Source organism: Scyliorhinus canicula, chromosome 4 (assembly GCF_902713615.1).
Source record: "Scyliorhinus canicula chromosome 4, sScyCan1.1, whole genome shotgun sequence".
In the NCBI taxonomy this organism is placed as follows: domain Eukaryota; kingdom Metazoa; phylum Chordata; class Chondrichthyes; order Carcharhiniformes; family Scyliorhinidae; genus Scyliorhinus; species Scyliorhinus canicula.
In genome coordinates this window covers 229683160-229798898 of record NC_052149.1, presented here as the reverse complement: position 1 = coordinate 229798898, position 115739 = coordinate 229683160, and the positions used below count along the sequence as shown (strand labels likewise).

The 115739-nt window shown below is 46.6% G+C and overlaps 1 protein-coding gene and 1 pseudogene across 1 annotated transcript; one reads left to right on the top strand and one right to left on the bottom strand.

The window, feature by feature from the left end:
- Positions 1-27925: 27925 nt before the first annotated feature.
- Positions 27926-108708, bottom strand: maml1 (mastermind-like transcriptional coactivator 1). The gene is made up of 5 exons (XM_038796217.1): positions 108083-108708; positions 54839-56215; positions 51352-51597; positions 48952-49069; positions 27926-32471 (listed from the first exon to the last, which is right to left on the bottom strand). The coding sequence occupies exons 1-5, from the start codon at positions 108455-108457 to the stop codon at positions 31501-31503; spliced, it is 3087 nt and encodes a 1028-aa protein (XP_038652145.1). The 5' UTR covers positions 108458-108708; the 3' UTR covers positions 27926-31500.
- Positions 100851-100977, top strand: LOC119965511 (annotated as a pseudogene).
- Positions 108709-115739: the final 7031 nt, after the last annotated feature.

Here is a 115739-nt window from a genome sequence, read left to right as displayed (position 1 = left end):
AAATACTGACACACTCCCCCAGAACACCCCCTGTAAATACTGACACACACCCCAGGACCCCCCCCCCTGTAAATACTGACACATTCCCCAGGACCCCCCCCCCTGTAAATACTGACACACTCCCCCAGAACACCCCCTGTAAATACTAACACACTCCCCCAGGACCCCCCCCCACCCTCTGTAAATACTGACACACTCCCCCAGAACACCCCCTGTAAATACTGACCCACTCCCCCAGAACACCCCCTGTAAATACTGACCCACTCCCCCAGAACACCCCCTGTAAATACTGACACACTCCCCCAGAACATCCCCTGTAAATACTGACACACTCCCCAGGGACACCCCTGTAAATACTGACAGATTCCTCCACGACCCGTCCTATAAATACTGACCCACTTGACCGGGACACCCCCTGTAAAAACTTACACACTCCCCGGGGACCTCCCCTGTAAATACTGACACACTCCCTGGGGACCCCCCCCCCAGTAAATACTGACACACACCCCGGGGACCCCCCTGTAAATACTGACACACTCCCCAGGGACCCCCATGTAAATACTGGCACACTCTCTATGGACCCCCTGTAAATACTGGCACACTCCCCAGGAACTCCCCTGTACATACTAACACACTCCCCGGGACCCCTGTAAATACTGACACACTCCCCGGGGATCCCCTGTAAATACTGACACACTCCCCGGGGATCCCCTGTAAATACTGACACTCTCCCCCAGGACCCTCCCTGCAAATACTGACACTCTCCCCTCGGACGTCCCTGTAAATACTGACACACTCCCCCAGGACCCCCCTGTAAATACTGACACACTCCCCCAGGACCCCCCTGTAAATACTGACACTCTCCCCTCGGACGTCCCTGTAAATACTGACACACTCCCCAGGACCCCCCTGTAAATACTGACACACTCCCCCAGGACCCCCCTGTAAATACTGACACACTCCCCCAGAGATTCCGCTGTAAATACTGACACACTCCCCTCGGACGTCCCTGTAAATACTGACACACTCCCCCAGGACCCCCCTGTAAATACTGACACACTCCCCCAGAGATTCCGCTGTAAATACTGACACACTCCCCTCGGACGTCCCTGTAAATACTGACACACTCCCCCAGGGACCCGCTGTAAATACTGACACACTCCCCGGGGACCCTCTGTAAATACTGACACTCTCCACGGGGAACCCCTGTAAATACTGACACACTCCCCCAGGACCCCCCTGTAAATACTGACACACTCCCCCAGGACCCCCCTGTAAATACTGACACACTCCCCCAGAGATACCGCTGTAAATACTGACACACTCCCCCAGAGATTCCGCTGTAAATACTGACACACTCCCCGGGACACCCCTGTAAATACTCGGTACTGTGCAATCTAATTGACCATATGAGATATGCGTGGGAGGGGATACGCGTCGAGCTGCGTGTACCGATTGATGGCCTGGCTGTAATCCACGACCATTCTGTGTTTCTCCCCCGTTTTCACCACCACCACCTGGGCTCTCCAAGGGCTGTTGCTGGCCTCGATGATACCTTCCCGAAGCAGCCACTGGACCTCGGACCTGATGAAGGTCCTGTCCTGGGTGCTGTACCGTCTGCTCCTGATGGCGACGGGTTTGCAATCTGGGGTTAGGTTTGCGAATAGGGAAGGTGGGTCGACCTTTAGGGTCGTGAGGTCGCACACAGTAAGGGGTAGTAGGGGCCCGCCGAATTTCAATGTTAGGCTCTGGAGGTTACACTGGAAGTCCAGGCCGAGTAGCAGGGCAGCGCAGAGACTGGGGAGGACGTAGAGGCGGAAGCCGCTGAACTCTACGCCCTGGGCAGTGAGAGTGGCGATGTAGTACCCCCGGATCGCCACGGAGTTGGACCCGGAGGCTGGGGAGATTCTCTGATTGGCGGGGTGTACCGCGAGGGAGCAGCGCCTTACCCTATCTGGATGTATGAAGCTCTGGGTGCTCCCGGAGTCCAGCAGACAGGAGATCTCGTGCCCATCGATCTTCACGCTTGTGGAGGCGGTTGCTAGATTGTGCGGGCAAGGCTGGTCGATCGTGACCGAGGTGCGCCGCAGCTGGTCGTCGCTGGTGTCAGACAATGGGGTGCCCGGGGGGCACGGGTCCCAGAACGATGGTGGCGCCAACGTGCTGTGGGGGAAGCAAGATGGCGGTGCCTGACGATCCTGAGGCGGACAAGACGGCGGCGCCCATGGGCCGCACGTGGCGGGGGTTGAACAAGATGGCGGGAGTTGAACAAGATGGCGGCGCCTATGGGCCATGCGTGGTCCACGGGGGGGGGGGGGGGGGGGGGGATGTGGGGGAGATGCCGGCACCCTCTGTCCATACGCGGGGGGGTGGGGGGAGCGATAGCGGCAAATGAGCGAGCCTGGCACACCACAGCGAAGTGCCCCTTTTTGCCGCAGGCCTTGCAAAGGGCGCTCCGGGCCGGGCAGCGTTGGTGGGGGTGTTTTAGCTGCCCAAAGAAGTAACATCTGGGGCCCCCGGGGTTGGCTGGTTGGTGCGTTGCACAGGCGTAGGGTTGGCTGAGTGGGGACGACGATGGGGCGGCTGTCTGCGGGGCCCACGATGTGTAGGAGGGGTGGGCCGTGCGGCCGGGGGTGTGGGCCTGGATATTGCGCGAGGCAACCGAAATCTATAGCGCCAGCTTTTTGGTTGCCGCGAGGTCGAGCTTGGCCCCCCCGAAAAGTCGCTGACGGATGTGATCTGACGCAATCCCCGTAACGAAAGCGTCTGCCTGAGTAAATTCGAGTGTTCCGTGGCCGTGACGGCCGGACAGTCACAGTCTCTGACCAGCGTGACGGCCGGACAGTCACAGTCTCTGACCAGCGTGACGGCCGGACAGTCACAGTCTCTGACCAGCGTGACGGCCGGACAGTCACAGTCTCTGACCAGCGTGACGGCCGGACAGTCACAGTCTCTGACCAGCGTGACGGCCGGACAGTCACAGTCTCTGACCAGCGTGATGGCCTGACAGTCACAGTCTCTGACCAGGGGGAATTAGGGCACGCCAGAAATCTTCTATTGACTCACCAGGGAGTTGACTATGAGTTGAGAGGACGTGCTGGCATAAAGTGTTAGTCCGCTGAGGGTAATTCTCTTTCAGTAGCGCCATGGCTTCATCGTAGGTCGGCGCATCCTGGATAAGCAGAAAAGCGTTGGAGCTCAGCCGCGTGTAGAGGATCTGGATCTTCCCAGCTTCCGGAATTGGGTCTGGTGCAGACCTGATGTGAGCTTCGAAACAAGCTAGCCAGTGTTCAAAGTCCTTTTTGGCATTGCTTGATTGCGGATTCAGCTGCAGGTGATCCGGCTTGATGCGGTGGTCCATCTTCTGAAAACTTTAGTGTAGTAAATTGATGCACGATCAATTTCACAAAGACGAGAGTTGAATACAACTGAGGCTTTATTACACTAAGATGTGTGGTCTCCTACGGCAGCTGGTGAAATGGCTGCTATACAGGGAGCACACATTGTGGTGAATGTATAATGCATAATTCACACTGTGTATCACTGTGTCCCTGTGGGCTCCGTCTGCCCACAGGGGGAGATGAGGAGCTTGAACAGGGCTCCACCCTTGGCTCCGCCCATGGCCCCTCCCACTACCGGAAGTATAAAGTGCTGCGGTCTTGTGAGTATGCCCTCAGTTCTTCTGGTCGCAGGCAGGCTCAGTTGTAAGTCGATTAAAGCCACAGTTTACTTCCTCTCGTGTCTTGAGTGAATTGATGGTCGCATCACGCATATTTATACTCCACCTACGGGCGGAGCCAACAGGCAGGGACTACCCCCGTCCCTGTAGTGCAGGGCCTTACCATACATACCCTAATATATACAGCAGTGGTTACTACCACACCCTGTAAATACTGACACACTTCCTGGGGACCCCCTGTAAATACTGACATGCTCCATGGGGACCCCCTGTAAATACTGACATACTCCCCGGGGACCCCCTGTAAATACTGACATACTCTATGGTGACCCCCTGTAAATACTGACACTGCCCGTGGACCCCCGTAAATACTGACACACTTCCTGATTACCCGCATTTTTTCAATTAATTATTTAATTGATCAGGGCATCACTCACCAGGCGAACATTTATTGGCCAACCCTAAGTGGCCCAGGGAACGTGGTTGTGAGTTGCCTTATTAAACTGCTACAGTTCCTGAGGTGTGGCTACACCCACAGTTCCATTAGGGATGGTGTTTCAGGATTGTGACATAGTGACAGTGAATATATTTCCAAGTCAAGGTGGTGACTGACTTGGGAGGGGAACTTCCAGGTAGTGGTGTTCCCATGTGTTTGCTGCCCTGTTTTTCTAGATGTTAATAGTAGTGAATTTGGAAGGTGCTGCCTGAGGAACCTTCCTGCAATGCATCTTGTAGATGGTACACACGGCTGCTACTGTGCGACGGTGGTGGAGGGTTTGAATGTTTGTTGATGGGGGAGCAATCGAGCTTCTTTGTCCCTAATGGTGTTGAGCTTCTTTAGTGTTGTTGGGGCTGCACTCACCCAGGCAAGTGGAGAGTATTCCATCGCATTCTTATGCCATGTAAATGGTGGACAGGCTTTGTGGGGTCAGAAGTGGTTAGTCACCACAGGATTCCGAGCCTTTGACCTGTTCTTGTAGCCCCAGTAGCTGGTCCAGTTCTGTTTCTTTTCTTTATTCATTTATTACTGGATGTGGGCACTGCTGGTTAGGCCGGCATTTATTGCCCATCCCTAGTTGCCCTTGAGAAGTTGGGGGTGAGCTGCCTTCTTGAACCACTGCAGTCCCTGAGGTGTAGGTACACCCGCAGTGCTGTTAGGGAGGGAGTTCCAGCATTTTGCCCCAGCGACAGTGAAGGAACGGCGATATATTTCCAAGTCTGGGTGGTGAGTGACGTGGAGGGGAACCTCCAGGTGGTGGGGTTCCCAGGTATCTGCTGCTCTTGTCCTTCTAGATGGTAATGGTGGTGGGTTTGGAAGGTGCTGCCTGAGGAACCTCGGTGAGTTACTGCAGTGCATCTTGTAGATGGTACACACAGCTGCCACTGTTCATCAGTGGTGGAGGGTTTGAATGTTTGTGGAAGGGGTGCCAATCAAGCGGCTGCTCTGTCCTGGATAGTGTTGAGCTTCTTGAGTGTTGTTGAAGCTGCACTCATCCAGGCAAGTGGAAAGTGGAGATGGGCTGCTCGTCACAGAGTCTGAGCTGCTCTGGTAGCCACAGTATTTTCAAAAAATATTTTTATTCTCCTCCTTTTTCACATTTTCTCCCAAATTTACACCCGCCAACAATAAACAATAATCATTAACAAATATGTCGTCAGGGGTGGGAGCTGCCAAGAGGCGGACAAGGGGAGGCGCAGCACATGGGCAGGGTGTGGGCCCAAGAAGGGGGATGGCTGATCGGCGTGATCGGCGTGAAGGGGGGGGGGGGGGGGTGCCCTCCAACCAGGCTGATCAGCTGGAATGTTAGAGGATTAAACGGGCCAGTCAAGGGGGCACGTGTGTTCGCGCACTGACGGGCTCTGAAAGCGGATGTAATGTTGCTGCAGGAGACACATTTGAAAGGGACGGACCAGATTAGATTACGGAAGAGCTGGGTTAGCCAGGTCTTCCATTCGGGGCTTGACGCTAATACCAAAGGGGTCGCGATCATGATTAACAAACGGGTTAAATTTGAGGCGGACAGCACAGTTGCGGATCGGGGGGGGGGGGGGGGGGGGGGGGGGGGGGGGTAGATTTCTCATGGTCCTGGCCAAGCTTGAGGGGGTGAAGGTGGTCCTAGTGAATGTTTACGCCCCAAACTGGGATGATGTAGATTTCATCAAAAGGCTGCTGGGGAAAATCCCCGACTTGGATTCGCACAAGTTGATTATGGGTGAGGACTTTAATACAGTCCTCGATCCCGACCTGGACCGGTCGTGCTCCAGAATGGGCAGGGTCCCGTTAATGGCAAGAGAACTGAGAGGGTTCATGGAACAAATGGGAGGGGTAGACCCCTGGAGAGTCAGCCAGCCGACAGGGAAGGAGTTCTCGTTCTATTCACATGTTCACAAGGTTTATTCTCGTATTGGCTTCTTTATTATGAGTAGGGACTTTTTGGAGGGGGTGAGGGATACAGAATACTCGGCGATCACTATTTCGGACCATGCTCCACATTGGGTCGACCTGCTGGTCTGCAAAGAAAGTTACCAGCGCCCACAATGGAGGTTAGAGGTGGGATTGTTGGCAGAGGAGAGGGTGTGTGAGAGAGTGGGGAAATGCATGCAGGATTACCTGCAGGTCAACGATACAGGGGAAGTCTCAGCAGCGGTGCTCTGGGAGGCGCTGAAGGTGGTGGTGAGAGGGGAACTGATCTCAATCCGAGCCCATAGGGACAGAACGGATAGGGCAGAGATGGACAGACTGGTGCAGGAGATGACACGGACAGATAGGGAATATGCGGACTCCCCGAGGGCAGAGCTACTTGGGGAACGACGGAGACTGCAGGCGGAGCTGGGAGCGCTATCCACTGGGAAGGCCGTAGAGCAACTCAGAAAGGCCAGGGGCGCGGTGTATGAGTATGGGGAGAAAGCCAGCAGAATGCTTGCACAGCAACTTAGGAAGAGGGAGGCGGCCAGGGAGATAGGGACGGTAGTGGACGGGGCAGGGAACCGGGTGGGAGACCCGGCAGGACTGAACAGGGTATTCAGGGACTTTTACAGTAAGCTGTATACCTCGGAACCCCCCACGGGGCCGGAGGGGATGAGGCGCTTCTTAGATGGACTGACCTTCCCAAAGGTGGGCAGGGGGATGGTAGAGAGGCTGGGGGCCCCGATTAGAGCTGAAGAAGTAATGGGGGGCCTGAAGGCCATGCAGTCGGGTAAAGCCCTGGGGTCGGATGGGTATCCAGTGGAGTTCTACAAAAAGTTTGTGGGTATACTGGGGCACCCGGTGCTGGTTAGGGTGTTTAACGAGGCGAGGGACAATGGGGTATTACCCCCGACAATGTTGCAAGCCACCATCTCGCTGATATTAAAACCGGATAAGGATCCGGAGGTCTGTGGGTCCTATAGGCCAATCTCCCTGATTAGTGTAGACGCTAAACTGCTGGCCAAGATCCTGGCGTCCAGAATCGAAGACTGCGTACCGGACGTGATTGTGGAGGATCAAACGGGGTTTGTTAAGGGCAGGCAGCTAGTAGCCAATCTAAGAAGGCTACTCAATGTGATTATGATGCCCCCGGAGGGCAGAGAGGTGGAGTTTGTGGTGGCAATGGATGCCGAAAAGGCTTTTGACCAGGTGGAGTGGGACTATTTATGGGAGGTGCTGGGACGGTTTGGGTTTGGAGAGGGCTTTGTGGACTGGGTTAAACTGCTATATCAGGCCCCGGAGGCTAGTGTAAGGACGAACAGGACCACATCTGAGTATTTTAGACTACACTGCCGGACAAGACAGGGATGCCCCCTCTCTCCACTGCTGTTTGCGTTGGCCTTAGAACCGCTGGCAATTGCTCTGAGAGCGGCAAGGGGATGGAAGGGAATGGTCAGGGGGGGGATAGAACACAAGGTCTCGCTCTACGCGGATGACCTGCTTTTGTATGTGTCAGATCCAGCGGCAGGGATGGACGGGATTATGGAAATCCTAGGGGAGTTTTGCCGGTTTTCGGGCTACAAGTTGAACATGGCAAAAAAGCGAGATGTTTGTGGGACTGGCGAGGGGTCAGGAGAATAGGCGGAGGGAGCTACCATTTAGGCTGGTTGGGGAAAGTTTTAGGTATCTAGGGATACAAGTGGCGTGTGACTGGGGTAAGATGCATAGGTTGAACTTGTCCAGGCTGGTGGAGCAAATGAGGAGCGAGTTTCGGAGGTGGGATGCACTCCCGCTGTCACTAGCGGGGAGAATACAGACGGTGAAGAGGACGATCCTCATGAGATTCTTGTTTATTTTTCAGTGTCTCCTTGTTTTCATTCCGCGATCCTTCTTTAAAAGAATCAATAAAATCATCCTGGGTGGGGAAGTCCCCGCGGGTCAGGAGGGGGATGCTGGAACGGAACCGTAGCGAGGGGGGGCTGGCGTTGCCGAACCTCAGCAACTACTACTGGGCGGCTAACATAGCCATGATAAGGAAATGGATGGTGGGTACGGGGTCGGTTTGGGAGCGGGAGAAGCTGCTTCGTGCAGGGGCACCAGCTTGGCAGCCCTGGTCACGGCTCCGCTGCCACTCCCGCCGGCCAGGTACTCCACCAGCCCTGTAGTGGTGGCGGCTTTGCGGATTTCGGGTCAATGGAGGAAGCATGTGGGGGACGTGGGAGCGTCGGTCTGGTCCCCAATATGTGACAACCACCGATTTGTCCCGGGGAAGATGGATGGCGGGTTTTGAGCGTGGCGGAGGTGGGAAGGATGGGCGACTTGTTCCTGGAAGGGAGCTTTGCGAACATGAGGGCGCTGGAGGAGACGTTCGGGCCGGCGAGGGGGAATGACTTTCGGTAATTGCAGGTGCGGGATTTCGTATGTAGAGAGGTCCCTTCCTTTCCACGCCTTCCACCAAGGGGGATCCAGGACAGGGTAGTTTCCAGGGGTGGGGTAGGTGAGGGCAGAGTCTCGGATATTTATAAGGAGCTTATGGGAGTGGAGGACACAGGGACCGAGGAACTGAAACTTAAGTGGGAGGAGAAGCTTGGTGGGGAGTTGGAGGGCGGCGTATGGGCAGACGCTCCGAGGAGGGTAAATGCAACTGCAACATATGCCAGGCTCGGCCTGATTCAGTTCAAGGTGGTTCACCGGGCCCACACGACGGTGGCCCGGATGAGCAAATTCTTTAGGCTGGAGGACAAGTGTGCTAGATGTGAGGGAGGACCAGCGAACCATGTCCACATGTTCTGGGCGTGTCCAAAACTCAGGGGATACTGGCAGGGATTTGCGGACGTCATATCCCGGGTACTGAAAACAAGGGTGACGATGAGTCCAGAGGTGGTGATTTTTGGGGTGTCGGAAGACCTGGGAGTACAGGAGGGGATAGAGGCCGACGTTGTGACCTTTGCTTCCCTGGTAGCCCGGCGACGGATACTGTTGGCCTGGAGGGACTCAAAGCCCCCAAGGATCGAAGTATGGCTGTCGGACATGGCAAGCTTTCTCGGCTTGGAAAAAAAAATCAAGTTCGCCTTACAAGGATCACTATCAGGGTTCACCCGGAGGTGGCAACCATTCATCGACTTCTTCGCAGGGAACTAATCGCCAGCGGGAGGTAAAATAGTGTAGAGTAGAGGGGAAGAATAGGCGGGTCTATCTGCAAGAGTGGTACTGTTATTTGCACTATGTTTTTTGTAATTGGTATCTGCACTCTAATGTATATTGTTACTGTTTACAATGCCAAAAATACCTCAATAAAATTGTCTGTTAAAAAAAACCAAATATGTCAATCCTTGTATCAATAACAACAATCCCATCCTCCCACCAAACCCCAAACATTCGCCCGCATGTTAACATAAAATGACAAAAAGGAATCAGGAATCACCCATAGTCACCATTAACACACGCAGCCCCCCTCCCCACCCAACCAATGTTTAATGTTATCCAGTTCTTGAAAGTGCATAATGAATAATGCCGATGACTTGTTGAACCCCTCCATGCTTCCCTTCAGTTCAAACTTAACGTTCTCAAGAGTCAAGAATTCCAACAAGTCCCCCCCACCATGCCAGGGTGGAGAGGTTGATCTCCACCCAAACAGGATCCGCCTTTGGACGATCAACGTGGCAAAGGCTACAACATCTGCCTCCGCGCCCGTTTCCAACCCCGGCTGGTCCGACACCCTGAATATGGCCTCCTGAGGGCCCGGGTCCAATTTCACGTGCACCACTTCAGAGATTACCCTAAACACCTCCTTCCAGTAATCCTCCAGCTTTGGACAGGACCAAAACATATGAACGTGATTAGCGCCCCCCCCCCCCCCCCCCCCCCCCCCCCCCACAACGTTCACACACATCTTCTACTCCTTCAAAGAATTGGCTCATCCTTGCCTTCGTGAGGTGTGCTCTGTCTCCCACCTTCAGCTGTATCAGCCTCAACCTCGCGCACGAGGTGGAGGTGTTCATGGGAACCACAGTATTAATATGGCTAGTCCAGTTCAGTTTCTGATCAATGGTAACCCCCAGGATGTTGATCGTGAGGGATTCAGCGATGGTAATGCCATTGAATGTCGAGGAGTGATGGTTAGATCCTCTCTTACCTGGCACTTGTGTGGCACAAATATAACTTGCCACTTGTCAATCCAAGCCTGGATATTGTCCAGGTCTTCTTGCATTTGGACAAAGACTGCTCGAGTATCTGACAAGTTGTTTAGACATAGATAAGCTGCAGAGCTGGGCTGAGAGGTGGCAAATGGAGTTTAATGTGGAGAAGTGTGAGGTGATTCACTTTGGAAAGAATAACAGGAATGCGGAATATTTGGCTAATGGTAAAATTCTTGGTAGTGTGGATGAGCAGAGGGATCTCGGTGTCCATGTACATAGATCCCTGAAAGTTGCCACCCAGGTTGATAGGGTTGTGAAGAAGGCCTATGGTGTGTTGGCCTTTATTGGTAGAGGGATTGAGTTCCGGAGCCATGAGGTCATGATGCAGCTGTACCAAACTCTGGTACGGCCGCATTTGGAGTATTGCGTACAGTTCTGGTCGCCTCATTATAGGAAGGACGTGGAAGCTTTGGAACGGGTGCAGAGGAGATTTACCAGGATGTTGCCTGGTATGGAGGGAAAATCTTATGAGGAAAGGCTGATGGACTTGAGGTTGTTTTCGTTAGAGAGAAGAAGGTTAAGAGGTGACTTAATAGAGGCATACAAAATGATCAGAGGGTTAGATAGGGTGGACAGCGAGAGCCTTCTCCCGCGGATGGAGGTGGCTAGCACGAGGGGACATAGCCTTAAATTGAGGGGTAATAGATATAGGACAGAGGTCAGAGGTGGGTTTTTTACGCAAAGAGTGGTGAGGCCGTGGAATGCCCTACCTGCAACAGTAGTGAACTCGCCAACATTGAGGGCATTTAAAAATTTATTGGATAAGCATATGGATGATAAGGGCATAGTGTAGGTTAGATGGCCTTTAGTTTTTTTTTTCCATGTCGGTGCAACATCGAGGGCCGAAGGGCCTGTACTGCGCTGTATCGTTCTATGTTCTATTGTGAATGGTGCTGAACCTTTGTGCAATCATCAGCGAACATCCCCACTTCTGACCTTATGGTGTAAGGAAAGTCATTGATGAAGCAGCTGAAGATATTCGGGCCTAGGACACTACCCTGAGGAACTCCTGCAGTGATGTCCTGGAGCTGAGACGATTGACCTCCAACCACCATAACCATCTTCCTTTGTGCCAGGTATGACCCCAACCAGTAGAGAGTTTTCCGCTGATTCTTATTGATCACAATTTTGCCAGGGCTCCTTGATCTCATACTCATTAAAATACTGGCGTCCTGCCCAGTGACCCCCCCCCCCCCCCCCCCTCCCGGAACATGCCTGCGCGATGCCTGGCAATCCCCTTGGAAATAGCGCTGTACCCCCCCCCCCCCCGACATAAGCCGAAGCCTTCCCCAGTGACCCCCCCTCCCCCCACACTGTACATGCTGGCGTGCTGCCCGGGAGCCCCCCCCCCCGGAAATAACACCCCGCTGCCCAGCAAACCCCCCCCCCCCCCCCGGCCCCCAGCAACCTCACTCCTCTCTAACCCCTTCTTTCTGTCTATCTTTCTTACTCACTCCTTCCTACCCCCTCTCTCTCTCCGTCTATATTTCTCTCTGCCTATCTTTCTCCCTCACTCCTCTCCTACCCTCGCTCTCTCTGTCTGTCTTTCTCCCCAACTCCTTTCCAACCCCTGCGTGCCTCTCTCCTCGACTCTAGCTGTCTTTCCGAGCTCTCTCTATTTCTCCCTATGTCTCCTTCACTTCGGTGTGTGGGGAGAGGGGCTGCAGTGTGGGTGCCCTGTCAGTAACGCACTAACATCCCCCTCAGTGCTGTAGCCAAATACAAACCACTGCACAGGTCAATTGTGCCAGTATCAGTCCTTGTAACAAAAGGAATCTAGTTTGTTAAAACAGAAACACATCTCCTCCTGAGAACAATGATTGTCTACTGTGAAAAGTAAATGTCTTTTCTGATGCCTCAAGTACAATAATACCCCTATAATTTGATGAGAATGTTAATTAAAACTACTAATAATAATAATCGCTTATTGTCACAAGTAGGCTTCAATTAAGTTACTGTGAAAAGCCCCTAGTCGCCACATTCCGGCGCCTGTTCGGGGAGGCCGGTACAGGAATTGAACCAACGCTGCTGGCCTTGTTCTGCATTACAAGTCAGCTGTTTAGCCCACTGTGCTAAACCAACCCCATATCAACAATGTTAAAGTTTCTTTTCTTTTCTTTTAATAAACTTTGTTCATAAACTTTTTAAAAAAACAATGTTACCCGGAAGCAAGATGGCATCTTTATGGTTTCAGAGGTTGTGATTGTGTATGGGATGATGAACTGCAGTCCAATCTGATGAATCATTGGCTTTAACATCCTGAGTGAGGTTTATGTAAAGCAGCAATATTTGCAATACTAAATGTACCCTGTGTGTTTGGGACGAGCACAACGGTTCATTCTTGAACCTTTACAGAAGTAGAAAATAAAATTTGCATTCAGAGTGAGAATATGGCGGTACATCTGAAATCACAAAGTGTTTGGTTGAACTCAATGACGTCAGGGAACCAACACCTTGATTTTTTTATGAATCTAAAGTGCCCAATTCTTTTTTTTTCCAATTAAAGGGCAAATTTAGCGTGGCCAATCCACCTACCTGCACATGGGTTGTGGGGCGAGACTCATGCAGACACGGGGAGAATGTACAAACTCCACAGAGACAGTGACCCGGGGCCAAGATCGAACCCAGGTCCTCGGCGCCATGAGGCAGCAGTGCTAACCATTGTGCCACCGTGCCGTCCTCAATACCTTGTTTAGTGGTATCACTTCCAATTGCCACCCCTCTACCTTCACATGGTCTATCTCTAACGCTTCCCTTCCCTGACTTCTCTATCTCCATTTCTGGGGATAGGCTGTCCATGAAAAATCCACCGACTCCCACAGCTCCCTCGACTACAGCTCTTCACACCCCACATCCTGTAAGGACTCCATCCCATTCTCCCAGTCACTTTGCCTCCGTCGCTCCGGTTCCAATGATGCCACTTTCCAAAACGATGCTGTTGACATGTTTTCATGCTTCCTTAATCGTGGCTTCCCACCCACTGTGGTGGACAGGGCTCTCAACCGTGTGCGACCCATCTCCCGAGCCTCTACTCTCACCCCCTCCAGTACTAGGATAGGGTCCACCTTGTACTCACTGTACAGTCCATCAGCCACTGCATTCAAAGGATCATCTTCCACCAGTTCCCCCAACCCCAGCATGATGCCACCACCAAACACATCTTCCCCTCACTCCCCCTGTCAGCATTTCGCAGGGACTGTTCCCTCCGGGATACCCTGGTCCACTCCTCCATCACCCCCAACACCTCACCCTCTTCCCATGGCACCTTCCCTATGCAAGCGCAGAAGGTGTAACACCTGCCCCTTTACCTTCTCCATGTTCAACATCCAAAGGCCTTAAAACTCTCTTCAAGTGAGGCAGTGCTTCATGTGCACCTCCCTCAATCAGCTCTATTACATTTGCTGCTTCCAATGCGGTCTATACTATATTGGAAACTAAACGCAGACTGGGTGACCGCTTTGCAGAACACCTTCGGTCTGTCTGCAAGCAGAGCCCAGACCTTCCTGTCGCTGCCATTTCAACTCCCCGTCCTGCTCTCACGTCCACATGTCCCTCCTTGGCTTGCTGCAAAGTTCCAGTGAAGCCCAACGCAAACTGGAGGAACAGCACCTCATCTTCCAATTAGGCACGTTACAGCCTTCCGGTCTTAACACTGAGCTCAACAACTTCAGTCCTCTTATGGACTGACCTGATTAACACTACACTCCTGTATGCTTCACCTGATGCCGGTGTCTATGTATTTACATTGCGTACCTTGTGTTGCCCTATTATGTGTTTTCATTTTGTTTTCTTTTCATGGACTAAATTGGATTGGTTTTGGATTTTGTTTATTGTCCCGTGTACTGAGGTACAGTGAAAAGTATTTTTCTGCAAGCAGCTCAACAGATCATTGAGTGCAGGTGGTGCGGGACTGGGTGTGGCTTTGTAAGGTTAATTTCACAAGCCAGGCGGGGAGGGTGAAGGAGTACCTGGGGCGGTGGGATGGTCTCCCCTTATTACTGGCAGGCCGGGTGCAAGCAGTAGAAATTAACATTCTGCCAAAGTTCTGGTTTCTGTTCCAGTGTCTGCCAGGCCTTTTTCCAAAGTCGTTCTTTTGAGGGGTGGTCAGGCTGGCCCCATCATTTGTGTGGGCACGGAAGGTAGTGAGGATAAGGAAAAGGAGGCAGGGGGGGGGGGGATTTGACCCTTCCGAACTTGTTATACTATGACTGGGTGGCGGAGAAAGTGCGGGGCTGGAATAGAGAGATGGAGGCTTTGTGGGTTCGGATGGAGGCAGGTTCTTGTAAAGGGTGGGGTTGCGGGCGCTGGCAACGGCACCGTTACCCTTCGCCCTGGGGAAGTACTCGGGTAGCCCTGTGGTGGTAGCCACGGTGAAGATTTGGGGGCAATTCCGACAGCACTTAAAGTTGAGGGTAAGCTCGAAGGTGATGCCAATAAGAGGGAAACAGGAAAGATGGATGCGAGGTTCCAGGGATGGGAGGAGAGGGGGTGAAAGCGATGAAGGATCTGTTTTTGGAGTGCGGTTCTTGGAGGAGTTGGGGGTGAAGTATGGACTGCAGCGTGTGGCGAGCTTCAGGTATATGGAGGTGCAAAATTTCACAAGAAAGGTCTGCCCAAACTTTCCAGTGGCACCGTCCTTCTCTTTGTTGGAGGAGGTGCTGTGGGGGGGGGGGGGGGGGGGCATTTCGGCAGATAGCTGCAAGTGGAATGGGAGGGGCCCAGCCAATCATGTGCATATATTCTGGTCCTGCCCGAAGTTGGAGACATTTTGGGGGTCACTTTTCAGCACCATGTTGGCGATCCTGCCTGTGGATTTGGAGCCTGAAGGCCACATTCGGGGTGTCGGACATGCCGGAGTTGCAGACGGGAGCGTGGGCAGATGTTTTAGCCTTCGCCTGGTTGATCGCTCGCAGGCGGGTCCTGTTGGGGTGGAGGCCAGCTTCTCCATCCTGTGTGTCGAGGTGGCTGGGGGATCTAATGGAGTTCCTGTACTTGGAGAAGGGGAAATTTGTTCTGAGAGTGGAAGATGAAGGGTTCCACAAGAGATGGGGTTTGTTTATCTTACACTTTTGGATCTGGTTGGCGTGAAGGGGTGGGGGGTGGGGTGGTGTTGGGGTTGGGTTTATTTGTTGTAAAAATGTTGAAAATCTAAATAAAAATGTTTTTTTTTTAAAAAGGCAGTACAAGGGTGATTATGGATGGGCAACAAAAATACCAGCCTAGCCAATGTCCCATGAAAGGATAAAAATAAATCTTGGCTTACAACAGTATCGGCATTAAAGAGATCACCATCACCCCATGGACTACAGTCGTTCAAGGAGAAAAGTCACAAACATCATCTTTGAGAAGCATTTAGAGATGGATGATAAACACAAACCTTGATAGCAATGTTCATATCCTCAAAGCAAAATCTATAACTATTTATCAGATCAATGCAAAGAGGCCTTGCCTGTTTGCAGGTTTTATCAACATAGATTTGTATCTGGTACAGAGGGTGTGGATGAGTAAGAGTCTAAAATGATACTTTTATCTTTAATCATGAATTGCATATTGCAACTTCTGATATTTGATACAAAGTTTAGGCATGGCATTTGATACCTCGGGTTATGACCTAGGCAACATTGCTTTTAAATTTTTTAAATGATGACAAAAGCACCTTGGGATTCCAAAATGCCATTTGAACATTTTAAAACACTATCAAGTGCTTTAAATTTGTCATTTAGGTACATTCACAAGACTTCTTTGGCACTTTGCTGTGGTGCAGCAAATTATTGCCCAGGACCTGCCTTTGGGCAGAGAAGGAGAATGATCAGACAATGTGATTCAGGGATTTTGGTTAAGGGATAAATATTGGCCCAGGACGAGACAGAACTCCCCAGCTCTTGTACAGAATAGAAGGTGGAGGGATCTTTTACATCCACCTGGGAGGGTTGATAAAAGACACCATTCCGCAATCAAGATATAGAATAGACTACCAGACAGCCCAATCCCCAGCTTCATAAAACTGTCTGGGAATGCTTGATAATTTAATGAACTCAAACTGACAACACATGACAGACTGGAAACGTTCTCTCTCCACAGAGGCCGTCAGACTTGCTCCGATTGTCCAGTATTTTGTGTTTTTGTTTCAAATTCCAGCATCCGCAGTAATTTGCTTTTAACATGACCTGTGGACTTTAACATAAAAATGCAGAGTACAGTAAATCATTCATTTCTATTCAGTAAATAAATTAAATGCATTTTGCAACATTTTGTCATTATTTGTATACTAAAATGGTAATTGTGCAACCCTTTTATTATTTTGTACTTTATTTTTATTTTAATGGTCGTCTATAACGGATCCGAAATCTGATGATTTGTTTTATTTCGATCATCGCAATTCAGCACTTGGCACCGTGATGTTTTTTTTTTACAAAAGGAAATCGTGTGACTTCATCCCGAACAACACCATTTTTTAAACAAGGAAATATTGAACTGCGTTTTTTTGTTTTGCAAACATTGAGCTGAAATGTGCAGATAATCTAGAAAGATTGGTGTGGCATTGTGCACCAAAGGTGAATCTCAAAATGGATCCAAAGCAGACAAATCAGTATATTTTCTTAATTTTAAGAAGAACGAAGCAGCAGAGCAATTTGGGAAAATGTCGACAGGTACAATAAGTAACCAAAAAGATTAATGGCATGTTGAGATCAAGGCAACTGGAATAGAAAGGGAAGTTAGGGTTAAGTAGAGGAGGACAGGCTACATTGTGTCTAGAAGGTTGACACATCACGTGCCACAAACTGATCCAAGAGTATGAACAGACACTGAGAAGCGATTACCTCTGATAGAGGGAGTGTGACCTTTAAATTAGGTTGTTCATGAGTGTAATTGGGAAGCACCTCTTCATACAAATGGTGGTGAAGATTTGAAACATTAATACCATTAAGATATATACCAGCCACTGTCCAGTTGAACAGCAGTAGGATTGAGGGGCTGAATGGTTTACTGGTGTTTGTATTTCTTTTAAAAAAATTGTTTTAAAAAAAAAAGGCCAGCAGCAGCAGCAGCCCGGGAGGGGGGGTCGTTTCTGTGGGTTGGGTTGAAGGGACGTATCTATGTGTTCTTTGTTTATGACGGGCGTTAATCTATTTCTTCTTCTTGTATTTACTGGGGGGGGGTTACTCTTTTTTGTCTTCTCAGTTGTTAATATTTTCTGTTATTGATATTTTGCAAAAATCTGAATAAAATTTTTTTTTTTTAAATCCCATTCTTAAAGCCACAAAGCCAATGTGCAGAGTGGATGGGACAAACCCTTAATCCATCTCATCGCTTGCTCCAAAAACCAACTCAAATTCAAATTGAACCCAATTCATGGTCTCCACAAGACACAAGCTGACAAGAAAAGGCATCACACATCATCTTGGGCTCGATCTGACGCTTGATATTAGCCAGAAGGCAGAGAAGCAATGTTTCTGTATTTCGATATCCTCCATGGGTCACAACTACAAAATCGGAGGTAAAGAAACTACAGTATTCACCTCAATTACTCCGTGCTAACAAGTTCCACATTCATACCATTCTCTGGGTAAGTTTCACCCAAATGTTTTATTGGGTTTATTAGTGACCATCTTATATTTGTAGTCCCCAGTTTTGTACTGTCCCCAACCACCACCACACCCTCCAAGTAGAAAAAATGTAATTAAAATATTTAATAATTATAAAGCCCTCTATCAGGTCATCAACCCCACCCCAACAATCCCCTCCCTTTTCAATATTTTCTTACAGATCTACCCCTTCAGATCCAGTATCATCATTGTAAATCTTTTGCACTATCTTCATCTATTATCCTTTTTGATAATGGAGCCCAGAACCCTGGACAGTAGCGATGGGGTGGACGAGATAAATATTAAGTTGAACCAGAGGACCATTCTGATGAACAGTCACAGACCTGAAACATTAACTGTTTCTCTCTCCACAGATGCTGCCAGACTTATAGGTATATGGGTGGCACGGTAGCACAGCGGTTAGCACTGTTGCTCAACAACTCCAGGATCCCAGGTTCGATTCCCGGCTTGGGTCATTTTCTGTGTGGAGTCTGCACGTTCTCCCCGTGTCTGCGTGGGTTTCCTCCCGGTGCTCCCGTTTCCTTCCACAAGTCCCGAAAGACGTGCTGTTAGTTAATTTGGACATTCTGAATTCTCCCTCAGTGTACCCGAACAGGCGCCGGAATGTGGCAATAACTTCATTGCAGTGTTAATGTAAACCTACTTGTGACAATAAAGAATATTTCCACCTTTTGCAATCTTCATTATTAAAAATATAAAGGATTGGATATATAACTTGCTGGAAATGGAATGTACGGCGATACATATACAGAACACTCTTTGGGATGAGGTGGCAGTGATATGGAGAGCAGTTAGTCAAATTTGAATAGCGGAGATGCTATGGGAAGTGTGCTTGATAACCCCTGGCAAAGGTGGTAGACCCACTGAGAGCGGGTTTAACCGTGTGGAGCAGAGGCTGGAGACCCAGGTGATCCAGAAAGTGGAGGAGGCGGTGGGGGAGCAGTTTACCTCTTTGGTGGCCGCGATCGGAATGAGAGAGATTCAGAAACGGCTCAAGGCGGAGGTGGAGGATTTGGAGAACCGTTCCAGAGGGCAAAATTTTTTAAATTGTGGGGATGCCAGAGGGCATTGAGGGAGCAGACGCTGGCTCTTGTGTAGCCAAAATGCTGGAGAGGATGATAGGGAGGGGGCCTTTGACCGGCCCCTGGAGGTTGATCGGGCGCACAGGGCGCTGATGAGGAAGCAGCAGTTGAACGAGCCGCCGAGGGTGATAGTGGTGAGGTCACATCAGTTCATGGATGAGGAGAAAATCTTGAGCTGGACCAGGCAGACAAGGAGATGTATCTGGGACGGAAATGAGCTCCAGGTAAACGAGGACCCGGGTACAGAACTGGCCAAGAGAGCGGGATTCAATTGAGTCAAGGTTGCCTTCCAGAAGAAGGGGGTGAAGTTCAGGACACCTCTGGGTGACCCACAATGGTCGTGAGTAATATTTTGGAGTACCGGAGGAGGCGATGGGGTTTGTGAGAGACAATGGCCTGGCAGGAGGAGGACATTGAACTTTGGAGGAGGTGCGAGAGATGCTGGTTCTCTCTTTCCTGTTTTGTTTGCTGTTTTTTATTGTATTGTTTCATTTGGGGTGACGGTCAGGGGAGAACCTCATTTCTTGCAGGGTTCTTTGGGGGGAATATGGAGGATCATGTTGTGTGAATGCACCTTTTTTTCCTCTTATTGTTGTTTGCACCATGAAAGTGTGTGAGCGCGGGTTTGGGGAATCAGTGGGGGTTAGGCTTTTTTATGCCATGGGCGGGGGCTACCAGGTTAGCTGGGCGAGCTAGTTCACAGGAGTGCAGTGGGGGGTGAGCAGACGGTGAGTGTATTAGAGGGGGTTGGGTGTGTTGTGGGGGGGGGGGGGACTGCTGAAGTGCGATCAGGAGGGATAGGTAACGGTGGACATCAGAGGGCGAGCCTGGAGCGGGCCGTGGGCTGGCCCAAGAGGGGCTATGGTTGATTGGCAGGCACCCCCCTCCCCCTCCCCACTGATCACATGGAGTGTGAGTGGGCTGAATGAGCCAGTCAAACAGTCGCGGGTGTTCACGCATTTTAGGAGCTTTAAGGCGGATGTGGCATTTTTACAGGAAACGCACTTGAAGATCGGGGGATCAGACCAGGTTAAGGAAAGGGTGGGTAGGCCAGGTCTTCTACTCAGGATTAGATATGAAAATGCATGGGATGGCGATGCCAATAAATAAGCGGGTAACCTTTGAGGTGGGGAATATAGTAGCAGATTCAGGTGGGAAGGCTCGTGATGGTGAGTGGGAAATTGGAAGGGATGCCCGTGGTCCTGGTGAACGTCTATTCCCCAAATTGGGATGATGTAGAGTTCATGAGGCAGGTGGTGGTGAAGATCCCAGATCTGGACTGGCACCGGTTGTTTATAGGGGATCATAATACGGTTATTGAGCAGATTGGACTGATTGAGTCGCGGTCAGGGAGGGTGTCAGCTATGACGAACGAACTGAAGGGATTCATGGTGGGGGGTGGGGGGGAACCCTGGAGGTTTGGCAGGCTGAGAGCGAAGGGATTTTCGTACTTCGGCTCAGACTATTCGGCGATTGTGTTTCAGACCACGCGCCTCATTTGGTGGACTTGCAAGTGAACTGGCAGAGAGGGTGGGGCAGTGCCCGCAGCAGAGGTTAGATGTGGGCTTATCAGATGAGGTGGTATGTGAGCGGGTGAAGCCACCATTCGGGGGTAAATGGAGCTGAATGATGCGGGGTGAGGTTCCGGCCGCCACGCTATGCGAGGCGCTCAAGGCAGTGATTTTGAAGAAGGCCAAGGACCAGGGACAGTGCAGGTCCTATCGTCCGATATCACTGTTGAACATAGATTCCAAATTGGTGGTGAAGATCTTAGCCTCACGGACTGAGGACTGTGTGCTGTGCGTAAATAGGGGAAGACCAGACAGGATTTGTAAAGGGGAGGCTTGGGTGCTTGCTGAATGTTATAATGATGCCCTCGGAAGAACGGAAGGTGGAGTGGTGGTCACTATGGATGCAGAGAAGGCCTTTGACCGGCTAGAATGGGAATATCTGTGGGAGATACTGGGGTGGTTTGGGTAGGGATTTGTGGATTGGGCCTGATTGTTGTAATCGGGCACAAGGATGAATTGGCGAATTTGGGGTACTTCAGGCTGCATTGTGGGACAACATAGAACAGTACAGCATAGTACAGGCCCTTCGGCCCATGATGTTGTGCTGACCAATTATCCTAATCTAAGATCAACCTAACCTCCACCCCATCAATTTACTGCTGTGCATGTACCTGTCCAAGAGCCGTTTAATTGTCCATAATGACTCAGACTCCACCACCTCTGCTGGCAGTGCATTCCACACACCCACCACTCTCTGTGTGTAAAGAACCTACCTCTGACATCTCCCCGATAGTGCTCCAATCACCATAAAATTATGTCCCCTCGTGACAGCCATTTCCGACCTGGGGAAAAGTTTCTAGCTGTCCACTCTGTCCATGCCTCTCATCACCTTGTACACCTCCATCAAGTCACCTCTCTGCCTTCTTTGCTCCAGTGAGAAAAGCCCTAGCTCCTTCAATCTTTCTTTATAAGACATGCCCTCCATTCCAGGCAGAATCCTGGTAAAACTCCTCTATACCCCCTCTAAAGCATCCACATTCTTCCTATAATGAGGCGACCGGAACTGGACACAATATTCCAAGTGTGGTCTAACTAGGGTTTTATAAAGCTGCAGCAAAACCTCACGGCTCTTAAACTTAATCCCCTGTTAAAGAAAGCCAACACAACATACGCCTTCTTAACAACCCCATCAACCTGGATGGCAACTTTGAGGGGTCTTTGTACGTGGACCCCAAGATCCCTCTGTTCCTCCACACTTCCAAGAATCCTGCCTTTAACCGTGTATTCAGCATTCAAATTCAACCTTCCAAAATGAATCACTTCACATTTATCTAGGTTGAACTCCATCTGCCACTTCTCAGCCCAGCTCTGCATCCTGTCAATGTCCTGTTATAACCTGCAACAGCCTTCAACACTATCTACAACTCCCCCAAACCTTCGTATCATCAGCAAACTTACTAACCCACCCTTCCACTTCCTCATCCAAGTCATTTATAAAAACTGCAAAGGGCAGAGGTCCAAGAACAGATCCTTGCGGGACACCACTGGTCACCGATCTCCGGGCAAAATACTTTCCATCCACTACCACTCACTGTCTTCTTTCGTCCAGACAGCCAAAATGTCCCTGTATCCCTTGCCCTCTAACTTTCTGAATGAGCCTACCATGGGGAACCTTATCAAATGCCTTACTGAAATCCATATGCACATCCACTGCCCGACCTTCATCAATATGTCTCGTCATATCCTCAAATAATTCAATGAGGCTTGTGAGGCATGACCTGCCCCTCACAAAGCTATGCTGACTATCTTTAATCAAACTATGTTTTTCTAAATAATCATAAATGCTATTTCTCAGAATCTTTTCCAATATTTTGCTCACCACAGACACAAGGCTGATGGGTCTGTAATTCCCAGGGATTTCCCTATTCCCTTTCTTGAACAGGGGAACAACATTCGTCCCCCTCCAATCCGGTACTACTCCAGTGGAGTGAGGACGCAAAGATCATCACCAATGGCGCAGCAATCTCCTCCCTCGCTACCCGTAGTAACCTTGCGTATATCCTGTCAGGCCCAGGGAACTTATCAATCCTGATGCTTTTCTAAATTTCCAGCACATCCTCCTTCTAAATATCAACCTGTTCAAGTCTATTAACCTGGTTCACACTTCTCATGAGCAACAAGGTCCCTCTCTCTAGTGAATAGTGAAACAAAATATTCATTTAGGGCAGGGGTGGGCAAACTACGGCCCGCGGGCCGCATGCGGCCCGCCAAAGGTATTTCTGCGGCCCACCAAGTCATTAAAAAAAAAAAAAAAAATTTTTTTTTTTTTTTTAAATTTTTTTTTTAAAAGGTTAATGGGTGGGGGGGGCTGTTGGATTACTTTCTGGCATAGGGTGGATACGTTGACTTGAGTAGGGTGATCATTGCTTGGCACAACGTCGAGGGCCGAAGGGCCTGTTCTGTGCTGTACTGTTCTATGTTCTATATGAGGCGCCCAGAATCATAACCGGGTGAAGTAATTATTTTACTTAATATACTATGCGGCCCTTTGTGAATTGTGAATTTCTGAATGCGGCCCTTGCACGGAAAAGTTTGCCCACCCCTGATTTAGGGCCTCCCCCATCTCCTCAGACTCTAGGCACAAGTTCCCTCATGGCCTCTTTCTGCACTGACGGGATTCAATGTCGAAATCTAAAACGTCAAAATGATAGGCTCTTCAAAAGAGAAAAATATTACCTTTACATTAAATACAGCTCAAGTGATTAACCAAAAACATGGGGGGACGTGCCTTAAAACTAAGTGGACTGGTTTGTGGTATGTTGCTACCCTCATAACACTTTGACCTGAGACAATGAAAGGTCAAGATGTATCAATTTGACACTATTGATCAGCAGGAAGTTAGTTCGAACAATGCACACACAAGGAAGGATCAGGGTGCAAGTGGCAGTAGCCAGTTTAATTAATTCTGTCAACCACTGTAGTCCTATCCTGGAGGAAAGGAGGTGACAAAGGGGAATGGCAAACACCATCAAAAAATGAGTCAAAAATCTTAACAGCCTCCAACAGATTAACTTTTAGACAAATCTTCTGTTGTATAATGATGTATATTTGGTTGGTCCCAACCACACACTCCTCGGAGTTGTTTGGCCATGGGCTCAATCCCCACCCGAGATATCTGCACAAAATTCTGGCCGACACTCTCCTAATGCCAGTACTGTGGGTGTGCTGCCCTACAAGAGGTGCTATTTGGGGAAGGCGCTCCTAGCGCGACATTTAGTTGGGGTTTTCAGAATTTGATTCAGCACCAATAAAGGAATGGCGACATATTTCAGAGACAGTATGTGACTCAGAAGGGAAGTTGGAAGCACTGCTTCGGAAAGCACCTGCTCTTTCCAGTAATGTGGTAATGACTAGATATCTATTTTAATGATGTTATAAGAACATAAGAACTAGGAGCAGGAGTAGGCCATCTGGCCCCTCGAGCCTGCTCCGCCATTCAATTAGATCATGGCTGATCTTTTGTGGCCTCAGCTCCACTTTCCGACACCATAACCCTTAATCCCTTTATTCTTCAAAAAACTATCTATCTTTGCCTTAAAAACATGTAAAGGAGCCTCAACTGCTTCACTGGGCAAGGAATTCCATAGATTCACAACCCTTTGGGTGAAGAAGTTCCTCCTAAACTCAGTCCTAAATCTACTTCCCCTTATTTTGAGGCTATGTCCCCTAGTTCTGCTGTCACCCGCCAGTGGAAACAACCTGCCCGCATCTATCCTATCTATTCCCTTCATAATTTTAAATGTTTCTATAAGATCCCCCCTCATCCTTCTAAATTCCAACGAGTACAGTCCCAGTCTACTCAACCTCTCATAATCCAACCCCTTCAGCTCTGGGATTAACCTAGTGAATCTCCTCTGCACACCCTCCAGCACCAGTACGTCCTTTCTCAAGTAAGGAGACCAAAACTGAACACAATACTCCAGGTGTGGCCGCACTAACACCGTATACAATTGCAACATAACCTCCCTAGTCTTAAACTCCATCCCTCTAGCAATGAAGGACAAAATTCTATTTGCCTTCTTAATCACGTTGCACTTGTAAACCAACCTTCTGTGACTCATGCACTAGCACACCCAAGTCTCTCTGAACAGCGGCATGCTTTAATATTTTATCGTTTAAATAATAATCCCGTTTGCTGTTATTCCTACCAAAATGGATAACCTCACATTTGTCAACATTGTATTCCATCTGCCAGACCCTAGCCCATTCACTTAACCTATCCAAATCCCTCTGCAGACTTCCAGTATCCTCTGCACTTTTCGCTTTACCACTCATCTTAGTGTCATCTGCAAACTTGGACACATTGCCCTTGGTCCCCAACTCCAAATCATCTATGTTGATCCTGTAAGGTTGATTGCTTTCAATGTATTTGTTGGCAATCCTATGGTAGTTCAGAGTAACATTCTGCCAACCAGTGTCTGACCCCCTGATGTGACTTGAAACCAGATAGAGGGACAAAGCACCTTCAGCTCCAAGATGTGAATTTAAATTCTCGGAGGAGAGGGTCTGGGAGACAGACAAGTGTCTGTTGCAAGGTTGTGAGATTAAAAACGACTTGTGGAGGGAGAAGAAAATGTCTCAAACTGCCTGCCTGATACCAACGCCCAAGAGTGCCTCAAATGTTGGGCGCCATTCAGAGAGGTTACAGGGTAGCTGGCAAGTTAAACATCACTCTGCAGCGGGATAATGAGCTGTTGAGAAACTGGGAATAAAGCACGCTGGTAGTTAGCTTTCCCACCCTGCACATCATGATATTTTTAACAACATTTAATTAAGATTGGTCTCTAGTGTCTAGCTGCTGTTGACAAAGCACACTGTTTCAACAGAAACCGAAGAGGGTTAAAGTGATTGATCTGTGCTTTATTGGGCATCCTGAGGCAAGCAACCAATGAGAAAACACACAGCACAAATACAAATAGATCATGAAGTCTTTATTTGCACATGATTCCCAATATTTGGAGTTATATTTACAATTAAATAGTTCATGATAGAAAAAAATCCCACATGGCCAAATCTAGCTTGGGTTAAACATAATGGGAGTGGCAAGTGAATCAGATAGTAGAAACGAATATGAAGTCCAGCAGTATCCTGTAATGTTCCAACTCCGTTCCATCTCACAGCCTGCCCCACCTGCACAGTGCAGTTAAAACTACCGAAATAAGACACAATGGCAAACACCAATGCTTATAATCATCCACACACCAATGTCAGCCAGATTGCAGTGGAAAGGTCAGAGAGTCATCCTCCTCCACCTCTGTCCACCTCCAGAGATCATAATAAGAGCTTAGCTGCAGACATCTGTACACTTGGCCACATCTTGTATGGTCTGAAAGACCAGAAGTGGTTTGAACACTCATGAAACAATATAAAATATCCAATAGTACTGATGATCCATTGAACTTGTGATGACCAACTTAAATGGTTAGCTCTCTGAAGCTAACAATAATGTAGACAACGGACTAAAGCAGATGAGGAGAAAAAAAATTGCAGGCAGTATAGTGGTTGGCACTGTTGCATCACAGCGCCAGGGATCTGGGTTCAATTCCAGTCTCAGGTGACTGTGTGGAGTTTGCACTTTCTCCGCGTTTGAGTGGGTTTCTTCCGGATGTTCCAATTTCCCCTCAGTTCAAAGATGTGCAGGTTAGGGGCAGCACGATGGAAAGTGGTTAGCACTGCTGCCTTTGGCACTGAGGACCCGGGTTCGATTCCTGGCCCTGGGTCACTGTCTGTGTGGAATTTGCACATTCTCCCCATGTATGCGTGGGTTTCACCTCCACAACCCAAAGATGTGCAGGTTAATTGGATTGGCCATGGTAAATTGCCCCTTAATTGGAAAAATGTGCAGGTTAGGTCATACTAAAATTTCCCATTAGTGTCCAAAGATGTGCAGGTTGGGTAGGGTTCTCTTTCAGATGGTTGGTGCGGACGCGATGGGCCAAAAAGCCTACCTTCTATATTGTAGGGATTCTATGATTAGAGACTGAACACGCGTGTTTCAATAGGTCCTTTTATACTGTGTGGAAGTTTGGCTAACTCTTTCAAAAATCATCCCCTTGTTACAGCACCACGAGAACCCCACAGTAAGGCAGAAGTTTAGGAGGTGGTAATATAATTCAAACAAAATTCTCTGAGGGCTTGACAGGGTAGTTTCTGAAAGGTTGTTTAACCTGGTTCGATAGCCTAGAAAATATGGATCTTCATCTCAGGGCTAGGTGCCAACCATTTAGGACTGATATCATCTGCAATTATTTCTTACTCCCCCTGGGGAAGTGGAACCACAATCTTATTGAATGGTAGAGCAGGTTCAAAGGCTCAAATAGTCTACTCCAGCTCCTATTTCTTATGCTGCACTTGGGAGGTTCACCATTGGTCTTCTGAGAACCCCAAATGAAGGGGAGATGGGCTGTCAATTGAGCCCAGGTTGCACTATAGGCAGTATAGTGGGAGAGTGAAGCTTTGTGCATAAACTCTATTCTTCAATATAACAAAATTACGAGGTTTTTCTTTGCACAAGGCTGCCCAAGGCCCCTTCCCACATTCAAAGAGTCAGTCAGTTAAAATTAACATTACAGAAGTTAAGCTGACTCTCTTGTCCAAAAGACGTGAATTCAGAACTTATTTGTTGTGAATTACTGAGGGCATCTAAATACCAATGAAAATTTATAACTGGTTAAAAGCCTCTTTACGCACCAACATCACATTTGACATTAGCCTCTATTTGGTCTTGACTCTCCAATTTAGTGCCTTAAGTATCAGCATCAACTCATTTTCACTAATAGTTAAATTTTCAGTTTACACAATTATTTTGTTGAAAAATCAAGTTTGAGGGCAGCACAGTGGCACAGTGGTTAGCACTGGGACTACAGCACTGAGGACCTGGGTTTGAATCCCACCCCTGGTTCACTGTCCGTGTGGAGTTTGTACATTCTCACCGTGTCTGCATGGTTTCACTCCCACAACCCAAGGATGTGCAAAGTAGGTGGATTGGCCACGCTAAATTGCCCCTTAATTGGAAAAAAAAAATTAGGTACTCTAAATTTATATTAAAAAAAAAGAAAAATCATGCTTGGCTAGGAACCAGAGTGGAAGAATCAGACAGCAAATGCCATTTGCAAAAGGTTAACCTGCAAAGTTGGTGACAAATGAACGTGAAATCAAGGCAACTACTGTGTGACAGATTCTTTAGTGCCTTTTTGAATTTCAATTGCAGTGCTAAAATGTTGCAGTTAGCTGCAACTTCATATTCTCAATGACAGCGTTAAGCTTAAAAAAGTAACATTTGTGCCACCCCGTTGCCACAATTTTGAATAATTTAACATTAAAAACACTTTAAAAAAGATATACACAAGGGAACACAAGGAATCAGCACCATATAGCCTGCTTGGTACATATAAAATTTATATACCTGTATTTAATCTATGCATACAGATTTTACCCGAATTACATTTACAAAAGGAGAAAGATTGCTTAAAAAAGTGTGATACTTGTAACATAAACCTTTTAGCAGGTTGGAGCAGAAATTGTCAAAACTTTTTAACCACTGGCTTGTGTTACCTGGCCAAAGGGGAACTGTCAAATCAATTACACAGATAGAGGTCTCTAAACCGGATGACATAAATGGGTTGAAGAGGTCATGTATTAATTTCTGGAGAGGGGTGTGGATGGTTAGAATGAGGGTGCAGGTGGGATCAATTAAAACAAAAATGCATATGGGGGTTAGCATTGGCCAAGCTGGAATAGCCATATAAATACTGTGGCTACAAAAGCAGATCAGAGACTGGGGTATTCTGCAGCAAACAACTCAGCACGTGGCTCCTCAAAGCTTGTCCAAGGCACAAGTCAGGAGTATGATGGATTACTCTCCACCTGCCTGGATGAATGCACCTCCAAAATCACTCAAAGAAGCCTGCCACCATCCTGGACAAAGCAGCCCGCTTGAATGGAATCCCACCCACTACCTTAAACATTCACTTCCTCCATCATTGATGCAGTGGCAGCAGTGTGTACAATCAACAAGACGCACTCCAGCATTCCCCAAGGTTCCTTAGACAGTACCCCCTCAAGTCACACTTCATCCTGGCTTTGAAAAACATCACCATTCCTTTACTGTCACTGGGTCAAAATCCTGGAGCTCCCTCCCTAACAGCACTCTGGGTGTACTTGCACCCCGATCAAGAAGGTGATGCACCACCATCATCTTCTCAAAAGGCAATTAGGAAGGGGCAGTAAATGCTGGCCTGTGAAATAATATATATATTTAAAATCAGGAAGACAAGTGTCATTTGAACTAACCAATCTGATTTTCTTAACTGTACAAACACATTCTGGATACAAGAAATTTAAAAAACACAAAAGACTTAAAATTCTAAGGGGAGAGTAACTTTAAAAACCAGGTTTGGCCATAGGTTATGTTCCACCATAACTGCACTTCAATAGCTCTAATGATGTAGGTTTAAAGTCTGATATTACAGCTGAATACAAAACGAAGGTTAGGGTGAATAAAGTCAATACAATCAAGTGCAGAGTTAAGACTTACAGAAATCATACCAAGAAATGCAGTTTAAAACTATAAAATGCAAAAATATATTACAGACAAGGAACTAAATACTTTTATCAATTTTTCTTTTATAAAAATGTAAACATTTATATACACAGACACAATCTGACTGACTTAAACGTTAAGATACTGAAAGCACCATGATTGGAAGGCAGTGAATTTGCCATAGAGCACATCAACCATGGACTGGAGGAAATGGATGGTTGGGACAGTGAAGGTTTGATTTTCATTCCTTATCTGGCCGTTTTTATTCTGATAATCTGTTTCTGCACCAGACAAGTGAAAAGGACACATTCTATTCCCCTGAATGCACCAGGGATATAAACCTCCGCAAGTTAGGAGGCAGATGTGTCATGAACCTCCAAAGTGACAGACAGCACGTTGAAAAAGGCAGCAAGTGTGGGGCACTGGGAGGTGGCGGATCTCAATGCTGCGCTCTGTGCTCGAGACAACAAAGTGAGCGTGAAACAGGTGCTGGATGCATAGTGCAATTAACTTTTTCCGGCTCTCAAACTACTAGCAAAAGCTTGAACCCAGTCTAGTCAGGATTCGGAAATATTTCAATGGAGTTTATTTAACTGATTGACTATAGGCCCAAATAAGACCCACATGCACAAGTGCCTTTACATACGACAACTTGCCATGTTGTCTGTCCCCTCCTGCTCAGAGTCTATGGGGGTGGAGGTGGAAAAAGAGGTGAAACAAGACAAAAAAAGTAAAGTGCAAAATATTGTTCAATACAGCAATGAAGATCTGTTGCATTTGTAATTTTAAGAACAGTAACAGTAGCATCTCTTGCCTTAAACAATGAGCAAGAGAACAGTGATTATTTCTGTGGGGTAGTCATGTAGTAAATTATGTTACTAGACTAAAATCCTGAAAATCTGGTAAATTACTGTGAAACCGTCAGATTGTCTGAAACACTGGTTCAATAATGCATTTTAGACAAGGAAACCTGCCATTCCTCTTCATCTCCAGTCACACAGCAGCAGGTTTGACTCTTCACTGCTGTGACGTGGCCTAGAATACTATTAACGAGAGACAATAAAAGGCAAAATAAGCCAAGTGATAATTATGTGGGGGGGGAAAAAAAACAAAATACTGCGGATGTTGGAAATCTGAAATTAAAACAGTAAATACTGGAACTGCATAAAACAGTAATAGGCTGGAGTAGTGAGGTGCAGTTCTGATCACAGCAGTATAGAAAAGATATGATTGAAAGAAAGAGGGTGGAAAGAGTTAAGAGTATGTTGCCTGGACTGGAGAATTTTATTTATGAGTAAAGGCTGGAACTGAGGTGGTTGAAGGGAGACCCAACGCAAGTCTATAAACTTCTGACAGGTCTAGCTAGAGTGGATGGAAGGCCCTTATTCCCTTTTGTTGAGGAGTCCATAACCAGAGATATGGCTTTCAAATAAGAGGTTTGGAAGGGATTTTTGCCGGGGGGGGGGGGGAAGAGAGAGAGAGAGAGAGATCTGGATCCCACTGCCCAAAAGGGTAGTCAGAGGCAGAAACTCTCATAACACTTAGAAAGAACTTGGACTTGCACCTGAAGTGCTGTAACCTACAAAGCTCGGGATCAAAGTCAGGAAGTATAATTAGGATGGATGATTCCTCGTCAGCTGGTACAGACACGATGGGTCAAATTGCTTCCTTGTGTTGCAACTTTCGATGATTCAAAGAGTATCATAGAAACGAGACAAAACAAAAACTCAGCAAAACCAGAGTAGCCCTTCAATGCTTCAAAATGCGGTAACATCAGCAATTACTTGACAAATCACTTCTCTTTTGTGAGAAGTAACTGGATGGCAAGAACAGGACACCTCCAAAGCCAAGAAAAGTAAAGAAAATGACAGACAAATGATAAAGTGCTGACTGAGTCATAACAAACAGGGTGAAGGAGGAAATTCTGAAATAAAATGGAAAACTCTTGAAATGGACAAGAGGCCAACTAGAGATGAAGATCTTTCAGATACAAACTCCTCATTGTATTCACAAGTCTTCACTTTCTATAAACACCGACCACCCTGCAATCTCCACCTTCATTTTTTAATTATGATGTTGCAAGCTTGGGTTTAAAAGCTTACAGGGTACAGAGAAGAATGCTCAAAGTGATCGGATATGGATTTCCCGACAGGTAAGAAGCAACCAGTGTATAATAAAGGAACTTTTAAAAAAAACTTCTTGTTTTTAAATATAAAAGTTTTGTAATCTGATTTGACAGTAAAATAGTATTTTTTACTTGTTCATAAAAATGTTCCCAACCATACATTTTTACCTGTCATGTCCCACAGAGGTTTTGTTACAGTTTTATTTTTGGTCCCATTTTGTTTATATAAAAAAATTCAAAAATTACACTTATTCCCACTGATTCCACACAAGGTTCGCAATCTGTCCTTCAGTGGTGAGATCCCAGAAGCTCGTCCAAATCGATTATCCATTCCTCTGTAGTCCTGTTTTTCAATAGGGAGTCCATCAGGTCTGTGTCTCCAGGTAACCCCTGAATCATGCCACCACCAGACTGGTTACTGTAGCTAAAAGGTAGTTCCTGGCTGGTGTTTCTTACCTGGTAAACCTGGTTGCATTGGAGGTTGTTCCTCGTGGCCATTTGCTGGCCAGAGGTAAAGCTCGTCATGTCCGGGTTTAAACTTGGGACAGTCTGCTGCGAGGGCTGGTTTGTCCGTGTCAGAGGTCCACCTAATGTAGGCATCACTTGGCCACCAACAGTGGAGTTGACGGATCCCACTGGTCTGACTGCAGCGAGACCCGCTCGAGGCAGTCCCTGCACAAACTGCTGGCTGGGAAATTTGGGACGAGGTGGCCGTACATGGAAAGTTGAGGTACTGCTGAATGCTACTAGATTGCTGTTTGTTTGGTTTTGGTTATTCATGCTTTGTAAGGATTGATGTTGCCATGTTGGATTTTGGTTTGCCACAGCACCTGGTAACCTCTGCAAGTGGGTCTTTGAAACAGCCTGGCTCACGGTTCCTTTGTTGTGTTGCTGTTGTGCAAGGGTCGAGCTGCTGAGGTGATTCTGACTGTATCCCGTTACCATGGAAGCACCTTGAGTCATACTAGGCTGTCTCTGCAACGGATTTGAATGCTGCCCATTTCCAATTGTGCCCTGGGCAGAATGCGGAAGCATTTGGTTCATGTTTGTCCCCACGTTGTACATTCCCTGTTGGACATTGTGCATATTACCATACTGAGACACTCCTAGCTCTGACTGACCAGCAGCAGAGCTACTGGAGGAGGCAGAACTCTGGCTTTGCCCAATCTGGATCATGTTTTGATTCTGAGAAAACAACCGCGAACTACCTGCATTTGCGGCAGCCAGACCTCCAACCGTTGGAAGAACTGGAGTCGAACCTGTGAAACAGAGCACAAGGAGAAAATCAGTTACAGAACAGCCAAACTCTATTAATAGAGAGCTCCCATTAAAACCCTGCCTGTCTGCTTAAGAACAGAAGAACTAGGAGCAGGTGTCGGCCACCTGCCCCTCTAGCCTGCTCTGCCATTCAATAAGATTGTGGCTGATCTTTTTATGGACTCATCTGCCCCATAGCTTGAGTTTCACCCGACAGTGGAAACAACCTCCCCTGCTTCTATCTTAACTATTCACTTCATAATTTTATATGTTTTCACAAATTCCCCCCCATATTCTTCAAAATTCCAGTGAGTATAATCCCAGTCTACTCAGCCTCTCCTCATAAACTAATCCTCTGAACTCTGCAATCAATTTAGTGAATCTCCTCTGCACACCATCCAGTGCCAGTACATCCGTTCTCAAGTAAGCAGATCAAAAGTTTGCACAGTACTCCAGGTGTGGCCTCACCAGCATCCTATACAGCTGCAATATAACCTCGCTGCTTTTAAACTCCATCCCTCTAGCAATGAAGGACAAAGTTCCATTTGCCTTCTTAATTACTTGCTGCACTTGCAAACCAACTGTTTGCGATTGATGCACAAGGACACCCAGGTCCCTCTGCACAGCCATTTTGTTATTCCGACCAAATTGGATGACCTCACATTTACCAACATTATACTCTATCTGCCAGATCCTTGCCTACTCACAAACTATCTGTATTCCTCTGCAGACCTTCAGTGTCCTCTGCACACTTTAGTACTCGTCTTAGTGTCATCTGTGAAATGTGACACATTACACTTGGTCCCCAACTCCAGATCATCTATGTAAATTGTAAACAATCCTTCTGAGAGGATCCCTAACTATGTGATAATTGATTATTCATGTCTCATTACACAGGACCAAATGTAGGATAGCTTGCTCCCTTGTAGGTTCCATTACATACTGTTCGAGGAAACTATCGCGGATACATTCTATGAATTTCTCCTCAAGGTGGTGTAAAATATCACATTGCACGTTTTTGAAGTACTGCAGGAGTGTTCTTCATTAATAGCCTGGGAATATTTATCCCTGGGGATGCTAAACCCTCAACCAACAAAGCTGATTATTTTAACACATTACTGTCTGTGGAACTTTGTGGGTTGTTGCACTTCCTACATTACAAGAGAGCAATTATTCTGCAAAACATTGGTTGTAATATGCTTTGGGATGTCCTGAGGTTGAACAAGGTGCTATAGAAATGAAAGTCTGTTTTTTTTAAAAAAAAATTAAGGGCGAAAGTGGCAGTTAGTTAAGAGCAGACTCAAACTCACAAACTGTTCACTTAAAAAATTATCCGGTGTGGGTAATGCTGGAGGGCCACACATTCAGTGCCAATCCCTTAACTACATTGCCAAGTAGTGAAGGCTCTCTCTCAATGATATATGTCCACATCAGGGTGATGTGATCCTTGGAGGTGGCCACAAATCCACACACTGCTGCCCTTTTACATAATTAAATCACAATACTTGATTTAATTCTATTTATTATTGTCACATGTATTAGTATACAGTGAAAAGTATTGTTTCTTGCATGCTGTACAAACAATGCATACCGTGCATAGGGAAGGAAGGAGAGACTGCAGAATATAATGTTACAGTCATAGCTAGGATGTAGAGAAAAGATCAACTTAATACGAGGTAGGTCCATTCAAATGTCTGATGGCAGCAGGGAAGAAGCTGTTCTTGAGTCTGTTGGTACGTGACCTCAAACTTTGGTATCTTTTTTCTGACGGAAGAAGGTGGAAGAGAGTATGCCCGGGGTCCTTAATTATGCTGGCTGCCTTTCTGAGGCAGCGGGAATTATAGACAGAGTCAATGGATGGGAGGCTTGTTTGCGTGATGGATTGGGCTACATTCACAACCTTTTTATACATGGGAGAAAGCAATATTCTTCATACCATGATCAGGATGCAAAAGAAATGATTTGCTTGTAACTGTTCACGATTTGTTTGCAATTTGATAAACAAAGTATTTTGCATAAAAAGCTTATCTCCTATCACTTTCTGTTCTACTTCCCCATGTCCTAGCCCCGAACCCACATTGTTTCTTATTTTCTCTCTCGCTCTGTCCTTACACCCCTATTCAAGTTAATTTTGGCCATGAGCTCCACCCATGCTCTCTATTTTATACCATTAAACTGCTGACCACTCTGTTTCCCTTGCTAATGAGAGCAGTAACTGGCTCCTTTCTCAGTTATATATTCTTCTTTCATAACCATATCATCTCTCAAACCACCCATACCCCAGGATCATTACTGACAATTTAACAGTAGAATGGTACGTGTTATAAAATACGACAGCTAATGGTACACTAATCACAATTTTAACAACTCGAGGAGCGCGAGCACAGAATTCATTGCTCTGAAAAAAAAAATTAAATTGCCAATATAGCAGCAGGGTTTGTCTCCCTCTTTTAGAGGAAGGTCATCATCACAATGACAGATTTTAAAGTAGTCTATTTCTCAAAATTCAAATTATATTCACACAAGAATGTTCAACGAGAGTATTGCTGAAAAAAAGACATATTGCTGAAGATTTTCATTTTTGACTCATTCAGAAAGCTCACAAGAAAACGAAATGTAAAGGGAAAAAACAATTTACATTTCATAAAAGAGTGCTGATTGGTAGGCACAGTGGTTAGTGATGTTGCTTCACAGCGCCAGGTTCCAGGTTCGATTCCTGCTTGGGTCACAGTCTGTGCGGAGTCTGCACGTTCTCCCTGTGTCTGCCTGGGTTTCCTCTGGATGCTGCGGTTCCTCCCACAAGTCCCGAAAGACGTGCTGTTAGGTAAATTGGACATTGAATTCTCCCTCTGTGCCCGAACAGGCGCTGGAATGTGGCGACTATGGGATTTTCAAAGTAACTTCATTGCAGTGTTAATGTAAGCCTACTTGCGACAATAATAAAGATTAGACATGTGGACTCTGGAGAAGAGTTGCCATGGAGAATGCACCAGAACCCACTTGCCAACCAATCAACACTCTTCTCATGAAGTACAAATTGTTGTTCCTTTTTACATTGGCGTTCCTACAAGATGTCCTAATGAGTGCAAGGTTAAAAGCTTAGGCATGTCATTAAAAAAAAAAAAATTTTAAGTGCCCACTTTTTTTATTCAATTAAGGGGCAATTTAGAGGGGGTTGTGGGGGTGAGACCCACACAGACAAGGGGAGAATATGAAAACTCCACATGGACAGTGACCCAGGATTGAACCCGGTTCCTCGGCGCCTTGAGGCAGACATGTTATTCTTAACAACATTCAACCTGCTGAAAATTTTGCTGCCTGACTGGTTAATTTTAATTACTTTCCCAAAGAAATGCTGGCTATTTCATCTGGAGTTGAACTCAACCTGGTTTCTGAGCTATTCAACTGCATCTTGCTGGGAAATGTAAAACAATTCACCAAATGGAACCAATCATATTTCTGCTCCATGCATAAGGTACGTGATTCAGTCCACCGTCTAAGCAGCTCAGCCTCAGAAATAATGCGGAAATTCCCTCTGGTCATAAACCAGGAGATTTTGTTTATTACTCACTCTCGCCTCTTCTATAATCTGTAGAATGTAAACCTTGCGATTAAGAAATGCTCAAGGTGACAAAAAAATATATATTTTGATAACTGGTCATTTGAAAACTCTGATAACTGTAAGAATACTTACCATCCTGTAACTGATAGAAGCAGCAAAGGGAGGTGGTGAATGGGTTTGAGAGACAGCAGGTGCTGTTTGCAACACAGGCTGCAGCACTTTGCCTGAAGCAATGCCTTATAGGGAAAAGTCATCTTGCCAAATTAAATTTGAGAACTTGGAGCTGGATGTAAAATCAGAGTCAACTGCCAGCTGCTTGCAACACTGGAAATGCATCCTACCAGCACCAGGCAGATATATCAGACAGTCAAGGAATTCAAACAGGCACCGAGAACTGCCTCTGAATCACACAGAATATAGGGCACAAACAGATCATTCGACCCAAACAGTCCCAGCCAGTGCTCCTGTTCTAATCCCTGACTCCTCCCATATTTTCTTATATAAAATGGCTAACAATCATCTTTCCTCTTCTCTTTTGTATGTTTGTACATCAATTTACTTCAATCATTCTCTGTGACAGCAAGTCCCACATTCTCACCACTGGCTAGCTGAAGAAGTTTCTTTCTCCCAAATTCCGATTGGATTTCCTGGTAACTGTATTGATGGCCTCTCGTTATGCTCTTGCTCACAAGACGAAACATCCTTTCATTATCTACTCCAACAAAACCTCTCAGTTTTAAAGACCCCTCAGTTGCCCTTTTCCAAGAGAAAAGAGCCGGCCAGTTAATACTTTCCTGATCTTTGTACCCACACATTTCTGGCAATATTCTTGTAAATTTTGCACCCTCTCCAGTGCCTCGACTAGAGACTTTATAATAAGTCAACCAGAATCGCACATAGTACATAAAGTATGGTATGGTGTGACCAAGATTTGAAGCTGCGAAAGTTTAAGAATGCAGCTTCTCTGAATGCAACCTACAGCAAGCAAGGGGTGTGAAATCTTTCTCGGTGAAGACGCAAAGTCAGTACTTCTGCAGTTGTAGGAACATAGGACTTGCTCCACCATTCGATAAAATCATGGCCGATTTCAGTGCGGTCTCAACTCCACTTTCCAATCTGTCCCCCATAATCTTTGATTGCCTCGTCTATGAAAAGCAATCAGTGGGATGCGGATTGAGGATGCTCCAAGTGATGGATCCAGTGAACGGGAGGAGTAAAGGAGCGAGCTTGTACTATGGCCTTGCCGTTCTATTCTGCCATGTCTGAAAAATAAGTTAGAATGGAACTTCCATCTGCACTAACTGCTTTGGGGACAGACATGTGATTGGTAAGAATAGAGTTAAGAGATAATGTTACTGAAGTAATATACTATACATCACTGGACCTCCGGTGGGGACATGTAGATGGAGGTCGCACGTTGGGTGGCTCCTGCTAAGCTTTTGGGGTTTTTTTTTGCCCTTCACACAGTGTTTGGGGAGAATTTTGTATGATTAATCATTGGAAAGTCTACGGCAATCAAAGGATGTTGAAAACCTAGAAAAAGAATCCGGGGATAGTGGGTTGGAGGACAGAAGCCAATGGAGTACTTTGCGGAGATGTTCATCAAGTTGACGGGGGAGGAGGAGGACCCCTCCCTCTATGGGTTGGACAGGCTCACCGGTCACTCTGGCTGAAACTAAAGGCAAATGAGCCACCAAGAGTTGTGGTAATATGCTTCCACAGGTATCAAGTGAAGGAAAAGATGCTGAGATGGGCGAAGCTGAATCGCGAGGCGAGGTGGGGGAGGCTTTGATATTCGTATATACCAAGATCTCACTGTGGAACTGGCGAGAAGGCTTTGCACAAAATCAACGTGAGGTTTGGGGTGGCCTACCCGGCGAAGCAGAGGTCAGACACGGAGAGGGTTCGGGGCTGGAGCAGGGAGACGGGGGTATTGTGGGCAGGCTCTTGCAATGGGTCGGGTTTCCAGGCACTGGCAATGGCGCCGTTCCCGTTGGCCCCAGGGAAGTACTCGGGGAGTCCTGTGGTGGTGGCCACACTGAAAATACGGAGGCAGTTCCGGCAGCACTTTAGGTTGGGGACGAAGTTGATGCCGATCCGAGGGAATCATTGGTTTGGCTGGGAGGATGGATGCGATGTTTTGGGGATGGGGGGGGGGGGGCACACTCAGTGATTTATGGGAGGATTGGGAAGAAGGACAAGGGTCTATGGAGAGAGTGAAGACTAAGTGGAAGGAGGAGCTGGGAATGGCACTGGAGGACGGGTTGTGGTGTGAGGTGCTGCGGAAGGTGAATGAGTCATCCTCATGCGCGAAGCTGGGATTGATTTAGCTAAAGATAGTACACAGTGCAAACCTGACGAGGTCAAGGATGAATTGGTTGTTTGAGGGGTTGGAGGATATTTGGGAGCAGTTTGGGAGGTGCCCAGTCAATTATATTCACATGTTCTGATCCCGCCTGAAGTTGGGAAAATTTTGGAGGTCATTCTTCAGCACCACGTCGGAGATCTTGCCTGTGGTCTTTGAGCCCAGTCCCCTGGTCTGGTCTGTTTCTTCACCATGGAGTTCTTTGACTGAGAAAAAGTGAAATTTGCTCCAAGAGTGGCAAGTGAGGGGTTCCATAAGAGATGGATTTGTTTATATTATATTTCAAGGAGCTGGTTACCGTCAACTGCTAGGGGAAGGGGAGGGAGGAAGGTGGGGAGGTTTTATTAGTTAGACTTTGTAATGTGTGTTGTAAATGTTAAAATCTGAATAAAAATACTTTTTTTAAAAAATCCATAAGTTTGAGAATGCAATTTTAAAATCAAGAATAAAAAGTCTAGCCACCTGGGTGGCACGGTGGTTAGCATTGCTGCATCACGGTGCCAAGGTCCTGGGATTGATCCCAACCCCGGTCACTGTTCCTGTGGAGTTTGCACATTCTCCCCGTGTCTGCGTTGGTCTCACCCCCACAATTCAATGTGCAGGATTGGCCACGCTAAATTGCCCCATAATTGGAATTTTTTCTAAAAAGCTAGCCATCAATAAAAGTGACTATGTTATGTTAATTATGTTGAACTGTCTATAAAGCAACGGCCGCTATTGTTCCTTAGGGAAGGAAATCTCCTGTCCTATATGCGTCTCGAGGCCCACGTTGATGTGACTGGTGCTTAACTGTCTTCTGAAGTGACCTAGCAAGATACTTAGTTGCCAGGGCAACTATTGGCTTTGCATGCAATACCACAAAGTGCAAGTGAACTTTTAAAACGGAAGCAATAAAATGATTGGACACTGCGTCAAGTTTCAACAACTTGCACTTAAATTGCTATTTTAGGTTTGAATGTTTCTGTAGCATTTTATTATTCCTTAAATATACTTAATTTAAATCACTGGGAAACACAAAAGTAACTGATAACTGGGGTGAATTGTGCAGTTGATTTATCAATCAATTTGGTTTCCAGAATCACCTTGGCACTTGAAGAGAACAATGTTATAAGAATAAATCTCATAAATAAGGAATTTAATTAGGAGCCTTGTATGATAATAAAGCAGCTGCCAGACACAGAGAGACGAACATGGAAATCAACAAGGGGCAGAAAGTGTTGCAAACATATTTTTAAAAAGATAGGTTACTGCTTTGAGCAGAGCTGAACACAATTCTGATGCTGGCAGAGATAACAGAGTTTCTGTCTTTATCCCACACCAAGGTTTTCAATTAGGTAATGTTAACACAGAAGTGGTCCTCGAGCCATAGAGTTTCAGTGACTTGGACCCTTCTAACTCTCTGCCAAAATCCAAAAATAAATCTGCTGCTCTGCTCTTTTCCCACAGCCTTGTACATTCCTCTGCTTCAAATATTAGGCTAAATGTGGTCTGTTTATAGAAACTATGAATAAGACAGAACTTTGTGGAGGAAACTTGAACCACAATAGATCTGCTGACAGATGCAGAAAAGCTGTGAGTCAACACAGAGGTTCGAGATTAAAAGTTATTGACACTAGATCTGGAAAGTGGATAAGAAGGAAACACCAAGTCCAGTGTTGGAATCATAAACACTTACCCCGAAAAGGTGGCAGAAACTGATTCCATAAATTATTTTGAAAAGGGAGTGAGACAAATGATTGAGGAAGAACTTTAAACTAGACAAAAAGGGACGTGGGATTAAGCACAACTGTTCTTTAAAAAAAACCCCGAAATGCCACGATAGCCAAATGGTTTTCTACTGTGCTGTAAATTTTAATGAGTCTATGAAAGAGGAACAGGTGGGGCAGCAGGTGGTTAGCACTGCTGCCTACAGCGTTCAGGACCCGGGTTCGATTCCGGCCCCGGGTCACTGCCAGTGTGGAGTTTGCACATTCTCCCCATTTCTGCATGGGTTTCACCCCCACAACCCAAAGATGTGCATGGTAGGTGGATTGACCATGTTAAATTGTCCCTCAATTGGAAAAAAATAATTGGGGTACACTAAATTTTAAAAAACGAAAGAGAAACAGGTGTAACAGAACCTCGGGAATGTGTTCAATGCAAAATCTGGCTGAGGACAGAATTATTTTCATTTTTTAAAAAATGTTTTCATGTGAGACCAGCATTTGTTGCTCATCCCCTATTGTCTAAGACATCCCTAATGTATATATAGAGTGGAAAAGCCATTGGGCAAAGAATGTTTTTGGGATAGTTTCTCAGGATAGCACATTCTGGAGTCAACCCAAGGGCAAATTATACTAGACCTGGCATTGTGCATCAAGATAATATGATAGAATTTTACATTCAGTTTATGGGAGAGAAGAGTGGATCCAAGACTAGTATTTTAAACTTAAGGAAGGGCAATTATGAGGGTATGAAAGTAGAGCTAGTTAAGGGATAGTCAATATAGGTTCAGTACAGACATTGAAAGAGATATTTCAGAATAGATATGCCAATGAGAAAGAAAAATTCCCCAAGGGGAGAGACCACCATCCGTGGTTAACTAAAAAAGCTGAAGGCAGTTTCAAACTGAAAGAAAAGGCCAGACCAGGTAAATTCAGCAGATTTCCTTGCCGAAAAGGACATTAGTGAACCTGCAACAGTAGTACACTCGCCAACTTTAAGGGCATTTAAGTGGTCACTGGATAGACATATGGATGAAAATGGAATAGTGTAGGTCAGATAGGCTTCAGATGGTTTCACAGGTCGGCACAACATCGAGGGCCGAAGGACCCGTGCTGCGCTGTAGTGTTCTATGTTCTATGGGTTATCACAATAGAGAATGGTTTCATGGTCAAGAGACTTTCAATAATATTGCCTAAACATGGTTTCCTCTTACATGCCGTCTCAAATGGCCTAGCAAGCCACACAGTTGTACTCAATCGCTACAAAAGAAATGAAACCGGTTGATCGCCCAACATTGGAAACTGCAAACCCAGCTATGTTGGCCTTGCAAAGCCCTCCTGACTTAATATCTGGGGCTTATGCCAAAATTAGGTGTCTCACATAGATACACAGTCATACTCATGGAATCATATCTTGCAGATAATGACCCAGACACCCCATCACCTTGTCTAGTTCCACCGGCAGAGGTGGCAGCACAGTAGTATACAGTCAGGAGGGAATTGACCCTGGAGTCCTCAACATCAACTCTGGACCCCAAGTTTCCATGTCAAACATGGGGAAGGAAATCTGATTACCATACAACCTCGCCCCTCAGCTGATGAATCAGTATTCCTCGATGTTGAACACCACTTGGAGAAAGCACCAAGGGTGGCAAAGGCACAGAATATATTCTGGGTGGAGAACTTCAATGTCCATCACCAAGATAGCTCGGTAACAGCACCACAGGCCCAGCCGTCTGGGTCCTAAAAGGACATAACTGCTAGATAGGGTCTGCGGTAGGTGGTGAGAGAACCAAGAGAGAAAAGCATACTTGACCTCATCCTCACCAACCTGCCTGCTGCAAATACATCTTTTCAAAAACATTTAGACAAACCAATTATTTCTCTCCAATTAAAGGGCAATTTACCATGGCTAATCCACCTACCGTGCAAATCTTTTTGGGTTGTGGGGATGTGACCCACGCAGACACGGGGAGAATGTGCAAACTCCACTTGGACAGTGACCCGGGGCCAGAATCGAACCTGGGTCCTCGGCGCTGGAAGGCAGCAGTGCTAAACACTGTCACAAATGCATCTGTTTATGACAGTGTCAGTAGGGGTGACCTTATGGAGTCCTCCTGACTTAAGGTCTGGGGGCTTGTGACAAAATTAATGTCTCACACAGACACACAGTCATACTCATGGAATCATATCTTGCAGATAATGACCCAGACACCCCATCACCATGTCCTTATGGAGACAAAGTCCCAACTTCACATTGAGGTTACCCTCCATCATGTTGTGTGGCACTGCCACCATACTAAATGGGATAGACTTCAAACAGATCTAGTAACTCAAGACTGAGCATCCAGGAGGTGCTGTGGGCCATCAACAGGTGAAGAATTGTACTTTTTGTACAATTTGTAGCCTCATGGCCTGGCATATCTCCCACTCTACCATTACCACCAAGCCAGGGGATCAACCCTGGTTCAATGAGGAGTGCAAGACGGCATGCCAGAAGCAATATCAGGCAAATCTAAAAATGAAGCTACAATACAGGACGACTTGCATGCCAAACATCATAAACAGCTAATAAGGCAGAGCTATTCCACAACCAACGGATCAGATCAAAGCTCTGCAGTCCTGTCACATGCACCTGGAACGGTGATGGACAATTAAACAACTCACTGGAGGAGGTTCCACAAATATGCCCACCGTCATTAATGGGGAAGCCAGCACATCAATGCAAAAGATAAGGGTAAAATATTCACAACAATCTTCGGCCAGAAGTGCCAAATAATGTAGGTCTCCTCCGGAGGCCCCCAGTATTCAGTCTTCAGCCAATTTGATTCACTCCATGTGGTGTCAAGAAACGGCTGAAGGCACTGGATACGGAAAAGGCTATGGGCCTCAACAATATTCCAGCAATAGTATTGAAGACTTAGGCTCCAGAGGTTGCAGCTAGCCAAGCTGATTCAGTACAGCCACAACACTTGCATCTACCTGGCCCAGGACAAATTCAACCTATCTTTAGCATCACGTTAGCACTTGGTTAGCACTGTTGCTCACAGTGCCAGGTTCAATTCCTGGCTTGGTCCACCGTCTGTGCGGAGTCTGCACGTTCTCCCCACGTCCGCGTGGGTTTCCACCGGGTGCTCCAGTTTCCTCCCATAAGTCCCGAAAGAACGTGCTTGTTAGGTGAATTGGACATTCTGAATTCTCCCTCAGTGTACCCGAACAAGCGCTGGAGTGTGGCGACTAGGGGATTTTCACAGAAACTTCATTGCAATGTTAATGTAAGCCTACTTGTGACACTAACAAAGATTATTAAGGTCAATGGGAATCAGGGGAGAATCTCTCAGTTGATTTAAGTCATACGTGACAAAAGGAGATTGCTGTGGTGGTTGGAAGTCAATCATCTCAGTTCCAGCACATCACTGCATGAGTTCTTCAGGTTACTGCCCGAGGCCCAACCATCTTCAGTTGCTTTATCAATGATCTAACTTCCATCATAAGGTTAGAAGTGGGGATGTTTGCCGATGGCTGCCCAACATTCTATACCACTCAGATACTGAAGCAGTCCATGTCCATTCACAAAAGAGGACACAAATCAGATACCAGAAATGTTGCAGAATGAATAGTTTAATGAGAGGAAAGAATTGAGGGAGATCAATATTAGTAGAGAAATGGTGCTGGAAAAATTGATGGGATGGAAAGCAGATAAATCCCCAGGGCCTGAGAATCTGCATCCCAGAGTGCTTAAGGAGGTGGCTCTGGAAATAGTGGATGCATTGGTGATCATCTTCCGGGACTCTATAGACTCTGGAACAGTCCCTTGGAGGGTAGCTCACATCATTCTGATATTCAAAAAGGGAGGTAGACAGAAAGCAGGGAATTATAGAACAAGAAGCCTAAAATTCTTGAATCCATTATCAAGGACTATATAGCTAAACATTTAGAAAGCAGTGGCAGGATCAGTCAGAGTCACCATGGATTTATGAAGAGGAAATCATGCTCGATAAATCTGTTGGAATTGGCCATGATAAATTGCCCTTAGTGACAAAAAGGTTAGATGGGGTTATTGGGATAGGGTGGAAGTGAGGGCTTAAGTGGGTCGGTGTAGACTCGATGGGCCGAATGGCCTCCTTCTGCACTGTATGTTCTATGTCTATGTCTAATTCTTTGAAGATGTAACTAGTACAGTTGACAAGGGGAGCCAGTCGATGTGGTATATTTCGACTTTCAGAACACATCTGACAAAGTCCTGCATAAGAGATTATTGGGCAAGATTAAAGCGCATGGGATTGGGGGAAGTGCACTGAGCTGGATAGAAAACTGGTTGGCAGAGAGGAAACAAAGAGTAAGAATGAATGAGTCATTTTCAAATTGTCAGGCAGTAACTAGTGAGGTGCCACAGGAATCGGTGCTGGGACCCCAGCTAGTCATAATATATATTAATAATTTAGATGGGGGAAACAAAATGTAGCATCTCAAAGTTTGCAAATGATACCAAGTTGGGTGGGAGGGTGGACTGTGACGAGGATGCAGGGATCCTACAGCATGATGTGGACAGGTTGGGCGAGTGGGCAAATCAATAGCAGATGCAGTATAATTTGGGCAAGTGTGAGGTTATTTACTTTGGAAGCAAAAACAGGAAGGCAGATTACTATTGGAATGGTTATAAATTTGGAGAGGGGAGTATGCAGCTGGACCCGAGTGTCCTTGTGCACCAGTCGCTGAAGGTAAGCATGCAGGTGCACCAGGTGGTAAAGGCAGCTAATGGTATGTTGGCCTTCATTGCGAGGTTTTGAGTAAAGGAGCAGGGATGTGTTGTTGCAATTATACAGGGCCTTGGGTGCCACACCTAGAATATTGTGTGCAGTTTTGGTCTCCTTTTCCGAGGAAGGATCTTCTTGCTCTCGAGGGAGTGCAGCAAAGGTTTTTCAGACTGAATCCACAGATGGCGGGACTGTTATACGAGGAGAGATTGGCTGGAGTTCAGAGGAGGGGGTGGAATCTCATCAAGATTCATAAAATTCTAACAGGGCTAGACAGGGTAGATGCAGGGAAGATGTTCCCGATGGTGGGTGTGTCCAGAACCAGGGGCCACAGTCTGAGAAGTCAAGTTAAACCATTTCAGACAGAGATGAGGAGACATTTCTTCACTCAAAGAGTGGTGAGCCTGTGGAATTCATTACCACAGGAAGTAGTTAATGCTAAAACATTGAATATATTCAAGAGGTGCTTAGATATAACACTTGGGGCGAATGGGATTAAGGGCTATGGGGAGAAAGGAGGATCAGAATATTGAGTTGAAATATCAGCCATGATCGTGATACATGGCAGAGCAGGCTCGAAGGGCCAAAAGGCCTCCTCCTGCTCCTATCTTTTATACATCTATGTAAATGCAGCAAGATCTGGACAATATCCAAGCTTGGGCTGACAAATGGCAAGTAGATACACTCCACAGGTGCCAGGCAAAAACTATCTCCAACAAGAGAGAATCTAACCACCACTCCTTGACATTCAATGGCATTACCATTGCTGAAGCTGCCACTATCAACATGCTAGGGGTTACCATTGGCCAGAAACTGAACTGGACTAGCCAGAGAAATTACTGTGACTACCAGAGCAGGTCAAAGGTTGGAATCCTGTGGCAAGAAATTCACCTCCTAACTCCCCAAAGCCTGTCCACCATCTACAAGGCACAAGTCAGGAGTGTAATGGAAATACTATCCACCTGCCCAGACGAGTGTAGCTCTGACAACACAAGAAGTTTGGCACCACCTAGGACAAAGCAGCCTGCTTGACCGATACCCCCTTCCACAAACGTTCGCTCCCTCCAACAACAACAAACATTGGCAGCCACATGCACCATCTACAAGATGCACTGCAGGAACTCAAAGGTTTGTTGGGCAACACCTTCCGAACCTATGACCACTACCATCCAGAAGGGCAAGAGCAGAAGATACCTGGGAACCCACCATCTGGCGGTTCCCACAAAAGTCACTCACCATCCTGACTTGGAAATGTGTAGCTGTTCCTTCATTAGCACTGGGTCAAAATCCTGGAATTCCTGTTCTAACTGCACTGTGGGTGCACCTACACCTTGGGGACTGCAGCAGTTCAAGAAGGCAACTCACCACCACCTTCTGAAGGGCGGCTATGCCCACTCCCCGCAAATGATTTTTATTTTTAAATGGGGTCCTTTGTCTGGTTAGCTGGATCTGAGAAAAGGTCTGCCTCAACTTTCCACAATTTAGATAAATGACTTGGATGAAAGAGCTAACAGTATGGTTGCTAATTTTGATGGCACAAAGACAGAAAGTAAATTGTGAAAAGAACTTAAAGAAGCCACAAAGGGACATAGATAGGTTAAATGAGTGGGTAAAGATCTGGCAATTGTCGTAGAATGTGGAGAAATGTGAATTTGTCAGGAAAAATAAAAATAATCTCATTATCGAAATGGTGAGAGATTGCAGAGGTTTGAGATTCCGAGGGATCTGGGTGCTCTGGTGCATGAATCCAAAAGGCTAGACTGCAGGTACAGCAAATAATTAAGAAACCGAATAGAATGTTATCATTTGTGACAAATTGTGCTTCAGCTGCTCGGGGCACTGGTGAGACCATATCTGGAGTATTGTGTACAGTATTGGTCTCTTTATTTAAGGAAATATGCAAATGCATTCAAAGCAGTTCAGAGAAGGTTTACTGCACTAATAACAAAAATGGGCGGGCTGTTTTATGAGAAAAGGTTGGACAGGTTAGGTTTGTACCCGCTGGAATTTAGAAGAGCAAGAGGCGACTTGATGAAAACCTTGAAGATCAAGAAGTCTTGACCGGGTGGGTATGGAGAGGATGTTTCCTCTTGTGGGACATCTAGAACTAAGGGTCACTTTTGAAATATGAGGGATCACTCATTTAAGTATCCAATATCCCCCCCCACTTCCAATCAAGAGGCAATTTATCCTGGCCAATCCACCTACTCGGCACATCTTTTGGGTTGTTGGGGGGGGGGGGGAAGGAGGAGGAGGAGACCCACGCAAACAAGGAGAGAATGTGCAAACATCACACGGATAGTGACTCAGGGCCAGGATCGAACCTGGGACCGTGGCGCTGTGAGGCAGCAGTGATAAGCTGTGCCATAGTGCCGCCTGGGATTAATCATTTAAGACAGAGATCAAGAGAAACTTTTACTCTCAGAGGATTAGTCTTTGGAACCCTCTTCCTTAAAAAGCAGTGGGGGCAGAATCTTTTAAAGGTAGAGTTAAACAGATCCCTTGATTAACAAGGGGGTGAAAGGTTATCGGGGTAGGCAGGATGTGGGGTTGAGGTTACAATCAGATCAGCCATTTGAATGGCAGAGCAAGCTCAAGAGGCTGAGTGGTTTACTCCTGCTCCTAATTTGTATGCCTTTGGTGGTGGTGATGAGCCGCCTTCCTGAGCCATTATAGTCCATTTTATGTAAACACACCCACAGTAGTTAGGAAGGGAGTTCCAGCATTTTCACCCAGTGACATTAAAGGAACAGCAGTAGAGTTCCATATCTGGATGGTACACAATTTTGGGGGAAAATTGCAGGTAGGTCGTGATGTTCCGATGCATCTTCGGTCTCTTCTTTCGAGGTGACCAAGGTCTCGGGTTTGGAAGGCACTGTTGTAGGAGGCTTGGCAAATTGCTGCAGTGCATTTTGTAGATAGTACACGATGCTGCCACTGTGCTGGTGGAGGAAGTGAATGTTTACTCAGTGCATGCGGGCTGCTTTGCCCTGGATGGCATTGAGTATTATTGGAGCTGCACTCATCCAGGCAGGTGGAGTGTATTCCATTACATTCTTGACATACCTTTAAGATAGTGGACAGGCTCTGGGGAGTCAGGGGGTGAGTTACCAGTCACAGAATTCCCACTGCCTGCCCTGCTCTTGTAGACACAGTTTTCACATGGTTGGTTCAGTTAAGTTTGCAACCATCATGATATTGATAGTGGGTGACTTTCCAATGGTAATGCCATTGAATGGCAAAGGGGGACCATCAGATTACCTCTTGCTAGTATGATCAATGCCCGGCACTTGTGTAGCACAAATGTTACTTGTCACTTATTAATCCATCTGAATATACACAGGTATTCCTGCACATGAACATGCACTGCTTCAGTATGAGAGAAGTTATGGTTGGCAATGAACACTTGAATCATCAGTGAACATTCCTCACTTATGGAGGGAAGGTTATTGTTGAAGTGGCTGAAGATGGTTCAGCCTAGCACATTACACTGAGGAAGTCCTGCAGCTGAGAAGACTCACAACCATAACCACCTTCCATTATGTTGTTATATCTGGTTAGCCAAGCCCATAATGAGTGAAAATAATCTTGCAAGAAGCTTTCTGATTGCATCATGAATTTCACCAGCATTGATCACTGCCTCTAGATCAGGGGTGGGCAAACTTTTCCGTGCAAGGGCCACATTCAGAAATTCACAATTTTAAAGGGCCGCATAGTATATTAAGTAAAATAATTAATATTTAAAATAGCCAAAATAAAAGGTTTTTAAAGAGAAAAAAAAGCAATTAATTTTTATTAATTAATATTTTAAAGTAGAAACTTCACATGAAACACATGTTGTGCCGAGCAATGATCACCCTACTCAAGTCAACGTATCCACCCTATACCAGTAACCCAACAGCCCTCTCTCTTTCTCCCCCCCCCCCCCCCCCCCCCCCCCCATTAACCTTAAAATTAAAAAAAAAAAAATTTTTATGACTTGATCTTGGTGGGCCGCATAAAGACCTTTGGCGGGCCGCATGCGGCCCGCGGGCCGTAGTTTGCCCACCCCTGCTCTAGATAGAACATTAGCCCAAGTAACAATACCACACTTACCCTGAAACTGGCTGACCTGCTCAACACGATATGGGTTTTGCTGCTGATCTTGATATTGAGGTGGGGGCCTGGTGAGGTGCCTCTGCAACTGTTGTTCCTGCTGTTTTCTCTGCTTCTCCTGGAACACGAGAAAGAATACTTTCAGGATTGCTGAGATTAATTCCAATCTACAAATGAGACCTGGTGTGGAATTTTATTTGCTGTGAATTTATCCCAGTCAACGGGATACTCAGGACTCAAATAGCAACACAACAAAGATTCACCGTTGCCAGTTTCAGCATGGGTGTGGCTTGCTTCAAATACCAACTATAACCAACAGGCAAAATAAAACAAAGTTCTCCAAAGACATGTTAAAGGAGAAGATAATTATGGAAAAGAACGTTTTCCCACATGTTGTCCCTTTCATAAAATCCCTACAGTGCAGCAGGCCATTTGGCCCATCGTGTCTGCACCGACCCTCTGAAAGGGCACTCCACCCAAGCCCACACACCCACCCTATCCCAATTATCCCTTAACCTAACCTACACTAAAGGGCAATTTAGCATGGCCAATCCACCTAATCTGCCCATCTATTGACTGCGGGAGGAAACCAGAGCACCCAGAGGAAATCCACGCAGACATAGGGAGAATGCGCAAACTCCACACAGACAGTCACCCAAGGCCGAATTGAACCCAGGTCCCTGATGCTGTGATTAACAAGGGGGTGAAAGGATATTGGGGTAGGCAGTAAGCAACTTTCAAAGGGGAATTGGATAAATACTTGAAAAGGAACAATGTGCTCGGCTATTTGGAGAAGAGCAAGAAAATGGGGAGGAAAGCCAGTATAGCCAATGGTCTCCTTCTATGTCACGTGATTTGATAATATTTCAAATTAATATTTGCAACCAATCTAGTGAAATATTTATGAATCAAATCTGCCACAAGATTAAATATCTATTATAAACCAGCTTGTGACAAGTGTTTTTGACCAGGTCAGTCAAAACTGTATCAGATACTCGGAGGTCTGATGAAGCAACACGAAGATGAGAATTTATTTTATAACCTCAATAGTAGTTTCTCGAATCGAGTTGACAACAGCACAAACAATTATTTGTGAAGTCTATTCCATTACATTTTCCATGTTGCAGGAAAGTCAAGTTTCCTAAATCACTGCCCAACTTAATTTCTGATATGCTTGGACATTGAGACTGACAATAGAAAACGCGAGCTTGTGGATACAGATCATTCAGATGGTCCATTGCCGCTTATTTATCTCTTTCTGCCCTTTTCACATTCATACCCAAAAAAGGTAGCATTTTAAAATAGAAGGTGTTACAACTTGAGCTCTATAATTTTCATACAATTTTTAAGTTGAACAGAACTATAGCATATAGTTCGGATGATGATTTCACCCATGCTTTTCCACAGATAATATTAACTTGGCATGCTTGCAGAGTAGTAATGGACAGGAATTCCTGAAGTGCTGTTCGAAGTATGTCTACAACGCACATGTTTTTTGTTCTTGATTACTACTATCCAATAAACTCCACTCACGATGCAGCAAAGAGTTATGTACCTATTTCAACCTATGAGCCAATCTCTCCAATCAAATCCTTTACATTACTAGAAATATTTTTAATTTGTTGTTTGTTGTTTCCCAGAATAAGGATGCACAATAATTTCTATACTTTTTATTAAGTCAATAAATCTTGGTCTATCTTCTGGGCTTCTCCTCGGTTCAGACCAATTTGGCCAATTCCAATTGTTAGTTGAATTTTCCACACCTTCTCTCGCTCCCTCCCTCCCCCAACCCCCTTTATTTCTGCCTTCAAAAATGCTGCCAGATCTGCACCATTTTCTGTTTCCAGTACATGACAATTTGGACATTCTGAATTCTCTCCGTGTACCCAAACAGGCGCTGGAATGTGGCGACAAGGGGATTTTCACTGTAACTTCACTGCAGTGTTAATGTAAGCCTACTTGTGACAATAAATATTATGACATTTTATGAAAGCAAAATACTGCAGATTCTGGAAATCCAAAATAAAAACAGAAAATGCTGGGAAAGCACAGATGCTGCCTGACCTGCAGTAGAGTACCCTCCGTATGACTCTTCTTCCGTTAACGCCGCTTCTCTTTCCACACATGCTGAGTTTTCCCAGGATTTTCTGTTTTTATTCCTTGACATTTTATACTCACCTCTGTCAATTCCAGTTATGTTGCAACAACTAGTAAGAGAATTTTACCTCACACCACTTGCCCAAATGTGCATTACATGATTTCACACACTAACCACATTTCACAGTTACCTCTGATGGGAAGTAGGTTCAGTTCCCCAATTCTGCAACATTTAATCACTTGGGAGTTCTCCTCGTAATACTTGCACAATGTAGAACCCATACGCAACCACACATTACATACCCGCTCTGCCAGTAGATGCTGCCTCTGCAAGTACTGCTGCTTCTGCTGCTCCATCAGTTGTAGCTGCTCTCGTTGCTTCTGATCCATCAGAAGTTGCTGCTGTTTCATGGCAGCAGCTTGCTGCTGGTTACCAAGGTAGGTTACATTTCCGTGGTTACCAGCGATAGAAACAGGTGGAGGCTGGGTCCCTGGACCTGATCCTGGAACAGAGTTTGATGCCCTGGTGACTGTTCCTGGATTTTGATCCTAGTTAAAATAAAAACACGCACAATCAGTACACAGAATTATATTGAGCTGACAGCAAAGAAATGGGCGGTTCAACCCAACTGGTCATTAGTGTTTATGCTCCACGAATCGCTTCCCATCCTTTTCATATTCCTTTCTTCCTCATTTGGTCCTCTAAGTTCCCCTAAAGTGCATCTATGCTATTTGCCTCAATATTGATATGGTAGCAAGTTCCACATTCTAACTACTCACTGGAGAAAGGAGTCTCTCCTAAATTCTTCATTGGATTTATTTTCTCCAAGACTATCCTATTATATGCCAAATGTGTAGTTATAATATTTTATATTTATAATATATTAAAGACAACTGTTTTAAAAGGTACATTTTTTGCTTTCAAACCTTTCAATTGCGTTTCAAAGGCCGTTTCAAATTGGAGATACGAACAGACTCTTGACACTTTTCTGAATTGGTTCTGACCTGTCAGACTCTATCTCCAGAGCTGATCAGAGTCATTACATTGCAAGACTCCTCCAGGGTTGTCCGTTAAACATACTTTAGCTTCCAAGAGAAGAGGGTCCAGGAAGGGACTTCAAAAGGACCTCAATGTAATTAACCTCTGCTTGATGGAACAATGGTTCATTTCAAATTAACAAAACAGCCATTTTGTTTTTGTTGTGAAAGAGGGACTGCCGAGGAAGAACTCGGAGATGGTTCTCAGCCAAGGAAAAGGAAGGTATCCAGAAATCAACTGTAGTTTTGCCGGAACAAAATCTAAGCAATCTTCACATGCCATAATCACAAAATTTCTATCTCTTCTAAAATCTACTGAGACCACCTGAAATGACAATCACCAATAAATCAGTGACATCACAGTTGCGGAGCACAACTCTTCAACTTCAACCTTTCACTCCAGACAACCAGTTATTGGTCTGCAACATCTTAAAGGACTGAATTTCATCAGATTAATCTTTTATTTTTATCTGCATTTAATCTGGGTCCCACTTAATGAAGGAAATTTGATTCACCCTTTCTAAAGTCATCACCTTGTACTTCTGGCAGGTTCCACTGATGTTCAGTGTGCTCTGGAATCCTTGCAATCACTTCCATACAGGAGCTTAAGCATCTGAAGTCTATTCAACCACAGATAGCATCAAAGCTCAGCCCAATCCCTGCCAAAGCCAAAACTCAACTCCTAGCTTTAGGTGAACGAAACGTGACCAGGTGAGGAAATCACAACTAGTGCACATGCTCAAATCTTTTGGCAGAACCAAAACAAGCAGAGTTTCAAGCGTTTGTCATCACAAATTTTTCCAAGAATGCCAGTAACCTTGCATTTGTGGACTGCTCAACTTCTCTCACAGGCCCCATCTCATTCCTTCAACTGATAGCAATATTGCCATTGATGAGCTGAGCTCCATAGCAGAGCTACCACAAACAGCAAAGTGAGAAGAGCAAAGGACAGAGAAAATAAACACCAGCAAAGTGATGGCCTAACATGGTTCACATTTTCAATTGTACTATTGTGAGCCTGGAATTGAATGTTTAAAAAAATAATTTGCTCAATAATCAAAATATAAATAAATGAGAGAGAGAGAGAGAGAGAGAGAGAGAGAGAGAGAGAGAGAGAGAGAGAGAGAGAGAGAGAGAGATCTAAAGCCCTCATGGGCCAGAAAGGCCCCAGTTTCCACCATTCGCCTGTGCAGAATTAGCTGCATGACTTCCTAAGTGGAGGGAAGCAAGAGATCAATAATCTGATCAATGTTGAAAGGATTAGACGGGGCAGAGAAGAAAATCAATTCCTCTGTTGAGGAATTTCAACCTTAAAAGTTGAGAACTATGCCATCCAGGAAAGAAATGAAATCAGGAAGCACTTTTGCACAAGGGATAGTAAAAATCAGCAATCCCCTCCTCCAAAAGGCTGAGAGTATTGAATCAGAGAATAATAAGATTTTTGGTGGGTATGGGGATTGACGGATTTGGAGCCACAGTGGGTAAATAAGGTTGAGATAAAGTAGCCATGAAGGTTGAATGGAGTATTCCAGTTCCCAGCCAGGGTCGCTACCCTGATCCAAACCTAATCAAGTCATGTTTATAGAGACAGTGGCTGAGGATAGTGATACTTTTTATTAAAATTCTTTTTTTTTTTTAAATACAGGGTATGGGCTTCACTGACTGGGCCAGCATTTATTACTCATCACTAATTGCATCACTAAGAGAAGGTGATGGTTAGCTGCTGCCTTGAACCGCTGCAGTCCATGTGATGTAGATACACCCACAGTGCTGTCAGGGAAGGAGTTCCACAATTTTGACCCACTAAGTGAAGGAACAACAATATATTTCAAATTCAGGACGGTGAGCAAAGGGAATCTCCAGGTGGTGGGATTCCCAGGTATGTCCTTGTCCTTCTAGATGGCAGTGGTCATTGTTTAGAAGATGCTGCCTAAGGAGCCTTGGTGAGTTCCTGCAGTGCATCTTGTAGATAGTGTACATGGCTGCCACTGTGCATCGATGGTGGAGGGAGTGAATGCTTGTGGAAGGGGCAACAACCAAGTGTACTGATTTGTCCTGAATGGTGTCGAGCTTCGATTGTTGTTGGAGCTGCACTTATCCTGGCAAGTGTGGTGTATTCCATCACACTCCTGACTTGTGCCTTAGGTGGTGGAACTTTGTGGAGTCACGCACCGCAGGATTCCTAGCTTCCGACCTGCTCTTGTAGCCACTGTATTTATATGGCTAGTCAAGTTCACTTTGTGTTCAATGATAACCCCCAGGATGTTGATAGTCAGGGATTCAGTGATGGTAATGCCATTGAATGTCATGGGGAGATGGTTTTATTTCCTCTTATTGGGGATGGTCATTGCCTGGTACTTGTCACCTGTCAACTCAAGTCTGGATGTTGTCCAGGTCTTTCTGCATTTGCACGTGGACTGTTCAGTGTCTGTGGAGTCGTGAATGGTGCTGAACATGAGTGACCATCCCCACATCTGACTTTATGTTGGAAGGAAGGTCATCGATGAAGCAGCTGAAGATGGTTGGGCCGAAGACACTACCCCAAGGATGTAATGTCCCAGGACTGAGATGACTGACCTCCAACCATCTTCCTTTGTGCTATGGTGTGACTCCAACCAGTGGAGAGCAAAAAGAGGGGGAAAAGACAGAAAAACATGCTGCTCTCAAACTACTAATCTCCAGCACCTATAGTATAATTGAAAACCTCCAGGAATGTTACGTCAGGACTTGCAATAAAATACAAAGCTCTTACCTGACTGTGTTGCAGAAGGGGCCTGTATGCAACACCACCCTGGGGAAGCTCCTTCTGTTTCATCAGCATTCGTTTCTGTTCATCACTTAGATGAGAAAGTGTCTGCTGCTGTTGTACATAAGCAAACATTGCAGCTTTGCTGTGGTTCGGTGGCATGGCCCTTTGACCATTATCAATTTCAAAATGAGTCAACCGTTTAGTGTTGGCATAATTTAGCAGAGAAGCTTGGCTGTTTGTGGAATTTTGACCCAAAGCATTAGATTGGTGGCTCAACATGGCAACGTGATTTGACTGCAGATAGTTACCACCAGCTTTTGGAGAGCTCTTTGGTGGCATGCTGGCCATTGTAAGCTTCTGGTTGAAGTCTTGAGCATACAGTGAAGGACTGCTTGGCTTATCGAGGCTATAGGGTCCACCAAGAGAACTTTGGGTAGGTGCTGCTGACCAGTTTGGTACCTGATTCGGTGAGGGGTGTTGCACTTGCTGCTTCTGCATGAATTGTGCTCTCTGCTTCTGTTTAGCTGCCATTTGCTGAAGCTGCTGCGAATGAGACCGTTCCACAGATGATCCTGCTTTCCCAGGCAACAGAACACTAGATACAGGCCTTGTGGAAACTGGAGTTGGGCCTGAAGATTGTGCCATAGCCTGGGACATGCCAGTCACTGAAGGGGCAGTATTAACAGGAGCAACAGATACACTTGAAAATGAAGGTCTAGATGGAGACGGTCTAGTTTGCTGAGATATTGTTTGTTCATGTTCAAAGGGAGATGACAAAATCTCAGTCTTGATAATTATGTTGTCTGGTAAGGTTGTTTGATCAGTAGAGCCAGCAGGTTCGATATCCTTCTTTTCTTCAAAATCCTCATTGAAGAGATCTTGTATATCTTGGTCTGGCACAGATCGGTTCAGCTCATCAAATAATTCCTGCCATTCCTGCTCATTCAAATTAATATCTGGGAACATGTTGTTCTGGGAGAGAGAGGTGCCCGCTGGATTCATACCAGGTAAATCCAACATAGACTCCTGCTTAAGTTCTTTAATAAGAGTAAACCCATCACCACCGGCACAACTGCCATTCATATGCACACTGGAATCAGGAAGACCTTCCTTCTTTACATTTTCTAACAAGACCATGGAATGATTCCCATTACTTTGCATGCTGTCCCTGATGACAGCTCTTTTGCCTCGTTGGTGCAGTGGGGACATTTGTGGCATACCATTAGAAGATGCATTAACTGCAAGCAGTCCTGATGCATCTTCCCCATTCAATCGGAGCTTCTTGGTCCCTGAATAGCTCCCATCTCCAAATCCATTTTGTTGATCTCCATTCAAAGATGAGCCATCAACCATCAATTTCTTCTTCACTTTTTCCTGGATCTGGATTAAAACAAGAAAATTATAATTAGGACAGCAAGTCAAAGGAACATTTATTACCAGACAAATATTCTGCAATCGACTAGCCAAATTTAAATTAGGTTGATTCTTCCTGCTCATATTGGGGCTTTTCTGGACAACCCAAGTTCAAGAGGGAGGAAGCTATTTAGCCCCACAACCTGTGGTAACCCCACGAGATCTCCATGACTAATTTGCAGTCTAACTCTACACATAGATGTTCCCAGTGGTGGGGGTGTCCAGAACCACAGGGTCATAGTCTAAGGATATGGGGTAAACCTTTTAGGATTGAGATGAGGAGACACTTCACCCAGAGAGTGGTGAAACTGGAATTAGTTACCATTGGAAGCAGTTGAGGCTAAAGCATTGTATGTTTTCAAGGAGTTACATATAGCGCTTGGGGCGATAGGATGAGGCTATTGAACATAGAACATACACTGCAGAACTGTATTGCATTGCATTGAGTTGGACGATCAGCCATGATCATAATGAATGGCGGAGCAGCCTGAATGGGCCAAATGGCCTCCTCCTGCTTTTGTTTTCTATGTTTCTATGCACCTTTGCCTCATATCCCTTAACACCTATTTACAATCTATGACTTAGATAAAGAGATAGAGTAATGTCTCCAATTTCGCTAAAGATATAAAGGTAGGTACGAATGCAAGCTGTGAGGAGGACATCAAGGTTACAAGAGATTTAGACAGTCGAGTGGGCAAAAATGTGGCAGATGTAGTATGATGTGGGGAAATGTGAGGTTATTCAGTTTGCTGGCAAGAATACAAAAGCAGAATATTTTGTTTAAAAGGCGTGAAACGTGTAAATGTTGATGCTCTGAAAGACGTAGTAGTGCTGATACAAGGAACACAAAGTTAACATGCAGGTGCAACAAAGAAATAGGAAAGCAGCAGTGGGGTATTTTTGTTGAGCTGATTATGTACAGTCATGTTGGTTGGATTGGGGTTGTATTTCATTTCTGTCCATTGTAATATATAAATGCATCAATAAATTTAAAAAAAACAAATAAGAAAGCAAATAGTATGTCAGATTTTACTGCAAGGAGCTTGAAGTAGAAGCATAAAGTAGTCTTACCCCATTGCACAAGGTGTTGGTGAATCACACCTAAGTGTATGCAATTTTCACCTTCCTATACAAGGAAATAGGTGCTTTAAGAGGTGGGAAAGCGAAGGTTCACTCAGATTGGTGCCTGGAATGAGAACTGGCTGATGATGAACTATCAGTTTATCAAGGGGCTAAACAGGGACATTGGACGGAGTTTTATGTCCCCCATCGAGGCAGGGACAGGACCATAAAATTGGTGAGCCATTCGAACATCCATCGACTTCAGCGGGAATAGAAAATCCCACCAGCGAAAGGAGCCATAAAATTCCACCCGTTGTTTCCACTGGCTTGGGAATCTAGAACAAGGGGGATGGTGTTTAAGGATAAGGGCCTGATCAATTCCTTCAAAGAGTTATGAATCTTTGGAATTCTCCATCTGAGTTTTATGGAAGAGCCATCAATGGCCAAAATGGACAAGTTTTTGGTGTCTCAGGGCATCAAGGGATATTGGGAATAATGGAGTGTAGCCCAGAATCAGCTACAATCTTATTGAACGGTGGAGCAGGACCGACAGACCTACATATTTATCTTCTCAGCAAAAACCTATTATTCCCAGGATTTAAAATTAAGTGATCCAGCGTCAAGTCATCATTTGAGGAAGAGAGCTCCAAACCTCTACGGGCATGTATAAAGGCCTCCTAATTGTACTCCTGAAATATCCTATTTATACACTCCCCCCAAATACCCACCACACTTTTCTTTTGAGTATACGGAAATCTCTTCCATACTAATAGAATCAAATTAACCCTAATAAAATTATAATTAATACAATGGTTTCTCCAATGCCAAACCATGTAGTGAGAACTGCAAAACAACGAACAGTACAGATGCAGTATAATTCTTTCTTTTTTTAAATTTAGAGTGCCCAATTATTTTTTTTTTCCCAATTAAGGGGCAATTTAGCCTGGCCAATCCACCTACCCTGCACATTTTTTGATTTGTGGGAGTGAGACTCACGCAGACACGGGGAGAATGTGCAATCTCCACACGGACAGTGACCCGGAACCAGCATCGAACCTGGGACCTCAGCGCAGAAGGGCAGCAGTGCTAACCACTGTGCAACTGATGCAGTATAATTCTCGACTGAGATCATTCAGTGTGTAAGAAGCACACAACTCCAATACATCTCTTTACATACTGAGCAGTGTCAGATGTATATCCCAATGTACAAAGCAACATCGGTACAAAACAATTAAAAGAAAATTGTTGCATGACTGTCTGAAAAGTTGGGAGGGGGGCAGGTTTGAGGCCATGGAGAAAATCCACATGGTACATTTGTGAAGCCTCTGGAGGGCAAATAAGAAAGATTTTGTTGCTGTATGGTTAAACAATAACCCCTGCCAGGTTAAATCAGTATGCCCGAGCTGAATTAAAAGAACTTGTAGATCATGTTTCAGTCCAATCTTTGTTTCAAAGTGGAGTTAAGAATGAGAAAACATGTTAGCAGTTTTCATTGTGCAAGTAAAAGTGCCAGCAAAATGCAAATAATAGTTGTATGAAACTGTATGGAACAAATGCAAATGGAAACATCAGTCTGCAGTCTCCTTCTGGGTATTTGTAGTTGGCCAAATAGTGTACTGAAGGTGTATGGTGCCACCTATTGCTAAGGCAATGCTACTGCTTTTCAATCAATGAATCATAGGACAATACAACTGTCATAAAAATGTCTCCTTACTTCTGAAAAGTTTTCTTCAAGAAACCTTTGTTTGAAAATTCATTACTTCAACAAATGAGACGGCTGTTTTAAAATGAGGTCACCTTGCAAGATGAAGGTGAGAAAAGCAAACAAGAGTCCCTGTGAAAGGAAATGTGCACAGAGAGACATTTCAAAACCCAACACTAGGGATGAGATTAAAGATACAAAGTCATGAATTTCAATCAACCGTAAAGATAGTGGGAAATGCTGACCAGCCAGATCCACTCAACAGAAACTCAAATCCCCCTGTGAAGGATGAAATAACCGCATCTCCTGATGGTTCCTACTCTCTTGAAATGTGTCAAAAGTTTGAGATGAAATATCTTTTTGGGAATATACAGACAGGAGATTAAGAACTAGTTTTGCCAAGCCAGACCTAGAAAGAGGTCATCAAAGTCATCTGGGAAAAACTGAAGGGAGCAATATTGAATCTCTCTAGTTAAGAAAAGCCCCGTCTCTACAGTATATAATTGCAACCCAAGAGTTAGTAACCCACACCCCTCCACCCCCCAAATTGGAAAGAGCCTCAGGAGGAATCCATCAATTTCTGGAAGACAGATCACTGAAAAGGGAAGGAAATTGTCTCCAGCAAAGTGAAGTTACTTGGATTTCAATTCAACTTCAGGATTTTAAAAGAAACCAGCTAACTTCAAATTGCCACAATGTTCAACAATCCATGTACATTGTTCTTTGAGAAGAGAAATCTTGTACCACTGCTTTAAAGAAAAGCTGACTCCTGTCAGAACCATGCAGAAACTGGATGTATTCCTTCAGAAGCTGCTTCAGCTCATCTTCTACTCAGACAAGTCTGAACTCTTTGAAAGACATAGCTATAAAGAGCAAACTGTTTGACATCTGTTGACAGGTTCTTCCAACTCCCGTCCTTTTCCTGCAAAATGTCTGATGCCCTAGCACCACCTAGTAATGACATAATCTTACCAATCTAATTAACTCCACAGGGAACCTCTTCATCCAAACAAAACTGCATTAATCCAAGCTTTTTACAGTGGCTTAATTGCACCCCAGGCTCCCAAAACTTTTGTCTTCCAAACTATTTTAAACCATGACTGCAGCAGCCAAATATGAACTCAGGCTTTTAATCCTTACTGCACCATATATCTATAATATAATACATCTGAATTTCTACATTAACACACAGTGGACTTAATCGCGTATGCTATTAACTTTCATTTGGACTCTTGCGACTGATATATGGGTGTCTGTTTTGTTGTCTTGGTTTAGTAGATGATAAATTGGTTGGTTGGCTTACTAAAAAGGAAATACATTTGGATTGGAAAAGACATCCACAAGGAAAATAAACTTTAAAACTTTTGTTGCAACCAAGCAAAGAGGTTGAATAAAGGGCAGCCAATTTGTCCCTCTTCACCCAGTCAGGTAACAAAAAAGCAGTGGTTAGCACTGCTGCCTCACAGCACAAGAGACACAGTTTCAATTCTGGCCTCGGAGATAACGGTCTGTGTGGAGTTTCACAATCTCCCAGTGTCTGCGTGGGTTTCCTCCAGGAGCTCCGGCTTCCTTCCACAGTTGTCCAGGTTAGGTAGATTGACCATGCTAAATTGCACCTCAGTGTCTAAACTTTAGGTGGAGTTATGGGAAGAGGGCAGGGGCATGGGCCCAGGTTAAAGGCTAGGTTCAGTGCAGACTTGATGGGCCCAATGGCCTTCTTCTGCACTTTAAGGATTCTATGACTTGTTTGAAAGGCACGGCCTGGTACACATACTAAAAGAGCCAGACTTTCATGCAACCTGTATGGAAACGTCTGAGTTGCTGTATGGTTGTACAGCTTAAAATGTCGGAGGGAATATGTGAAAATCACATTGAATAAAGCTTTTAGCAGTCCATCCAAATTGAAAGAAACATTTCTGGGCAATAAGAGGTTTCCATCAGCCAAATTTTACACAAGTAATTCATTTCAGCTGCTACCATAACAAGACATGCGAAACCAAGTGTTCCACCAGAACTAGAGGAACTTAATTTGAATGTTTTTTTTGCTAGAATCCTTGTTGTGCAAGTGATTTACTGAAAACAGAGATTTTTCTCAAAGTGGAGCACTTATCTTCTTCAGTACTGACTGCGGGGGTGGAAGAAGACAGCCACTTGTGGACAAAGCAAATAAGTTTTTTTAAAATTCAAATTTATAATGGGATTTCCAAAAAAAAAGATTGATGCAAACAAGCAGGATGACTCCAAGGTTCTCTCCTTCCTTCCTTTGTTGTGGGGATAAAGACTATTAAACAGTGTATGCAGAATAACATATACATTGGGCGGAATTCTCCGCAGGGGGCCGAATTCGTGAAGGCCGTCGTGAACTTGGCCGAGGTTCACGGCGGCCTCGGAGCCCGCTCCCCGCACCTAATTCACCCCCACCCGGGGGGGTAGGAGCGGGCCTCCGTCTTTCCCGGCCACGACCTCGTCGCGCCGAGAATGTGAAGTCATCCACGCATGCGGGGCTTGCCGGTTCCAATCCGTGCATGCGCGGATGACTTCATCGCGCAGACGGCACGAACCCGCGCATGCGCGGTGCCGTCTTTCTCCACCGCTGCCCGGCAAGACGTGGCGGCTTGATCTTGCCGGGTGGCGGAGAGGAAAGAGTGCGTCCGTTTTGGACGCTGGCCCGACCCCTCCCGAGCACAGTCGCGGTGCTCCCGTCCAAATTGGGCCCCTAGATGCCCCAAACGGGCAGCGAGCAGGTATATTTGCTGCCGTGTTGAAACGGGCGTGAAGGCCCAGCCGCTCAGCCTTGGAGAATTGGCGCTCGCCGTAAAAAACGACGAGCGGCGATTCGTGGCGTGGGTGGGGAGAATAGCAGGAGGGCGTGAAAAATGTCGGGAGGCCCTCCCGCTATTCTCCCACCCGGTGTTGGGGGTAGAGAATCACGCCCATTAAACTTAGCACGGAAGAACAATATATTTGTGAATAAAATAAAAATTTGCTTTCCTACTTCTAAATGGAATGGCACAACACTAGATGGCACTATATGCTTGGTCAGAAGAGAAACAGTTGTATTAAAATATAAGTGGGTAATTTCATTTCTGCAATTTAAAGAATATACACGTTATTTTAAAAACTAAAATAAGTAACCCTCGAGCAACAGTGACCACACTGTTACATGCTGAAGAGATAAATCCAATTCCATTCTTTCTAGCACAGTGGTACAGTACTCCATTATTGTTTTTGGCACTCTCTCCTTGGATTTAAGCAGTATGCCTTAATATTTTTTTTAAATGCCCCTCTCAAACAAGGCTGAATTTACCTGGCAGCCACCACCAGCCTTGGTAATGGCAAGTCTGCCTGGTGATCTTTCTGTTGCTCTGACCACTCCTTCACACCCAATCCTCAAGAGATGAGACAGCCAGCCCACTATGCTGCACATGGTGGCCATATCCCCATCACTCATTCGTGAACTGCTCAACTACTTTGCAAACGCCCAAGAAATTACGCCACACCCAAAGTTCTTTTTTAAAATATAAATTTAGAGTACTTAATTCTTTTTCCTCCCAATTAAGGGGCAATTTAGCGTGGCCAATTTACCTACCCTGCACATCTTTTTGGGTTGTGGGGGTGAGAGCCACGCAGACACGGGTGGGGGGAATGTGCAAACTCCACAAGGACAGTGATCCGGGGGCGGGATCGAATCCGGGTCCTCGGCGCTCTGAGGCAGAAGTGCTAACCACTGCGCCACCATGCTGCCTCTTTGGGGGGCACTGTTCGAACATAAGCATGAGAATAAAGTTGTGGATAGGTGAATTGCGGAAACTTCCACTATACTTTATAGCTGGGGAATGAAGCAGGTGAAGCAACAGGTTGCAAGAATGATAGCAAAATACCTGGAAGGCTCTACTGCAAATAAGACAGGATATTGCAGATGGCCAAGCTTTCGATGAATTACTGACTCGGGATTTCCTCTCCTTGCACTTTTCCTCAGCCTCTGATAATTGCATGCAGAACGATACTTTTCACTGTACCTCAGTGCACGTGACAATAAAAAACAAATCCAAATCCAAAGGAGGTCGCACAGATTTTTTATTTGGTTGTGCTGGATACAGTGATTCTGGGTGAGCTTCTTCCAGAGCGTGACGTTGATAAAGGGGCTTTTCACAGTACCTTCACTGAAGCCTACTCGTGACAATAAGCGATTTTAATTTTTTTTTTTTCATTTCATATCAAAACTCCCAAATGAAGCCTTCAAAGTTGCCTTGTAGCGCTTCCTAAGAGAGCACCACAAGAGAGCACCTAAGACCTCCATAGAAGATTAATTTTGGTGAGCGAGTGTCAGGCATTGACTACACGAGGAGCCCAATTCAGAGTTGACTGTCTCAAGCTGTTGTGGATGTTCAGCATGTCATCTCAGGCGAGCACCTAAAATGCCTGGTATTTTGTCCTGACGATTAAATGGCAGTACAAAGTACCAGAAATAAATTCATCCAACTGATCATTATCCTGTAGAAAACATAGGAACTTCAAGTACAATTGCAAATCTGTGAATAGGTGCCCAAGGATTTCTACAAAAATGTAACCATAAGAATGCAGAAATTGAAGGAAGAAGCTAAGCTTTTGTTCCCTTTTTTATACATTTAGAGTACCCAATTCATTTTAAAGCTAAGCTTTTGACACGTTTCACTTGGTCAGGCATTGCACCACACAGTAATATAGATGCTAGGGTATGACGGTGGGAAACTGGGACGCCATCACATTTGATGTTTCATCAAAAGCGACTAAAAATCCATCTTCCTGAAAATTTCACCAGTCCAGACAATTTTAAAGAATAGGGAGGAATAAGTTGCCCCAAAATACTACATTAAATTATCGGACATACAATCCCTAGGTTGTCGACTGAATAATTTTGCCACTCTATTTTCCACAATCCTAGAATGCACAACATAGAAACAAACCTTGACATAAGTTGCCCATGCTAATGCTTGTTCCCCGCACAAGCCTGCTTCATCCAATCCTATCAGAATCACTACCTAATCCTCTCTCACTTATTGACACAACCTCCCTTAAGGAGTGTTTGAGGTGTATAGTATGGTTGCAGATAAGTTTCATATTTAAGGGCAGCACGGTGGCACAGTGGTTAGCACTGCTATCTCAGGGCAAAGAGGTCCCAGGTTTGATCCCGGCTCTGGGTCACTGTCCTTGTGGAGTTTGCACATTCTCCCTGTGTTTACGTGGATTTCGCGTCCACAATCCAAAAATGTGCAGGCGAGGTGGATTGGCCACGCTAAATTGCCCCTTAAATCGGAAAATCCTGGTCTGGAGGTGGGGGGGCTTGATCATTTGGGGGGGGGGGGGGGGGGGGGGGGGGAACTTCAATACGGTGCTGGATCCCCTACTGGATCGTTCTAGTTCAAGGACAGGCAGGAGGCCGGGGGCGACCAAGGTGTTGAGGGGGTTTATGGACCAGATGGGAGGAGTGGATCCCTGGAGGTTTGGGAGGCCGAGGGCTCGGGAGTACTCTTTTTTTCTTCCATGTGCACAGGGTTTATTCCCGCATTGATTTCTTTGTTTTGAGCAGATGTCTCGGGCGCTAATCTCCCTGATCTTGAAGCGTGATAAGGACCCCTTGCAGTGCAGATCATACAGGCCGATTTCACTGTTGAATGTAGACGCCAAGTTGCTGGCGAAGATCTTGGCCACTAGAATAGAGGACTGGGTGCCGGGAGGTGGTACATCAAGATCAGACGGGTTTTGTGAAGGGGAGGCAGCTGAACACTAACATGCGAAGGCTGCTAAATGTGATAATGATGCCGGCAGCAGAAGGAGAGGCGGAGATTGTGGTGGCATTGGATGCGGAGAAGGCCTTTGACAGGGTTGACTTGTGGGAGGTGTTGGAGAGGTTCGGGTTTGGGGTGGGGTTTATTAAATGGGCGAGGTTGCTGTACGAGGCCCCGATGGCGAGTGTAGCGACAAACGGGAGGAGTTCCGAGTACTTCAGGCTCCACCGTGGGACGAGGCAGGTGTGCCCCCTGTCCCCCTTGCTTTTTGCGCTGGCAATTGAGCCTCTTACCATGGCTCTCAGGGAGTCGAGCAGGTGGAGGGGTTTGGTGCGAGGTGGGGAGGAGCACCGAGTGTCGCTGTATGCGGACGACTTGCTGTTGTATGTAGCAGACCCGGTGGGGGGGGGGAATGCCGGAGGTGACGGAGATTCTTGCTGAGTTCGGGAGTTTCTCGGGATATAAATTGAACCTGGGCAAGAGTGAGCCGTTTGTCGTACACCCGGGAGATCAGGAGGAGGGGATTGGTAGGCTTCCACTAAAGAGGGCAGTGAGGATTTTTAGGTACCTGGGGGTTCAGGTGGCTAGGAGCTGGGGGACTCTGCACAAGCTCAATTTTACTAGGTTGGTGGAGCAGATGGAGGAGGAATTTGAAAGGTGGGACATGCTGCCATTGTCGTTGGCGGGTAGAGTACAGTCCGTTAAAATGACGGTGCTCCAGAGGTTTTTGTTTTTGTTTCAGTGCCTCCCCATTTTCGTTCCGAGGGCCTTTTTAGGAGGGTGAACAGCAGCATTCTGGGATTTGTTTGGGCGCACGGGACTCCGAGGGTAAGGAGGGTCTTTTTGGAGCGGGGCAGGGATAGAGGGGGGCTGGCGCTGCCCAATCTCTCTGGGTACTATTGGGCGGCTAACCACCGGTTTGTCTCAGGGAACATGGATGGCGGGTTCCTGGGGCGGCACAGGGCAGCCATTAGGAAGTTGGGAGACCTGTTTATTAACGGGAGGTTCGCGGGCGTTGGTGAACTGGAGGAGAAGTTTGAGCTCCCCCCGGGAATATGTTTAGGTACCTTCAGGTCAAGGCGTTGGCTAGGCGACAGGTGGAGGGGTTCCTTTTGCTGCTCCCGCGGGGGGTAAGGGATAGGGTGCTTTCGGGCGTGTGGGTCGGGGATGGGAAGGTTTCTGACATCTACCAGGTAATGCAGGAGGTGGGGGAGGCGTCGGTAGAGGAGCTGAAGGCTAAGTGGGAGGTGGAGCTGGGGGAGCAGATTGAGGAGGGGACATGGGCGGACGCCCTGGAGAGGGTGAACTCCTCCTCTTCGTGTGCGAGGCTTAGTCTCATCCAGTTTAAGGGGCTGCACCGGGCCCACATGTCCGGATCTAGGATGAGTAGGTTCTTTGGGGGCGAAGACAGGTGCGTCAGGTGTTCGGGGAGTCCAGCGAACCATGCCCATATGTTCTGGGCATGCCCGGCACTGGAGGAGTTCTGGAAGGGAGTGGCGAGGACGGTGTCGAGGGTGGTGGGATCCAGGGTCAAGCCAGGCTGGGGACTCGCGATATTTGGGGTTGGGGTGGAGCCGGGAGTGCAGGAGGTGAAAGAGGCCGATGTCTTGGCCTTTGCGTCCCTAGTAGCCCGGCAGAGGATCTTGCTGCAGTGGAAAGATGCGAGACCTCCGAGTGTGGAGACCTGGATTAATGACATGGCGGGATTCATTAAGTTGGAGAGGGTCAAGTTCGCCCTGAGGGGGTCGGTACAAGGGTTCTTTTGGAGGTGGCAGCCTTTCCTCGACTTTCTGGCTCAACGATAAGGTACTAGGTCAGCAGCAGCAGCAACCCCGGGGGGGGGGGGGGGGGGGGGGGGGGGGGGGGGGGGGGGGTTTAGGGGGATAGTGTTTAAGTTAATTTGCTTATTGTTAATTTATTTTGTTGTTTATTGGGGTTGGGGGGTTTGTTATATGCGTTCTTACAGGTGCCGGGGGGGGGGGGGGGGGGGGGGGGGGGGGGGGTTATTATTATTGTTATGTTGATATATATTTTTCAAAAAATTCCAAAAAAATTATTTTAAAAAACAAAAAAAACTACTCTCTAAAACAGGCATTGTCAAACTCTGGGCCGCGACGCAGAGCCATCCGTTGCAGCGTTCCCAATCGTGCAAATCCGTGGGCAACAGCCGCAGCATCCGGCTTTTAATAACACCGGCTGTAAGCGGCCTTCAAGATGGCCAGGAACAGATTTTTAAAATTCGCCCGCACTGCACATGCGTGACCGATCATCGGTGCACAAAGGTACCATTGGGGCCAAAGGGACCCAACCCAAGACCATTTCCTCCATTTTTGTCAGCAACAAACAAGGTAAGAGAAATGGTGGGTCGTGCAGGTCGGCCGGGTTGAGTCCCGAAAGTTGGCCGGTTGGTAAAAATGGATCCCCAGAAAAAAAGTTTGAAGAACACTGCTATAAAAGAGGACTTCGGATTTCAAATAATTTGAAAGGAGGGAGTGAAATATACAGATACATACATAGAAAAGAGAAGCAAGAGACGGCCATTCGGCTCCTTGAGCCTGCTCCACCTTTCATTATGATCATGGCTGATCGTCAAGTTTAATATCCTGATCCAACATTCTCCCATTGTCCCTCGACCCTTTTGCCCCAAGAACTACGTCTAATTCGTGTGGTAGTGAATTCCATAGATTCACCACTCTCCACACCTGAAGAAATTTCTCCTCACCTCAGTCCTAAAAGATTTACCCCTTATCCCCAAACTGTGACCCCACATTCTGGACTTCCCTGTCATCAGGAACATTCTTTTTGAATCTACCCCATCTAATCCTGTTGGAATTTCATGCGTTTCGATGGGATCCCATCTCACTATTCTAAACTCCAATGAATATAACCCTAACCGACTTAGTCTCTCCTCATATGACAGTCCCGCCATCCCAGGAATCAGCCTGGTAGACCTTCACTACACTCCCTCCATGGCAAGAACATCCTTCCTCAGATAAAGGACACCAAAACTACACAAACTACTCCAGTTGTGGCCTCACCAATGCCCTATACAATTGCAGTAAAACATCCCTATTCCTGTACTCACACCCTCTCAATCTGAAGGCCAATATGCCATTTGCCTCTTTACTGCCTGCTGTACCTGTGCACTTCCTTTCAGCAACTGATTCACGAGGACATCAAGGGCTCGCTGAGTATCCACTCTCCCAATTTACACCCATTCAAATAATAATCTGCAATCCTATTTTTGCTACCAAAGCAGATAACCTCACATTTATCTACATTATACTGCATCTCTGCCATGCATATGCCCACTCACTCGGCCTGTCCAAATCCCACGGAAGCATCTTTGCATCCTCCACCCGGCTCGCCCTCCTGCCCAACTTTGTATCAACTGCAAGATGATACTAGATCTAGTTCCCTCGTCCAAATCATAAATATATAATTTGAGCAGTTGTGGTCCTAGCACTGAACTCTGCGGTATCCCACTAGTCACTGCCTGCTAATTAGAAAAAGACCTATTTATTCCAACATTTTGCTTCCTGTCTGCTTTTTATCCATCTGAAGACACTACCCAGAATCTCATGCTCTTTAACTTTACATAGTAATCTGCTATGTGAGACTTTGACGAAAGCCTTCTTAAAGTATAAATAAACCACAAAAAAAGTTCTCCCGGATCAACTCTACTAGTTATATCTTCAAACTCTATTGCTATATCTTCAAAGAATGATTTTATTCATATTATTTACCAGCACTGAATCACTACATAAACACAGAATGGACAGCACCACACTACATATTCGTACTCAAAATTAGACAGACAAATTGACACCAAATTATAAAATTATACGTACAAGATACAAATTACTGTAGGAGAACTAGGATTCAGAATGTTTCCAATCCCCAGTTGCAGACTCAAATTGGCTGGGACTCAGTAACAGCACTTGCATACTCAGAAGGTTGTGTTCACCCACATACCATCTTTCAAATGAAATATTAAACAGCAATCTGCCTTCTCAGGTGGATATTATTCTATAAGGAGTAAAGCTCTCCCTGGTGCCTGGCCAAAATTTAATCAACCAAAACTTAAAGCAGTTCATCTGGTAAAGAAAGTGAAGACATTTGAGGCGATGTAGAAACGATTTGAGAATGATTACAGGATAGGGACTCCAATCACATGGATAGATTGACAAAGCTGGGGCTACTCTTCTTGGGAAAAAAGAAGATTGAAAGATTTAATCAAAGTTTCAAAACCATGAAGGGGGGGGGGGGAGAGGGGGGGGTAAAGAGTGGTGTCTGGATGGAATAGACAGGGAGAAGGGCTAAGAACCTGAAAACGGTGATTTATGATTGCCAAAGGAACCAGAGGTGTGACATGAAAAAAACCTTTGTTCCGCAGCAAATGATTAGTGTGCTTAAAGTAGTAATTTAAGATATATTGCATTATGTGCAGTTGGTACAGTACGGTTAAAAGCCTGGGTTTGTATGTGACTACTGCAGTCATGTTTTTTCAAATCCTGTTTTGAAAGGCAGCAGACTTTTTGGAGACGAAGGCGCAATTAAACCATCGTAAAAGAAAGATCATAGTTCATTCCAGCCATGGATATAGTTTGCTAAAGTTGGGGTAATGGAATTTTGTTTATATTAAGAGGGCTCCCTGGGGAGTAGATAATTAGAGACATTGTGTTTTCTTTTCGTACATGATGTCGTCAATAGGGTAGAGCCAGGGGCTGAAGAAATCAGGAGTTGTGTTTTTCAGTATTAAAATTCAGTTTTAGATTGGGGTGTGAACAGACAAGCAGTTGCTCTGAATACAATGAGTTTAGATCTGTCTGTGGACAGATCTAGCATTTTCTTTAAAAACAGTGAGTTAAAAGATTTGCCTGTGAACAGGACAGGAGCAATTTCTCAGGCTGGCAGTTTAAACTGTAGTTAGAGACAAGCAAGAATCTGATAGCTGGGTCCTGAAGGATATCGCTTTCTCAAAGCAGAGTATACAAGGCATCCCTATTAAGCAATATGCACGTGTCTGTTTAAAAGTGGATTTGTGCATGTGATGGGTGTTGTTTGAGTGGAGATTTTAATTTAATTGTTAAGCATTGTTAAACTGGTAACTGTAAATTATTTTCAGGTTGAATTTATAATACTATGTTAGTAATAAAGTTTGTTTTGATATACCATATCTCTGTGTGTGTGGAATCACTCCTGGAGTGAATTATCCTTTCCTCACAGTCTTACAAATTAAAATAAAATATTGGGGTTTCTGTCCAGTAACCTAGCCACTGTTGGGTCTGGTCCAGGATTGTAATATTTAGGACCTGGAATGTATGGCCCAAGAGGGTAATGGAGGCAGATTCAATCATGGCTTTCAAAAAGATCTTGGTTAACTATCTGAAGAGAAAGCAGAGCTGTGGGGAAAGGAAAGAGAATTGGGACCAGCCGTGTTGATCTTTGCTAAGAGCCCGTCCAACAGGCCACATAGCCTACTTCTGTACTGCAACCATTCTACATTCTATGATATTTCTCACTGTTGCAAATCATGCAGTTGATAAATTAGCTGTTGCGCATTACTAAATTCCAATGGGAATTATATGTCAAAAGTATTTCATTAGTAAGAAAGCACTTTCGGACATTGATGTCACGAAAGGTGCTACATAAAGGCAAGTTCTTTCCTTAATTTCAGCCCGAGGTAGGTGGTCAAACTGTCAAGAAGTGTAGCACTCGTAAAGGTGTCACATACTGATTGTAAAGCGGTCACTAATCACTCGCTGACAGTAATGGAGGTTTTAATTAACAACGCAAGGCATTGCAAATGCTGAAAGCAAGGAAACATTCAAGTTAGGCAGTAGCTGACAAGCTAACCATTAGGTGTGGACCTCTTCGCAGAGCTGGCTATCAGTTCGAGTGAAAAGTCTATGCCTTCAGTTCACAGCGGTTGCCTGACCTGAGCATTTTTCATAGAGTCATAGATTCTATGAATCATAGAATTTACAGTGCAGAAGGAAGCCATTCGGCCTATCGAGTCTGCACCGGCCCTTGGAAAGAGCACCCTACCCAAGCCCATACCTCCACCCTATCCCCACACCTCCACCCTATCCCCACCTAACCTTTTTTTGGGACACTAAGGGCAACTTAACATAGCCAATCCACCTAACCTGCACATCTTTGGACCGTGGGAGGAAACTTGAGCACCCGGAGGAAACCCACGCAAACACGGGGAGAACATGCAGACACCGCACAGTGACCCAAGCCAGGAATCGAACCTGGGACCCTGGAGCTGTGAAGCAACTGTGCTAACCACTATGCTACCGTGCTGCCCAAATTTTCTATTTATTGGAGATTTTTCTAACCATTTTCCAGTAGGCCCTGTAGTACAATTCTGTGCGTGACTGCACAAAGGACATTCTGTAAACTATCAAGTTGCAGCCACTCAAACATAAAAAAGTACATGGTGTCAAAACAGTGGCCAGCAACATAGGATTTATCGTCAATCTGACTAATCCAAATTTCAGACAGGAAAATAAGGACTAATAGTTTTAACAAGACATTTCATTCACAGCTTTACTCTAATTGAGGGCAAGTTGTATAATTTTGTGTTTTGTTTCAACAATATCAGATTCAAATCCAATATCTACAAACATTACATACTTTTTATGTCAAGGACCCTCAAAACTGTTATATCACGGCTGGTCCCAAATGTGCATCGTGAACTGCCAAGCCTTCATACGAAAAGTGAAGTGAGTTTTTACCTTCAAGTTATTTTAGTTTCTTCAGCTGTTGGCACATTTATTTGAAGTACAATGTATCCATCAAATTTTCTCGTAGGAATGAAAGTGATATGACCCTTTAATAATACCCAAGTCCCCATTAATTCTCTGCTTAACTACAACAGACTAACAATAGTTTTGAAATTTCAATAGATCTGTGATTACATCACATTGAACCACATGAAGTTTAGGTCAAGCAAGGGGTGCAATGGAGTGGTTAGTTGAAAGAAATATGCAAGACATCTCACTATCAATTTAACACACTACACTGCAGATGATGAGCATCAGTTACACAAGTCTCTACCTGTAATACAAGGGCTGGTTGAGTACAGGCTGTACTCTGCCAATTTGAAACAACCGAAGGAACATGCTGTTTGATGCAATCAGCCAATTGTTGGGATGTACGGCCTACGTATTTAGCATCTCACCAGCCCTAAAACTCATACATGATGTTGCTCAATTGTCAGCAAACATCTTTAGACACACGGAAGAATCCTGCAAGTGTAAATACAATTTGTGCAGCCACTGCATAGTGCATGAGCTTGCTTTACCTGTTGTTTAGTTGATCGTAATAATACAGACCCTACTCAGCCAGTCCATGCTTGCAAAACCCAAATCCAAATGTCTATTGTTATATGCGATTCCACGATTAGGCACCACTTGCTAAACAATCCTGCTGAGTGCACTAATAAAACACTAACAACCAATTTAAGATAATCAGTTGAATGTGTAACACGGTTTATTTACACTTGCTTGACGCAATACACATTCATATGTAGGGGCCTGGCCAGTCTAAAGCCGTGCAATTTAACAAAACTACTCAGGAGTTTGGGAAGCCCAAAATCCACTACTGCTTTCTTCATGGCAGTGCCTCGATTAATCAGAGTCAACTTGTCAACCATTTTCGCCTGCCATAAAAAATTGTGATCGTTTGAAACTTAGTGTTCTTGCATTTTTCCTGATGAACGCAAGAAAAGCTTCTGCAATGTCCATTTTCAAATGTGATGTAGAACTTTAAAAATTATGAAAGAAATTGTCTTTTAGTCAACATTTAACTGAAAATGGTACTTATCTGTCAATCAGCTGCAAGTGATTGCATGGATAGGTGCTAATTACTGTGAGCAGAAAGCTGAGCCAGCAGTTAAACTTGGGCGTGGTTCATAAAAGGAGTACAAGATCTGATGTTACAACTGGTCATACTCAGAATGCATCCTAAGCAGAGGCCAACCACTGGGAATTTGGTGAACAATTCAGTCCCGAGAAGGAAATAAGTGCAACTTTTCCCTCATTCTTGTAGTGGTTTGAGTTACGTATAAATATTTATCTAAATCGTTAATTAACTTCTTGATAATAGTTTAAAGAACTGGAAACTGTAATAGGAGCATAAACAGAGCAGGAGACTCGGCTCACAACAGAGCAGTGATGCGAGTATATATTTGATGAATGCAATAACAAAATATCGCAGCATGTCAGGCTGTTAATTAATAACAAGAAATTCAGCAGGTCTGACAGCATCTGTGGAGAGAGAAACATTTTGAGTGCTTACGACCTTTCTTCAGACCTGGCCCCCTTCCACAACTCTTGTTCCAGTACATTGATGACTGCATTGGTGTCACTTCCTGCTCACCAGAACTGGAAATATTCATCAAATTTGCTTCCTCTCATCTTCGCATGGTCCACCTCTGATACCTTCCTTTGACTTCCTCTCCGATTTCTGGCAATAGTCTACCAATATTCATTACAAGCCCACTGACTCCCACAGCTACCTCAACTATACCTCCACCCAGCTTCCTGCAAGGATTCCATCCGTCTCCCAGTCTCATCTGTTCCGATGGTGCCACCTTTCACAATAGAACTTTTGACAGGTCTTCCTTTATCCCAAGTCGACGTCTATCCCCACCGTGGTTGACAGGGCCCTAAAACGTATCTGACCCATTTCCTGCACTTACCCTTCCCTACCCCTCCCTCTGTAGCCACCTGGGTTGGCCACTTTCTCACACAAAATGGAAGAACGCAAAGATTGCAGGGTAAAATGGACATTGGCAAAGAAACCAGCAGTCTGCAGAATCCCCTGTATTCTAGCTGCCACAGAAACCCGACAGAATTGTAACTAACAAGCTGCGCATATTAATGAAGCTATTTACGGTGATTCCCAGGCACAATGGACACGACAGTTAAGCATTCTATGGAAGGCCAGACATTCCGGCGCCAGTAGAGCCTAAGACAAAGGGCACCAATAAGGTGTAAGGAATCGGCCGGTGATCGAGGGACAGCCCGTTATTGTGGAAATTCAAATCAATCGATTGGGAAGAGACCCAATCGATTGCAGGTTTATAGAGGGTCCGCCCTGAAGGATGCAAAGCCCCTGGGACCTATAAAAGACAGGTCCCGGAACTAATTCGCTCTCTTGACCAGCTCTCTTAAGCCAGCCTCTCTTGACCAGCCAGCCCTCCCAGCGGAACACCGTTGCAGCAGAAGACCTTGAGAAGGACGGGCCTGGTCAGCAGCCGCCATAAAGTAAGTGTCATACAACGCACGCTACGAGAGTAGACACTCCTGACCCCTTTAGTCCACACCGACTGGAAGCCTGCGGATCCAGGACAAAGCAAGAGGCCGTTGTTCCCTGATTCCAGATAAGTATTAGCCTGTTAGTGGTAGGATTAGCCTAGTCTTGTAGTTTTATATGCACAATTAGTAGATAACTATTATAATAAACGTGTCTTGTTTGAACTTACTAACTGGTGTATTGAGTTATTGGTCTGAACTTGAACTTGAAACTTGTGGCGGTATCTTAACGATACCTGGCGACTCTATAGCTAAGGAACGAAACAGAGCCAAATTGAGTGTAAAGCACACTCACCCAGAACGAGCAACACATCCCAGAACCATGATCGGGTTCTCTTTGTCCTCACTTTCCACCCCACCAGCCTCCAGATTTAAAAAAAATCACCCTCCGCCACTCCAGCATGATGCCACCGCCAAACACATCAGCCACTCACAGCATTCATAGGGACAGTTCCTTCCGTGACACCCCCAACATCTCATCCCCTTCCCATGCAATCACAGGATGCCCCTTTACCGTCTCCCTCCTCAACATCCAAGCTCCCAAACAGGTGAAGTAATGATTCATTTAGACTTATTTCAATTTAGTTACTGCATTCAGAGCTCTGAAGTAGTGTCATATAAACTCGAAGCATTAATTAAGTCCCTCTAGGGAATCAGTGACTGCCAGGAGACAAGGTTCCCACTATGTTCTATACTGGTGACGGTAATGGTTTCTCTGCAGTAGCGCAGATTAAGGACAACAGCACCATGGGTAGCTCAGCTAGGAAGGTTGGGGGGGGTGAAACCGAAAATGAAAGGCATAAAATTAGTAAGAGAATGTGGAAAGCACAGAAAACGAAAGCTAGAAAACAGAGAAGGACAAGAAAGCAAAAGCCACCAGAGATTAGTTAGAGGAACAGATATCAAACATGTTTCTGTGGCCGCAATTTGTCTCCAGAATGGCACGTTGCTGCCGAATTCTGCAGGTGGGGTGGCTGTTTAATAGCTGGGGGTTTGCGGTCGACATGGGTACCAATGACAGGCAGAGAGGGTCGAGGTCCTGCAGGCAGATTTTAAGAAGCTAGGGAAGATATTAAAAAGCTGGACCTCATATGTAGCAACGCTCAGGATTATACTCCCAGGATGACACAGGGGTGAGTACACAAAAAGGAGGAGAGCTGGCTGCAGAGATGGTTCAGGAAGGAGGGTTTTAGATTCCTAGGATACTGGGACTGAAGGGCAGCACGGCGGCACAGTGGTTAGCATTGCTGCCTCACAGCACCGAGGTCTCGGCTCTGGGTCACTGTCTATGTGGAGTTTGCATATTCTCCGTGTTTGCGTGGGTTTCGCCCCCACAACCCAAAGATGCGCAGGGTAGGTGGATTGGCCACACTAAATTGCCCCTTAATTGGGAAAAATGAATTGGTTAATCTAAAAAAAAGGATACTGGGACCGGTTTTTCGGGAGGTGCAACACTTAAGCCAGACATGATGTGCCTCAACAAAGGCGTGACCAAAATCTCAGCCTTGAGGTTTGCTAGTGCTGTTGAGTATTTAAACTAGCGCGGAAAGGTGGTAGGAGGCTGAGCATATATTCAGAAGGGAAAGAAGCAAAACTGAAAATTATAGACATAAAATTAGTAAGCATATGGGGAAGGAACAGGGAGCAAAGGTTAGAAAATAGGCTATAAAGAAGCTGGTTTAATACTATACTGCACTGCAAGTAACCTAGAGAATAAGTCACATGACCCAAGGGCAGATAGACACTTGGAAATATGGTAACATTCCTGAAACATGGCTTAGAGGGCAGGGATGGCAGATCAACATTCCTAGTTACAGGAAAGGTTGGGGTGGGTCATTGGATTATTCCTCAAAAAAAAATACAACCGCGAGGAGGGGTGATATGCCAAAAGATCATCAAATTAAACCAAATGGGTTGAACTGGAGAACAGATCGAACCTGGAACCTCGGCGCCCTGAAGCAGCAGTGCTAATCACTGTGCCACCATGCTGCCCTCTGTGCTGGCACTTTTAAAGAAATATCCAACTAGTCCTATTCACTTTCTCTTTCCCCGAAATCCTGCAAATTTTTCCAAAATTTATCCAATTTCTTTTGGCAATTTACAATTGAAAGAGTGGTAGAAACAGATTCAGATAGTGCTATCAGGATCATACTTCACAGTCTAAAATAAAATTCTCCAGTTCTTAGATCTGTGTTCTTTGGTTACTTATCTTCTACGCTCAAAGGAAAACAGCTTCACTAATCTTGCACATAACTGTGGTCCCACACCTAGTTCTGATGAAAAGTCCTCAACCCAAAACATTATTCTCTCCACAGGTGTTGCCTGACCTGTTAACTGCTTCCAGCATTTTCTGTTTTTATTACTCACCCATTGTCTAATAAATCTCCCCTCAGCCTCTTCAAGGACTCAGTGCGTGTGCGAATTCAAGTCTGAGCTGGCCCCATCATCAGCTGACACATGCAATCAATCACTTTCCAGCAAGAATTATTGAATAATGATCCGGAGCAAGAATCATGGCCATTTCCTTCCCTCTTTTCACCAACTGGTGTCGTTGACACCTCTGGGGCTAAGACCCAGCATAGGTCTGCAACTTCAGGAACAGATGGCAGAAAGCTGGAAAGGTTCTTGATGCAATTGGTACCAGATGAACAACATACAGGAGAATAGAAAAGGGCAAGGAATTAGAAAATTCCACATTGCAACAATGGCAATATCATGGACTAGTAGCCCAGAGACCCAGGCGAATGCTTGGGGACATTGGTTTTAATTCCGCCATAACAGCTTGTGGAATTTAAATTCAATTGTTGGAAAAACAATTTCCCCTTTAGGGAAGGAAATCCGCCACGCTTCCCTGATTTGGCTGACATACGAATCCTAAGACTCACCGCAATGTGGTAACTCTTAGCCAACCTCTGAAGTGGCTTACAATTCCACTCAGTTCAAGGACAATAAATGCTGGCCTTGCCAGCGATGCCCACATTCTATGAATGAAGAAAAAAAAGCAAATGGTTATAACCTGCCTGTTTACCACTGGCTGGGGACTAATGGAAATCCCACAATCCTTAGGGAGTATGAGCTTCCCTAACGAGTGGGGCGGAGAAAGCATTAGCTGGTCCCTGCATAAATAAAGCTGGTCAGTATGGAATCAGCTGGAGAGGAGCGAGCAGCAAGGGAGTTACTGCTGCTGTTGTATGTATATTATTGTAAATAAAGTTTTCTTTCTGTCCTACAAACTTCGTGGATTTTTCGTGGCCCTCACAAAACTGGCCACGAGGGTTATAGTGGATAGCTGACAATGCTGCTGAAGCCACCTCACTGGATTTTTGTTGGATACAGGTTGGAAGTTTTTTTTTCCTGTGACAACATGCCTCTGTATGGACATTTAGATGTCTTTGATGCTGCGCTGGAAAGTTGGAACCAGTACGCACAATAGATGCGTTACTATTTCCGGGCAAACAACAACATCACCAAAACAAGAGCCAGGTGGTCATTTTGCTCACCGCCTGCGGCCCGCATACGTTTGGGGTGATTAGGAGCCTTACGTACCCAGCTGCGCCAGACACCAAGGTGTTTGATGAACTTGTGACCTTAGTGGGGCAACATTTTAACCCAACCCAGTCTACGATAATCCAGCGATACCGGTTTAATACCGCTGAGAGGACCCCAGGAGAATCCCTTGCAGAGTTTCTATCTAGGCTACGTAGGATTGCGGAGCACTGTGGCTATGGTGAGACATTGTCAGAAATGTTATGCGACCGTTTGGTTTGCGGTACTAACAATGCGGCCACCCAGAAAAAGTTGTCAGCTGAGCCAACATTGACTTTTCAACAGGCCATTCAGATAGTATTGTCCCGAAAAAGCGCAGAATGGGGAGTGCAGGAGCTACAGGGAATGGAAATGCACGTCTTGGGCACAACCCCATTCCGTTCAAAAGTGTCTCCCCGCATTCCTGCCGTATCTTGAGCGGGGCAGAGCAGATCAACGCCAGTGTCTGCCGGACCTTCCTCCCCGAAGGGAGCCTTCTCCAGAACCGATGGATGAGGAGCCATGTCAGTGTCAGACTTGTGGACGCCGACCCCGTCGCCGGTCCTCGGAACGCCAGAGGCGCCGTCGTTCCGACAGAAACTGGGGCCAGCCCAGGGGCCGTACCTTCCATTTGGGTGAACCTGCCGGGACTACTCCAGAGGATGTGGAGACGGTGTATGACTTCCTGCAGCTGCATTGTGTGGCAGCTCCCAGTGTGGCCCCCATTAAGGTGACAGTATGGGTCAATGGTCACCTGCTTGAGATGGAGTTGGAAACTGGCACAGCGGTTGCCCAGAGGATATTCAACCACATCAAGCAGGGTATACAGACCCTTGCATTAACCAATACACAGACCAGGTTGGCCACCTAGACGGGGGAATCATTGGACATCGCTGGAACTACGATGACTCCTGTTGTTTATGGAAGCCAGGAGGCGCTGCGCGGCCATGGGCCCAGCCTGTCAGGTCGGGACTGGTTGTGCCATTTGCGGCTGCAGTGGCAGCACATCCTTCAAACAGATTCTGGAGGGTTGACGGAGGTACTAGGACGGTACCCAGATGTATTCCAGCCCGGTTTGGGGAAAATAAAAGGGGCCGTAGCCAAGTCGAACCAGGAGCCATGCCGCACTATTTCCGGGTGCGTCCGTGCCTTATGCCTTGCTCCAGAAGGTAGAAGGGGAGCTCACTCGTTTGGAGACCTTGGGTATTATCAGGCCCGTCCATTTCGCTGACTGGGCAGTGCCAATTATACGTGTAATGAAGCCAGATGCCACAGTTCACTTGTGCAGCAACTATAAATTTAGTGAATACGACTTCCCGGCTCGACCGATATCCAATGCCTCACAGAGGATCTCTACGCGAAGCTTGCAGGCGGACTCTCATTCACAAAATTAGATGAGTCACGCCTACCTACAGTTGGAGCTGGACCCTGCCTCCCGGCCATATGTAACTATTAATACACACAGGGGCCAATCAAGATGGCGGCCGATGGAGGCCTCGAGGAATGGAGGAAGTGGGCGCAGGTGCAGCAGGAGACTCTCCAGCGCTGTTTACAGGAGCTAAAAGTGAAGCTGTTGGACTCGCTGAAGGAGAATACAGACAAGCTGCTGGCGACGCAAGCAGCCCAGGGGGTGGAGATCCAGGAGCTCAGACATCAAGCTTCCGAAAGAGAGGATGAGGCCGCGTCCCTCACGGTAAAGGTGGAGATGCACGAGGCGCTCCACAAGAAGTGGCAGGAGCGGTTAGAGGAGATGGAGAACCGGTCGAGGCGGAAAAATTTGCGGATCCTGGGCCTCAAGGAGGGGCTGGAAGGGTCAGACCTAGGGGCCTATGTGGTCGTTTTGTTGAACTCGCTGATGGGAGCTGGGTCCTTCCAGGGGCCCCTACAGCTGGAGGGGGCCCACAGAATACTGGCCAGGAGGCCCAAGCCGAATGAGCCGCCACGGGCGTGCTGGTGCGGTTCCACCGGTTCGTTGACCGAGTGTGCGTGCTTAGGTGGGGCAAGAAGGAGCGGAGCAGCAAGTGGGAGAACACGATAGTGCGGATCTACCAGGACTGGAGTGCAGAGGTGGCCAAGCGGAGGGCCGAGTACAACCGGACGAAGGCGGCGCTCCACAGAAAGAGTGTGAAGTTTGGCATGTTACAGCCGGCGGGTCTGTGGGTCACCTACAAGGACCGGCACTTTTATTTTGAGTCACCGGAGGAGGCGCAGGCCTTTGTGCAGGCCGAGAAGTTGGACTCTGACTGAGGGTTGGGGGTTTGTAAATAACTGTTAACTTTTGGTGGGAAGGGTCTCTGTTTTATGCTGTTTTAAGCTGGCTGTGTGTTGTTTCTAGGGTGGGTGGGGTGCTGTCTTTTTTTGCAGGGGCGGGGTCAGGCAGAGGCAAAGCGCGGGCTTTTCGTTTCCCGTGCTGAGGGTGGATGGTGGCGGGGTCGGAGCTGAGAAGCACGGGCTTTTTTCCCGTGCAAGAGGGGGAGGAGGAGGGTCTGCTGATGGGGCTGGGGGAGGAGGAGTAGCCCCATGTTGGGAGGGGTCGGAGGTGTAGCGGGAGCTGCCGGGGTCAGCAGAAAAGTTAGCTGGCTCGCGGGAGTGCTACGGGGGGGGTGGGGGGGGGGTGGGGGGGGGGGGGGGGGGGGGTGTACCGGGTTGCTGCTGAAATGGCCGGGAAGGAGCTGCAGTCTGCAGGGGGGGGGCCGGGGTGGGGGTTTGCCGCCATGGGGAACGGGCCGAGCGAGAGGCCCTGGCCTGGGGTGGGCAGGGGACGGGTTATGGCTAGTCGGCAGGGGCAGGGGAGAGGGGGGCAGGGGGGGCGGGGCAGGGAGCCCTCTGATCCAGCTGATAACTTGGAATGTGAGGGGGCTGAATGGGCCGGTCAAACGGACCCGGGTGTTTCTGCACCTGAAGGGGCTGAAGGCGGACGTGGCTATGCTCCAGGAGACGTACCTGAAGGTGGCGGACCAGGTTAGACCGAGGAAGGGCTGGGTAGGCCAGGAGTTTCATTCGGGGCTGGATGCAAAAAATCAGGGGGGTGGCGATTCTGGTGGGAAAAAGGGTGTCGTTTGAGGCGTCAAAGGTGGTGGCTGACAGTGGAGGGAGGTATGTGATGGTGAGCGGCAAGTTGCAAGCGGAGAGGGTGGTGCTGGTGAACGTCTATGCCCCAAATTGGGACGATGCGGGTTTTATGCGGCGTATGTTGGGCCGCATTCCAGATCTAGAGACGGGGGGCTTGATACTGAGGGGGGGACTTTAACACGGTGCTGGATCCCCATTGGATCGATCCATGTCCAGGACGGGCAGGAGGACCGCGGCAGCTAAGGTGTTGAGGGGGTTTATGGACCAGATGAGAGGGGTGGATCCGTGGAGGTTCGCGTGGCTGAGGGCCAGGGAGTATTCATTTTTTTCCCCACGTGCATAAAGCCTATTCCCGGATCGATTTCTTTGTCCTGAGCAGGGGACTGATTTCGAGGGTGGAGGATGCCGAGTATTCGGCCATAGTCATTTCGGACCATGCCCCGCACTGGGTAGACCTTGGGCTGGGGGAGGAGAGGGACCAGCGCCCGCTCTGGTGCCTGGAGGTGGGACTGCTGGCGGATGAGAAGGTGGGCGGGTGGGTTCGGGGGTGTATCAAGAGGTACTTAGAGGCCAATGATAATGGGGGAGGTCCGGGTGGGGACTGTTTGGGAAGCATTAAAGGCGCTGGTTAGAGGGGAGTTGATTTCCATCCAAGCCCATAGAGAAGGGAGAGCAAAGAGAGAGGGAGAGGTTAGTGGGGGAGATGGTGAGGGTGGACAGGAGATACGTGGAGGCTCCTGAGGAGGGACTGTTGAGGGAGCGACGTAACCTTCAGGCCAAGTTCGACTTGTTGACCAGCGGAAAGGCGGAAGCTCAGTGGAGGAAGGCACAGGGAGAGGTGTACGAATATGGGGAGACGGCGAGTAGGATGCTGGCGCATCAGCTTCGTAAGCGTGACGCGGCCAGGGAGATTGGTGGAGTGACGGATAGGGGAGGCAATATGGTGCGAAGGGGGGTGGACATTAATGGGATCTTCAGGGACTTTTATGGGGAATTGTACCGGTCCGAGCCCCCAGTGGAGGGAGATGGGGGCTTTTTGGACAGGCTGCGATTTCCGACGGTGGAGGAGGGACAGGTGGAGGGGCTGGGGGCTCCGATTGAGCTGGACAAAGGGATAGGTAGCATGCAGTCGGGGAAGGCGCCGGATGGGTTTCCGGTCGAATTTTACAAAATGTATGCAGACCTGCTGGGCCCCCTGTTGTTAGGACCTTTAACGAGGCGAGGAAGGGGGGGGGGGGGGGGCTTTGCCCCCCGACTATGTCACGGGCGCTGATTTCTTTGATCCTTAAACGGGACAAGGACCCCCTGCAGTGTGGATCATATAGGCCGATCTCATTGCTAAATGTGGATGCCAAGCTGTTGGCGAAGATCTTGGCCACAAGGATAGAGGATTGTGTGCCGGGGGTCATTCATAAGGACCAGACGGGGTTTGTGAAGGGAAGGCAGCTGAACACCAATATACGTAGGCTTCGGAATGTTATTATGATGCCGGCAATAGAAGGGGAGGCGCAGATAGTGGTAGCATTAGTCGTGGAGAAGGCCTTTGATAGGGTTGAGTGGGGGTACTTGTGGGAGGTGCTGGAAAGGTTTGGGGTTCATCAGTTGGGTGAGGCTGTTATATGAGGCCCCAATGGCAAGCGTAGCCATGAATAGGAGATCGGAGTACTTTTGGTTGCCCTGGGAGACGAGACCGGGGTGTCCTCTGCCCCCCTTGCTCTTTGCGTTGGCAATTGATCCCCTGGCCATGGCGTTGAGGGAGTCGATGAATTGGAGGGGTCTGGTGCGGGGTGGGGAGGAGCACCGAGTGTCATTATACGCAAATGACACAGAAGGTTGGTCTGCAGGTGCAACATGTAATTAGGAAGGCAAATGGAATTTTGTTCTTCATTGCGAAGGGGATTGAGTTTAAAAGCAGAGGTAATGTTGCAGTTGTACAAGGTGCTGGTGAGGCCACACCTGGAGTACTGTGTGCAGTTTTGGTCTCCACACTTGAGAAAGGATGTGCTAGCACTAGAGGGGGTGCAGAGGAGGTTCACTAGGCTGATTCCGGAGTTGAGGAGGTTATCATATGAGAGGCTGAGTAGATTGGGATTATTTTCACTGGAATTCAGAAGGTTGAGGGGGGATCTAATAGAAACATATAAAATTTTGAAGGGAATGGATAAGATAGAAGTAGAAAGGATGTTTCCACTGGTAGGTGAAAGTAGGACAAGAGGGCATAGCCTCAAGATTAGGGGGAGCAGATTTAGGACTGAATCAAGGAGGAACTTCTTCACTCAGAGGGTGGTTAAAGTATGGAATTCCCTACCGAAAGGAGTAGTAGACACTACTTCATTGAATATATTTAAAAATAGGGTAGATTTTTTTAAAAATAAAGGAATTACGGGATATGGCGAGAATGCGGGTAAGTGGTTCCGAGACCACGAATAGATCAGCCATGATCTTATCGAATGGCGGAGCAGGCTCGAAGGGCCGGACGGTCTACTTCTGCTCCTAGTTCTTATGTTGCTATATGTGGCGGACCCAGTGGGGGGAATGCCGGAGGTGAAGAAGATCCTTAGGGACTTTGGGGGCTTTTCTGGGTACAAGCTCAACCTGGGTAAGAGTGAGCTGTTCGTCGTGCACCCGGGGGATCAAGGGGAAGGGATTGGTAGGCTCCCACTGAAAAGGGCAGAGAGGAGCTTTCGGTACCTGGGAATCCAGGTGGCTAGGAGCCGGGAGGCCCTGCACAAACTTAACCTCACTAGGCTGGTGGAGCAAATGGAGGAGGAGTTTAAAAGATGGGACATGTTGCTGCTGTCGGGCAGGGTGCAGTCCATCAAGATGACGGTGCTCCCGAGGTTTTTGTTCCTGTTCCAGTGCCTCCCCATCCTTATCCCGAAGGCCTTTTTTAGAAGGGTCAACAGGAGTATTACGGGATTTATATGGGCGCATGGGACTCCGAGGGTGAGAAGGGTGTTTTTGGAGCGGGGCAGGGATGGGGGGGGCTGCCGTTGCCCAACCTCTGTGGGTACTATTGGGCTGCCAACGCAGCGATGGTGCGTAAGTGGGTAATGGATGGGACAGTGGCAGCATGGAAGAGGATGGAGATGGCATCCTGCGTGGACACGAGCCTGGAGGCGCTGGTAACGGCGCCGTTGTCGCTCCCTCCAACGAGGTATACCACGAGCCCGGTGGTGGCGGCTACCCTCAAAATTTGGGGCAATGGAGACGGCAAAGGGGGGGGAGGTGGTGGGGCTCAATGGAGTCCCCGATACGGGGAAACCACCGGTTTGTTCCAGGGAACATCGATGGCGGGTTTCTTGGCTGGCACAGGGTAGGTATTAGGAGGTTGAGGGACCTGTTTGTGGATGGGAGGTTTGCAAGCCTGGGTGAATTAGAGGGGAAGTTTGGGCTCCCCCCGGGGAACATGTTTAGGTACATGCAGGTTAGGGCGTTTTCCAGGCGGCAGGTGGAGGGGTTCCCTCTGCTGCTCCCACGGGTTGTATGGGACAGGGTGCTCTCGGGGGTGTGGGTTGGAGGGGGGGGGGGGGAAGGATTTTGGACATGTGCAACGTCATACAGGAGGTGGATGAGGCCTCGGTGGGGGAGCTGAAGGGTAAATGGGAAGAGGAGCTGGGCGAGGAGATTGAGGAGGGGACGTGGGAGGATGCCCTGGAGAGAGAGTGAATTCCTCCTCTTCCCGTGCGAGGCTTAGCCCCATACAATTCAAGGTGCTGCATAGGGCCCACATGACTGGGTCGAGGATGAGCAGGTTTTTCGGAGGAGAGGACAGGTGTGCTAGGTGCTCAGGGAGCCCAGCGAACTACGCCCATATGTTTTGGGTGTGCCCAGCGTTGGGGGAGTTTTGGAAGGGGGTAGCAAGGACGGTGTCGAGGGTGGTGGGATCCAGGGTCGAGGCAGGCTGGAGACTCGCAATTTTTGGGGTTGCAGTGGAGCCGGGAGTGCAGGAGGCGATAGAGGCCGGTGTTCTGGCCTTTGCGTCCCTAGTAGCCCGGCGGAGGATCTTGCTCCAATGGAAGGATGCGAGGCCCCCAAGCACGGAAGCCTGGATCTCTGATATGGCGGGGTTCATTAAATTGGAGAGGGTGAAATTTTCCCTGAGGGGATCAGTACAAGGGTTTTTCAGGCGGTGGCAGCCTTTTCTGAACTTCCTGGCGGAAAGGTAGGGAAATAGGCCGATAGCAGTAGCAACCCGGGGGGGGGGGGGGGGGGGGGGGGGGGGGCGACTGTGCACATGGGTTTGTGGAGGGTGCTATCTCTCTCTTTTGTTTTTTTTCTTTGTTTTTTTTTCTTTCCTTTTGTTTGAAGTTGCTCTTGAAGCTGGGGGGGTATTGTTCATGGGGTGTTACCGCAGTTGTATTTTGTAATAATTTCAATAAAAATTATTTTTGAAAAATAAATTGGAGAAGGTGAAATTTGCCCTGAGGGGATCAGTACAAGGGTTCTTTAGGCGGTGGCAGCCTTTCCTGGACTTCCTGGCAGAACGGTGGGGGGGTTGTTGCGGGGGGAGGGAAGTTTATTGAATATGCCGGGTGCTTATCTATTTCTTCTTTTTGTAGTTACTGGCCCGGGGGGGGGGGGGGGGGGGGGGGGGGGGGGGGGGGGGGGGGGGGGTTGTTAATACGGTTTTCTTGTTGTTATTTTATGTTTTTGAAAATCTTAATAAAATTATTAATAAAAAAAATACACACAGGGGCCTGTATGAATATACACGGTTGCCCTTTGGGGTATCGTCTGCCTGCGCTATCTTTCAACGCGTCATGGAGGGCATCTTGAGAGGTTGACTGCGTGTTGCTGTCTACTTAGACGATGTTTTGATTACAGGGACGTCGGAGCAGAAACATTTGGAAAATTTGGAGGCTGTCTTGGACGCCAGAGGCTGGAGTCAGTTTACGTCGTCCAAAGTGCGTCTTTCAGGCGAAGGAAGTAGTCTACCTGGGTATTCGGGTGGACCGCGAAGGTTTGCACCCCGTCGCAGAGAAGGTGCGCGCAATTCAACAGACCCCCGTCCCAACTAACACTTCGCATCTTCGTTCTTTTCTCGACCTCGTAAACTATTATGGGAAGTTCTCCCCAATCTGGCAACTACGCTGACCCCATTGCACCTTCTGCTAAAGAAGAATCACACCTGGGTTTGGGGTCAGCCGCAAGAAACCGCTTTCCAGCGGGTATACAGCAATTGTCGTCATCGGGGTTACTAACACACTACAATCCTGGAAAGACTTTGCTCATCACGTGTGATGTATCCCCATATGGTCTTGGTGCCGTCCTGTCCCACAAGATGGAGAACGGGGCCGAGCGGCCGATAGCTTTCGCCTCCCGCACATTGCAGCGGAAAAGAAGTACATGCAGATCGAGGAGGGGGGCCCGGCAGTGGTCTTTGCGGTGAAACACTTCCACCAGTATGTGTATGGCCGCCATTTCCCTATCGTGACTGATCACAAGCCTCTGCTGGAACTTTTCCGAGAGGATAAGCCAATACCGCCCATTACTCCCGCACGGATCCAGCGCTGGGCTTTGTTGTTCGCTGCCTATGAGCATTCTCTGGAGCTGAACCAGGGACCCAGATAGCGAATGCCAATGCACTGAGCCGATTGCCTTTGTCGACCCATGTCGACCCCCACGACAGGCGAGCTAGTTGCAACCCTAAATTTTATGGACTCCTTGCCTGTCATGGCATCACAGATCCGTGAGTGGACCCAGGCGGAGCCAATCCTGTCAAAGGTTTGACACATAGTCCTGTATGGTGGGCAACATAGACAGCTCACAGGCGAGTTGCCGGCATTTTCCTCCAAGATGTCAGAATTTAGCGTGGAAGACGGTATTCTCTTGTTTGGGGGGGGGGGGGGGGGGGGGGGGTGCAGATTTCGTTGGCCCTTTTCAAGGATCCATGTTCCTTCTATTAATCGATGCCCATCTAAATGGCTAGAGGTGCATAAGGTGTAGGCACAACGTCCTGCGCAATGGCCGAGAAGATGAATTTGTTTTTCAGTACGTATGGTCTCCCCGAGGTGCTCGTCACTGACAACGGCACTCCTTTCACAAGTGAGGAGTTTGCAAGGTTCATGAAGATAAACGGCATACGCCATATCTGCACCGCTCCATACCACCCGGCTTCCAATGGGTTGGCGGAGTGCGCAGCGCAGGCATTCAAAAGGGGCCTAAAGAAGCAGTCTTCCGGGTCTATTGACACAAGATTGGCTCGTTTTTCTGTTTTCATATAGGAACACTCCACACGAGGTGACTGGGGTAGCTCCCGCGGAATTCTTAATGGGTCGGAGACATCGCACCCGCCTTAGCATGGCTTTCCCGGATATTGGCGCAAAAGTACGCCGAACTCAAGAACGGCAGGGACATGGCCTTTCTCGGCATTGGCCGATTCGGCAGTTTGTGCCTGGTGACCTGGTGTTCATTCAAAATTTTGCTGGTCGTGCCCGGTGGGTTCCTGGACAAACGGGCCTGATCTCTTACCAGGTGCAAGCCCAGGGTCGTCTCCAGCACGAGCATGTAGACCACGTTCGGTTCAGAAGGCCGCCTCTTTCAAAGATTCTCTGCCCCAGGAGCTCACTTCTACAGCCGCAGAGACCAGACACAGTGGAGGGTATCCCTCACTATCTTCCTCTGGTGCCGCACTCAAAGCCTGCACAGGTCATTACAGTACCGCGTGGAGATAGAGATGCCGAGATGACAGAGGCAGTAGACTCCAACTCCGAGAAGGAGACACAGGACGCCTCATAAGGGGAGGCCTCGGTCCCACGGGCCGTGGATGTACAAACGTTACGCCGTTCATCACGGAAGCGCCGTTCTCTGTCTCGTTACATGCCGCCCGATCCAGCGCCTCGTGCAAATTATGTCCGGCCTGTGGCAAAACAAGTCCTACGCCCTTCTTCGCCAGAGTTTCCGGTGGATTCCTTGGACTTTTTGGGGGGGGGGGGCATATTATAACCTACCTGCTTACCACTGGCTGGGGACTAATGGCAATCCCACAATCCTTAGGGATATATATATGTTATTGTAAATAAAGTTTTCTTCTGTTCTACAAACTCGTGCTGGATTCTTCGTGGCCCTCACAAAACAAATAAAAGACAGCATGGGGAGCAACGAGATTAAATCACTGGACTGGATATAATAAAACGAGCCAGATAGAGATTTTTGTCCAATGGGGTACAATTACATTAAATCCAGATGGACAATCCGAATGGATAAATTCCTTATATAATAAAAGGACCGAGGAAACAGCAGCTGACACAAAAGCTCACCCCTGCAGAACAATAACTATCAATATTTTTGCATGAATTGCTCAGACAATTCCAAGTATTTCTATTAAGCAAAAGCCCAATCTAGTCTCTGTCCAAATCTGCTTTCTACTCATTTATATTTAGCCTCTGATCCTACTTTCTTGGCACACTTTGAACTGATAGTCTGAGCTTGCTTTATCTCTACCATTTATAGTTCTTGTACTTTGATTATGCCCATACTGAACCTCTTCCTTTCCACACTGCAATGGCAAAGCTCCTTCTGTAAGCTTTCCTTACTTAGATCCAATCTTCTGAACCCGTTGGAAATTGCCTAGCAAACCACTGAGTTCAGGGTTAATTAGGGATGGGTAATAAATATTGGCCTCGTCAGAAACACCTACATTCCATGAAAGAATGAAAAGTCAACAAATCCTGGACTTGGTGGCCCACATCCTAGGATTTTACAAGCTGCACCAATGCCTTTGGAAGATCACCAAATAATTATTCCCCAAGGCTGTTCCACTGTACCATCTTTCATTTACACGTTTGCAGCATAATACAATGGGAGGCGCTCAATAAACTACAATATGTTGAGGTCAAAGAGTACATACTAACAGGTTAAACAAAAAAAAAGAATCAATCCAGAATCGAACTTAAGCTTAGGAATTGCTTCTGATCAAAATTGCTTTAATAAAACATTGCCATTCGTTGAAATGTTAAAATAATTAATGAATTCTAAAGCTTCTTCTCTCATCACTTGAGAGTGACACTGTACCAGGTGCTGCTTGGATAGGTGTTAAGAGTAATATGCAGCTGCTGTCTGCTTTCCTGACCACCCGTAAAAACGGTCAAGCTGTGAAACAGACACGGGACGGCATGGTGGGTAGCATTACTGCCTCAGTGCCACAGATCCGGGTTCAATTCTGGCCATAGGCGACTGTATGGAGTTTGCACTCTTCTCCCCATGACTGCGTGGGTTTCCTCGGATGCTCCAGTTTCCTCCCACAATCCAAAGATGTGCAGGTTAGGTGGATTGGCCATACTAAATTGCCCCTTAGTGCCAAAACGTGCAGGTTAGGCGGATTGACTATGATCAATGCACAGGGTTACCGGGATAGTGTCAGGGAGTGGATCTAGGTAGAGTGCTCTTTCAGACAGTCGGTGCAGATCCAATGGGCCAAATGGCCTCCTTTTGCACTGTAGGGATTCTATGGAGACATAACATGTCAGGTGAATTACCTTTTGTCTGGAGCGGAATGCCAGTTCTGATGACAGATCGAACACCAGAAATGCTAACTCCTATTTTTCTTTCCAAGGATACTGCCAGAGCACGGTGGTTAGCACTGTTGCTTCACAGCGCCAGGGTCCTAGGTTTGATTCCTGCTTGGGTCACTGTCTGTGCGGAGTCTGCGCGTTCTCCCCGCATCTGCGTGGGTTTTCCTCCAGGTGCTCCGGTTTCCTTCCACAAGTCCCAAAAGACATGCTGGTTAGGTGAATTGAATATTCTGAATTCTCCCTCAGTGCACCCGAGCAGGCGCCAGAATGTGGCGACTAAGGGATTTTCACAGTAACTTCATTGCAGTGTTAATGTAAGCCTATTTGTAACAATAATAAAGATCATTATTTTTTCTTCAGCTTTGATTTCCGATTTCCAGTAAGCTTGTGGAACAAAGGCTGCATGTCAGACAGGCAGAGTCATAATGGCACCAAGAAAGGTGGAGCTGGGATGTCATCAAATGTATACAAGCAGATCCACCACCTTCACTCCATCTACAGAACATTTGAAACTTACCTCATCTGAGACTACGCTTCAGCTATTTAATCTAGTGGCCCAGTTAAAACAAAATGCAAGATCCACAAAGCTAATCAATTCTCCATAATATTTCTCCATCTTCATCACTCAGTAACTTGCCCCACATACACCATTCCCTCCTCACTCCAGCAAAATACTTATTCAAGTAATCCATATTCAAAGCTATATGTAGGGTGCAGGCTCCCTGTCCACAAGCATCATTTCCTATTGACTAGATGTTATTGGACATTTTTCTGTCGACATTTCTCTAAATTGTTACATCAACATTTCCCATTCAATTTTGTTGTAGTTGCAAGCACTGACCACTAGACGACTCTGCAACAAGCATCTCAATCCTCTTGTAACATTTATATATTTTTTAAATCAATCAAATTGACCCTAAGCACCAGCATTTACAATTTATTGGTTACAGAAAAACACATGAAAATTTGATGCCAAGAATAACCCTAAAAACGCTAACGAAACAACACAGTTTAATAATGGGGTACAGGATCACGTGGTGCAAGCACAGAAGCGACTGTTTTTGAGAGCTCCAGCTCTACTCATCTTTTAATCCGAGTTTTCACCCTAGTGCATATTTGGCTTTTGGGTTACATGGCTTGTGCGGTGTCCCAGAAATAAAATGCTAAAATCCTCGTTTGTTTGTGGGACCCTGCTCGCAGTGGCGGTTGACGTTAAACAGGCTTTTGCCTTGGCAAAGTTGTGTACAGCTGATGATGGCTGCCAATGGAAATGTTGTCTCTGCTGAAAATCCCGGCTCTGCAGTGCAGGCTATCTAGGCTCACTTCCAAGAGTTGCGGGGTACTTTTGTGGAGGCAATGGAAGCACACAAAGAGGTTCTTGTACTTGAGAGAGCACTTTCCCTGATGGGGGCATGCCTCCGTGTTGTCAAGATCCTGGTAAATGGTTTTTCGTCCATCCTGAAGGAGACAGAGCAGGGTATACCCCTGGGCCCAGCCCCTGGCAAGAGGTGGTGGAAACAATGGGGTACGGGGGAAAGCACCAAGTCAGTGTTCATTGGAGAGCCACTGTAAACACAAAGGGCCAAATGGCAGCATCTGTGCTGTAACAATTCTGTGAAAAGACAGTATATTCTGTCATTTATGGCGGATCATATCCAAAAACCTAAAGATACCGACGCAGAGGGAAACACAAGTGCTAATAAAATTATTCAAATATTGGAACCACAGGTAGAGCTTTTTGACAGAAAATATGTATTTAAGGGAAAAAGCCTTCACCACTCAGGCAGTTACAGTAGTACACATATGTATGATCAAGCTGAACAAAATCTTACTCACAATAAAATCTCATGCGAAAGAAATGCTAGTACAATATTCCAAGTTGGCACTTGCTAAGCATCCCCGGGCTAATTTGTTGGACACAGTAATAAGTGATCCAATTGGCACGTTAAGAACTCTGCATTTCTATAAATAAATGGACTTTGATCATCGACAGTGACTTTTGAAAAGGCCCATGCACTGCTGCTTTCTTAGAATGTCTGGAATTAACTCACATTTATGAATGGGTGCAACAAATGCCCCGAATGATTTCATGTTGGCAGGAAAACTGACGTATTCAATTGTTTAGCAAACTGAGTATTAAGCTCTGGAATTATTTTAAAAAGGCGACAAATTATTTTTCTTATGATAAGGTTTCAAAAAGTATCAAAATTTGCACTGAAAGCCAAGATCTGGAAACTGCTGGAAATATCTTAAACAAGGGGTACAGATTTAGGCCATTCAGGAATTAAATCATAATCGAATCTCTACAGTGCAGAAGGAGACCATTCGGCCTATCGAGTCTGCACCGGCCCTTGCCTCCACCCAATGCCCAAACCCATAACCCCCACCTAACCTTTTGGACACTAGGGGACAATTTTATCATGGTCAAACCTGTACACCTTTGGACTGTTGGAGGAAACCAGAGCACCCGGACGAAACCCATGCTGACACAGGGAGAAAGTGCAAACTCCATACGGACAGTGACCCGAGGCTGGAATTGAACCCATGTCCCTGGAGCTGTGAGGCAGCAGTGCTAACCACTCTTCAGCGTGCTGCCCATGAAGTACTTTCACCTCACAAAAGGAGAAGAAAATCAAGGACCAATTACTTTTTTCAAGGCCAAGATTGACCAATTTATCAGACAAGAATATTATAGGATATAGCTCCAAGCGCAGGTAGAGTGGATACAGATCAGCCAAGATCTGATAAAGTGCTAGAACAAACGGAGGGTGGCTGACTGGTCCCCTCCAGTTCCAATGTTGCTATACTGCTTGTACAAGACGTATCATTTAGCACAATTTCAAATTATAAAAGTAGGAATTATTCAATTTATTGGCTCACTCCAATGGTTCAGTCAAAGAATGTCGATTCAGCAAATTGATTGGGATTACATAGGTGCTAAATCATTTCAACGGATCTATATCTCTCCCCCCCCCCCCCCCCCCCCCATACTTGGATATTGGAATACAAAGTAAAATTTCAATGATACCAAGCTTGGAAGTGGTAAACAGTGAGGATGATGCTAATTTGCTGCAACAGGACATAGATTAGGCTGGAAGAATGAACAGACACAGGCCAGATGGAATTTACCAGAGAAGTAGGAGGTGCTGCATTTTGGCACAAGGATTAGGAAGAGGCAATATCAACACAACAGCACTGCTCTAAAGGGTGTACAGGGACAGAGGAACCACCTGGGAGTGCATATGCATAGATCTTTGAAGGCAGCATATTGAAAGAGTGTTTAGCAAAGCATATGGGATCTTGGGCTTCATAAATATAGAGTACAAATGTTTTGCTGCACCTCTATGAGGTCCTGGTTAGGCCACAACTGGGAAGGATGCGAGGGTCCTTGAGGCGGTACAGAGAAGGTTTACCAGAATGGTTCCAGGGATTTTAACTACAAAGTTAGGTTGGAGAAGCTGGGGTTGTACTCGTTGGACAAAGGAAATTGAGGGGAAATCTATTAGAGGTGTAAAAGAAAACCTTTCCTATAGGCTGATGGTACAAGTATTAGGTGAACACATCTTAGGCTTTGGATGAGAGATGCTGGAAAACGCAAGGAAGAGCTTTCTTTAATGGAGATAGTAGTAATTACTTGAAACTCACTGCCCATTAGTGAGGGCAAAGGAGCAATGATCATTGAGCTCAAAAGGAATTGGAAGTGCACTTGAAGGAAATTAATTTAAGACTACTGGGATAGAGCGGGGGAATGGGACTGACTGGATTGCTCCAGGCAGATTAGCATAGAGTCAATTTGCCAAATTGCCTCCTCCAGTGCTGTAAATGGCTACGACACTAATAAATGAACACCCTCCTAGAGCTGCCGCCGATGAAACAATCCCCATCTCCGCTCCCAAATGAATAAATTGGTCCAAAAAGAAAAGAGCTAGAAAGTGAAAAGGTTTGTTCACTTAATTCGCCACTAACCCTAGTTTGAACCATTTACAACTTTGCGTTGAACTTTCTGGTCTTATAGAATCATAGAAATTACAATGGAGACCATTCAGCCCATCAAGTCTGCACCGGTCCTCGGAAAGAGCACATAACTTATAATTTAGCCATCTAAGATGACCACCTACAAAGGACCATGGGAATTATGGCCAACCCAGGACTCAAACAGATACAGAGCCTGTGTGTATCTGAAACACAGGTAACCAGACCTGATCTCTTTTGGATCCGGTCTGTGCCAGTCCAATTGCAGCAGGAACAGCCAGCTAAGTTCAAGACCAACGATGGCTACATGACAGATGAGCCCAACAGAGACAGAGCCACTTTTTTCGAACCAGCCAAATGAAATCCAGATAAAAGCCATATCCATTTGCACAGTGCCAGTCGCCCTGAAGTTAAGTACCGGTTATTGTAGCTGATAGGTGTAGTTTAACACATAGTAGATACAGTAGTCCCCCGTTATAACGCGGGTGTTGGGGTCCAAGACAGCCACCCGTGTTGCATCCGAGCCGCGGATATCCACGATGGGGGTTTTTGGCTCTGCAACTTTATTTTTGGACCGGAAGCATTGGATGAAACCTTCGATCAGAGTACTGATAAGAACTTACTTTAGTTGACTGCAGAATTATTACATTATGCTACCATAAGTTAAATATAAGTTAAAGTAAGAAAGTAGCACTTCTAAATTTATTTAAAAATCTATGCATGCACTTCCCATTGTGAATCTACGGGGGGCGGGGGGAGAGATCTGACCCCCGTAGATTCACAATGGGAAGTGCATGCATAGATTTTTAAATAAATTTAGAAGTGCTACTTTCTTACTTTAACTTATATTTAACTTATGGTAGCATAATGTAAGAAAGTAGCACTTCTAAATTTATTTAAAAATCTATGCATGCACTTCCCATTGTGAATCTACGGGGGGCGGGGGGAGAGATCAGACCCCCGTAGACTCACAATGGGAAGCGCATGCATAGATTTTTAAATAAATTTAGAAGAGCTACTTTCTTACTTTAACTTATATTTAACTTATGGTAGCATAATGTAATAATTCTGCAGTCAACTAAAGTAAGTTCTTATCAGAACTCTGATCGAAGGTTTTATCCAATGCTTCCGGTCCAAAAAAAAAGTTGCAGAGCCAATATGCAGCAGTGGCTGCAGGTTTCATTGCTATAATAAACTGACAGCATCAATTTCTCCTGGTCCTTGAAACTATATGAATAGAATCTGCATAACCCACCACCTAGTTCCCTTAGTTCATATTGGGAACCCACAGAAACTTACCAGGAACACTGCTCCTCTCTCACTGAATCTCCCTCCAAACAGCCGGCAGTGTCAATTTCAGCGGCCGGCTCACTTTGATCCGGAGAGGGAAGCTGACAGTTGGGGTCCATAAGCACCCCCGCCGTATATCGCGAACGCGGAGCGCGGTATAACGGGGGACCACTGTATTGTGTTTGCATGTTGAGAGAACTCGTGTATATAAATAAACCATCTTTTGAACTAACTAACTGGTTGTGTGGTCATTTGATCGATATAAGGGAAGGCTTGTGGTTTGCGAATATAAAAATACCCACGGTTTGGCAACGCTGTTGGGTGGAAAAAAACACTGACAATGCCCACGCCTCCACCCTATCCCAGTAACCCCACCTAACCTTATTGGACACTAAGGGCAATTTAGCATGGCCAATCCACCTAACGTGCATATCTTTGGACTGTGGGAGGAAACTGATGCAGACACGGGGAGGATGTGCAGACTCCACACAGACAGTGACCCAAGCCGGGAATCGAACGTAGGACCCTGGAGCTGTGAAGCAACAGTGCTAACCACTGTGCTACCGTGCCACCCATGCAACGACTAACCATGAACTGCAGGCAGAAAATTCCCTCAATGGATATATTTTTTAATTAACCAATATTTGCATATTTTGAAAAACACCCTTAATCAGCAGTAACTACATTTCAAAATGTAATTAATTTTATTGAAGAGCGCTGCTTCATGCTGAGTACATTGGTAAAGCGTTCTATAAATGCTGCTTATTTCTTCAGAATCATAAATTAGTCTGAAAATAGTCACAAACACAATGCTACCAGTCATCTTAGCTTAATAGAAAAGTCACACTTTTGACCAATAAACGCCTTGCGTAATTCATTTATCTCAATTTGATGACATCACTGCCAGCAACAGTATTTCACCCTGTTAAACTGTTTAAACATCCTCTCCACATACAACCCCAATAACTGAAGGACAAAATCTGTAATCTTATGGCTGCAGCATTAATTTCATACAATATGGTTAGTTCAATTCTCTCCAATTGCTATCCTCCATAACTGCATGCAGTACTACAACTGAGTTACACGGCTCAAAATGTTCTGTCCAGATACAAAACATGTTTCAAAGGACAAAATCTATATTTGTTGAAATGGGAGTCGCCATAGCACAAAGGTTCCATGTGACCATCACCACACTTTATGGAAATCCTAGTGATGATACAATCATCGTTTTTAAGTGATGAAACATGAAATTGATTTATACTGTGTACATTCATAAACAAAAACAGATTGCCAAAACATTCACCAATGCCCTTTTTAGCCCTTCCTGGTCATCTCATCATCAGTACAAGCCTACTACATTTTACTTCTCATGTTCAGTACCATGTTGAACCTCCACTGCATAAACTGCTATGGGATGTGCCCTTTTATATAGTACAACCATTTTCATTGATTGCACAAAAATACTCCAGCAAATCACGCCAAAGCCAAAACTAAAAATACCCAGTAATAAACTATCCAATAAGTAGATTATTCTATTGGCGATATTCTTTCCACTGGCATTCTATTAAGATAAATTAAGACTTCAATTCATGTATTTATTGGCTTCACCTGCTAATTATACGACTTATAACGCAGTCAATTAAAAATTACCTGAACCATCTCATGACTCCAAATCATCAACCACTTGTGTGAACAGGAATATAAACAGGCATATGGACAAGTGGATTTAAATATATTAAAAGGCGGCATAAATTTATTAGATTTTAAAAGGGATTGAGGCTGTTTTACCTAGAAGGTGCAAGATATAAACATCGAAGAACAATGGGGTGGGGGATTAATTTGTTTCACAATGTCTTAAAACTTGAAATTGTGTGTGAGCCTTTCTATCACTGGAAGTTCAAATTCCTTTTAAAAAGTTATTGGACTCCACAGGCATCAGAATTGTATATTGTTCTCGCTGAAACCTGATGCTGAAAATTATAAGTGCCTTAATAAAATATTTTCTTTGAAAAAAATAGTATATGGGGTGAAATATCAAATTGTTTATCATCAGGCAATCATTACACGAGTCCTATTTGCGATAATAATGTGCCTGCCTTTTAAGTACACAAATTAAATCAATGCAAATACTTTGTGTCACAGTAGCAAAGACCCAGGTGGCCAGGCATAAAATTAAAATAAAAACAAGTTAATCAAGTTCTATCTTGTGAAAATATTTACAGCAATCTACATAACATACCACATTTAATCTGCATTTTCCCCCAAAACGAATTTATGAAAAGCAAAGATTTTTGTATGAAACACAGAACCATACAGCCCTGAAGAAAGCAATTTGGCCCAGTGTACTTGGGCCAGGTCTTTTGAAAGTGCCATCTGATTAGTCCCACTCTCCATAATAGCCCTGCAGAATTTTCCTCCCCCATAGCCATGCAAAATTTTCCTTTCAAATATTTATCCAACTCCCTTTTGAAAGTCACTGCTTAATTGGCTTCCAGCATCCACCCTTTCAGGCATGCCTTACGGATCATAACTTGCTTCATAAAAAAACCTCCTCCTCTTGCTTTTTCCAATTACCCCGAATCTGGTTCAGTTTCTTCTGTTGGTAAAAAGTTTTTTCCTACCAATCCTCCCACAATTCTTTTTTAAAAAACTTTAGAGTACCCAATTAATTTTTTACAATTGAGGGGCAATTTAGCATCTTCAATCCACCTACCTTGCACATCTGTGTGTTGTGGGGGCGAAACCCACGCAAACACGGGGACAATGTGCAACCTCCATACGGACAGTGACCCAGAGCCGGAATCGAACCTGGGACCTCGGCGCCGTGAGACAGCAGTGGTACCACTGCGGCACCGTGCTGCCCTATCCTCTCACAATTCTGAATACCTCGAATTAAGCAGACTGGAAGAGTCCCAGTTTTCCAGTCTCGCAGCATAACTGCAGGTCCTCATCTCAGACAGCTTTTCAGCAAATCCCTTCTGCACCCTCTCCAAACCCTAGACATCCTTTCTCGATGTGTGGTGTCCATAGACATTACACCATAGAGCCATAGAGGTCGAGAGCACAGAAAAAGCCCTTTGGCCCATTTGCGGCAGTCAAAAACAACCACCTAACTATTCTAATCCCATTTTCCAGCACTTGGCCTATAGAATCATAGACTTTACAGTGCAGGAGGCTAGTCGGCCCATCGAGTCTGCACCGGCCCTTCCAAAGCATACCCTACTCAAGCCCATGTATCTACCCAACCCCCCTAACCCAGTAACCCCCATTTAACCTTTTTGGACACTAAGGACAATATAGCATGGCCAATCCACCTAACCCGCACATCTTTGGACTGTGGGAGGAAACCGGAGCACCCGGAGGAAACCCACACAGACACTGGGAGAACGTGCAGACTCCGCACAGACAGTGACCCAGCTGGGAATCGAACCTGGGACCCTGGAGCTGTGAAGCAACAGTGCTAACCAATATGCCACCGTGCTGCCCTATAGGCTTGTATACCATGGCATTGCAAGAGCACATACAATCACTACAGTGCAGGAGGCCATTTGGTCTATCGAGTGTACACTGACCATCCAAAAGAGCACTCCACCTATACCCATTCCCCCACCCTATCTCTAACGCTGTGCTCTGATCATGGTCAATCCACTTAACTGCACATCTTTGAATGCGGAGGAAACGGGAGCACCTGGACGAAACCCACACAGACACAGGGAGAATATGCAAACTTCACACAGTCACCCAAGGCCAGATTCGAACCTGGGACCCTGGTGCTGTGAGGTAGCAGTGCAAACCACTGTGCCACCTATATCTAAATCCTTCTTAAATGTTACGAAGATCTCTGTCACAACCAACCCTTTCAGGCAGCGAGTCCCAGAATCCCACCACCCTCTGGATGGAAAAGGTTTTCCTCACAACCCGTTGCTTCATATCGCCAGGGTCCTAGGTTCAAATCCCGGCATGGGTCAGTCTGTGCGCAGTCTGCATGTTCTCCCGGTGTCTTCGTGGGTTTCCTCCCACAATTCCCAAAAGACGTGCAGTTAGGTGCATTGGACATTCTGAATTCTCCCTGCGTGTACACGAACAGGTGCCGGAGTGTGGCGACTAGGGGATTTTTGCAGTAACTTCATTGCAGTGTTAATGTAAGTCTGCTTGTGACAATAATAAAGAGTATTATTATTATGAATCTATGACCCCGGTCATTGCTCCCTCCCTCCAACAACGGAAAAGGTTTCTTCCCGTCTACTCAATTTATGCCTCTCATAATTTTATATATCTCAATCATGTCGCCCCTCAATCTCCTCTGCTCCAAGGAAAACAACCTCAATCTACCAATCTTTCATCACAACTAAAGTGGATTGGCCATGCTAAATTGCCCGTAGTGTTCTAAAAAGTAAGGTGGGGGGGGGGGGGGGGGGGGGGGGGTTGTTGGGTTACGGGTATTGGGTGGATACGTGGGTTTGAGTAGGGTGATCATTGCTCGGCACAACATTGAGGGCTGAAGGGCCTGTTCTGTGCTGTACTGTTCTATGTTCTAAGGCAACATCTTGGTAAATATGTCCTCTGCACCCTTTCCAGTACTATCACATCCCTCCTATAACGTGGATTCCAGAACTGCACACAATACTTTAGCTGTGGCCTAACAAACATTTATACGGTTCCAGCATAACCTCCCTGCTCTTAAACCCTATGACTTGGCTAATAAAGGCAAGTATGTATGCCTTCTTAACCACTTTATCCACCTACTCTGCTACCTTAAGGGACCAGTGTATATGGTCCTTCCTGATCCTCGGTGCTTACCGGGCTCTTGTCTTTCATCATGTATTCACTTGCCTTGTTTGTCTTGCCCAAGACCATCACTTCATACTTATCTGGAATGAATTCCATTTGCCACTGATCAGCCCAACTATATCCTCCTGTAATCATATGCTGTCCTCCTCATTATTTACCACCCCTCCAATTTTAGTATTAACCTCAAAACTTACTTGCCAGCCCTTGTACATTCAAATCTAAATCATTTATATAAACCACAATGAGCAGATTAACACTAACACTAATTCCTTCAAGACCCCACTGGACACACACTTGTAGTCAGAAAAACACCATTTGACCATCACCCTCTGCTTCCTGCCACTCAGTCCAAGTAGACTATGTCAAATGCATTTCCCTCATCTACACACCTGGTCACAGCTATAATAATAAAGTTGTTTATTAAAAAGCAAAACATCTTTATCAATAAAGGTATAAGAGTATAAAGTTATAAATCGCTGGTTATGCCCTAGCTGGACTGGGAGCAGACACTTACCTGTGACAGAACAGTGGGATGCATCCAAGAAGTAAATAGGAAGAATGTGGACCCAACATGTTCCAATAAAGAAAAAGGGTGGGACCAACAAATCCAGTGGACCCTGGATATTAAGGGATATACAGCATTGGATAAAGAGAAAAGGGAGGCTTATAGAATTTTTCCAATTACGGGGCAATTTAGCGTTGCCAATCCACCTACCCTGCACATCTTTGGGATGTGGGGGCAAAACCCACGCAATCACAGGGAGAATGTGCAAACTCCACACGGACAGTGACCCAGGGCCGGGATCGAACCTGGGACCCCGGCGCCACGAGGCAGCAGTGCTAACCACCTTGCCACCATGCTGCCCTGCACCAAACATTTATACATGTAAACTCTCAGGTAATCCTTCAAATGAGCCAGGCATTCTGGAAAAAAACTAACTGGGTGACTTTAAAATAAATATGTAGTCTTCTTAACCAAAAAAAGTTAACATGTCAGCAATATTACATTTTCCTCAATTTGTATTTTAGGTACATAGAACGATCAGGCCCTTCGGCCCTCCAAGCCTGAACCAATCATGATGCTTGTCTAAACTAAAACCTTCTGTACTCCAGGGGTCCGTATCCCTCTATTCCCATCACATTCACGTATTTGTCAAGATGCCTCTTAAACATCACCATCGTACCTGCTTCCACCACTTCCCCCAGCAGTGAATTCCAGGCACTCAACACCTCCCCCCCACCATGTAAAATACCTTGCCTTGCACATCTCCTCTAAACTTTGGCCCTCGCACCTTAAACCCATGTCCCCTAGTAATTGACTTTTCCACCAAAAAGCTGCTGGATGCAGTCAATGCCCTCTCACACCCAGCTTTGATTTAAGGTTATCTAGAACCTGGTACAATATCAGTCAGTGGCAATACTGAGCAGTACTACTGGCTCAAGTGCAGTTTATGGGACAGCTCAGCACCACCTTCTCAAGGGCAATTAGGATGGGCAATAAATGCTGGCCTAGCCAGTGAAGTTCACATCCCTTGAATAATTTTTTTTTAAAAACAGCACGTGCATATTAAACTAATACTTACCTGGCCACGAGAGAGAATGATCAGGAAGGTTGTTCTCCCAGGACAAGATTATTCCATTGCACTCCAGATGTGCTGGACACCTGTGATGTTCCCAAATGCAGGATACTCTACTGCACCACAATCATCCAAATTAACTTGCTCAAAAGTTGGCTCTTAAGTTATGATTTAACCAGCTATGTCTTGTGGGTACGTGGGACAATCCCACAATGATTTCTATCACAAAAATAACAACTGGAGCCAGAGTTCCAATGGCAAAATTGTTTCTAATACCAACTTTCAAAAATCAGTTGCATCGTTTGTGAAGGCATCAATGCAAAGCTGGCAGACATAGTACACCAGAACTTTGAAAAGCAACTGTGCTTTTCAGAAACCATCTTGCACCACTTTGTGTGGTTAAAGATGCGGTAATACCACAGCCTCGTCCAACAAGTAATTTAAAAAGGAGGAAACTGCTGGTGCTGGTGACAGCACAATATACTCAATAAATTAAAACAGCAAACTTTAAAGTAAATTAACACAGGTAAGGAAAATGTGATGTATATGTACACAATTGTTTACAAAATATGTGAAATGCCAATAAAAGGATTTCAAAAAACCCCAGCAAACTTTTCAACCAAGTAGATTTTTGTTCACTTGATTTCCATGATAAAATAACAATTAATTAACAAGCTACCATCTGTGCCTCAGTTTCAAGCTGCACTCCAAAGAATGGAGCACAAAATCTAGGTTGCCATAGTCAATACAGCATGGAGGCAGCGCAGAGGGAGCACTACAGTAATGGAGGAGTGAAGCTGAGGGAGCACCTAGCACCTCTAAAGGAATCTAGAACTAGGAAGCACAGTTTTCCCCAGATAGCAGCGGAGGCTGGCTCACTGAATATATTCAAAGTTGAGTTGGAAAGATTTCCAGAGTCAAGGGTTATGGGACACAGGCAGGGAAGTAGAGTTATGGGCACAATCAGGACAGCCATGACCTTGTTGAATGGCGGAGTAGGCTGAATGGGCCAAATGGCCTACTCCTGCTACTATTTCTTATAATCACCAGATGGGCAGTGCTGAGGGAGTGTCACGGCACCGGAGCTGCTGTCTATCGGGTGTGATGTTAAAATCGAGGCCCTTCTACTCTTCAGGCGGATGTGAAAGATAACATGGCATTGCACAAACTAAATGCAGGGAATTCTCCCATTGACCTGCCCAACATTTATCCCTCAATCACCACCAAGAAAAATAGGTTAAAATGGTAATTCATCTCACTGCTGTTTGTAGCATCCTTTTCAAAAGAATGGTTAGACCAGAGTACAGCTGGAAATTTTAGGCATTTTGTATCAAAAGGAACCTGAAGCATTAGAGGACAGACAGTGTGGATAAACCAGAATGACATCATGGGAGAGAATTGTAGCTTTAAGAAGGAACTTTAGATATACTTGGACTATTGCCATTGGAGCAAACGCAAAGAAGAAATTTAACAAACTTTTTCAAAATTAGAAGATTTTTATTGAGTTAAGCAGGGTAAAATTGGAGGAGTCAGTGATGGGAGTCCTCAATTTAAAATCTGTCAATGTGTAAGCAGCAGAGTTTGGAGGCATTTCTTTTCACAGAAGGTTGCTTACAGCATGGTTGAGACCAAGTACTGGAAATGGTTTAAAACCTTGCAGTAGAAGCAGCCACCATTCTGCCCATCCCACCTTTGTTCTGCAAAATTTATTTTCAATTACATACACAATTACTGTCCGTTTGAATGTTACTGTTAAATCTGTTTCCAACATCCTCTGTGGGATGGGGGTGGTGAAGTCATGGGTCAGTTGCCAGCACTACCGCCACAGTAAGGTGGTTGAGAGTTCAAGTGCAACTCCATAGACCCAAGTCTATAATGCAGGCTGGCAGTAGTGTTGAGAGAGGTGTTGCCTTTCAGGCTAAGATCAAACTGAAGCCCCCTCTTCCCTCTCAGGTGGACATTAAAGCACTATATCAGCTGTAAAGTATTTTGGAAGGCACTGAGCTTGTGAAACGTGCTATAAAAATGTATTTTTTCTTTCACTAAAGAACTGTGGCTGATGCTGCATTCTGAAAACATAAATGGGTGGACAATTGAGTGCTCTCGAGAGTGAAACAAATACAGAGTTACATATCAAGGTGCCAGAATCAGGGCTGAGATAGAATCATGGCACAAATTGTTTAATCCATGCCCGCGCGGGCTCGTTGAAAAAACTATCCAATTCATGATGTGCTTGTTAAATGTATTAGACATTCTGAATTGCCCCTCAAGTGTATCCGAACAGACACCAGAGTGAGGTGACTACGAGATTTTAACAGTAACTTCATTGCAGGGTTAATGTAAGCCTACTTTTTAAAAATAAATTTAGAGTACCCAATTAATTTTTTCCAATTCAGGGGCAATTTAGCATGGCCAATCCACCTACCCTGCACATCCTTTGGGTTGTGGGGGGCGAAACCCACGCAAACACGGGGAGAATGTGCAAACTCCACACGTGACCCAGAGCCGGGATCGAACCTGGGACCTCGGCATTGTGATTCAGCAGTGCTCACCACTGCGCCACTGTGCTGCTAATGCAAGCCTACTTATGACACAAAGATTATTAGTTCCACTCCCCTCCTCTTTGCCAATCGCCCTATCATTTTCTCTCCCTTTTCCTCAATTTAATTTTACTACGGAATCTGCTTCCACGACTTTTTAATAGAATATATACCAATTGTAATTATCTGAATAAATTCTCATTCTTCCTGTTTCTTTTAAGAATCAGCTTAAATCTGATAACTGATCCTTTTTGCAAGTATAAACAATTTCTCTGTATCTAGTCTTGCAGCACAAAAAGAGAACCATCAGTCCAATGTGTCTGCAGCAGCCGCCAAGCACCTATCAATTCAAATCCCATTTTCTAGCACTTGGTCCATAGCCTTGTACGCTCTGACATTTCAAGTGCTCATCTAAATACTTCTTAAATGTTGAGGGTTCCCGCCTTTACCACCCTTTCAGGCAGTGAGGTCCAGATTCCAACCTCTCTCTGGGTGAAAAGGTTTTTCCTTAAATCCTCTCCAAATCTCCTGCCCCTTACCATAAATCTATGCCCCCTGAATATTGACCCCTCTACTAAGGGGAAAAGTTTCTTCCTATTTACCCCATGTCCACAAAATCGAATTTTTAAACCTTGATGGAGATTCCCCTCAGCCTTCTGCTCTAAAGAAAACAGCCCCAGCCTATTCAGCCTCTCTTCATAGCCGAAATATTTCAGCACAGACAACAACTTGGTGAATCACCTCTGAACCCTTTCTCATGCAATCACATCTTTCCTATATAGTGTGTTGACCTGAACTGCACACAGCACTCTTAAGCTGTGCCCGAGCTCCATCATTACCTTCCTGCTCTTATATTCTATGCCTCGGCTAATAAAGTCAAGTATCCCATAAGCCTTCTTAACCACCTTATCTACCTGCCCAGCTGCCTTCAGGGATCTATGAACATGCACCCCAAGGTTCTTCTGTACTTCCTAGAGTCCTACCATTCATTGTGTATTCCCTTGCTATGAAAATCCCCCCCCCCCCCCCAACCCCTTAAATGCATCACCTCAAACTTTCCGTTCATTACTTCCACATCTAGATTATTAATGTATACTACAGCCGGGAAACATGTTTAGATATCTGCAGGTAAAGGCATTTGCTAGACAGCAGGTAGAGGGATTCCCTGCGCTCCCCGCAAGGGGGGTGAGTGACAGGGTGCTCTCGGGGGTCTGGGTCGGGGAGAGGAAGATATCCGATATCTACAGGCTTATGCAGGAGGTGGAAGAGGCGTCAGTAGAGGAGCTGAAAACGAAGTGGGAGGGGGAACTGGGGGAACAGATCGAAGACGGGACATGGGCTGATGCCCTGGAGAGGGTAAATTCTTCCTCCTCGTGTGCGCGGCTTAGCCTCATCCAATTCAAGGTGCTGCATAGGGCCCACATGACTGGGACGAGGATGAGTAGGTTCTTTGGGGGTGAAGATAGGTGTGTCAGGTGCTCGGGGAGTCCAGCGAACCATGCCCATATGTTCTGGGCATGCCCGGCACTGGAGGAGTTCTGGAAGGGGGTGGCGAGGACGGTGTCAAGGGTGGTAGGATCCAGGGTCAAGCCAGGATGGGGACTCGCGATTTTTGGGGTTGGGGTAGAGCCGGGAGTGCAGGAGGCGAAAGAGGCTGGTGTGCTGGCCTTTGCGTCCCTAGTAGCCCGGCGAAGGATTTTGCTACAGTGGAAGGACGCGAGGCCCCCAAGCGTGGAGACCTGGATCAATGACATGGCGGGCTTCATTAAGCTTGAGAAGGTTAAATTCGCCCTGAGAGGATTGGTGCAAGGGTTCTTTAAACGGTGGCAACCTTTCCTCGACTTTCTGGCTCAACGATAGGGTACTGGGACATTAGCAGCAGCAACCCGGGAGGGGGTGGGGGGGGGGGGGGGGGAGGGGGGGGGGGGGGGGTGGGGGGAGGAAGACGGGACGTTGATTATGTTTGCTTATTTTATTTAAATTTGATTTATTTAATTTTAATTTATGGTTAAGTTCGCTTGTTGGGGGGGTGGGGGGAGTGTGATACATGTGATGTTACGGTATGGGGGGAATTGTGGGTGTTATGGGGCTGTTAGTTGCATATTACTGCTTGTTGCTATACTTGTTGTTATATTTTCTGTAAAAAATTCCAATAAAAATTATTTTTTAAAAAAAATTAATGTATACTACAGACAACAAGCTACCCAATGCCAATCCCCACGGTACACCACTAGACACAGGCTTCCAGTCCCAAAAACAACCTTCCACCATCACCGCCATTAAACCGATTTTTGATTTAATTTGCCTTGGTTCCCACGGGCTCTTACCTTCTTAACCAGTCTCCCATGTCAGGCCTTGTCAAAAGCCTTACTGAAGTCCATGTAGCCTACATTATCTGACCTTCCCTCATCTACACACCTACTTGAAAAAATCAAATTTGTTAGATATGATTTTACCCTGACAAAACCATGCTGACTATCCCTCATTAATCGTAGCCTGTCCAAGTGAGGATTAATTCTGCCCCTCAGAATTTGTTCCAATAATTTCCCTTCCACTGATGTTAGATTCACTGGCCTGTAATTAATACCTGTTTAAAAGCAAAATACTGCAGATGCTGGAATCTGAAACCAAAAGAGAAAAGGCTGGAAACTCTCAGCAGGTGTGGCTACATCTGTAGAACGTTTCAAGTCCAGATGACCCTTTGTCAAAACTTTGTGACCAACTTTGACACAAGGTCATCTGGACTCGAAACGTTATCTCTTTTCTCTCCCTACAGATGCTGCCAGACCTGCTGAGATTTTCCAACATTTTCATTATTACCTGTTTTATCCCTACTTCCCTTCTTGAATAATCGTACCATATCTAATGTCCTCCAGGCCTCTGGCACCTCTCCAGTGGCCAAAGAGGATTTGAAAATTAGCATCACGCCCCTGCAATTACCTCCTTTGCCTCATACATCAGCATGGGATACATCTCATCTGGGGCAGGAGATTTATCAATTTTTAAGCCCACTGAAACCACTGATACCTCTTCTCTCCCAATGCTAATTTGTTCAATTATATCACAATTATGTCTACTCTACCAAAATCCCTCATATTCTATCACAATGCACTACACTTCGTCTTCAAACAGTGGCGGCTAAGGAAATATTTAATGAGAGATTCTGCAAAGTGACAAAATATTTACAGCACAGAAAACAACCATGCAGCCCACCAACCTTGACAGTGCTGATGCTCCACATGAGCCTCCTGCACCCTTCAAACCTGGTCAAATCATTAAGTAAGGAGAAAGTAGTTCCAGTAGCAGTAGGACAAAGGATTGTGGTACAGAATCAAATCACAGAAAGGAAAGGGAAATTAGGTGGGTTTTTTTATGATTTGGAATGTACAGTATAAAAGGACAGTAGCATAACAATAGTGCCTGCAGGTGAGACCTTGTGGCGCAGTGATAGCATCTCTGCCTCTGGACCAGAAGCTCCGTGTTACAGTCCAACAAGCACAATGAGCTAAAGAGCTGGCTTGCAAAGCAGAACAAGGCCAGGGGCGCGGGTTCAATTCCCGTACCAGCCTCCCCGAACAGGCACCGGAATGTGGCAACTAGGGGCTATTCACAGTAACTTCATTTGAAGTTTACCAGTGACAATATGTGATTTTCTTTCATTTAAACAGCAGGACTTGTTGGCCATGGAAGAAGCATTCAATGCAGTTCAACAGGGTCATAATCAGCTCAGGAATCCTTCCATCATTTCTCCCAAAGGGTAAAAAAGTATGAAAATGCACTATTAAATAAACACAGCCAGAAACTTTTAAAAGGGGAATTGGATGATACTTTAAGGTGAAGCACCCACATAGCTCTGGGGAAAAAAGTGAGAGGCGGGGAAAACAGGACCAGGCTGGACAGTACGGATGAGAGGGACCAAATCAGCACAGTACGGATGAGAGGGACCAAATGGCTTCCTTTTTTGTGCTGGGGGATTCGATTTACATCAACCCTCAGAAAAGTTTGAACGACAATTTACAGTTTCAACAAATCTATGAAGTTTGAAATGTATAAGTTTGAACAGCAAGTTATAAAGTTGTTAGGTTTAAATGAGTTGTGAATATTAAGTGTGAAAGAGTTGAAAAGTCTATGAAGAACAATATACATTTAAGCTTGAATAACTAGTTATAAGGACATCATAACTTGTTCAAGTTTAGGTTGCAATAATAAGTTAAGGATGTCAAGTTTGACCAGCTGGAAGGACATAAAGTATTAAATAGCAAGTTATAAAGTATGTTAAGCTCGATTAACAAAGTTAGAAAGACACAACGACCACTCAGCTATGATAGCCAATTTTCAAGACATAAATATCTTCGGAATTTGCTCAGCTTTAAAGTTTGAACAAGTTATAAAGTTGATCAACAAAGTTGCAAACACCATTTAAGGGTGCAGTAAGTCATAAAGAGGTGAACTTTTGAGTTGTAAACACTTTAAGTTTCGATAACCTGTTTTCGGGACATCGAGTTTGAACAAGTTGCAAAGTCGACAACAAAGTTGTGAAGACTTTAGGATGAGTTATAAAGAGACACTTTGGCTGGTTAGTCATGGAGGCATCGGGTTTGCGGTGGCCAGTTTTCAGGACGTTAGGTTTGAACAAGTTGTGAAGACATTGAGTCTGATGAAGAAGGAGGGAGGAAGGGGAGATGCTTACCGCCTGTAAGGTGCTGCTCCTGCTTTGATCCCCGCTCCCAGCCCCGGGAGGAGAGTCGGCATTGTTGGCGACGGCCCCGGGGTTGCTGCTCCTGAAGGCGGCCTGCGAGTCCTGCTGCTGTGCGGCCGGTGGTGGTGGTGGAGGCGCCGCCGGGGCCGGCGGCTGAGGAGGCCGCTGCTTGCCGGCCCGCTTGCTCTTGGCCTGCAGGCAGCGCTGGTGCAGCGCCAGGCTGTGCTGGCGCTCCATCTCCAGGCGCTCGGCCGAGGCCCGCTGGTAGCGCGCGTCGCACGCCGTGTGGTGCCGGCGGCACAGCTCGATCCGCTTGCGGAGCCGCTCCACCACGGCGCTGTGCCGCGGCAGCACGAACTCGGCCATGGCTGGCGGCCGAGGGCCCGGGGACCCGGCGGCTTGATTCCGGCTTCACCCCTCTCTCCCCCTCAGGCAGCCGGAGGGAGGAGGAGGGGAAGGCGAGCTGCTCATCCACCGGCCTCGAATATCCCAACGGGGCTTTCTTTCCAAGTCAGCGGGAAAACTCTTCGCTCGGACTTTTCTCCATTTTTTTTTTATTTTGTTTTACCTCAGACCATCATCGACGGACCGACCGTGACGATGATTGACAGCCCCAACTGACCAATGGCAGGACGCCTTGGGGCGCTACCCGCCCCACCCCCCGATTGACGGCCGCTCCGACCAATCGTCGGCGGCACGAGCTGGGTGTAATGATTGACGGCACGCCAGGCCAATCGAGTTGGAGAGATGGCAGAGACCCACCAATCCAAGATGTGAAGGGGGCGGGTTCGATTACCTTCCTCTGACGTATTTTGATTGACGGAGGGGTTGACCGCTCGGGCGGAACGGGGGCGACCGTGCCGAGGGCGGGCCGGCTGGGCGGAAACCGCTCCCTCACCCAATCGCAGCCACAGGCGGGACTGACTGACGTATGGTCAGACCAATCATATGAAGGAATCCGTAAATTCAAATCTTTTCCATTCTGTTGGGGATTCCGCCATCTTTGGCGTCAACCGCGGTGACGTCGCTTGACAGACAGCGACGCTACCCAATTAGCATGAGAGCACGCCGTGGGATTGCACAATCGGATGCGGTGGGTGGAGACGTGGGTAATACAGTAGTGTTTACAATCACAGGAACTAAACTGAAAAGTCTTGGGATTTTTCAATGTTGGTTGTAATTAACTCCTGGCCTACTTTCGTCAAAAAAAAAAGGAATGCTGTTGAAATCATCCTCAATGAATAGGCCGCGCCCCTGAGCTCACCGGACCACGCCCTTTGGAGGCTGCCCCAGTGTCTGCTGGGAAGTGTAGTTCATTTCCGCCACCATCACCCCACTGCCTCCTAGGCCAGGCAGGAGGGATTAGAGTTACAGAGGGACAAAGTGCAGAAACTAGGGGTGTTCTTCTCACTTTGAGATTTGCAGACGGCACAAAAACACAAGTGTTGTGAACTGTTAGGAAGGATGGTGATAAACTTTATTGGATGTGGGTAAGGAAGTGGGTTAAGTTAAATGCAGAGAAAAGTGAAATGGTGTGACTTGGTAATGTAGAAGGGTTGACAAGACGTATAGAATCATTGAATTTACAGTGCAGAAGGCCATTCGACCCCTCGAGTCTGCACCGGCCCTTGGAAAGAGCACACCACACCTCCACCACATCCCTGTAAACCCACCTAACCCAAGGGCAATTTAGCATAGCCAATCCATTTAACCTCCAATCCACCTAATCTGCACATTTTTGGACCCCAACTGTCACATTATATATTATTGATATGGACACATTCTCCCCATGTCTGCATGGCTTTCACCCCCACAATCCAAAAGATGTGCATTGCAGATGGAATGGCTATGCTACATTGCCCTTTAATTGGAAAAAAAAAATTGGATACTCTAGATTTGCATGAGGAAACTAAATGTATTATTTCCAAATTTGCAAATGATACAAAGTTGCATAGTTGGGTGAGCTTGGAGGAGGATGCAGAGATGCTTCAGCAGGATTTGGGCAGGCTGGGTAAGTGGACATATGCATGGCAGATGCAGTACAAGGCGGATAAATGTGAATTATCCGCTTTGGTAGCAAAAATAGGAAGGCAGATTATTTGAATGGGTGTAAATTGAGAGAGGTGGGTACTCAGAGACCTTGGTGTCCTCGTTGCTGAAAGTAAGAGCACAGATACAGCAGGCAGTAAAGGTGGCAAATGGTATGTTGGCCTTCATAGCAAGACGATTGGAGTAATGGAATAGGGGTGTTTTACTGCAATTGTGTAGGCCATTGTTGAAGTCACACCTGGAGTATCGTGTGCAGTTTTGGTGACTTTATCTGAGGAAGGATGGCCTTGCTTTGGTGGAACTGCAGCGAAGATTTACTAGGCTGATTCCTGGGGTGGCAGGACTATCATATGAGAGACCAAGTCGTTTGGGATTACGTTCATTGGAGTTTAGAAAAGCGAAAGAGGATCTCATAGAAATTTATAAAATTCTAACAGGAACACTGCAGTATCAGGAGGACGTGGCAGCTTTGGAGAGAGTACAGAAAAGGTTTACCAGGATGTTGCCTGGTATGGAGGGTATTAACTTTGAGAGAGGGGCAGCATGGTGGCGCAGTGGGTAGCACTGCTGCCTCACGGCATTCAGGTCCCAGGTTCGATCCCGGCTCTGGGTCACTGTCTGTGTGGAGTTTGCACATTCTCCCCATGTTTGCGTGGGTTTCGCCTCCACAACTCAAAGATGTGCAAGGTAGGTGGATTGGCCACACTAAAATTGCCCCGTACCTTGAAATAATTGGAAATAATACTCTAAATTATTTAAAAAACTATGAGAAGAGATTGTATAAACTGGGCTTGTTTTCCCTAGCGAGACGGAGGCTGAGGGGCGAGACGGAGGCTGTGGGGCAACCTGACAGAAGTTTATAAAATTATTAGGGGTCTAGATAGGGTGAAAGATTGGAGGCTTTTTCCCCAGGGCGGAAATGACAATTACAAGGGGGTACAAGTTCCAGGTGAGGGGGGTGCGGGGGGAGGTTCAGTGGAGATGTGAGGGGGAAGTGTTTTTTTTTTTTACACAGAGGGTCGTGGTGGCCAGGAACGCACTTCCAAGTGAGGTGGTTGAAGCAGATACGTTGGTGAACACTTATCTGGATAGGCACATCAAAGACGGGTATAGAAGGATCCAGGCGGTTCGTCTAGATAGGACACGTGATCGGCACAGGCTTGGAGGGTCGAAGGGCCTGTTACTGTGCTGTATTGTTCTTTGTTTTCTTTCTTTGTTTGATTAGTCAAGGTAAATTCAGAAAGAATGTTCACAATGGTGGGGGAGCCCTGCCAGAATTCTTCAAGCGCCGGGCATGCCCAGAACATATGGACATGGTTCGTTGGACTCCCTGTACATCTCACACACCTGTCCTCTACCCCAAAAAACTTGTTAATTCTTGCCATCGTCATGTGATCCCGGTGCACCACCTTAAATTGAATCAAACTGAGCCTGGCGCATGATGCGGATGAATTCACCCTGCCCAGGGCATCAGCCCTCAGGCCCTCCTCTCACTTGCCCTTCAGCTCCTCCACTGAGGCTTCCTCTGCCTCCTGCAGTTCCGTTTCAATGTCCGACACCTTCCCCTCTCCTACCCAGATGCCAGACACCACCCTGTCCTCTATCCTTCGCGGGGGTAACAGCGGAAATGACCCCACCTGTTTCTTGAGAAAGTCCCGAACCTGGAGATATCTGAAAGCATTTCCCAGGGGGAGGCCAAACTTCTCCTCCAGCGCCTGCACGCTGGGGAAAGTCCCATCTATAAACAGGTCCCCCATCCTTCTAATGCCTGCCCTATACCAGCCTGGGAACCCCCCATCTACCCTGCCCGGAGCAAATCTGTGGTTGTTCCGTATCAGGGTCCAAACTGAGGCCCCCTCCTCCTTCCTGTGCCTCCTCCACACTGACCCCAGACCTTCAGTGCCACCGACACCACCGGGCTTGTGGTTTACCGTGCCGGTGAGAAAGGCAGCAGTGCCGTTACTAGTGCCCCTAAGCTGGTGCCTTTGCATGACGCCGCCTCTAGCCACCCCCAGGCCGACCCCTCTTCCATTACTCACTTCCTAATCATACATTACAGCGCAGTTAAGGCCCTTCAGCTCTCGATGTTGCACCATCCTGTGAAACCCCTCTAAAGCCCATCTATACTATTCCCTTATTGTCCATATGTCTATCCAATGACCATTTGAATGCGTTTAGTGTTGGCGAGTCCACTACTGTTGCAAGCAGGGCATTCCACATCCTTACTACTCTCTGAGTAAAGAACCTACCTCTGACAACTGTCCTATATCTATCTCCCCTCAATTTAAAGCTATGTCCCCTTGTGCTAGACATCACCATCCGAGGAAATAGGCTCTCAATCATGGCCACATTCGCCGCCCAATAGTAGCTGCAGAGGTTCTGCAGTGGCCAAACCCCCCCCCCCCCGGCCACGCTCCAAGAATACCCTCTTGACTCGCGGGGTTTTATTTGCCCAGACGAATCCCGTGATAATCCTGTTTACCTGCTCAAAAAAGGATTTGGGGATGAAAACGGGGAGGCACTGAAAGATGAACACAAGAATCTGGGAAGAACCATCATCTTCACAGTCTGCACTCTTCCCACCAGGGAAAGCGGGAGCATGTCCCACCTTTTGAAATCTCCCTCCTTCTGCTCTACCAGCCGAGATAAGTTGAGCTTGTGTCAGGCATCTCAGCTCCTAGCCACCTGTATACCTAAATATCGAAAGCTCCTCTCGACTACCTTGAGCGGGAGCTGCCCCAGTCCCTCCTCCTGGCCCCTGGCGTGGATTACAAACAGCTCACTTTTCCCCATGTCCAACTTGTACCCCGAGAAGCTCCCAAAGTCCCCCAGTATCCGCGTGATCTCCCCATTCCCTCTAGCGGGTCCGAAATATACAACAGCAGGTCGTCAACGTATAGAGAAACCCGGTGTTCTTCCCGCCCCCCACAGACCAGCCCCCTCCAGTTCCTTGATGTCCTAAGCGCTATGGCCAACAGCTCAATTGCCAGGGCAAATAGCAACGGGGACAGGGGGCACCCCTGCCTCGTCCCTCGGTGCAACCTGAAATACTCCGACCTCAGCCGGTTCGTGGACACGCTCGCTACGGGGGCCTGATACAGTAGCTTGACCCACCCTATGAATCCCTCCCTGAATCCAAACCCATCCAACACTTCCCACAGGTACTCCCACTCCACCCTGTCAAAATGATGTGGAGATGCCAGCGTTGGACTGGGGTGAGCACAGTAAGAAGTCTTGCAACACCAGGTTAAAGTCCAACATGTTTGTTTCAAACACTAGCTCTAGGAGCACTGCTCCTTCACCTGAGGAAGGAGCAGTGCTCCGAAAGTTAGTGTTTGAAACAAATATGTTGGACTTTAACCTGGTGTTGTAAGACTTCTTACTGTGCTCACCCTGTCAAAGGCCTTCTCCGCATCCATTGCAGCCACTACTTCTACGTTCTCCCCCCCCCCCACCTCCCACTCCGAGGGCATCATAATATTCAGGAGTCGCCTCACATTCGTGTTCGGTTGTCTGCCCTTAACGAAACCAGTCGGGTCCTCCTCAATCACTCCCGGGACACAGTCCTCTACTCTGGTGGCCAGAATCTTTGCCAGCAATTTGGCATCTACATTCAGGAGTGATATCGGCCTGTAGGGCCCACATTGGAGCAGATCCTTCTTCAAAATGAGTGAGATCAGTGCCTGCGACATTGTCGGGGGGTGGGGGTGGGGGTGAGCTCCTCTCTCCTTCGCCTCGTTAAAGGTTCTGAGCAGGAGTGGGTTCAGTAGCTCTGAGAACATCTTATAAAATTCTACAGGGAAGCCGTCTGGACCCGGGGCCTTGCCCGACTGCATACTTGCCAGCCCCTTAACTACCTCCTCCAGCTCAATCGGGGCCCCCAGTCCCTCCACTCGCTCCTCATCCACCCTTGGGAACCTCAGCTGATCCATAAATTGCTTCATCCCTTCCCCTCCTCTCGGGGTTTCTGACTCTATAGCTTCCCATAGAACTCCTTGAAGACTTTATTGATCCTCTCTGGGCTCAACACCGTGTTACCTTCCTTATCCCGCACTCCCCCGATCTCCCTGGCTGCCTCCCTCCTGCGCAGTTGATGCGCCAGCATCCTACTTGCCATCTCCCTATACTCGTAGACTGCCCCTTTCACTTTCCTCAACTGTGCCCCCATCTTCCCCGTGGTCAGCAAATCAAACTCCGCCTGTATTAAAATCCCCCCCCCCAATAATCAAGTTACTTGACTCCAGGTCCGGGATCTTACCCAGCATGCACCTCATGAACTCCGCATCATCCCAGTTCGGGGCATACATGTTCACCAACACCACCCGGGCCCCCTGTAACCTGCCACTCACCATTATGTACCTACCCCCCTTGTCGGCCACAATGCTCCCCGCTTCAAACGCCAACCGTTTACTCACCAAAATTGCCACCCCTCTGGTCCTTAAGTTGAACACCTGGCCCACCCATCCCTTCCTTCCTTTACCTCGTCTGGTCAGCAAATTTTAAGTGCGTCTCCTGCAGCATGGTCACGTCCGCCTTCAACCCCTTTAGATGCGAGAACACACGGGACCTCTTGACCGGCCCGTTCAGGCCCCTCACATTCCACCTGATCAGCCTGGACGGGGGGGTTGACCCCCCCCCCCCCCCCCCCCCCCCGCGCGACCGACTAGACATCTCCCTTTTTCGGCCAGCCACGTACCCGCGTCCCCCGCTCACTCCAGCCCCCACCGCCGGAGGTCCCCCAGCCCCGACTCTCCATCCATCCCCAACAACTGGCTCCCCTTCAGTCAGCAAAGCAGCAACCCCCCCCCCCCCCCCCCCCCCCCCCGGCCAAGCACCCGCCCAGCACTGATTTTCCCCCCCCCATTGCGCTTCCGTAAGTCAGCTGACCCCGGCTGCTCCCGCCTCTATCTCCAAACTTACTGTTGTCTCATCTTCTGGGCCCCCCCACTCCCCCGCAGGGTAAGAGGGCAAGTGCCATCCGGATCCTTCCGGAGCGCCGGACAACACAGCCCGGACATTACCCCGCCCCCTGAAACAAAAAACAATGACTGAGAAGCAAACAAATTTCAATTCTACAAATAGTCTTACACCAGGCCAACCCTCGATTACACATCCCCGCCAACGCGTTTCACCCACGTGCAGCTGCCCCTTAGTTCAAGTCCAGCTTTTCATGTCTAATGAATGTCCACGCCTCATCCGGAGTATTAAAATAATGGTGCCTGTCCTGGTATGTTACCCAAAGTCTCGCCGGTTGCAGGAGCCCAAACTTCACCTCTTTGCTGTGGAGTACCGCCTTAGCCCGGTTGAATCCCGCACGCCTCCTCGCCAGCTCAGCTCCCAAGTCCTGGTATGCGAATGTAATGCGAATCTTGCCGTTCTCTCACTTGCTGCTCTGCTCCTTCTTTGCCCACCGCAGGACACGCTCCCCGTCTGTAAAGCGGTGGAACCTTATCACCATCACCCTCAGTGGTTTGTTTGCCCTCGGCTTCCTGGCGAGGACCCTAGGCGCCCCATCCAGCTCCAAGGGCCGCGGGAAGGCCCTCGCGCCCATCAGCGTCCCCAACATCATGGTCACATACATGATCGCGTCCGCCCCCTC

What these genes read in the sequence shown, in the direction of transcription:
- maml1 (XM_038796217.1), bottom strand. Translation starts at nt 108,457, where the DNA reads ATGGCCGAGTTCGTGCTGCCGCGGCACAGCGCCGTGGTGGAGCGGCTC. An exon ending in GGAGCAGCACCTTACAGGCG is followed by an intron (nt 56,216 to 108,082) that starts GTAAGCATCTCC and finishes GTTTTAATCCAG; the next exon opens with ATCCAGGAAAAAGTGAAGAA. An exon ending in AGCATCTACTGGCAGAGCGG is followed by an intron (nt 49,070 to 51,351) that starts GTATGTAATGTG and finishes CTCGTGTTCCAG; the next exon opens with GAGAAGCAGAGAAAACAGCA.